This window comes from Canis lupus, chromosome 4, assembly GCF_011100685.1.
Source record: "Canis lupus familiaris isolate Mischka breed German Shepherd chromosome 4, alternate assembly UU_Cfam_GSD_1.0, whole genome shotgun sequence".
In the NCBI taxonomy this organism is placed as follows: Eukaryota; Metazoa; Chordata; class Mammalia; order Carnivora; family Canidae; genus Canis; species Canis lupus.
The window spans coordinates 7,278,214-7,400,109 of NC_049225.1; the positions used below are offsets into that span (position 1 = coordinate 7,278,214).

The window sequence follows — 121,896 nt, forward strand, 5'->3', positions numbered from 1 at the left end:
CACCCGGGCTCCCCCAGGTCCTGATTCATAAGAAAAACAAGAGGGCTACTGTATGTGATCTCGAAATACCTTTCCAACTCTGAGGTTCTCTGATTCTAAAGGGGGAAATTCATTCTGTATTTGTTTTTATGGACACATGAGGCAAACTGGGGTATGCTGAGTCAGGCGCTGCTCCATCTGGGTTTGAGGAGGGGCTGGTCAGTGTCATTCCTGCTAGAGAGGACAATGACGTCAGGGTCTGGGAGAAAAGAGGAGGGACCTCAGGCTTACTAATAGATTGCCTTTCCGATGTGTCTGTGTATACACGTATATAATGTACATGCTATAAATACAAGTAAAGCTTATTACCATATAACCAGAGTTGAATGTTAAACCTTATAGAAGTTTCCAGAATCTAACAAAGAAAGATGGATTATACAGGAGAATATCAAATCTTTGTGAGTTAATTCAGGTTTTCTTTTATTTTTAATCCACTTGGCAGGCCATTTTCAGAAGAGGAAATAGAAGTCTTTTATCATGCCATTTAAGAAACAAGAGTCAAAACTTACAAACAGAAAACAAACAACAAACAACCTCTTATAAATACTCCTATCAAGCCACTAAACTATCTTCCTTGAAGGATGCAGAAGCCTTAGGAAACATGAATCTACCGTTAGAGATCATTGATGTGTCTTCTTGATTCCAACAAAGAGGAGAGGAAAACCAAAAATAGAAATCACTTTGAAGACACTCAGAGGCCCTAAGTGCAAGTCTCCTTGTAAGACATCTTTATTAACACTAAAAATCCTCCAAGGTCCCTCCCCTACAGTCATGACAGATGCCTTTGAAAGTCTCCCCACAGTGGGAAGACTTCTGAAAATTTATTCCTGCATTTCATGGAGTTTACAGAAACTACACAAGTAGTGTCCGCTGCATTTCTCAAGCAGGAAGTAATTGAAAACAGCAGGTAGTTGTGCCTTAGTCCCTGAAAGAGATCTGTTTGCCAATTGATACGTGGGGTGCCAAGGTTGGGAACTCCCATTATAGCTTCTGGGTGGTATTCAGGTTCAGTAAATCCCTTGTGTGTCTGGAGAACTGGAGTCCTAAATCTTAAGACTCTTTTCATCCACTAAGGAAAGAATTAGAGAAAAATGGAATCTACTTAGAAAATTCACTTTGCTTCTAAGTGTTTGTTGAATTAAACAATATCGGTATGATTTTGCAATGTCTTACTTAACTATACATTAAAAAAATCCTCTTTCTTAGGCAGTAAACTCTAAAACAAAACAAAGCAAGAAAAAATGTAGCAATAACATTAGCAATAACAGTAGGGGAACTATGTGTCTCAGAATTCCCAGGCCAGTCCTATTTTTATTGTATTGTATTGGGTATTGTAGCCTCACAAATTCCTATAATGACGGAAATTATAATATAACAGCATATATATATATATATATATATACATATATATACTGCAAGCTGTATGTTATTTCCAGATATTACACATAAAATCTCATTCAACCTTTTTCCCTGATTTGAGATTCAAAAAAATATGGTCAGCATAATGGGAGACCAAGAAAATGTCTTGACACCATACTCAGCGTTGGATAGTTCTCTAAAAGTCTGAGGAATTGAACCTTAGGGTCTTAGTAAACTGCTTAATGGTAGACCAGATAAAAAGCAAAACTGACTAAAGAAATTAAAAGTTGGGGCACCTAGGTGGCTCAGTGGTGGAGTGTCTGCCTTTGGCTCATGATCGCAGGGTGCTGCAGGGACCCTGCTTTTCCCTCTGCCTATGTCTCTGCTTCTCTTTGTGTGTCTCATGAATAAATAAATAATCTTAAAAAAAAAAGAAATAAAAGTGGATTCTGAGCAGAAAGGCTGATTTAATCTAGACAAGAAAATATTAAAAATACATATATAATGATTTCCACAAACATATGATATTAGGAACAACAGAATCTGCAGTTTTCATCATTAACTTGATGTTTGATTAGAGTTGGTTTACTGCACACAGTAGAGTTGGTTATTTGCACAAGTTCATCCACATGCTCTCCAGTTGGACCCCTTGTGACTGTCTGTATACCATCAGATGGTAGCTAAGGGGTAAGGTCTCTGATTCTAAAACAGGGAGAGATGCACTGGTTCTTCCAGATGCTGGACTCCAGATTTACAGATAGGATGTTAATGATGCGAGAGTGAGTCTACATTCTCTAAGTATAGGATAAGGATTGACAGGATTCACCACAGCAGAGAAAATTAGCGTAAGCATTCAGAAGAAATTCTTGCTGTAACAATAGCAAAATGTGACTCCAAATCAGATGGTGAGATTTCTCAGGGAGTACACAATTATCCATCAGGTGGGAGAATGGAAGAAATGATTCTGAGGATGGCTTTCTAGTTTCATGCTGCTGTGATCTTTTCAGGCAGAATAAGTGCACCTTGGGACAAAGTTCACTTAACAAACAGCAGTTCTTGATACAGAGCCTCTTTATCTGTGGCTGATTTTGCAGAGAAAGTACAGCTAAGGGGGGCCTGGGGGCTCAGCCAGTTAGGTGTTGGTCTTGGGCTCAGGTAATGATCCCAGGCTCCTGGGATAGAGCCCCAAGTCCTACTCCCTGCTCAGCAGGGAGTCTGCTTCTCCCTCTCTCCCTGCCCCTCCCCGTCCTTGTGCTCTCTCTTGCTGTCTCTCAAATAAATAAATAAAATTTAAAAACAAAAAAAAGAAAAAAGAAAAAAGTACAGCCAAACTCAAGAGAAAAGGATTGTGGGAGAAAGTGCAGGACCAAGTGCCGATGGAGCTGGATAACCGGCAGCATGTTACAGGCTCTCCTAGACTAGAGGAATGTGAAAAGCAAATGTTCCTAAGAAACCAGTCCTCTATAAAGATGGCACCTCTTCATGGCTGTGGACCCACCTTGAAAACATGGCACCAGCAATGCTTGTGGGAATGCACTTCAGTTAAACATACAGTGCTTTCAACAAAGTTGCTAACCGGGGTATACATTTTTAACTGAAGAAGATCCAACTTTACATCTGTGCGGAGAGTTTTAATTTCCTCAATGAGTAACATGGGTATTAAAAGACAAAATAATAATCATGGCTCATTGTCTGCAGTATGTAGGCATCATCTTTTCTTTTTTCCCCGAAACATTTAATAAAAGCTTCTGAAAAGTTCCCATACCTGTGTCTGTGAAGAGTTTTAGTGACACTGAAGTTGTTTTTTTTTTTTTTTTTGATAACTTATTATTTGCTCAATTTAGCATACTGTTGTAAACTGCCAGCATATGGCCAGGCCACAACAATAATTTCCAGAGCATTCTCTGAGCAGCCATGGGCAGATGACACAGAGCCATTGGCTCAGCCGCAGAGCAAGAAGTGCACTTAGTGATCTGCTTCTCGGTAAGGATAGATCTGCGGGGAAAACTTGCCACTAACAGGAAGTAAGGACTCTGCGCTAGTATCTCAGACATGCCCTGAAGTCCTAAGTCTGAGAAGACTTAAGAAAATCCTAAGTCATAAGAAGTATGCATCAGACTTTGGGACAGGCGAGAGTTTGGGTAGAACTTCCCAAAATCTGAAGTAAGGGGAAAAATGAGTAATTATAGTTAAGTCTTAAAATGAAAACTCTCTGCACGGATGTGAAGTTGGATCTTTTTTTCCTGTTCCCCTCTTACTCCACTGTCTGGATCCTTTGACATCTTGTTCACTTGGACACACACAAATCTGACTGGCCTTCCAGACCCCACCAAGAAGCTACCTCTCTCCACCGCTCCCCAAACAAATCATGACTTGTTCTTTTGAGTTCTAATTGCTTTCTTTCTGGAACTTTCTGTCTTGCTTTAGAGTTACTGTTTGTAACTCCCCTTGTAGACAAGTTGCTCCTCAAGGCTCTGGTTTGGATGACATTTGATTTATTTTATAACTTCGCAGCTTTCCGGTCCACAGGGAAATATTTGTTACAAAAATTAATGTAACTGGGCTATCCTATCTGTGGAAGTCCTTAAAGTAAACTACTGGGGAAAAGCAAAACAAAGCAAAACAAAAGCATCTCCTACTTGCCAAGAGGATGTTTTGTTTAGAAAGATCGACCTTAGCTTAAGGATCAGGGTATGTTTCCTTGCTTGGGCCGATCACGTACAAAGCTACTGGAGCAGCAGCTCAGAGACATGCTGGCTTACTGCTGAGAGCTGGTGAGGAGGACGCGAGACGGAGGGAGGGTGAGCAGGAGGGATGACACAGCTGGGTGCAAGACACCTGCCACCTGCCTGATGTGGGGGCGATGTGCCCCCAAAGGTTGTGATCACCGGTCCAGCCACACTAGAGAGGGTAGATTTGGCTCAAATAACATTACAGGACCCCAAATGGAAACATTAGCCAGAGGGGCATAGTGTTGTACATCAGAATCCCAACTGGTGAGTAATTAACCTCCCAGAACACTCAGTGTCCTTCTCCCTGTGTGCTCCATCCAACACGCCCTTGGCATTCACGTCACTTCACATCAGATATAAAGGAACTTGGCATAGGTGAGAACAGAACAGGTCTTTATAGGAAGGAAAGGGAGAAAGTTAAGAAACAAAGAAAGAGCCGGATACCTACTTGCACCTTAGACTCACTGCTCTGGCCCCATCCCCCCACTTCTGGATGTTTTTGGAGAACAAGGTTCTTTTTTTATTTCATGTGATTCATGGCATGGATCTGACCACTTCCTATCCTGGGAGGGGAGTTCCCCATCTAGGAAGTGGGAGAGTAAAATCTGCCATTTACCAACGACAGAGGTAAGAGGCTGGCTTCTAGCTCAGTGTGAAAGGGACATGAACTCTTTCAGGCCTCAGGGTGCCTGCTAGCGAATTACTTAAGAGTACTTAATGGCATCCTGGCAACCTGATCATCTGCCAAAATAGGAAATGCACTCTGGAGAAAATCCTTCTCATTCAGTTTTGTTGGGAGAGAAATTCCTCTAGAAAGTTCAATTTCAGCGTAAGATTGTCTGAGTGCTTACCCTGAAGGTTGCTGTAGTTATTCGCAAGGGGCATTAAGTCAATGTGTTACTTAATTTGCAAACAGTGCACCATTGCTGAAGTCTAAATGTACGTTTGCATTAGTCAATTCGCTAGGGGTTAACAGTAAAATTATTAGTTAATTGATGCCCATTGAAGTGACCTGAAAAAGCAGGGGCCGCTTCCAAAAAGATCAACTTGTTCCCCAGGGTGTAAATTGCACACTGGATAAACTGAGCCAAACAGAGCTCCCAATCTTGGAAAAACTGGGAACGCTGTGGGCTTCATGTCTCTGCACCAGGGGCTACCGGCCCTCAGGGGTTAACAGTGATGCTACTGGAGCCAACTGAGAGCAAAGCGTTGCTTCTCCCAGAAACGCACTGTGGAGGATGCTGAGGCTGGGCGATGCTAAGGCGGAGTGAACACCAATTTGCAATATGTTATTGCTGCAACAATTATGATAACCCGTTTGTCTGTAAAAGTGCCTTCTGTCGTTATTAGATCATTAACCTTAACTGTAGCAGCATGTTCCCAGTTATGTAACTGCGCTAGTAGCACTGAAGAACAACCCACCACTGGAAAAAAATTAAAAATGCTCACAGTTCATGCCTTATAGGTTTCTAAGAAAAGTTCTGAGGAGGATCAGAATATGCCACCCCAAAATATGCCATTTTAGGCATATCGATTATTTTGAATTAAAGTTGCTTAAGTAACAGTGGAAGGACATTCTGACTTTCCATTGTGTCCTGAAAGCAGAAAATAAATTTCCCACCTGAAGACTACTTTCCTTGTACCAGGAGGATAGAAGGCATCTGTATGGCCAGCGATAAGGAATATAGAACCGAAAAGGTTGTATAAGCAGACCTGGTCACTTCATTAACTTGCTGCCCCAAACCCAAACTTCATTGTTTGCCAATTCTACACAAATGTATTGTTTCTTTGTCTAAAAGGTATAAAAAGCTGCCTGCTTTGGCAGCTTTGGCTCCTATTTTATGAGCTCCTATATGTATGAAATTAAATTTGTTTTTCCCCTGTTAATCTGTCTTATGTCAATTGAATTATTATGTCAGCCAAAGAACCTAGAAGAGAAGAAGAGAGAGATTTCGTCCCTACAGCTTCAATCCTAGTAGCCGGGTCCCACTGCTTACAACTACTCAAGGTGCTATAAAGCAGATTGCAGAGAAGGCTGAAAACTCACAATTAATAAAATAGAAGTTGGACAAGGAACTATGCACCCAAATCCTGCCATACTAAGTCCCAAAGTCAAAGTCCAATTACCTTTGTTCAAAGAATTTAAAAGCAAAAATAAACCTCAAAGGAAAATAGATGAGACTGCCAAAGGGGAGCCTAAACACACTTAGTCTTACTGAGTTCCAATCCCAAATTGGCAATTGTTCCCAGAATTTTTTCCAAGACTTTAACTAAGATTGGCAACTGTAAACCATGCTTTTCACAAAGGCACTTTTCACCTGGTTTTGGTTGACACTGTTGCAAAAACATACAAAGATAGTATTTGGCAAGTTGGCAACATGTGTTTAATAATCAGCCTACCAAGGAACAGTCTGGATAATTGTGAAATACTTTATTAGCTAAAACACGAGGGAACAATCTGGGGTTGCAAATCTATATTCACAGGGTGGACAAGGTCACAAGACATTTACAGTAAGGGAAGAGATCAGCAGATTAAGTGACAATGTAATTTCAGAATATTTATCTTAAATTATGCAACAATGTAAAGCCTTTTGGAGTCAGTGGTTCTCTCCTTGTTCTTGAACTTTCTGTTTTCCAATTTCCTAGACCAAAAAAATACACATGCAGGAGCACGGCATGGAAGTCAGGCCTGCGGTTCTGCGGACCCAGCTTCTCCATTCACTGGCTCCACGTCTATTGATGTCATGTAACCAATCTGAACCTGTTTTTCCATTTAAAACCCCCTGAAGGGATTAGATGAAATAACCCCAAATCTTTTCTAGTTCTTAACTCGTAAATTTCTCTAGTTCTTAATTTGTAAATTTCCCCTTTAAAGTCACTGTGGAAAAAAAAAGAGAGAAAGAAAAAAAGAAAGAAAGAAGACCGAAAGAAAGAGAAAGAAAGAAAGAAGAAAGAAAGAAAGAAAGAAAGAAAGAAAGAAAGAAAGAAAGAAAGAAAAAAAAAGAAAGAAAGAAAGAAAGAAAGAAAGAAAGAAAGAAAGAAAGAAAAAAAGAAAGAAAGAAAGAAAGAAAAAGAAAGAAAAAGAAAAAAGTAAATAAATAAAATAAAGACAGTGTGGTAGGGCCCTTGGGTGGCTCTGCCAGTTAAGCATCTGCCTTCAGCTCAGGTCATGATCCTGGGGTCCTGGGATTGAGCCCCACCCACATCGGGCTTCCTGCTCAGTGGGAAGTCTGCCTCTCATCTCCATCTGCCTCTCCCCCGACTCATGCTCTCTCTTGCACTCTTTCTCTCTCAAATAAATAAAATCTTTTTTTTTTTTTTAAATAAAGACAGTGTGATAGAAATAAGCAGGCAAATTCCCCAAGACAGGAAACAGTTCCTTGCCCCAAATTCTCCTTTCTTAAGTTGCAACTCACTCACCTGCTTTGATGTTTGATTTGGGAGCAGAGGTTCTAGCTTGGGATTTCCGGATCAGTTAAGGATTTCTGAAGGAACAAGCAGGGTAAAAAAGATACACCAGGCCTTGTGCAATGAGGAGAACCACTTTACATCAGGAGATAGTGGTTGAGGCATCCCTTGCTTGGGCAGTTGAGCAGATGCCTTTTTAAGAAAACTTTCTTAACAACCACCACCACAAAACAAACAAATAAACAAGCCCCAAACTCACAGCAAAAAGAGTCACATTTGTGGTTACCAGTGAGGCAGGGGAAGGGAAGGTTGGAGGAAATTGATCCAAAGGTTAAGATACAGGGGAACCTGGGTGGCTCAGTGGTTGAGTGTCTGCTGTCAGCTCAGTCGTCATCCCAGGGTCCTGGGATAGAGTCCCGCAACAGGCTCTCTGCAGGGAGCCTGCTTCTCCCTCTGTCTATGGCTCTGCCTCTCTCTGTGTTTCTCTCAGGAATAGATAAGTAAAATCTTAAAAAAAAAAAAAAATGGTACAAGATACATAAGTCCTAGGACGGGAATGTGTAACCATGAGTTTCATTAATCCTGCTATGTAATAGGAGTTCATTGCAAAGAAAAAAGTTGGTTCTTTTTTCCTTTCTTTGCTTTCTCTTTTTATCATGTCTAAATGAGAGGGTGGATGCAAACTAAAACTTATACAGTGATGGATGTCAGTTATATTGCAATAAAACTGGTGGAGAGAAAAGAAATGTTTTTCCTCTAGACACATCTTGTCAGTTTGCTGGCGATATAAGAAGAGGTACTAATGTTTGTAGAGGAGGGGAAGGAGAAAGTCATCCGGGAACTATGTTTTCAGGTTGAGGATTGGTTTTGAGCCCACCCTCTGGCTCAAGGAAAAGTTTCAGAGGCACATGTGAGAATAGATTTGTTATGCAGAGAGATAATGATTGAGCTTTTGAGTAGCATCTCTGCCAGCAAGATACTCTGGTTTGGTTCCAGACTTGGGAGCTATTTGCTTCTGAAATGGAAGACTCTGGGAGAGGACGAGCCTGACTTGGTTCCTCCATCCTGTACCTTAGTGAAGTTCTGCTGCTTTCTTCACACAGATCCTGCACATTTCTGAAGATTATTTTTAGGGATTTTATCTGTTGCTGTTGGGAATGGCATCCATTTAGATATTTCCATGATTGCTTCGTTCTCTGCTGTATTTGCCTCTGCCTGAATCAGTGAGTGCCACTGGATGCACAGGTAGAGGGCAATGGAGCAAGGAGATTGGAACCAGGAAAATCCTGTGTAATCATCTCCATCTTTTACCCTCATCAGCTTATTTCTTCTTAAAGTTCTGTTTGTCCCTTTCTTAATGATTGATGCTATGTATTTCTCTTTTCTCTCTTTTCATTAATCTGAAAACTTGTGAATGTTGTAAGAGTAGTAACAGAAAGAGAATGGTTTTCATAGTCAACAAACTAGAAAGTTAATTCCTTTTGATAATCATTGGTTTTCTTTCTAACCACTGTATACAGCGACACTCCTTGACCATTAACTAAATTCAATTCATAGAGGGAAATGTAAAGAGGAGCTCTTGAATTTCTGCAAAATTCTTTTAGGGACTGACAGGTGGTAAGTGGAATAGGGTAAATGGATATAAGTAGACATGTAGATTGTGACATAAGCTAACATGGCCAGTGGCCCCAAATTCCATCTATAAACAGAGACCTGCTTCTAATGAAGTTCCCATCAGCACCATCACAAAATATGAATAAGGATATTTTTGCACATTTTTAATTAATTTAAATATATTCAAGTTAAAGAACTGTCCTTTATAAATATATAAATATCTTCTATATTAAAATATTCTTTTCTTATAAATGGATAATGGTAATAGATGAGAGGGGTTTTGTGTTTTTTTGTTTGTTTGTTTTGTTTTGTTTTTTACTCTCATGTTATTTTGGGTATAACAATGTACAATCCAATGCAAGTTGCCAGATTAATTTTTTGAAATTTCACTTCTCTATAATCCAGAATTGGATTAGTCACAGATCTGAGAATTTCCATCGGTTTACATAGTGTGTATTTATCTATAGTAGGGGGAAAGGGATAATCTATTAGGTTCCCATGGAGATTTCTTTAGGTAGAACTGTAACTGTTTCCTTTTTTTCTTGAATGCCATTTTAAGAATTTTCTATTTTGACTTTGATTCTTTCTTTTTTCTTTTTCTTTTTCTTTTTTTATTAAGTAGGTTCCATGCCCAGCATACTCCAATGTGGAGCTTAAACTCAAGACCTAAGCTGAGATCAAGAGTTGGATGCTTTAACCAACTGAGTCAACCAGGTGCCCCATCTCAATTATTCCTTAGTGGAGAAATTGTAGAGGAATTTTTCCCCTTTTAAAACATATTTTTCATTTTAATATATTTAAAACATATATTTCATTTCATTAATTACTTTAGTAATTAATGTGGGTATTTTGTAATAAGAAATCAATTTTTAAAGTTATGCTTAAAACATGCTTCAACCAGTTAATATACTAACTTCAAGTTATGGGTGAAAATGGTAATTAACTAGAGATGAAGCAAAAAGGACTCCATTTGCCTCCACAGTGGGAATCTCCTTCCTGTGCTGAACATGGAGGGGTAGAGTGGGGGAGTGCAGAGAGAAGCTGTTTATGAACTACTCACAAGTGCTTGTTGGCCATGTCTATGTCTTCCTCGGTGAGATTTCTGTTCATGTCTTTTGCCCACTTCATGATTGGATTGTTTGTTTCTTTGCTGTTGAGTTTAATAAGTTCTTTATAGATCTTGGATACTAGCCCTTTATCTGATAGGTCATTTGCAAATATCGTTTCCCATTCTGTAGGTTGTCTTTGAGTTTTGTTGACTGTTTCTTTTGCGGTGCAGAAGCTTCTTATCTTGATGAAGTCCCAATAATTCATTTTTGTTTTTGTTTCTCTTGCCTTCATGGATGTATCTTGCAAGAAGTTACTGTGGCCAAGTTCAAAAAGGGTGTTGCCTGTGTTCTCCTCTAGGATTTTGATGGAATCTTGTCTCACATTTAGATCTTTTATCTATTTTGAGTTTATCTTTGTGTATGGTTTAAGAAAATGGTCCAGTTTCATTCTTCCACATGTGGATGTCCAATTTTCCCAGCACCATTTATTGAAGAGACTGTCTTTTTTCCAGTGGATAGTCTCTTCTGCTTTGTTGTATATTAGTTGACCATAAAGTTGAGGGTCCACTTCTGGATTCTCTATTCTGTTCCATTGATCTATGTGTCTGTTTTTGTGCCAGTACCACACTGTCTTGATGACCACAGCTTTGTAGTACAGCCTGAAGTCTGGCATTGTGATGCCCCCAGCTATGGTTTTCTTTTTTAATATTCCCCTGGCTATTCGAGGACTTTTCTGATTCCACACAAATCTTAAGATGATTTGTTCCAACTCTCTGAAGAAAGTCCATGGTATTTTGATAGGGATTGCATTAAATGTGTAAATTGCCCTGGGTAGCATTGACATTTTCACAATTATTAATTCTTCCAATACACTGGCCAGCAGGGAAATACAAATCAAAACCACAATGAGATCCCACCTCACACCAGTGAGAATGGGGAAAATTAACACAGTAGGAAACCACAAATGTTGGAGAGGATGTGGAGAAAAGGGGACCCTCTTGCACTGTTCGTGGGAATGTGAACTGGTGCAGCCACTCTGGAAAACTGTGTGGAGGTTCCTCAAAGAGTTAAAAATAGATCTGCCCTATGACCCAGCAATTGCACTGCTGGGGGTTTACCCCAAAGATACAGCTGCAGTGAAACGCCGGGACACCTGCACCCCGATGTTTCTAGCAGCAATGTCCACAATAGCCAAACTGTGGAAGGAGCCTCGGGGTCCATCAAAAGATGAATGGTTAATGAAGATGTGGTCTATTTATACAATGAAATATTACTCGGCCATTAGAAACGACAAATACCCACCATTTGCTTCGACGTGGATGGAATTGGAGGGTGTTATGCTGAGTGAAATAAGTCAATCAGAGAAGGACAAACATTACATGGTCTCATTCATTTGGGGACTATAAAAAATAGTTAAAGGGAATAAAGGAGAAAGGAGAGAAAATGAGTGGGAAATATCAGAGAGGGAGACAGAACATGAGAGACTCCTAACTCTGGGAAACGAACAAGGGGTGGTGGAAAGGGAGGTGGGAGGGGCATGGGGGTGTCTGGGTGACGGGCACTGAGGGGGGCACTTGATGGGATGAGCACTGGGTGTTATGCTATATGTTGGCAAATTGAACTCCAATAAAAATTAATTAATTAATTAATTAATTAATGTTTAAAAAACTCACAATGTATCTATGCCAAAATTCCTCAATATTTAACTTTTGGGTACATGGGGGTGATTTTGTGACCTAACATGAGAAAAATCATAAAATACATGAATATGTTCTCCATGTGTGAAAATTAAACAACACAAAATCCCTGTTAACTTTATCTTTTCATTCCTCTGCCCTCCGACCTATGGTAATTACTACAAAATAACCCAGTTTTCAGAGCTTTTCAATGCTTTTACACACATATTCAATTTGAAAATGTTTGACATTTAACTCATTTACATTTATTGCAGTTTTTGATAAGCTAATATACCATCTTATTTCATATTAGTCTATGTACCATGTTTCTTACTTATTTTCCCCTTTCCTCCCTTTATTAGATGGATCAATTCTTTTTTGTCCATTTGTTTTCTCAAGTGGGTTTAAAAGTTACTTCCTCTATTTCTTATTGCTTAAGTGGTTATTCTTACATTTTTAGCATGTTCATTGAAACATATATTAATCTCTGAACTTCTAAAAGTAATTTCTACATCCTTCCTTACCAATAGGGTAAAATCTTAGCCCACCATCATTCCCCTCTTTTCTCTCATTACTTTCTGGCCATAATCATTTGAGAATTTAGTTTTAGATATTCAACTTCCTTAACTACTATATATTTCAACCCATCTGTAGGTTTTACTGAGTTCTTTGCTTATTTAGTGTATTTTACACAAATTCATTCTTGGGTTGAATTTCTATTTTGTTCTATATCATCCTTGAACAAATCTTAATTCTAGAGAAAGTTTGTTTCTGAGTTCTTGCGTATCCACAAACATTTTCATACCATCGTCCTTACATTTGAATGTTCTCTCGCTCAGTATAGAATTCTTAGTTTGAAATAATCTCTCTTCAGAATATCTCAGGATTTCCTATAACATTCTGTTTTGCTGATGAGAATTTCAATGATAACATGACCCTAAGTCATGTTAGGAGGTAATAATCTACTTTTTCTCTGTGAGCTTCTAGAAATCTCTATTTTCTCTATAACTGTGAGACTTCATAAAGATACATACATCTTGTCAATTTACATTTCTCCCATTTGGTCCTGGTGGCCCTTTCTTTGTAAAAATGTGTGTCTTTCTTCAGCTATGATAAGCTCCCATTTATTTTCCTTTATATGTTCCTCAATTCGATTTTTCTCTGTTTTGGAACTCATGGAATGAGTTTTTGTGTCTTTTAACTCACTTTTCAGTCTGACCTTTCAGAGGAAAAGTTTGCCACCCTCTGTTTTTAGGTCACTAATTTCTCCATGACTGTGTCCACTCTTCTATTCTTTCCTTCTGTTAAATGTTCTATTTTCTTAATTTAAGAATCCTGAGGGCCCTTACTAGTGGTTTGCTTCTTTTTCATAGCAGCGTATTGGTTTATGGTGCAATATCATGAATCTCTCTGAAGTTGATTAAAAAGCTTGGAAAATTTTTTTCTCTTTCATGAATTTTCTCTGAGGTCATTGTTCTGTCTCTTCTTTTTAGTTTGAATGTCTGGTATTCGGACTTCTGCATTTACACGTAAGGAGGAACTAGATTAATCATTCAGGTGGCTGCTATGTGTCTGCTCTTCTGTCCAGAGGGAGTTGCTGGTGACAGACTGGCTGTTCCGCATGCAGTTCTGTAATTACCCTCATGGTTGCCCAAGGCCACTTCTGCTCTTTAACTGCTGACGCTGAGCTGGGGATTCTCTACATCTGCTCTTATCTTCCTGGTAGGTTTTTTCTGTGCATATGTTGGGCTGTCGTTTCCTCGAGTCTTGTCAATTTGATCCCATCTGCTTTCTATCTTCCAGAAATTCCTCACAATTTCAGGACCCCTCAATGTCACCCACCCCCTATTCCCTCAGTGCTGTCACAAATTTAGTCTTTAAGAGATTTCTTTTCCTGTCACTTAAAAGGGTTGTGGGGGTAGGTGGGGAGGTGTGGGTGGTAGACATGTGTGTTCAGTGCACGTCCTTCCTCCACTCCACTTAGCACTGCAGATAAAAAACATTTTGTGTAGTCATCTCTTTTATTTTCAGTTTTCAGAAGTAGGTCATTTCCCCCTAGCAAATTTTATAACTAATTAAGCCTTGTCTATTTGAAAATAGCTGCCTTGAAAATTTAACTACATTGGTGTAAATAGCATTCAAATATATATTCACCTCTCTGGTTTTTTAAATGGAGAACACCTAACTCAACATAATGAGCCTGGTGTTTATGCAGGACCACGGTCACAGCGTGCTCTACTTCCTGGCGGGTAACTGGTTGCGCATGGTTCTTGGTCCTTCTGTTCCTTTGGCCACATCAAGGGGTTTTCTGCTCTCGGTTTTACGATGTCTGACACCATCCTTTATTCTCTCTCGACTTTCCACTTCTAGTCTTCTGTGGAGCTGGCAACCACACAGCTAAGCATGTTATAAAAGTGATGCTGTAGATAATGGACATGAAGGCTGAGGGAAAGAGAATGCGCTTTGGCAAAGTGGCTTTTTGTAAACCTTTCAGGCATGCAGGCACTTTGTGCTTACTTCTGGCCTGGGATTTTTCTCCAAGTAGATAAGCGTTTAACTGGAAACCTGACTGACCAACAGGGATGTTTCTGTGCTAATAGTCTTATCATTATGTTTTAAAAATTATCACTACATTATTATTTTTTTCAGATTTTATTTATTTACTCAAGAGAGACACAAGAGAGAGAGGCAGAGACATAAGCAGAGGGAGAAGCAAGCTCCCTGTGGGGAGTCCGATGCAAGACTTGATCCCAGAACTCCTGAATCATGACCTAAGCCAAAGGCAGACGCTCAACCACTGAGCCTCCGTGGTTCCCCAAATTATCACTATATTATATGTGTGTATATAAAAATAATACATCATATTAATACATAAAATATTGTGTAAAATAGGAAAAATATTATGTTCTTATATATTTATTACACATTAATGTGTTTTACTACAAATAGATAAGATATATTATAAATCATATATAAAAATAAAATGTATTTTATATATCAATATATAAATATTTTGTATACTTATATATAAATGAATGTATGAATATTTAAATAAAAATATATAGATATATCTATAAAATATATCTGCAAATATATAAATAATATATACATATGCAAATATATATATAAACATGATATATACTTCACAAAAAAACTTGGTTCTTGTGGAAGCAACCTCCTGCAGAGAAAAAAATTATTTTCTACATATGAGTATAAATCTCTATTTAAGTCTCTACTTATAAAATGTGAATGGGTAACTGGAACATTAAACATATAGCACAGGGCATAATGCTAATAAAAATTCTGAAGGTGCTCCTAACAGTGTCTTTATTTCTTTCTGCAGATTAACTACCTTCAACAGAACCCATATAAGAATAATGTATAACGACCATAGTAGTTTGCATGTGCATTCAGAGCTGCTTAATGAAGGCAGCTTGACAGGTGGTGGTGATGCCCAGCAAGAGTCCAGTTGAATATGGCTCCTCCTTGCAATTTCTCTCTTCTGATGATTTCTGTTTGCTAGAACCAGATTCATGTTTAATAAAGTAGTATTTTCAGTGTCCATTTCCTTCTAACTCGCGACAATAGGCAGTGGGGTAAAATTAATGAAGCATTGCTTTGGAACCAAACAGAATTTGATTTGGACTCTGACACTACAGTATGTGAATTTGATAAATTTTGCAAGTGACTTGTCCTCTCTTAACCTCTTTTGTCAAGTACAAATTTCAGAGAATATAACACGCTATGGTAACTGCAGTCTGTAGTCTTTTGTCCAAAGAATAGGTGAGAAATTCTTGGCCTGAGGGGCACCTGGGTGGCTCAGCAGTTGAGCATCTGCTCAGGTCATGATCCCTAGGTCCTGGATCGAGTCCCAAATCAGGCTCCCCCACAGGGAGCCCACTTCTCCCTCTGCCTATGGCTCTGCCTCTCTCTTCATGTCTCTCATGAATAAATAAATAAAATCTTTAAAAGAAAAATTCTTGGCCTGATATTCAAGGCCTATTCAGTCTGGCACCAATGTATCTAGTACCCTCCTACACTAAAACACTACTGCCAAGTCCCTCATGTATAACTCTTCTATTACAGCCACGTCTGTCTGTCCTCATTTGTGTGGTAGGCAGAATAATGTCCTCCAAAGATATCAGATCTGATCATTGGAAGATCTGACTTTATGAGGACAAAGGGCCTTCATAGATGTAATTACATTAGGGATTTTTAAATGAGATTACCCTTATATTAGAATGGGCTTACATGGCATAGCAGGTGTCCATATAAGACAGAGACAGAGGGAGATGACACACAGACACAGAGTAGAAGGGACAGATGTAAGGACAGAAGCAGGGGTGGGAGAGGTGCAGCTACAAGCCAGGGAATGCCTGAAACCCCCATGAGCTGGAAGAGGCAGGGATAGATCCTAACCAAAGGATCCAGAGACAGCATGGCCTTGCCAATGTCTCTATTTTAGTCCACTGGTACTAACTACCAACTTGCCAGGACTGTGAAAGGATAGATTTCTGTTGTTTTCAGCCACCAGGTTGTGGGTTCTGTTACAGCAGCCACTGGAAACTGATACTGCAGGTTTCCCCCCAAGCTGGCCCTGAGACAAAGCTACAAGTGCAAGTATTTGAGACATGATAGCAGGAGTCACTGAAAGGGGGTGGGAAGCAGTGAGAAGAGGGGTGAGCCAACAAATGATGTATCAGAAAGTGGCTGTGCCAGGGACCTTCAGGGCTCATCTTGCTAGGGACCTTTTGAGAGGTTCTGTGGATCATGCTTCAGAATATTCCCACTGTGCAGAAAGATAACTGGAGTATTTATCCCATGTTTATTCTTTCTTGGCTGAGAGTCATTCCTCAGTGACTCTCATCACTGAGAGTCAATTCTCCACCATCCCAGGCCTGCTTTATATGTGGGCAGGATAGACTCTGTGGCTGGAATATGTCTTTAGCCATTAGAATAGAAAATAACATGGTAGGGGTGTGAGTAGCCTCTGTTACAGTCCATCCAAGCATCACTGAGATCTACTGTCCCCCATAATGATCCCATTCTGTTCTGTTCCTGATTCTTCAAACTGGTGGCCATTTGCAATCCCAAAAAACTTAAGACAAAATGTCAGTGGAATAAGCCAATATCCTGAAGCAGCAATTGGGCCTGAAGCTATAATTAATATTTGTCAACTCCCTCTTCTTCCACCCAACAACTGGATTCTTCTCATCTCGCTGATGTTCCTGCTTGTCTAAGCTGGCTTGTCCAATGGGACCCAGTCCCTCATCCCTGGGGTCTGAGCCATGGTTACCATGCCCCAGTGTCAGGTTGTTAATAGCAAATATGGGAATACCAAGAGGTATCTCAGTGTGTCTCTTGACTGGACACATTCCTTCCTGTCCCTGTATATATCAGCATCTCTAACTTTTCATGATAACCAAGGTCAGAGCAAAGGTTTTCCTTGTTGCCAGTTTATCAGCATAAAAGTCCAAACTAACCAGCCCATCGTTGTAACTTTGGGTTGAGTGGAATCTTACTGTTTCCCCTGGTGGAAGCATTCCATCCTTGGGGGGCCACGACTTCTTTTTTTTTTTTAAGATTTTATTTATTTATTCTATGAGAGACACAGAGACAGAGGCAGAGATACAGACAGAGAGAAAGCAGGCTCCCTGCAGGGAGTTTGATGTGGAACTTGATCCCAGGACCCTGGGATCATGCCCTGAGCTAAAGGCAGATGCTCAATCACTGAGCCAGCCAGGCGTCCCCACAACTTCTAATATAATAGATGTTAATGCTGTGGGAACCTATGTAAAAATCTGAAGTGAGTTCCTGACAGTGATGTTAGGGGTCAATCCCACTTCTACTCCTCAATTTCTGAATAGTGTATTCTTACAACTGGGGACACTGCACCACAGAGTTGCTGTTGGTTTAAAGTACATCACATCTTGGGGAGGTTACCCTGATTCCATGGATATCGTCCTCTGATGGTGCCTTGCTGGGGATAGTGTCATCCTCTGCTGGTGCGTTGCCATCCTGGTATTGTATCAGGCTTATAATTTCTGGAGTAATATAGTTTTTGACAGGGCCAACAGATTCCATAGTGATATGCCCATTGTCAAACCTCCTTCCATGTTAAGTGGGACTTTGATCCAAGGTGATGCCATTTCCCATGCTGGGAAATGACTTTATAAACCCTTGGTTAATGGTACTGGAAGAAGTAGTGTAAGTCGGGAGAGCAAACCCATTCCTGGGATACATATGAGAGTAAAGACATATATCGCCCCCCTCATCGTGCAAGGCATCCCTTAGAGTTAATTTGGCCCTACTGGTTAGACCCCATGAGGAACAGCGCTCTACTGTAGTGTAAGTGACTGACAAATAGCTTTTTGGATTATAATATAAGTGTCTTACATTAAGCTTTTGATTACCAATTCATTCATTTCAAAAACATCTGGAATGAACACAGCTCCAACTATACAACTAGATAAATAGGCAGATGGGTCCCCCAGAAAGTTCCCCTTATACAAAGCCCTGGATGACTTAGATGACTGAGCACTGGAGTGACCCTTCTTCTCTCTTCCTGTGCTTTAATCCCTGCTCTTAAGTTTTCAATTCACCAATAGTGAACTCATGAAATCCTAGGCCCCACACCCTCGACTTCAATAAAGGAAGAACCCTAGGTCCTCTCTCTGTCTCTCTTTCTGTCTCTTTTTAAAGATTTATTTATTTATTCGAGAGAGAGAGAGAAAGAGAGCAGAGGTGCACAAGAGAGAGAGAAAAATAGAGGGCATGCACACACATGTAGGGGAGAGGCAGAGGGAAAGAATCTCAAGCAAACTCCCTGCTGAGAGTGGAGCCTGACACGGGGCTCAACCTCAGGACCCTAAAATCATGACCTGGGCCAAAATCAAGTGTTGGATGCTCAACCTGCTGAGCTACCCAGGTGCCTCTCACTTTTTCTCTCTCTTGGTTTTTATCTCTACCCACAAACCCACTGTGAGGCCCCAGGCATGCCGTGTACCCTTTAGAACTTGTGAATAACACACCTTGTTTTTTCAAAGTTCCCTGAGGTGTTGCTGAGATGTGTCTTCCTATCATAATAAGATGCACAAGGGCCAGTACAGCCCCCAAATTGGCTGTGAATAGGGCAATGTCTGTGGAAGCTCACCACCAGTAGTAGGGCCCAAGTGGGTGAGGATTTTCCTAGCTGATGGCATCACTGACACCAAACATGTAACTCAGGCTCACCACACATCTCAGATTTTCGACACTGAAAGCATGTTGATCAGACTTCATAAGTTGGAGTCCATGCTATTGGGCCCTTGCATGGCCTCCATTCCTGACATGTGACTACTACGCTTATGAACTCTCCCCTCACTATGTGCCTCCTTTATGTGTGAATCTGTGTTCCCCCTGAGTCCCCACCACAGCCTCAGTTCATGATCTCTCAGCTGTTCTGTGCCATAGGCACTTTCTAATTGACTCCCATCAAGGTCCTGGTCTACCAGCTGTCTGAGAGAAGGATTCAGTCTCTACCAGGGCTGGAGTTACCTGACAAGTCACTCTGACGCCTCTGGGGGTGAAAGCTGTACAGTAGCCTGTGCCTAAACTCTGGTCATGCTCCTACCTGGTCCCTGAAATCCCTTTGCTGACACAGTGTGTCTCAACAAGTGTCCTGTGAATGCCGCCCTACTAGTTCCTTCAGTTCTGTTTATGGTCCCTGTCTATCTGGTGAGCCTGATCTAGTCCTTCTGGAGGGAGAGGGAATAGAATTTAACACCTTTCATTTCTCATTTTTCCCTTTCTCTCCCCAGGTGTGATTATGTACCCATTGTTACCTTTGCATAGAATGAACCAAAATTAAAAAGCCTGATACTACAATAGTGGATATCTGTCATAAAATTGTCCAAACCAATAGAAAGTACAACACCAAGACTGAACCTTAATATAAACTATGGTCTAAATAAACTGGGTGACAATGGTGTGTCAATCAATATAGGGTCGTCAATTGTGACAAATGTAGCACTCTGGTGGGAAGTACTGATAATGGGGGAAGCTGTGCATGTGTTGGGCAGGGAGTATATGAGAACTCTCTATGCCTTCTGATCAATTTTTCTGTGAACCTAAAACTGCTCTTAAAAAAATAAATTATACTAAAAAAAAGGGAGGGGGGACTGATTTTTATACAGCAGGCAGGAGAAATACACCGTTCCCATCTGCCTAGTTTTATCTAGACCACCATACAAAAGTTACACAAATGAGTGACTTATGATTTCTTAGGTCCTCTTAGCACCCTTGAAGATGAGCCGATACGTACAGCATGAGTGTCTCCCACTGTTAAGTAGTAGCAGACCAGACACCCATCATATATAACAAATGGTATGGACACCAGGAACTTCCTTTTCTGTAACTCTTTTCTCATAAGCCTACTGTGCTCTGAATTTTCAGCATTATGTGTGCATTTACTGAATGACTATATAGGAAACACCTACAATGACCAGGCCTTGAGCTACATGCTGGAGATACCATTGGTTGTTTTTTTATAAAGATTTTATTTATTCATTTTAGAGAAAGCATGAGCCAGGGTGGGAAGTGGAGAGGCAGGGAGAGAGGGAGAAGCAGACTCTCTGCTGAGCAAGGAACCTGACATTGGGCTTGATCTAGGACCTTGAGATCATGACCCGAGCTGAAGGCATATGCTTAACTGACAGCCACCCGGTCACTCCTGAAGATATCATTGTGAGTAAGACCTAGTGTCTTCCTTTAAGAAACTGAAACATACACTGGGAGCAGCAGATAAGGGAGGAGGCAATTACAGTGTGGACAAGCAGCCAATCAAATGCCAGGAGGGTACACAGAAAAAGCCTTGGAGACTCAGTAGAATCCCAGAAAAGATACCATCCAAGTTTAATTCAGAAGGACCACAGAAATTAGCAGATACCATCAAAGCTTAATTCAGAAGAACCACAGAAATTGGCAAGGGCAACAGACAGGAGGTCAAGCAAGGGAACAACTGATGAAAAAGCAAGAATCAGGGGAGAATATGAAATATTTGGAGGAACTGCAAATAGTTGAGTGGGAACTTGCTACCTAGAATCTCAAAGGGTGTATGGCTCCAGTGTCAAACACTTTGATCTCGGACTTCTAACCTTTAGAACTGTGAAAGAGTGCCTTGCAGTTGTTTTTGGCCACTCAATTTGTGGTAGTGTTTCTTAGCCAAGCTTTAAGAGATATGTACAAAGGGTGTACTCAGAGCGCTAGTGCAGAGCCACCTGGGGAAGGTGGATTATGAGTCTGCCCCCGTTGAGGTGAGGACCACAGAGCAAGCATCTCTATCTGGTGCATCTGTGATCTCAAAAGTGATGCAGACCTTGCTGCAGCAGGTAGCAGCTGGGGGGCAGGCAGGGGAGAGCATCCTCCAGGGTCATGCCAGCGACTCTCACTTTCTGAACTCATGTTAGAGCCAGTTGATATGGGAGCTGCCAAAAGGTAAATTGCAGGGGCAGAGTAGGGAATAGATCTGAGTAGCAGAAGACAAAGACTGGCATTATTAGGGACTCTCCCTCTAGGTTGGTGGGAGCAGCAGACGTCACTCTATGGCCAAGTCTGGAAACATAGGCTATCAAATACTGGACCACTTCATCCTTAACATGGGATGTGAAGCTGGGATAAAGTGAGAAAGATCCTAAACACAAAGGCAAAATATTAAAATCCATTATAGTTTAATGATTCAATGCATTGGTCAAATGACCTGAAGTCAAGAAAATCAGCACACAGGGCAGCCCGGGGGGGCTCAGCGGTTGAGCCGCTGCCCTCGGCTCCGGGCGTGATCCTGGAGACCCAGGATCGATTCCCACATCGGGCTCCCTGCAGGGAGCCTGCTTCTCCCTCTGCCTCTCTCTCTGTCTCTCATGAATAAATAAATAAAATCTTAAAAAAAAAAAAAAGAAAAAAGAAAATCAGGACACATTGGATCTAGGACAATTTGGACATCTGGATTTTAGACAAAAAGGTTTTTTTGTGTGTTTTAAATCACTTATTCTACCTAGTTTTCATCACTATTTTGAGAAGGAATTGAAACAATGGCACTAGACATTGTTATGAAGAAATAGAGAATTTAGAGCTGAAAACCTTAAAAAAAATTTAAAAGAGAGAGAAAGAAAGGTTGCACCCAGGTAAAATCTACTGCCCTAATCAGGAAGTAAGACAAGAGGCTGTTAGAGCGGTATTTATACCACAACCGCTCTGGAGGGTTCCTGGACTTCATGGCCTGCAATAAAAATTAAACTGGTACTTGCGATGTGGTTGTCTCCCAGAGGATTTGAAACAGTTACAGATTAAAACAAATTAAGATACTTAACATAAAAATCCCCATCATTCTTTAAAGGAAACAGTACTTGGTAATGAATTGGAGATAAAGCTTTCTTTCATATAAAGCAGAATATTTATATTTATATGTAATTTAACTTGTATTAAATGCATATAATTTTATATTATGTAGTTATATTTATATATGATATTCTTACTTTTATGATTTAAAAATGCATTAAAAGCTCCATTTGCCCTTGCAAATGGCAGAAAGGATGGTGGGCAATATTGTTACCCAATATCTTGTTTGGGCTGCTAATAAAAGAAAAGAAAATTACATTGTCTTTTGTCAAAAATAACATTCTGCAATTCTTTGCTTTCTCGTTTTTTAAATTATTATAGAAACAGAATGGCAGAAATCATACCAGCATATAACGTGTCCTTAGCACATATTAGAGCTTCTCAGGGAGCCTTTGATGTGTGTGGGATTTTAGTAAATCCACAATTACTACACCTAACATGTCTAGCTACTCGGCCTTGCTGACTGAAGTGAGGGCTGGGGGTCATCCAAACATGACATACTGCCGGGGGAAAAAAAGGATGAATGGAACAAATTCATCCGCACCGTATTTAGTCCACAAGGAACATAAACTGAACAACAGAAGCCCACAATAGGCCTTGAGAGATCCTGCCTGCCCACGTGGAAGCGACGCCCCAAACAGCACAGCAAAGATGGGCAGGGCGTGGAACAGAACCCAGGACGCGGAATGGCCTTTGTCGGTGAGATAAGTCACTCCACGTCTGTGCTGCTCGAAGGGAGAAAAAGAACCTCAGCTGGTAGTGGCACTCCAGACCACAGCATCAGAAATAGATTCATGAACAAAACCTTCACGTGGCTCATGAATCTAAGGGAAAGAGAAAAAATAAATGAGTTGCAAATGCAAAGCCAGTATAAACCCAGGGAACATACTTTGCATGTTTAACTAGGAATATGAGCCTTTCTCCTTGAGAATCCTTGACGGTGTCCCTGCAGGGTGCTATGGACATTTTCTCATAGTATTAAGTATCCTAGAGGCTACACAGGGGGCAGTGTATTTTTTTTTAAGATTTTATTTGAGAGAGAGAGCACATGAGGTGGGGGGGGAAGGGCTGAGGGAGAGGGGAAAGCAGACTCCCTGCTGAACTGGGATTCTCCAAGTGGGGCTCCATCCCAGGACCCCGGAATCATGATTTGAGCCAAAGGCAGATGCTTAACCAAACGAGCCACCCAGGCACTGAGGGGAGGGGTGGGGTGGGGGGGCATATATTTTAATGGTCCTGGTCCATTAGGCATGGTGAGGTTAAAGGTCTTACGCCAAACAACCCAGTAGCTTAACAGGAGAGCTAGATTAGCCTTCACAGCCCCATAGTTTCCATGACTTTGATCATTTAATTCCAGGACTTTGGTCAGGCTGCAGCTCTCATAGGGCCTAGAACTCAGCAGATAACTAGGCTTCCTCCAGGCCCCAAGACCAGCTTCATGATGCCTCTGTACTTAAAAAGAATATTCATATATACATACACAAAATTCATATATACATATGTATACACATATATATATACAAAATAATATATATGTGTATATGAATATATATATTCATTTTTAATGTTTAATATCCAAATGCCTTTCCACATTTATTTGCCGCCATCCCAGGACCCCAGAATCATTGAGAAACATTTTTGTGAAAGGCTACATAAGTGGTATTTTGGCAATACTTATGTAAACAGTGAATCACCATTGCCATCTCTTAGAAAACACAGGTCCAAGGACACTGTGGCATGCTGTTTGGGTGGCATGCTCTCTGTTTAACTATAAGGATGATTCCAAAAGGAGTGTAAGCAAAAATAATGCTTCCCTGAGTGTTAAAATACATAGCTACTTAACCATATAAAGGTATAAATGATTTCAAGTGATTTTAAAATACAATGATTTGACTGATTATTCCTAGTAGAATATATCCTAATGGCAAAAAGAAACCCCAAATAAATCGTTAACTACATTGGGTACTTAAATTGTTACTAACCATTTTGGTATTGTTTTTCTGAAACAAATGCACATCAGATAAATAAGTAATTTTATTAATATTAATATGACCAAGATTTTCATCATTGATATTAGAGTCAGAAATATAAAATCAAGAAGTAAAAACTCTGTAACTTCTATTTCATTGGCTACATCATTATGATCACAGGGTATTTTTTTCTTTTAAAAAATGCTTTTCTTTCTAGTTCTGTCAACTAAAATAGCCACAGAAATATGCCAAGGGCAATGAGCATCACTTATTTTCATATTGTGATCTCTAAATATATTTCCTGTTACAAGGCTCTTTGGAGCAATAACTGCTTCAGATCTGGCCCAGGAAATAGATAAAATGATCCTGGCACATGTTACCATGCCAGAAAATTAGAAAATTTATTTAAGGCCATTGAGATTGTGTCAAAAGGCTGAGGATCCAACCCAAAGCTTTGGATCCACCTTCCAAATATGGGACAGTTTCATTTTCAGAAAGAATAATAACTAACTTCAAAGAATTTAAGGTCTTCAAATATCTTATTATTCATGAGTTCAAAATGATACTGAAAATAAAACCCACCATGGGTCACTGTTGACAGATGCTGGGGGATTACCTCACTAGTCTAAAAACTGGGAAAGAGTCTAACATTTATCCTGATTTTCTTGTATAAATTGTGAACGAGGGTAGTCTAGGGCTCATAAAGGAAAATCTTTCCTTACAGTACTCCAGCTAATAAATGGAGAAAGATTAATGTAATAATATCACTTCTCAGCCCCTAGTAAAATAATGATGTAAGCAATGGTCATCAATGACTGGTAAACAATTAGATAGAAAACTGATAGAAAACTATAAAACAATGGAAAGACTGATAAGACCTGACCTAGTAATCAATGTTTACATCATAGAGGCAAGATGGCGGAGGAGTAGGGTCCCCGAGTCACCTGTCCCCACCAACTTACCTAGATAACTTTCAAATCATCCTGAAAACCTACAAATCCGACCTGAGATTTAAAGAGAGAAGAGCTGGAATGCTACAGAGAGAAGAGTTTGCACTTCTAACAAGTACAACTCGTTTTTAGCCACTCTGCACTGAGCAAAATGACTAGAAAGAACTCCCCACAAAAGAAAGAATCAGAAACCGTACTCTCTGCCATAGAGTTACAGAATTTAGATTACAATTTGATGTCAGAAAGCCAATTCAGAAGTACAATTATAAAGCTACTGGTGGCTCTGGCAAAAAGCATAAAGGATTCAAGAGACTTCATGACTGCAGAATTTAGATCTAATCAGGCTGAAATTAAAAATCAATTAAATGAGATGCAATCCAAACTGGAGGTCCTAATGACAAGGGTTAATGACGTAGAAGAAAGAGTGAGTGACATAGAAGACAAGTTGATGGCAAGGAAGGAAGCTGAGGAAAAAAGAGAAAAATAGTGAAAAGACCAAAATCAATGCCCAGAAATCAGTGGCATTTCTATACACTAACAATGAGACTGAAGAAAGAGAAATTAAGGAATCAATCCCATTTACAATTGCACCCAAAACCATAAGATACCTGGGAATAAACCTAACCAAAGAGGTAAAGGATCTATACCCTAAAAACTACGGAACACTTCTGAAAGAAATTGAGGAAGATACAAAGAGATGGAAAAATATTCCATGCTCATGGATTGGAAGAATTAATATTGTGAAAATGTCAATGCTACCCAGGACAATTTACACATTCAATGCAATCCCTATCAAAATACCATGGACTTTCTTCAGAGAGTTGGAACAAATCATCTTAAGATTTGTGTGGAATCAGGGATCCCTGGGTGGCGCAGCGGTTTGGCGCCTGCCCTTGGCCCAGGGCGCGATCCTGGAGACCCGGGATCGAATCCCACGTCAGGCTCCCGGTGCATGGAGCCTGCTTCTCCCTCTGCCTGTGTCTCTGTCCCTCATTCTCTCTCTCTGTGACTATCATAAATAAATAAAAATTAAAAAAAAAATTAAAAAAAAAAAAAAAAAGATTTGTGTGGAATCAGAAAAGACTCCAAATAGCCAGGGAAATATTGAAAAAGAAAACCAGAGCTGGGGGCATCACAATGCCGGATTTCAGGTTGTGCTACAAAGCTGTGATCATCAAGACAGTGTGGTACTGGCACAAAAACTGACACATAGATCAATGGAACAGAATAGAGAATCCAGAAATGGGTCTTCAACTCTATGGTCAACTAATATTCGACAAAGCAGGAAAGACTATCCACTGGAAAAAGGACAGTCTTTCAATATATGGTGCTGGGGAAATTGAGCAGCCACGTGCAGAAGAATGAAACTAGACCACTCTCTTACACCATACACAAAGATAAACTCAAAATGGATGAAAGATCTAAAAGTGAGACAAGACTCCATCAAAATCCTAGATTTGAACACAGGCAACACCCTTTTTGAACTTGGCCACAGCAACTTCTTGCAAGATACATCTATGAAGGCAAGGGAAACAAAAACAAAAATGAACTATTGGGACTTCATCAAGATAAGAAGCTTCTGCACCGCAAAAGAAACAGTCAACAAAACTAAAAGACAACCTACAGAATGGGAGAAGATATTTGCAAATGACCTATCAGATAAAGGGCTAGTATCCAAGATCTATAAAGAACTTATTAAACTCAACAGCAAAGAAACAAACAATCCAATCATGAAATGGGCAAAAGACATAAACAGAAATTTCACCAAAGAAGACCTACCTACACATGGCCAACAAACACATGAGAAAATGCTCCGCATCACTGGCCATCAGGGAAATACAAATCAAAACCACAATGAGATACCACCTCACACCAGTGAGAATGGGGAAAATTAGCAACACAGGAAACAACAAATGTTGGAGAGGATGTGGAGAAAGGGGAACCCTCTACTGTTGGTGGGAATGTGAACTGGTGCAGCCACTCTGGAAAACTGTGTGGAGGTTCCCCAAAGAGTTAAAAATAGACCTGCCCTATGACCCAGCAGTTGCACTGCTAGGGATTTACCCCAAAGATACAGATGCAGTGAAACTCTGGAACACCTGCACCCCAATATTTATAGCAGGAATGTCCATAATAGCCAAACTGTGGAAGGAGCCTCAGTGTCCATCAACAGATGAATGGAAAAGGAGATGTGGTCTATGTATACAATGGAATATTACTCAGCCATTAAAACCATGAATACCCTCCATTTGCTTCAACCTGGATGGAGCTGAAGGGTATTATGCTGAGTGAAGTAAGTCAATAGGAGAAAGACAAACATTACATGGTCTCATTCATTCAGGGAATATAAAAAATAGTGAAAGGGAATAAAGGGGAAAGGAGAGAAAATGAGTGGGAAATATTAGTGAGGGTGATAGAACATGAGAGACTCCTAACTCTGGGAAATGAACAAGGGGTGGTGGAAAGGGAGGTGGGCAATTAACAAAAATTTAGTGGGGAAGGACCTGGTTTCTTTAATCTCTTCAATAAATACAGTGCCAAGAAAAACATAGGGGAAATCCATAGGTTAAAAGAGACTTAAGAGTTAAATCGACCAAATGCAATGTGTGCCTACTGATCAACCATAAAGACATAGTAACTAATCATAAAGACATTTTGAGATGTTCTTAAAAATTTGAATAATGGTTACTTTATGATGTTAAGGAATTATTACTAATTTTTCACATGTGATATTTATGTTGTGATTAGGTTTTAAAAGAGTCCTTAACTTTTAAAAACGCCTGGTAAACTATGTACAGATGAAATGATATATTGTCAAAGGTTTTCTTGAAAATAGTGTAGTTTAGGAAGGAGGAATTGAAGAGGTATTTATGCAACAAGATCGGTCACGAGTTAATAGTTATAAAAGCTAAGTGATAGATACATAAAGATTTATTATACTATTCCCTAATTTTATGTGAGTTTCATTATTTCATAACAGAGATAAAAATTTAAAAGCTCTAAGACCCAACATTACCTAATTAACTTTTCTTTAAATTTCATTTCTATATTAGCAGAAGTTAAAAGAATATGCACATTATTCTGTGCATATTTCTGCCCCATTGTCTAGGATCATTTTATAAATTCCAAATATTATCAAGAAAAATTTGATAACATCTCTCTGGCTTTTTAATGATTAAACAATAGGATTGATGTCTCAGTGACCCTTGTTAAGACACAAATGAGAAAATAAAGGAAAAGATAGATTGGTGCTGGCTTTAATTGGCAAACATAATTCTTTAAGCAAGTAGCACCTTAAATCCCCCACTTTGAGGATCGCACTTGGTGGACACAAAATGGCAAAAGAGCAATCCTTAGCTGGGATCAGAAGGAGTATTAGAGCATTCTATAGCAAGTGCCCAATCAGTGACTTCCATTGTGTGCTAGAGGCGAGAGGATGTTCAGGTCTTCCCCAACTTGAAAGATGCTCTTATCTTTCTCCCCTCACAGCATAGAGTGATCTCATAGGTAGTCTTCCCACTACATTAATGTGAGTAGAGAGAGAGAGGATGAAGGTCCATCACTTATTAAAGAGATGAGCTGACTGCTTTGAAGGTCTTACAAGACCTAGAGCACAGAGCAAAAAACCAGGAGGGGTAGGAGAAGAGACTGGGGTAGGAGGCAGGAATCATGGAAACCATGGCCTGCAAGTGAGAGGTTTGGACTTGATCCCACATACGAGAAGCCATTGCAGGGGTTGTAGGCTGCCGAGCGTAATGACCACACTTGCATTATTAAAAATTCACCATGATTACATTGAGTAAAACCTGGGGCCAGCACGGGAATCATGGTAGGAGTGTAATATTCTCACTGGATACAGGTTGTGGCAATGAAGAGAAGCAGGCAGATACAAGATATATTTTGGAGATGGAACTGACAGGGCATGTTGCTGTATAGGTTATGAAAGATCAGGGAGAAAGATTTCAAGGAATATGCCCAGACTATGTGGCATGACCAACCAGAAGGAGGGATGTGCACATAACTAGATGAAGAACAGAAGAAAAGAGGCCGGAGACCAAGAGTCAGATTGCGCACATACTAAGTTTGAGCTGCTGATTAGATATCCAAGTGACATCCACAAGGAGCTACTGTATAGAAGTTAAGTTATGGGTCAGGAGTAAAAAAAATACCATTATCAGTCATTTGCATAGAATGAAAGGTAATGTATTCTAATGTTGATCAGAACAGGAAGTATTGAAAGGCTGGGTGGAATCATAGGGGGAGAGCCAACTAGAGTTAGAAACCCACTGAATTGAGAAGATGCACCATACTGAGGATCTTAGGTTGTGGCCAACTGAGAGCAACTCCCGTTCACACTAGAGTACAGACCACCTGTCTGGATGTCTTCTCCCACCCCCTGCACAGAGAAGGTCTTGTCCGCTTTCTGAGGAAGCTTTCCTAGAATAGAGTCATCCTTCTGCCATCCTGGAGGTCCCGATCTTTCAAGACAAGGCTGAGCCAGGGGAAGACCAGGATTGGGCCAGAGTTTAGTGAGGTCTTTGGATAGTCTCCAGGAACCAAGCAGATCTGTCTTTCATGAGGAGGACTCTCATCAAGACAGTTATTGTGAAAAGTGATACCATACCATATCTATGGTATCATCCATTAAGCCTCAAAAATTGCTGGAAATCATAATCACAGCAAAGTGGGAGAGGTCTTGTGGATTGTCAAAGATTTGAACTGCCAGCACTTTCTTCAGCATGCACAGATGTAGCCCATAAATTCTGCTATGATAGTGTTACACCCTCAAGCCATATCTTTTAGGTTTGGGTTTGGTGGTAAAGCTGCAAACATGATCAGAGTCTTACAGAATGTCAGAATGAGAAAAGTAGTACCTTTCTAGTAGTACTTGTAAGTAAACACCTGTTTTTAATCTTTTTAGCATTGCAGAACTCTTTGAGTATATCATGGACGCTGGAATCTCACCTCTGGAGAATAAAAATTACATATGGAACAATTCACATACAATTTTAAGGAGTTTGAAGAATTCCTGCTATTCATGTATCCATTTGTGGGTGGATGGATTTCCGACCAGGACACTTGGGTCTGGGAGGTGAGATAAGATATACCTTAATGAACACTGGAAGACAAATAAGGCAGTCTGATGATAAACAGCATCTTCCATGCATCACCTTCTAGCATATTCTGGACATGGACTAGATCACAAGAAGATCTGTTCACATGGAGCTATTCCAAGACCTCAAAGATCATCAGGAGAGGATAATCATCATGGGTATCCCAGTTGAAGACATCTTGGAAAGAAGAACATTCATCTTTTCTTCTTTTTCTTTTCTTCTTCTTCTTTTTTTTCCTTCTTTTTTTTTTTTTTTTTTTACACTAAAAACCTTAAGGTCCTGAGGAGCAGGAGGGAAGAGCGTGAAGAGTAGGTGTACTCCCTGGTATTGATGTGCTTACAGAGGACCTGGGCATCAGTCGTGTAGAAGGTGGACATCCATTTGGCTGGGGTTCTGGCTTTGGCTTTGAGTGAATTATCTTACTCCCAATAGGACCTCTCTCAATCTGACAACAATTTGTCCTAAGTGATGTACTTGCCAGGACTCCATGGCACAGAGGCAGCAGGAATGAAGGAAATACTGCTGGCAAAGGCCAAAGTGAAGCTGAAGGGACTTAGTGATTTCTTGCCAACCATCATGTGCTGGACTCAGCAATCGGAAGGATAGTCCTGAGCTCCCGGAGATGAACCAAGATACAAAGAACAAGTCCAGGTGAAAGAGGGTGCAATGCAGAGCAGAGGAGGCTTTCATTGAGATACTTCAGGAGGAAGCCATGGAAAGCTGCAAGCCTACTTTATCAGACTGAGGACCAGATTTTTATTTCCTTTTCACTAAGACATGCCAGGAAACCTGTGATCTTATGCCAAAGACAGGAAAGTGAGTTCTTTCTAGGGATTAGTTCTGAAAGCCTTTCACTAACAGTGCCAATGAAGTAAGGATGGCCTTTGGTGGTTGGGCCATTCCAAACTCCCTGATTGACATACCAGGTAAATCTGTTCATGACTTTTCCTATGCATCCCCAGGGAAAGGTCAATTCTAGAAAGTCTCAAGGTGTTTCCAAATATTGTGCATATTCTCTATAGAGTTTCTCCATCCTTTGAGGACCATACAGAAGAAGTGCAGCACCCATTTCATGGATTTCCACAAAGTAACATAGATGTGCTCACTTTTCCTTGGGAGAGACCACTTAGGCGTACACTGCAGAATGGGATCATTTCTATTGAACTTCAAGAGAGCTAGTTAATTTTTAAGAATAGTTCCTATTGCCTTTAATAAATTAGAAAAGGGAAACTCAGGCCCAAGTGAAAATGGCATTCTAAATGTAACTTCCTTAGGCAGCTCGAAGTAGGATTTGGTGTGGTGTCTATGGGAGGGGGCAGGTCGCTATCACACAAGCCTGCCCCCTCCATGAGTCAAACTGATGCAGGGAGATCTTCTTCAACTCTGTATTATTAGTGAAATGAATCTGGAGCTTCTTTCTTATGCCAAGTCCTTTAGGTTAAATACATTCTAAAAACAGTCCTTCCCCCTTTTGGTTCAGGGAGTTTAGGAAGACCTTACATGAGGAGCCCATCTAGGACTTTGGAGACAGGAAAGAGAACAGGATGGAATACAGGTGAAAGCGATTGCCTGGGGTTGCTAACAATGGGGAAAGAAAAGGTTTCCTCTGGAAAAACCAAGCATCGTTTTATTTCACTGCTCTATTGAGACCCCTTGCTCAGAACACAAGCCAGGTCTGTAACTCTTGAACGGGATAGTTCCTGTGAGCACCGCAGCAAAATGTGTTTACCCCTGAGGGGCTGGTGGGAAGTGGAAGGGTACTGCCAGCACTCAGCCTTTGTCATTTAGAACTGCCTGGGGGACAATTATGAAACACACACCTGCAAATTGCAAGGTGATGGCTTCTGCAGGTGATGTGCAATAAGACAGGCAGGGATATCAGTCCTCAAGTGTCTCCTTCCCAGGAATGCCTCTGAGTAGAGCATTGCCTCACTTTGAGGAAGATGGCCCCCACCTAGAAATTGGGCCACAGGGTATTTATGATTCACCTTAAGGACTAGAGGCATTAAAAGATGAGACCAATTGAACATGGGAGCATGAGAGACCACCACCCGGTCACCTGCTGCTCTGGAAACATTCTTGCCTGCACCTTTGAATGCTGGTGAGTGCCTTTCTGCAGCCCAGGAAGTCAAGCACAGTCAGACCTTGCAACCATTCCGTAGAATTGCTGTGCTCTCAGCAAGGGAGAGAAAATAGACAATTTTCTAAGTCTTTCCAGACAGTACCTGTTGTCATTAGTTCTTCCTGGAGGCTTGTGTAAAGCTCTCTGTTTGATGCATGCATTGGACAGAGCAACATGGAGAGTCCCCCATGTACTACTAGGCATTGTGCCAGGTGCAGGGTGGTACACGGCCGAATGAGGCAACGGGAGTGGCTCCCATGAGGAGTCTTGTGGCCTTAGTCAAACTGTGCTTTGATAGGGCTCTCTTCTCTCCCACCCCGTACCCTTCTTATAGCACTGCATTGTGAAATTTGAGAAACCGATCGCTGGAGGGCAGAGGGAGGCTGGTACCAGTTCTACCGAGAGCCATCCTGAGCTATGCAGGTGGGCAGTTTCCACTCAGGAGAGCAAAGCACCCCCATCACTAGTACTTTGATAATCTGCTTCAAAGGACTGGATGACCGTAGGGGAATCCACATGATGGGAATCTTGCAGGCCCCAGGGTGCGCTTGGTTATTTGGGCTGCCTTCCCCTTTCACTGCCTAGATAGTCATGTAATTAGGCTTCCCTCCACTCCATTCCCGGGTCTTTCTTCCTTTACTGGACACTGTCCCTGGGGCCCTGGGGCCCTCTCCCAAGACCTGATTTCTCTGAGTCCTTGTCAGACCCAGTCAGCTGCAAACAGGGCCAGCTGGGTGGGAGAAAGGGGAGGGGTACAAGCTACAGAATCGCTAATTTCTTCAGAAATCCTCCAAAGTTCTCTTTGATTTCTTATGAGGATCTCAGTGAAGGCATACATTTATTTTATGCATTCTTTAAAAAGCTTATTTTGCAGATCAGGATGTCATCTTATGATCTCATTTTTGCCCAGTGGCCCAAGGTAAAGAATTGGAAAGTGACCATAAAATGAGAAAAAATGGAGAATCCCAGAATCAACTCCCTTTACCTCACTGATGCTTGTTGAGTTCAGACAATATTTTGAAGCCGTTATAGGGTCTGTACAAATTCCAAGAAACACATGACATGTGGTCTCTGATCTCTAATCATTATTTTTATTTACTTTGCTAAATATTTTCAAAAATAATATAGTAATAGCAGATACATTTGGAAAATAAAATAGGAAATAATCCGCAATCCCACCTAACATGCTCTACAATTTTCAAATTAGCACATGCCCATCTTTGTCTGCATCTCTAAATGTTTTATTCAGCGACAACCATAGGTTATGTTTGACTTTGTAACCATTTGTTTTTTACTCGATGTTACAATAGAACATATTATAAAAACTTCCAAAAAACCCCCATAAACAAAACAAAAACCAAACAAATAAAAAGTCCCATATAGCTTCATAGTCATTTCTTCTTTCTTTTTCTTTCTTCCCTCCTTCCTTTTTTCTTTCTTTCTTTCTTTTTTTTTTTTTTTTTGGTCATCTTATTTCTATTTGCAGTTATACTTACATATAATTTTACATGTAACAGACAAAATCCCACATGTTTAGGGTCTTCTCCAGCTTACTATTTTCTTTTCTCCTTCTCTTCTCCTTGTCAAATTGCTGACCCAGCAACTAGTTCCAAATTTAGCTTTCTTACCAACGTGATATGAATTCTTCCTTACTTTCCTCCAGGTTCATAAAATATATCACAGCACACACACACACAGAGTCTTTTGGCACTGTTTTACAAAAATGGGATTGTATTATGGCAATTTTTTTGCATCTTTTTTTCTTGCTCAGTAAAAGCACTAATTCACTCTTTGTGATGGCTTTCTAAAATTCCATGGAGTGGCTGTGTCATAAATTATTCAACGATTTCTCTATTCATAGTTATACCATGTTTACAATTTTTAACTCTACAAACAAAAACAACATCTTAGATAAACATTTTATACAGCTGGGCTTATGATGTTGATAACTTTTATTTCTATGGTAAATATTCCCATGAGTGGAATTGCAATTTATTTTACTTTTTAGTAGACATTGCCAGATTGCTTTCCCCCAAAGGCTATAAATACTCACATTTCCACCAGCAAATGGGACAACACGCTCTTCTCTCTTGCCTGCCAGCAGAAGGCTCTTCCTTAAACCTGGCATTATGGATGTAAGTCATATATCACTGTTAATTTAACTTCCTATTTTCCCATTACTACTGAACTTGAATGTCCTTTCATATATATATCAGACATTTGGAGTTGCTTTCCTGTGAATTTCCTGTTTATAGCCTGATCTACTTTTCTTTTGAGTTGTAGGTCTTTTTCTCATCAATTTGTATCTTACAAATTCTTTGTATGATATAATCTTTATTTTGCCAAATTTCAAATCAGATTTCAAATATAATTTCTGTTTACCTATATTCTGTCTTTTCCTACATAAAACTTAAAGCTTTTATGTAAATATATCTATTTTTTCCTTAACAGGCTCTGGATTTCCTGCTTTGGTTAAGAAGCTATTCTCAACTTTGCATGTGATCTTTTGGATTTTTTCCCCGAAGGTTTTTATGGTTATATGTTTACATTTCAGTCTTTGGTCTATTTGGGATTTAGATTTTCATATGATTTTTTTTATTTTTATTTTTTATTTTATGATAGTCACAGAGAGAGAGAGAGAGAGGCAGAGACATAGGCAGAGGGAGAAGCAGGCTCCATGTACCGGGAGCCCGACGTGGGATTCGATCCCGGGTCTCCAGGATCACGCCCTGGGCCAAAGGCAGATGCCAAACCGCTGCACCACCCAGGGATCCCAGATTTTCATATGATTTTGAAACAGGGCACACTTTTGCTTTCCTTCAAGTCAAGCATTCATGATAGTACATTGATGAACCAAACCAAACATTGATGAACCATTGTTTTCCCACAGAATTAAAAAAATCACACTTGTTGTACCTTCCATTCTTATACACCCTTCGGTGTCTTTCTAACTTAACTATGTTTCACCGATCTATTTTTCTATCCTGAGAGCATTGCCATATTTATTTAATCAGTTTATATAGTTCTGCAATTCTTTCTCCTCTTTAAAAACAAAGCAAAACAACAAAAAACTTTTCTACCTGTCCATTGGCATTTATTTTCCCATTTAAACATTTATGTGACTTAAGGTAGTAATTTTTAAAAACACTCCTAGGATTTGCATTGCTTAGGATGTAGTTTCAGATGCTGTAATAAAGAGCCAAAGTGATAGTGATTTAAACAGATAGGGGTTTTGATTTTGTTTGTGTTTTTCTACCAAAAATGCCAAATATAAGCAGTCTGGGACTGATGTGTCAGTTTCATGGTAACAAAGCCAGGTTCTTTCCATCTTTTGTTTAGCCATCGGCTGAGATGGTGTGCTGCCCATCTGCATTGCAGTAAAAAAGGGACAATTAACAAGAAAAGGTCAAACCTGCCCCCCATATAATTAAAGAGGGGAAGTTGCACATATACTTTGCATCTCATTGGCCTGAGCTTGATCACATGACAGCACCCAGTTCCAAGGGACATAAGGAAGCTGCCCGTGATGTCATAGTTTATAAGAAATATGTATTTCTTAGGTATTTGTCCCTAGTTCCTAACATAGGCTCCTAAACTCCTGATAAATTCCTAAGTGGTAAGAGCACCAGGGCACCTGGGTGGCTTAGTGGGTTAAGCATCTGCCTTGGCCCAGGTCATGACCCAGGGTCCTGCAATTGAGCCCCAAATTGAGCTCCCTGCTCAATGGGGAGCCTGCTTCTCCCTCTGCCTCTGGCATTCTTCCTGCTTGTGCTTGCGCGCTCTCTCTCTCTCTGTCAAATAAATAAATAATCCTTAACAAAATAAAGAGCACCAGAAGCATCTTTTATGCTATTAAAGTCATTCTGGGTGGGCTCCTGGTTGCCTCCTAAGTGGGGCTGGTCACCAAAAAGACCAAGCCGTAATGAGAAGCTTGGAATTTTCCACTTCACCCCACTTCTCCAGAGAAAAGGAGGTCTGGAAATGGAAGTAGTGATTATTCATGCCTATGTGAGGAAACCTCCATTAATCCCAATAGGATGGGGTTTGGAGAGCTTCCGGGTTAGTGAATACATCCACTTAGTGAAAGGGTGATGTACCCTCAACTCCAGGGGGACAGATGCTCCTACATTCAGGACCCTTCCAGACTTCCCTTATATATCTCCTCATCTGCATCCTTTATCATATCCTTTAATATGCTGGTGAGTGTAAGTCAGTCTTTCCCTGAATTCTGTGAGCTGTTCTAGCAAATAATTGAATCCAAGGGGAAGGAGATCAAGGGGATCTCCAATATGTAGCCAAGCTGGACAGAAGTTGTGGGTAACTCAGGTACCTGCTACTTGCAACTGGCATCTGAAGGTGGATAATGTCAGAATTGAGTTAAATTGTAAAACACCTAACTTGTGGCACAGAATTGCCTGGTGTGGGGAAAAAAAACCCCACACATTTGGTGACCGGAAGTGAAGTGTTCTGTGTGAAAGAAAAAGGAAAAGACACAGAAGGACCACCAGAGGTTTTTCTAATAGATGGGCAACTACAATTTAATTACCATTAGCAACATTCCTACGAAGAAAGAGAGAAAGGGCATTGGATGATAGAACATTCTCTACCACAGGATTCTAGTTGGAATTACATTAACTGTGTATAGAACAAAATTGGAAAGATACACATTTTAGGAAATTAAATTTTCTAATCTAAAATGTTTGTCTTCTCATTGCTCAGCATTTATTTTACCTCCTTCAATATGAATTTTTAAAATTTTCTTGATTGAGGACCCCCACATTTCACATTTTTCCTCTTGATTTATTGATGTTAGGAATTACATTGATAGATTCTGTAGTATTGAAGCATCTTTGAAATACACGAATAAATCCAAGTTGGCCACAGTATGTTAATCTCTGGAAACATCAAAACTATTGAGTTATATTTGTTATATTTTAGTTTATAATTTTTAGCCACACATAATATCGTTGAGACCTTAAGAATATTGGTTGATGTTGTAAAACATAATCATTAGCTACACATAATATTGGTTGCAATTTTTAAAATATTGATAGATGTTTTAAAAAATAATCATTTTGACCAGAATTTGGTATTAAAATGATGCTAGTTTCATAACCTTAGTCATGGGGGACTTTCCATCTTTTCATATGGCCGAGAGTTGACAGTTTAAAGAACAATGAATTCTGGACCTTAAAGATTAGATGAAGCTCAGCTGTGAGACCATCTGGACATGGAAACTTATATTAATAGCTCTTTACATACCTTTCCAAGCCTTCTGTGATAATTAATCTGTGTACGTTCTCGACTTTGTCTTTGGTCAGTTTTGTCAATTTATGTTTTGTTAGAATGTTATGCATTTCCTCTAGAGCTTCACCTTTATTACCAAGGGGTTATAAAAGGTAGTTTTTTCAAATTTCATTTCTGTGATCTTCTGTATCTATGGTTATGTCTCTTGACCTATTCCCAATCATATGTATTTTTCAGTAATTTTATTTCAACTTTTAATGTTTTTTGAATCATAATTAAACTCATAAGGATTTGTATAGTATAATGGTATCTTCATAAAACTAGTCTTTAGATGTATTTACCTTTTCTCCTATGTTTGTTACTGTTTCTTTCTTATCAATTTCATCTTTGATAATTGCCTCTTCATACTTTCTTTTGGTTTATTTTATTATTGTTTCTCTAATTTTCTATGATCAGACTAAGTTTCATTATTTTTCATATTTCTTTTTAGATGTAAACATTTAAGTTTCTAGCTTTTCCTCTGAGTACGATTTACACTTTCAGAGATTCAGATGATTCAGATCATCTCTTTGTTCCCAAGTTTGTCTGAGGTTGTATTTCATCATTTCTGAGTCTTAATTTTATCGCTTTCTATGATTTATCTAACTCTATTGGATGACAATAGAATAGACCTTAGAATCTCTCCTTTCTTTGTTCCATCAACTTAGAAAATAATTTTTTATTATCTACATGAGAGATTATGCATTCATAAATTCCTTTATGTTTTCAATTTTCGTCTGTTACAGATGACTGATTCTGAAAGGGTTGTATTAAAATCTCTCACTAATATTACCTTGTTAAGTAATTCCTCTGTTTCTAATAGGTTTTGCTTCATGTACTTAGCAGCTCTTTTTTGTGTGTGCACAGGGGTTTATGAGTTGCTCTGTTTGTCTGGGTTTTCTGAGAAGCAGGCACCCAGTTAGGATGAAATATGAATGTGTTGTATCAGAGGAGTGGCCTGTGAGAGAGAATGGGGAGGAATCTAGGAGGGCTAGACAAGACATCAGACCCTGAGTGAAGACGAGAGTGAGGCAAAGTTGAGTTGAAGTGGTCTAGGCTACCCTAAGTCTAATGAAAAGTTCAGGAAACCCTTGAGCCAAAGTTGTCTGTCAGAGGAGTCCTGTGTCTTCAATAACTGGACTACCTGGGTCCCCTGTTCTCTCAGCCTTTGCCTGGGAACGTCCTGTGGGAAACCTGGTCTTACCACACACGCTTTGGTGGGTCTTGGAGGACATCAGCTGAGGCTCTCCATCAATTTTGCTCCCTCTAGTTGGAGGTCAGCTAGGTATATTCCAATGACAATCATTTTCATGCATCTCCTTCAAAAAGAACAACATTCAGCTTTTATTAACTGAGTGTTCTTTTTTCCAAACCTATTAGATCATGGAAACTTTGGTTTTTACTTTTTTTGTTTTTTCCTACAGAAGCCCTGGAGCATACTCTGGGAAATGCTCTTCTAGTTGCATGTCCTTAGGCATTGTCCTTGGTCATGTCTAAAATATTGTAAAAATGATATCTGTGAAGACAGAGAAAGCATTTAGATCAAGTATGCAGCTGATATGGAACAAAATGGAAAACAAATTCAATAGATTTATAGTTCCTCTTCCTATGTACCAATTCAGTTCTAAAGGGCATCCTGAAAGCCATTTGCTCATAAATCGAAAGTAGGGAGGCTGTTTTAAGTTTAAAATCCCTGGATACATTCTCACCAAAATGGGCATGGTCATGACCTTGAAACATTAAAATGACATATATTTTTCCTAGCTGATACTTGTTGTGTTGGCATCTGAAGTTTGTGGAGGCAGTTTATTCCTATCCCAGCCCCTCAGGGTGAAAGTGTTTCTGTTAACTCCTTGGATGCCACTAAACTGCACATACACCTGCCATGTCTACCTTGATCTTGTGCAAATTCAAATGACAGTCAATGCCCTCAACCATTCACGGCTCGTGACAGCAGTTTCCTTGGCAGTAACGTCCCTGGCTTTCCCTTCAGGTTCTCAAACTCTTGGCTCTAGATTGCTTAGTCTCAAAAACTGAGGCCCAAAGAGTCTACAGAGCAGACTAATAACACCTGATACTGATATTGATCTTTTAACCACATAAATTTCTCTTCCTCATCTTGCCTGTTCTTGAAGATGGCATAGACCTGGACCTTCTCATTCATCGCTGGCTCCTATTTTATCCAAAAGGATAATTCCTACTGTCAAATGATTCATCTCAGGGGCATGTGCTGCATATGCAATTTCCTTACAGCTTTCAGCTTGTAAAAGTCACTTCTCTCTTCCTGGTCATTGTCAGTCTCTGGTATGAACACTTTCAATATTTTCTCTGTGAGACTTTTCAAATGTTACGGGTTTAATGTTGTTCTTCAGCAGCTCGACAACAAACACAGACCAAAGGAGACTGTAATGGCTGAGCAGCCAGAATGACTTTGAGGGACACCTGAGACAAATAGGGTACTCTATGGCAATTGTACTTCAACAAAAGGACATTTTTAAGCAAACCAAAAATAGAATAAAATGAAATGAGTATGCAGACCACCAACCAATGTCATCTCTTGGTGGCAGTAGGACCTGAAATAATTTGTTCCAGAAGAAAGTTTCCTAGTCTCTAGAAATGTATTGTTGACATGTCTTTATTCTAGTCAAGACAAAAGAGGGATGTAAAGAGGAATGATTCTGGGGCACCTGGGTGGCTCAGCAGTTGAACATCTGCCTTTGGCTCAGGGCATCATCCCAGGGTCCTAGGATCGAGTCCCGCATCGGGCTACCCACAGGGAGCCCATGCCTCTGTCTCTCATGGATAAATAAATTTTTAAAAATCTTTTTTGAAAAAAAGAGATGATTCTATTTTAATCTATATACCTAAAGGGAATATATAGGTAATGCTACATACAGCTGTCTGGTCCCTCTGGAATATAGAGCCTTTGAAATACAAAAAGGTGGGAAAATGGCAACTATGCACTTCAGATAGCAAAGCAATCCACCCCTAACATCTCCTTTAAACCCTCTTAACTGCCAGTCCTGGCCCATTGTTAACCTGCGTTTTATTTCTAACTTGGTTCAGGTGAGTTTATAGTTTAGCCTTTATCTGACAGGTGCCAATCCTCTATTAATAAACTGACATTGATACATAGAATTCTTAGCTTCCTTCTTGTGCACAAATTATAAGTCCTAACCTCAATCAAGCTGACAATATATTGCCTGAGGTCAGGTATTCCTTTTACTACAAGGCTAGAATTTCATTGAAAGAGAATAAACTTGGGGCTCCTGGGTGGCTCATTTGGTTGAGTGGCTGGCACTTGGTTTCTGATCAGGTTGTGATCACGGGGTTGTGAGATTGACCCCTGTGTTGGGGTCTGTGCTCAGCATGGAGTCTGCTTGAGATTTTCTCTCTCCCTCTGCCTCTCCCCCTGCTTGTATGCCCTCTCTCAAATTTTAAATAAATCCAAAAAAAAAAAAAACACCCAGCAGAGAATAAGCTTAACTAGCCACCTGCTCTACCAGGATTTGCATTTGCTTGGGCTGTTCTTAGATGCCTCCTCAAGGACCTGTTGGGGCTCTCCCTGGTACTCTGCACACTTGAGTAGCGGTTCAAATCTTCTATAGAAGAAATGAAATTAACCTCTAACCTTTTTATATTTGAATCAGTAAAAAAAGGGAAGGGGCTTAAATAATTTCCAATCTTAGCATCCATTTTGTTTTTAGCTGCTGCAAGGGTTATTTGGCCCTCATCAATTGGCAGAGGCCTACCCCAGTATCTATGACATATCTTTATTCTAGTCGGGACAAAAGTGAGTACCTCCATTCCCACAATATTCCCAAACTGTGGAGCTCAGCATCTATCCTCTCAATATGGTCCTTTGATCCTGTGCCTTTTCTGATATCTGGGCCCCAGCACTATTATCATAACTCCATTTGTGCCTTTTACCACTTCTATAAATAACCCTTTACAGATTATGTAAAGTAATGTCAAAAGTACCTGATTGGATCATAGGACACAATGAATAAAATGAAAAGACAACCTATGGAATGGGAGAAAAATATTTGGAAATCATATATCTTATAAGGGGCTAATATCCAGGAAATATAAACATAACACAACATCCAAAAAGCAAACATCTCAATTAAAAAGTGGGGAAAAAAAACTTGGATAAACATTTTTTTAAGGAAGATATACAATGGCCAACAAATGCATGAAAAGATGCTCAATATTATTAATCATTAGGTATATGTAAATCAAAGCCATAATGAGATACCATCTCACACCAATTAGGATAGCTACTATCAAAAAAAGACAGTAACGGGTTTTGGTGAGGACATGGAGAAATTAGAACCCTTGTGCACTATTGGTAGGAATGTAAAGTGGTATGATTGCTATGGAAAAGCAGTAAATAAAAATAGAACTATCATATGATCCAGCAATTCCACTTCTGGGTATATACCCACAAGAATTGAAAGCAAGGACTCAAAAAGATAGTTGTACATCCAGGTTCATAGCAGCATTATTCACATAAGTCAAAAGATGGAAGCAACCTAAGTATCCATTGATAGATGAATGGATAAGCAGCATATGGTGCTGCTAAGTGAAATAAGCCAATGACAGAAAAGAATATACTTAATGAGTCCACTCATATGAGGTACTTAGAGTACCTGAATTCATAGAGATAGAAAGCAGAGTGATGGTTGTCACACAGTGAGAAGTAGTTTAATTGGTAGAGTTTTAGCTTTGCAAGGTGAATAGAGTTCTGGAGGTTGGTTGCCCAACAATGCGAATGTACTTAACACAACTGAACTGTACACTTAAAAATGTTTAAGATGAAAAATTGGATCAAAAGACCTAAGTAGATACTCTGACTCTGGTCTTATTCTGCATATCACTAATTTCTTTTAAATGTAATTGTCTTGTTGTATAATGGGAAGACTAATTTATTTCTACTTCCATCCTAGGAACATTGAGAGAGTTGAATGAGATAGTTCATGGAATATTATTCTATAACCAATATAGCATTATTTTCACATAAGATGCCAGTAAAAAAGTGTAAAAAGTTGGGAATACTTAGGTTGTCTCTAAGAAGTCAATGAATGAGGAATTTGAAAGAAATTTATAGAGTTAAAAGAATCCCAGGAACCTGATGTATGGCTTGGATATGCATTTTAAGTCAAGACATTTCACTGAGGACTTACTACATATCAGGCATGTCCTAGACACAGGATACAAGGAGAGCCCTATCTTTGCTGAACATATTGAAATCAAACATCCATAAAGCACTGGATTAAGCACTACCAGGAGCTGTGAGTTTGAGTATCCTGAACAAAGAGGCTCCTTAGAGAAATGTCATCCGATCTAGAGGTCGGAATGTTGAGTAAAATTTCTCCAGGCCAAGAGGAAGTAAAATGTGTTCTAGGTCAAAGACACAACTTGTGAAAAAACTATGAAGGTAGGAGAAAGTCTGATGTGTTTGAGGAGCTAGAATAAAGTCCTCCCATGTGTTTGGGAGGAGAGAAGCTAAGAGTTAAGAGAAATCAGATTACCCATGGACTCATAAACCATTTTAAGGGATTAACATTTAATCCAAAGTGCAATAAGATGCTGTCAAAGAGGCCTTTAAATAGTGATATCACCAGATTTTTGCTTTGTGAAGACCTCTCGTGTCTTAGGGTAGAAGAGTGTGTTGCAGTGAGGAGGGGAGGAGGAAGCCGGATATAGAAATATCATACAACAATCTAGGCATGAGTTGATGGAAAGAAAACAGCATTGACATCCAAGTCACATTTAGGAATAAGACATATGGAAGTGGTCAAAGAAGGAGACAGGATGTCAGATTAATGGCTCAGGCAACTGTGACGATGGTGGTACCATTTCTGGTGGAAAGGAACACAAAGAAATGTGTTCAGTTTTGGATACATGGAGTTTGAAATGCCTGAAGAGCATGCAAATGACAAGTCTGGGTCAGTTGAAAGCACAGGTTTGCTATTAGGACAGAGATTAGAACCAGAGATACAGATGTGGAAGTCATTAGCATACAGAGGGTGGTGGAAGCCATGAATGCATAAAAACATCATTTAGAGAAGATAGGTGATATAGGAAGATGAAAAAAGAGGTGCTATGTATTGGAAGTCAAAATGTACATAACCACCCATAAGCAATAACAAAATATGTATAAAAGAGAACAAATGAGAATATTGGGGAAGGGAAGGGCATGCTTTCTTAAAAAGGCAGGTGCAATTAATTGTTGATGTTCTTACTGGGGAGAAAATGCCATATATTCCATGTAAAGTAAGAAATGGAGAAATTTAAATGGTACAGCAAATGAAAAACGTTAAATAAGGTGGCAGAAATATGTCCTAATATGATTCAATACTTAGAGTGAATGTAAATGAATTTAAAACACCCATAAAGACTGACTTTGGATTTTAAAAAATAAGTTATTATAAATGCTAATATGGTGCTAGCAACAGACAAATTTGAAATAAAAGCAAAAGAAATATTTGAAACAAAGATTTTCTTTTTTTTTTCTATAGCTTCTTGTACCTGGATGACTGACCATGTGCCAGGCACTATTCTAAGCACTTCAAAATTAACTCATTTAATCCTTATCACAACATTATGGGGTAGTTACCATAGGTAATCCCACTTAATGGATAAGAAAATTTAAGCATAGCGGCTAAATAATCTTAAGATCAAACAGCTAGTAAATGTCACAGCTGGGATTTGAGCTCAGGTGGTAGAACCAAAATTGATAAAGATATACAAATATGAATTGAAAGAAAGCAGGTGTTCAAATGCTAGTATCTGACAAAACAAAATTCTAGACAAAAAAAATATATATTGCCGAAAACATACATCAAATAATAATGAAAATAAAAACAAATTTTTGATGATTTTTAACATATCTATTTCAAACTAATAGATCAAATGAAGAAAAATAAACAAATATATAAAGATATGTTTATCATTTTCTCAGAGAGGTCTTCCTGACCCATCTTTTAAGAATTAATTCTCATCACATATGCCCTGAATTCTCTATCACCCTATTCTACTTTATTTTTCTCCAAAGTATTTACCACTACTGTATGTTTGTGTGTGTAACATGCAATACGTTATGGTTTACTTATTTATTTTCAGCCCCACCAGAATGTAAGCTCCACAAAAGGCAGAAATTTTATTTTGTTTTGTTTATTACTGTATTTCATGCATAGAACTGTGTCTAGCAAGTAATAGGTACCAAATATTCATTGAAAAAAATAACAAAAGAATCTGAATAATACAACCAATAAGATTGAAGCACCGTGTATATAGCTTGCTATGTGTACATATCTATACCCAATAGATATAGAATATAGGCTCTTTTGAATGAAAATGGAATAGCCACAAAAATCGACTTTACATTAAGCCATAATGAATGGCTTATATCCAATAGAATAACTTATAAAGAAAATATCATAAGATAATGTTTTCTAAAAATAATAAATAAATAATGTAATAATTATTAACAAATATAATGTCTAAAAATCTAACATACTAAAAATTACATGAAATGAAGACTAAATATTTAAATAGCTTATCTAAATAACTAAAACGCCTGAATGAAATAAAAAGCAAATTAGTAACCAACTCATAAGTAATTACACTGTACTAACAAACTTAACTGAATGAAAAGGAACTAAATAAATAAAACTGACTTTACCATAAGTTCCTCCGCTAAATTATGGAAGCAAAACTAAACAGAGTACTACCAAAAACCCTTGAGATAAAGATAATCATAAATGCTATTATAATGCCTACAAACTGAATGACGAGTTATTTACTTGTCTAAACTAAGGGGGCATAATAAAAATAACTAGTGAGAGTTTTATCATTTAATATGCTCATCAGAAAAAATGAAATAATAAAAGCAAGTGAACCCAACTTTCATTTCAAGAGTTTCAAAAAGGAATACAAGAACATGGAAATGAAAAAAATATTAAAGATAAAGGACAGAACAGAATTCAATTCTGTTTCCACTTAGGAAGAAGTTTAGATCATTTGAGGATAGGCTATAATAAAGATGATATTGCAAAACCTAAAGCAACTTTAAGAAAGTAAGATAAAAGTTACATTTAATGAACCAATAGTGGAGCAATCATAATGGATAATGGGCAATGATAATATATACTCCATTAATCCAAAAGAAGGCAAGAAAGAATGAAAGGAAACAAAGAAAGATTAGTCAATGAACAATCAACGCACATGGACTGTCTACGATCAAAACTTTGGCTTTCTGCTTTACCACCTGAGAGTAAAACTCACTTGTCAACAGATCCTCTCTATGCACATAGAGTTTGCTTTTTAAATTCCTCTGTGAAATATACAGATCAGTAAGAGGAAAAGTAAAATAGAGGCTTCGTCCAGGAGATGTAATACCTGACTAGTAGACATTCCAAAATAAGAAAACGTGGAAAGTGAAGAAGTATAGAAATAATTCAGGTTTTCAAATAGAAGCATGTAAGTTTTTATTATATTCTGTATAAAGGTAATTATACAGGAAATGAGTAGAATTTAAAAGGACCATTCCATGATTCACAAGTGTAGAATTTAGGGATGAAAGATATCCTAGAATCTTCCCAAAACAAAAGAAAACATCAAACTCAGGCCACATATAAATTATTGAGAATCAAATGGTATGGATTACTTAAAGAGAATATAGGAAACTTGAAGACAATTAAATAAACTCTCCAAAATTCTAAGGGAAAGTACTTCCTATTCAATAATCCTATAGCCAACCAATCAATCAAGTGAATAGAAGAAAAGTATTTTCCAACATTCAAGCTCTCAGAAAAGTTATCTCCATTTGTTCCCATCATTGCTCAAGAAGCTAAAAATTAGTTCCACCAAACTGAGGGAGTAAACCAAAGAAAAATTAAGATTTTTCATTTAGGAATCAAGGATCCAGCACAGGAGAGGGGTGAGGAGAATCACAGGATGGTTGTTAGGGAGAGTCTCAGGGTGTCATATAATATAAAAAATAATCAAAAAACACCAAAAGACAATAATTTAGATGATTTCATTCATCTAAAGAAAACAAATGGAATAACGTTGCTTTACATAATTCAGCTGTACATAGTAATGATATAATCAGATGTAAACCTTCAATATTGATCTGAACAAAGTAACAATGTAATTGGATGCAGGGACAGCAGAGGGGGTGTGTATGTGAGCATATTAAGGGTATAGGGGCATGAAGGACAACAAAATTCCATCTTTTATAATAGAAAGATAATAGCCAATGTCTAAATTTGAAAAATGAATAAATTTTTTAAGGGATGCTATTTTAAAATAGCAGGTTATAAACCAGACAAAATAGCTGAGAGAGTTAAAAGTCATTCCACCTGGGGAGTGGAAATTAGGAAAGAGAAGCATGATGTGGGGACTGTTTTATTATAAGCTTTAGAGCATTGTTTGACTGCTTCTGGGTTACTTTGATAAAAAAAAATAAAATTTAATTACAATGAGATGAAATCATGGGATTGCTGCTAATGAATCATAGTTGCAATCCTAAATCTAGCCAAAATGATTCCAACATCTAGAATGAAGAAAATAAAAGAAGCCTGAGCAGTGAAGTAATATGGGATATATTCTGGGAGAATGATAAAGTGAGTTTTAAATAAGAACAGCCAAGCAATGCTACAGTGTTCCACACCCACATGAGGTGCTAACCAGCCATTGTGAACATCCTGTTTTCCAAGGAAACATTGGCAGAAAAACATTGATTTATCACTATTTTATAAGGAGATAATTGGCAAAGTTTATGGACTAAAGAGGATATAAAATAGAGGTCTAAAACTGGAAATTTTCCACTTGGATTTGAAGAAAATTGTTGTAGCTAAATGGGATACTTATTCATTCAATAAAGACATAATGAGCATCTAAGTAGAAAGCATGTGCCAGACTCTGGGTGGGGAGGTGCTTATAAAAAAGAATAGGTTGCAGGCTCAAAAAACTGAGCAATCTCCTAGGGAAGATATGAGCACATGAAAATTAAATAAGAAGATGTCACAATCCATACATCACTTAGGAAGGGTCTTATGAGCAATTTAGTTTGACAGATACTCTCATACCTTTTGAGTAAGGAGGATATCCACACAGCAATGCATTTTTAGATTCCTAACTGGGTTGTAGATTTCAAGGGGAAGAGAATGAGAAACAATGAAGGTATATTCTGTGAAATCAACTGGTCTTTTTCAGAACTGCCTTTGCATTGAACAAAGGAGAGAGAAAGCCAAAGCCTAAGAACAAAAGAGGAAGAGGAGTTGAGAAAGAGAATTTGAGCAAGAGTAAGTAATACTGGGGCCTAAGGCTGCTAAACCAAGGATTACAACTCACAGAACCAGTTCTAGGAAAGAGATGAAGGGAGGGTTTTGCTGCCATGCTTGAGCTTGTTGATCACTCCCACTAAGTGTCACCAAGAGATGTGACCCAACCAAGTCCCTCCCCAATGGACAACTGAAACTCATACCTTAAAATCTTTATGTACTGACTTTTTCCTTAAAAGAAAAGGTGTAAGTGATGCTTGCCATTTCAATGTTACTTCGGGGAATTTGTTACAATAGAATGTTTTATCTAGGTTTTAATTAATATTTGAGTTGTATTTGGAAAAAATATTTTCACTGGCTTTTACTTAAATAAAAATACTAGTTAAATGTGGCTTTAGTGAAGCAGAGAAGACCATTAAAACGGCAAAAACTGAAGATAAAAAAAGGAAAAGATTAATAATTGGTAAGTCAAGATGACAAATTTTAAAAAGGAAGAAAATGTATCCACACAACAAGGTGGAGAGGAAGGAGTCTTGGAAGGCCCTGGGAACCTGGGAAAATGTTTGTTTACCCAAGAGCTGCTCCAGTGTGCAGGTGAAAGAACAGAAGGACGCAAAGGAAGGTGGCAGAGGATGGCTCCAGGGACGTCAGATTTGCTGAAAGTACCAGGACACATCACAGGTAGATACTAGATTAGAAAAAGGTATCTGACAGTTCCTCAGCTAAAGACTCTATTGAACAGCAAATAATGAAAGCAGCCTACATGAAAACTTCAAGTAAAGAATGCAGGTAACTTCAAAAAATCTAAGCAGTACTGTACCCAGGCCTCTTAAGGATAGTTAGAATTAAAGAGTTATTATTGAAAGTCAAGGCCACAGTAGCCATCAGTTTATAGAAAGGTGGCAATTAAGGAATGAATTAGAAATGGGTAGAATCAGAAAGATAAGAAATAACAAGCTCCGGTGAGGATACAGAGAAAAGGTAACCTTCGTGCACTGTTGGTAGGACGGTGAATTGGTGCAGCCACCACGGAAAATATATGGAGTTTCCTCAAAATCCACTATGAATATTCACCCAAAGAAAAGAAAATTAGATATTCAAAAGATACATACACCCCTGTGTTTATTGCAGCATTATTTATAATAGATAATATGTGCAAACATCCCAACTTTCCATTAATGGACAGATAGTAAAGACGATATGATGTATATACACAATGGAATATTGTGCAACTGTAAAAAAGGTGAGATATTGCCATTTGTGACAACATGTATGGACCTAGAGGGTATTATTCTCAGTGTAATAAGCCAGACAGAGAAAGACAATAGCATATGATCCCATTTACATATGGAATCTAAAAGAGAAAATAAATGAACAAACAAACAGCAGAATCAGATCTATAAATAGAGAACAAACTGATGGTTGCCAGAGGGGAGGGGTGGAGGAATGCGCAAAGTGCCTTAAGGGGTGTGGAAAATACAGGCTTCCACCTATGGAATGGTTAAGGCATAGGAATAAGAGGAACAGCATGGGGAATACAGTCAATAGTTTGTGAGAATGTTGTATGGTGACAGCTGGCAGCTACACTTGTGGCGAGCTTAGCATAATATTTAGACTTATCCAATCACTATGTCATACACCTGAAACTCACATAACAGTGTGTGTCAACTATACTTCTATTTAAAAAAATAGAATGTAGGGGCACCTGGGTGGCTCAATCAGTTAAGCCTCTATTGATTTCAGCTCAGGTCATGATCTCAGGGTTGTGAGATGGAGCCCAGAGCTGGGTTCCATGCTGAGCATGGAGCCTGCTTCAGATTCTCTCCCTCTTTCTCTGCCCCTCTCTCCCCTACTTGCTCACTTTTCTCTCTCTCTCTCAAAAAGAAAGAAAGAAAGAAAGAAAGAAAGAAAGAAAGAAAGAAAGAAAGAAAGAAAGAAAGAAAGAAAGAAAGAAAGAAAGAAAGAAAAAAAGAAAAAAAGAAATAATAGAGGGAGTGTGTGTGTGTGTGTATGTGTGTGTGGAGAGAGAAAGAGAGAGAGAGAGGGAGAAATTGGAAAAATAGTAAGCATTTCAGTAAGTACAAATAAAGCCTCAATGGTCTAAGTGAGAAAAACCCTATTGGGAATGTGGTTTGTGTTACTCTGTTTTGTTTTTCTGTTGTAATGCTTTGGCTTTTCTCTGTGGTATACAGATTCTAGGAACAGAAATATATGGTCATTTGAGTGAATAAAAAATTCATATTGTACTAATAGGGACTAAGTCCCTTTTACAAATTGCATCAGGCTGCTATTAATCTGGCCTAAACCACCATTTTATTACTACATTTAAAGCCCTGATGGGTTAATGAGCATCTGTTGGGTTCTCTGGGCTCCTCTGCTGCAGCAGTTGAGTGAGCTGGGATGGGCTATTAGGCTGCACCAGCAGTTTCCATTTCAGCTACAGAGCCCCCCCCAGAAATCAGGCCCATAGTTCGGCTGAGGGAACAGAAGTCTCCATGAAGAGCCTGGAATAACCATTTCCAATGAACTGAGCATAGAGAACTCGTATCTCAGTTTGCCAATGTGCTCCTTGCTCTGTTTCTGGGGAGGCTCCCTCTACTGCCTCCCATACCCCACCCCAGCCCCAGCCCTGCCTGTCTGGGAGCCCCTGCCCTTCCTGCAGCGCAGCAATGCTAAAGCAGGGTACATCTGTCCCACCCGGGGCCTCTGTTGCCTGGGATGCACCTGGTCATAGTTACTCAACAGTCTTCCCAGAAGAGGTCCCCAGTGTTTCCCTCACCCCTCCAACTGTGAATGTGGTCAGGAAGTAAGGAAATGCCCTGTGGAACATTTAACCGAACAAGCAGCTCAAGTAGATCGCACAGGTCAAGTGATGACTCACGCTTTGGAGCTCACTTCATCCCACCGGGAAAATTCATACTCTCCCTGAATCCTCCGAAGTGAACTATAAAGGTTTAGAATGTCTAAAAATAAATGCTTCCCCAGCACAGAGCTGTCCCTAGCAGTGAATTCCCACATGTTAAGTTGCTGCCCAGTAACATTTTCTAAATATATGCTGCCCGTTGCCATCTCTTCAGAGCTGCCATTAGGCCTTGATCTATGTTTACTGAAGAGACTGTCATAAAAGGTCAAACAACATTTCCAAGGTCACGCAGAGAGAGGGTAGGGAACTGGGCCTGCCATGCTGGCTTCACCCCTACCCCTCCCAGCCCTCTTTTCCAGGGATGTTCATCTGCATCAGCCCTCAGCTTTCCAAATCACCAGAGCACCTGTGTCCCATGCCACCCAATTCAGCTTTCATTGCTCTGCCATCTTTGGCTTTCTTCTCTTGTTTTACTTCGGTTAATTCATTCTTCCCACAGGGAGGGCAGTGAGGGCAGAGCCAAGGACCCAACAGAACCTATGTAAGATGCACTTGTCCATTCTACAGTAGTAGCTAATCCAAACTCAAAAGAAGGAGCAGGCTGGGAATCAGTGCTGTTCGAGCTCTAGCTCTAATCCCTCCAAGGGCAAGGAACCCCCTCCCTCTGCCATGGTGCTAGGCTTCCACACACACTGTAGGACCTTGCTCAATACTGAGCAAAAATGTGCACAGTTAATGTTTTCATATTGATTTGTTAAGAATATTCTAATTACTATTCTAAGTAAATTTCATTATTACTCTAATTTCAAATAATTTTTTTTAATGCTTATCCTATTGCTCGGATGCTCCGGGGCTTTTTGAGAAGCTGCATTTGAGAAAGATCACTGTGGTCTCATGGAAAGCAGCAAGATACATTTTTCTCTGGGTAGATAAGACTTGAAAATGTTGGAACACTCAGCACTGGTCTGGAATACTAGGTACATGATCACCAGTGGCATAACTGGTTCTCAGAATACAGGCACCAGGAGCCCTAGTACAGAAACCTCCCTTCACCTGATAGGATGCTGGGAGAGACAAGGCCCAGAAGAAGATAAAAGTTTCAAGTGAACCATGAAAAGCCTTGTCTTCAATATCGGCAGTTTTATTTCCTTTCAGATACCCAAGGAAACGAACTTACCTCCTTTATGGTACTACTACTAATCCCTTCAACAGGACAGCATGTTGATGGATCATCAATCCAATTCTCTTTTTCTACTTTCCACTCTCATCATTCAGAACAGATGTGGGAGGAATTGAGTCAACAGATTTTCATGGCTTTCTTATGCTCTAGAACTGTCAGATCACATTCTGATTGTACCAAGAGTGACAATTGGTACAAGGCTGGTGATAATAAATGTCCTGAATCTGTGAAGGTCCTAAGCTGTAATTCGTTCCAGAGCTCCCCAGGTAGACCAAGCGGTTCCCTAAGCCTGACACTGAGACAGTTTCTCTGCGATTCTATTTCAGAAATCCTTCTCCCCTGAGGCCCATTACCTTTGATTCTGGGAGGATGTGAAGTATCTGCATTCGTTCCTTACCCTCAACTGATTTCGTCCTTCCTGGCTTGTTGGTTTCCCCCACGTCAGGCTCCAGTAATGTTCTCATTCTCCAAATCTCATCCTCTTTTATGTAAAGTGTGTTCTTCCAGCAGATGAGGCACTGAATTTTGAATCAGGAAAATTTGGTTTTAGGTGCCAGCTTGCCACTTGCCAGCTAGTGAACCCGGCCAAGTCATTTCACATCTCTGAGTCTTGATTTCCTTGTCTGGAAAATCAAGATCAAAAATATATTCCTGAGAATGCATTAACCCCAATGATGTAATATTTGAAAATACCTTTAGAAATTATAAAGTGATATGCAGATAGCATGGGCCAGTATTTTTACAATGCCTTGTTTTTCATGGATCCCTTGCAGCAGCAAAGTATTTGTGAGTGCTCAGGGTTGGCCACTGTATGGGATTTTAGGGATGGAAAAATGGGCCTCCTTCTGTGGTTTACTCCTTCACTTGAACTACTTCAACTGCTAATTTTATCTTCTTTGATTATCTTCATTTCTGTGAGCAATCTCAAATCTCTTGTATATTGGGACTAATAAGTGATTTAGGAAATAATTAATAAAATCAATACAATGAATTAATTAATGGGATAAGACACAAACCCTGCCTGTAAAAAGTGGTGTGTATCATGATGGGAGAACATAGCAATACCTTGAAGGCATCTAACAATATCAGGGACACTCTTAAAGCCCTGAATAAGTGGGAGAGATGGCAGGTGACAAGGGTTGAGGTGTGGGAGATGCTCTGGGGCAGGGGAAGGGTTTGGAAAGCAGTTCACATAAGCCTTGGAGTTAATGAAGAAGAGTGAAGAGAGCCTTTGGGGGTAGGGAAGGTGATGAGCCAAGTTGCAAACACGAGAGTAGGGAAAGAGCATTCAGGAGGAAGGAAGACAGGAAAGTGAAATACAAGATGGGAAAAGACTTTTCAGATTCTGTGGTCCTCATACAAGTGAACGCACAGGCTGTCGGCTCTCACCCAGCAACACATGCCCATTTGCACAATGTGTCACATGTACAATCCAGGGGGCTCAGAGACAGGCTGCCAGAATCAGAGTGAGCGTGCCCAGGTTTCTGCGGTAGCTCTGCAAATCCACAAAACATCTCTGAGCTTCATTTGTTTCTTCTAGAAGGACAGTTCTCAGCATTGGCCTGAGATGTGTCAGAATGTGGAACAAGGAATTTGTTACAATTGGGAAAGTATGGAGGTTTGAAATCCTTTTATTTCATTAGGAATCACTTTTTTGTCCCAATATTTTTTTTAAGTATTTATTCACTTATGAGACACAGAGAGAGAGAGAGAGAGAGAGAGAGAGAGAGAGAGAGGAGAGGCAGAGACATAGGCAGAGGGAGAAGCAGGCTCCATGCAGGGAGCCCGACACAGGACTCAATCCCGAGTCTTCAGGATCAGGCCCTGGGCTGAAGGTGGCGCTAAACCACTGAGCCACCCGGGCTGCCCTGTTCCAATATTTCTTGAGTGGAAGGAAAAGGAATGAGATTCTGATGAGTAGTGGGGTAAGCGGGAGTGCGTACCTTCATGAGAAGTGGTCACCCCAATAACACCATCAATAGTGTTGTCCCAAAGTAGGGGGATGGTGAACCTAGAGCTATGGTTCTATATTTCAAAGTTCTTCATACCAAAAAGTATTAATACAACTAGGTCTGGCCTATTCCTAAGAAGGCAGAAAATCTAAAGACACACACTTGCCCTTGGAGAATAAATCTGTGACCTGTATTCAGAATATTGGGGTACATAAAACAAGGGCCATGTAGGAGGAGGAAGGAGCAGGAAGCCCTTACTGGTTCCAAGGCAGCCTCTCTCCAGACCTCTGACTTGGCTGGCAGATGTTCACCTTTGATTCTACATTTGGTTTGTCCAACTCCAGGTCGGGGGATTCCAATGCTCATGCACTCGAGACTCATTGGGTTTACAGCTTCTCTTGCTCTTCGATTCTGCAGGTTAACTTTGGTCCCTGCCTCAGGTCTTCTGTTCCCGGTTTTCCTGTTTCCATGTCCAATTCCCCATAGATCCTGAGAAATGTATGATGTGAATCACCCTTCAAATGATGTTTGATGTTGTTTCAAGGGATTTTTTTTTAGTTTTTTTTTTTTTTTAATTTATTTGAGAGTGAGAGAGAGAGCAGGAGCAAGGGATAGGGGCAGAGGGACCCAATAGCAGGACCCTGAGATCATGACCTGGACCAAAGGCAGATGCTTAATTGACTGAGCCACACAGGTGACCCTCAAGGGACCTTTTATTAGGTGAAGCATCTCATGAGTGATAGGAAGACCATTATAAGTAACCTTTTGCCAATATACATGAATATTGAGTTTTCTCTGAGAGGAACCCATGTGCATTGCCAAGTGCCCATTACATTATGAGGGTTCCACTGTGCTAGTGGATTGTTTAATGTTCCTGATTTTTTCTTCACTGCTAGGGCGTACTCTGCACCTGTGGCAAACCCCCAACCCTGACTCATCTAAGCCTGGCCAGCTTCTCTGTCCCTTGCCTGTGGAATATGAGATATAATAGCACATTTTACATAGGAGAAAGATGGGACTTTCAAGTTCAGCAGCCAAAATCCGAGTGTGAACATTCTAAAGTGAAGAAAACAAAACAAAACAAAAAAATGTCTACTATTCCTCTTGATCTCATAATTGTTGACAAAGTAGAAGAGGCTTTGTGTAGGTTTTTTCCCCCGTAGATGAATTGTGATATTATTGACATAATATATATATAGACATATATACATGTTTAAAGTGGACAATGTGATGATTTTGAAACATGTATATACTGCAAAATGATTACCACAATAATGTTAATTAACACCTCCATCCTTTTACAAAATTATCATTTTATATATGTGGTAAGAACATTTGAGATCTATTCTCTTGACAATTTTCAAGTACATATACAGTGTTATTAATTATAGCCACTGTGTTGCACATTAATTCTCTTCTAGTGAGAAGTTTGTACCCTTGGACCAACATTGCCCCATGGCCCACACACCCCAGACCCCCGGCTGCCACCATTCTACTCCATATTTCTATGTGTTTGACTTTTCTAGAATCCCTGCACAAGTGAGATCATACTGTATGTGTCTTTCTCTGGCTTATTTTACTCAACATAATGCCCTCAAGGTTGAACCAAGTTGTTTCAAAAGGTAGGAGTGGGTTCTTTGAAGATGGGATGCTTTACACAATGCATTATGTTGTAAGTTCTCAGCAGGGGCCAAAAGGAACAAACTTACAAAGAAAGCAAAATTTTCCTCCAACAGATTCAGGCAGGAACGAATCTGCTCTGTTGAAGCGATGCTGAGTCACTGGGCAGCTGATCCATTAGCAACCATTAGCCAGCCCACAGTCATCAGAAAACAAGTACAATTGTGCAATCTTTATAGAAGAGAACTTACAAATGAGGGTTGGCAGCCAAACTGACAGATCTAGGACTGTTATTAAACAGACAAGACCTTCTGCCTGCTGACTATTTTGGAGACCTGAACCCAGCAACAAGAATGTTTACACCCCATAAATGGTTGCTCACCATTGGCAGATCAAACAAGTCTCCTTTAAATTGATCTCTCTCTCTCTCTCTTTCTTTTTCTGTCTCTATTTGGTCCTCACATGAGATTAAGTAGTCACACCCATGCACCAAGTCAATGGATGGTACTGTTTCATTCTGATTTCATTCAGCCCCTCAAGAAACAAACTTTCTGCTCATAGGGTTATGTTAGTACTCTAACATGGTGACTCTGCTGTGTGTCATGCCAAAACGTGGTTGGCAATGGGAGACATGGGGTTGGGGAGGACAAATGGCCTGATAAGATAAGAACAGGATGCCTTTCAATTCAGGGGAAGAAAATGAGAAACATGGAGCCAGGTGAGGAGGCACAAGGTGTTAGCCAGTCTTGTGGGAGTGTGAATCTTCACTTTTTCATTCTTCTGACACTGGTGGTCACTTTCCTTGATGCCCACCTTTTGCCCCATCTGCAGCCACGGACCTAGGTCAGATTGTATATAACGATTCCCTGGGATGGGGCTTTGATGGCAATTAGTAAGATTTCTGGCCAGTCCCTGGATTTCCCACTCCTTCAATATCTGGTTTCCCTGCTGATCACTAGGTCTCTGATGCTCTAGCCTGGTACGTGACTGGACTCCTGCCTAAACTCCACGTCCCTAATGATAGGGTCTCCTGATGTCTACTTCAGTCTTTCCAAGACAGACCCTGCCTCTGCCTGTCACCAGGGTGTCCCAGCTCCTGGGTTCCCTTCCTATGAATTCCAGTTCTCTTTGCCACTGTTGTCTGCATATTCATATTCTTGGGCATCTGTTCTGAGCCTGGCACTGTTCAAGGCACTAGGGATATGGTGGTAAAGTATAAAGTATACGGACAAGATTTGTGCTGGCATGGAAATGAATATACCTTATGAAGGGTGAGACGTGTGGTATGGGAAAATAAGCAAGCAAACAAATATACATGGAGGTAATTTCAGATAGTGATTACTGTTAGGAAACAAAGAAATGTAGAATAGGATGATTTAAGAGAGAGTGACTGCAGTGGGAGTTTAGATGGTATAGTTTAGATAGTGGGGAGGGAAGAGGTCAGAGCAAGTCCCATCCAGGAGGCAACACTCAGTGCGACACCGTGGGAAGGAAGCCAGCTTTGAGAAGAAGTGGAGGCAGAGGGAAGAGCGAGGGTCTATGGGTAGGAACAAGTTGCTTTAAGGAGGCATGGTTGGAGTGTAGAGACAGGAAGGTATTCAACAGGAATGTGATCACAGGTAAGGTGAGAACCAGAGCCTGCAGAGTGGGGTCTGGGTAGCCATGGTAAAGAGTCTGAATCTAGGCCTACGTTCTACGGTTGACCATCCAACGGACAGATTTTCTGCAGGGAAGTGACATGACTTGATCTGTATGTTATAAAGATCATTCTGACTGCTTTAGAGGGTAGGGATTACAGAAGGACATGAGGGCAGAGAGAATAGTTAGAAGCCTGTGTCTATTCTAAGTGAGAAATTTTAGTAGTTTGGCTTAGACTACAATGGTACAGAGAGATGGAGAGAAGTTAACAGAGGAGATTCATCTTGGAGGTAAAGCTAACAGGTTGTGCCAATGGATTGGATGTGAGTGTAGGGGAGGGAAAGGAATTAAGGATAATGCCCAGACTTTGGGTTAAGTATCTGGGTGCATAATGGTACCTTTTACTGAGTTAGATCTGTGGGGAGAGAAATGCCAATGGCAGTCAGTTTCTGGGGGCCATGTTATCTGGCCGTTCTTAGCCAAGCAAGGCTATCAGGTTGGCAGGTGAATCTACTGTTTGCAGTTCAGGGGAGAAATTGGGAATGTAAATGTTTCAGTACATGGATTGTTTAGGCCTTGACAATGCATGTAATCATTCATTCATTCATTCAACAATCCCTGTTCTAGACACTGGGGTTATAGTAGTGAACAAAACAGACAAAAACCTGTGCCCTCATGGAGCTAATGTTCTAGGGAAAAAAAAAAAAGAGGACAAGAAACAAATACATGATTACAATGTGTGTCAGAAAAAAAGAGCAGGAATGACAGAGATAGTGATGCAAGTTGGGAGTAGGGAGGAAATATGGTCTCAGTGGTTAGGGAAGGAAAATTATTCCCATTGTTGTGTGACCATTACCACCATCCAGCCACAGAATATTTTTCATCTCCTCCTACCTGGAAGTGATTAGGTTAGGGAAGGCACAGCAATTCTCAAAGTAGTGAGGGGTGAACCAGTGTGACCTGGGGATCTGCTCACAGAAGAGCAAGCCTGGGTAACTAAAGGAACAGACAATGAAAATGAAAGATAAGGGAGGCCTGAGTGGCTCAGTGGTTGAGCATCTGCCTTCGGCTCAGGTCATGATCCCAGGGTCCTGGGATCGAGTCTTGCATCAGGCTCCCTGTGAGAAGCCTGCTTCTCACTCTGCCTATGTCTCTGCCTCTCTCTATGTCTCTCATGAATAAATAAATACAATCTTTTTAAGGAAAAGAAAATGAAAGGTAAAAACCACTTCTTTGGTCCTCACAGAGCTCACAGTCAGCTAAGCAGACAGGAGGACAGACAATTTCCACAGGAAAATAAACCCAACCTACCTCTTCTTCACAAGCTGTAGGCTTCAGAAACTCCTTGAATGCTTTTAAACGGAAGCTGTGATAGAAAGAAGTATATTGGTGCTGGGAAAAGGAATCGTATTTGTACATAAATGTCTTCTATCTCTTCCATTATTGCTACAATCTAGAGTCTAAAGGTTTGTGACCTCATATTCACACTTGCATAGGTGTGTCATAGTTACTGCACCTCCACGATTCTGTGAGGATGAAATGAAGAAATACATGGGCAGAGTCTGCACACAGGCAGGTGGAAGCAGAAGCAGCAGCAGAGGAGGCTGTCCAGGGGAGGGTGAGTGTTCATCAGATGACACCCAACTGCCCAGCAGAGCTGGCTTAGAACTCCAAAATCAGGGACTTGGGGAGTGCAGGTGGGCATGGGGAGGGAATAGCCAAGGAAGGGGGTGTAGGTGCGAATAAGGAAGGAGAGACTGGGTGATGAAGGGGTGTGGGTTGGTATGGGGAGGAGGTGGGTGAGGGTAGATGTGTGTTCTCTCAGCCCCAACCCTCCTGATGGAACTTCGGTTGCTCACCAATGACTTTATTATCACCACCACAGTTAGCCAAAGGTCAAGGTTTAGCTGTGATCATCACCAAACTGAGTGCATTGGATAGACTCACTCCCTAGCCCATGGTGAGCTGCCCTGCCTGGGACTCTTACTCCACAGGCTGCTTGCCAACTCTGTCTGCAAGGAGTGAGTCCCAAAGCCCCCACAGATGGGTTTCCCAGGAACTCACCTGAGAGATCACTGCATGTGTTCAGTGATGTGTAGCTGTGGACAGTAGCATTCCTCCAGTAAAGAAGTAAGCAAACAACAGAAAAAAGTCCCTAAATCTTTGGCTTGGTCATGAGTGTTTCCCTGTTCTTTTCGTCCATCCTCCATTTCCAAAGATATGGCTGGGATGCCTGCCATGGTAACCAAGCAGAGCTCAGGGGCATGCAGGTCACCAGCCCATGTGCTAGTCCTGAATTCATGGCTGCTGCTTGCTGCTCCCAATGGGAGCCTCAACTTGCCTTGCTGGGGACTGGGCAACAACAAAGAGCTTGAGAGTCAGCCTGCCTGGGTTTGATCCTGGACCTGTCCCGATCAGCCATGTAACCTTGGACCAGTCTACTTCCTTAGAGCTCTGTTTCTTCATTTGTAAAATGGGGAGATTAATAACTCCATCAGTGTTCTTATACGGCATAAGTGAGCTACTGCGTCTGTAATCATTACACCTGTACTTGTCATTCATTGGATGCTCAAAATAAAGTGTTATGATTTTGGTCTTTCATAGGGCAGATGTCTGTCCCAGCTGTGTTTAACCAGCACTACAACTTTCTAAAATGCTAATAATACTTTAACTGAATACATCCAAAATATTACCAGTTTAACATGATATCTTTATTGTGGTAAAATATATGTAACATAAAATTTACCATTTTAACCATTAAAGCAGTGGCATCAAGTATATTCCCATTGTTGTGTGACCATTACCACCATCCAGCCACAGAGTATTTTTCATCTCCTCCTACCTGGAAAAAGCACTGCTTCAGGAGTTTGCATGTCATCCTTGCTCCGGGCAATTTTCTCTGTATCATTTTCAATGATTACTTCAGCCCAAGTGAGTACAGCACTGTGATATTTAATTTGTATTTAAATTTTTAAAATATTTTATTTATCTATGAGAGAGAGAGCACAAGGAGGGGGAGCAGCAGGCAGAGGGAGAAGGAAAAGCAGACTCCCCACTAAGCAGGGTCCTCGACATGGCGCTCAATCCCAGGACTCTGAGATCATGACCTGAGCCAAAGGCAGACGCAAAACCAACTGAGTCACCCAGGAGCCCCTTTATATTTAGGTTTTAAAAAGATTTTTTACTTATTTTAGAAAAAGAGATTGGGAGTGGGAATGGTGGGTAGAGGGAGAGAGTGAGAATTGAGCCTTGTGGGCTCAATCCCAGGACCCTGAGATCATGACCTGAGCTGAAATCAAGTCAGATGCCCAACTGATTGAGCCCACAAGGCTCTCCAGACAGCAGCATGACATTTTAAAGGGGTTCACTGAAGGCCTGAAAGGGACCAACATGTGTTCAAGTAGCAACCTTACAAACTAACTACACTTTAAACCTAATGCAAGTTTTTCACACTAAAACACTCAGAAACTCTGCATTGTAAATCTTACACACACATTTTATTGAGATAAAGTCTGAACATTTACCAACACCTTAGGGTGAGCTATCACCAACATGCTTTCTCATAGAGTATATTCTTGACTCTTTGGAGGCACCATGTTAATAAATTCTTGTCAAACATATTCTTCCACAGACCTTAGACTTGAGTCCTTTGTAGAGGCATTTTTAACTCTCTATTGTAAATATGGTTATTCAAGTCCAGATCAGATTAAAAAAAAGGTTGCATTTCTTTTTGTTTCTTCCTGTGCCACATGAGTATTTTAAACTTGGCTCAGGATAGGAAAGGCTGCCTGAGACAGGATTTGGGGATTAAATCCCACCCCGAGCTCACATCTGGGTACATATCTCCACCTCCCTTGAGACTGAATATGGCTGAGTGATTCACTATGGCTAACAGCATAGGAGCAGCAGTGACCTTGCCCCAGGCAACATAGAAACTCTGTGAAGCTGGCGGTCATGAAATGATAAAGCCCGCATCAGCCTGGGTCCCTTACAATTATGAAGAGAAAAGGTCCCTGCTAGTCAGTGATGGACATGTGGTAGAAACAGAAATAGACTTCTGTGGCTTTAGACCCCTGAGATTTGGGGATTATCCATTACAGTACTGTGCACAACCCTATCTTGACTATTACAGGTTCCAAGTAACAAATATGAAAAATTCACTAAATCATGAAGGCTTTGTTCCCTTCTTCCTGTATTTCCAAACTTCTTCCCTAATCACACCACAAACAACCGAAACACATCTGAGAAAACCCTGTTGGGCACAATTCTAATGAGACTAGTTCTTTTGTTTGTTTCCCAGCCCAGATTTAATGATGCAACAAGCCTTTAAAGCTGACAATTTTGACCTTGTGATCCTCCAAGGTAATATAGTTATTAGCAAGTATTTACATCTGAAACCACAACTCTTGATCTCATTCATGCCATATCCATGTCATTCTCACTTGACAGAGACATTCTGAGGATGAAAAGTGATTTGCTTTATTTTTTCAGGTTAGAGGAAATCCATTCCTGTGTGAGTTGATTCTCTTTCTAATTTGAAAGTGCAAGCTAGACACTAACCAAAGGTGACAATGTGAACAGAAGGAGATCTTTGGGATTCTATCTAGTCAGGGGAGACGGAAGGGGAAACTTTGGAAAACCAGAAATGCATGCACAAAATAGTTTATGTTCAACTTTATGCGAAGCTCATCACTACATGCCTGGCTTCCTACTCTCCAAAGTGTTCTTATGCCATAATGAGCAGGAGCCCTGTTTGTTCACGTGCCAGCTTGGAGATCCAGGACCTAACTGCAAATAATTTAGCACATGTGCAAGATTCTTAGAAGCTTTATGTGAGGCTCAAGCCTCCTCAGCTGAGTTTCCAAAGGAAGAAGAGGTCTGAAGCTTGGGACCCAGCTAGGTGGCACTTGACTCAATCCAAAGTTGATGGCACAAGGTGAAGGGGAAATAGCCTAATTTTCTGCAAAACAGGACTAAAGCTTCCCTTTTTCTTTTGAAATGAGATAAGAAGACTGGAATTTACATCAGGTTGTAAATTCATTGTCCAGAATATAAAGAGAAGCCCATGCATAGTGAGCATTTCTGATGGTGAGAACATCCATAGCTCATTGACTATAAACGCAATTTTTTTTTAAATTTATGATAGTCACAAAGAGAGAGAGAGAGAGGCAGAGACACAGGCAGAGGGAGAAACAGGCTCCATGCACCGGGAGCCCGATGTGGGACTCGATCCCGGGTCTCCAGGATCGCGCCCTGAGCCAAAGGCAGGCGCCCAACCGCTGTGCCACCCAGGGATCCCTATAAACACAATTTAGGAGCATAAGAACTCCCTCATGGGAAAGATAATTACAATCAAAAGCTGTCTTGGCTTACCTGAGAACCTTATGACAATCTCAAGACCGTACCTTTATCATCTAAACATACTACCGCTTATTCATTCATCCAATCAAAGCTGGAGCACCATCTTGTGTGTGCCAAGCTGGGAAGCAGGTGCTGAACAAGACACATTTTCTGCCCTCCAGAAATTCAATCTTGTGGAAGATAAATGCAGGTGAATAGAAAATTACAACATAGCGAGGTTAAAAGCAAATTATGGGCAAAGAAAGGACAGGAATTTTGACTCATAGGAAATGATACAACCCTTTTGTATCATTTAAAGAATTCTGAGGCAGGGTGCATAGAACGTCCATAGAATCCATGAGGTTAAATGATATCCTTTCACAAACATGATTTATAGGTCTCTCCTTCCATGGATTATTACTTATGTATTTATTAAGATTTTCATGAAAACAATTAAATGGTTCTTTAAAGTAGATGCCAGAATAGGTTTCTGAGGTTCAGAGCTGTGGTCGGCTTCATACCAGTGACATCAGCTCCCTTTTATTCAACTTTGTCAAGGATCCCAGTCAACGAAGGTGTCTTTAGTCAGGGTTCTGTAACAACGTGCTGTTGGCTTATGTGGAGATTAGTAGAAGTGGAATCTTAATTTGGGGAAGACTGCCCCCAATTGTTGCCAAGTGGAGCTGACCATACATCCCAAGAGACCTTGGTCTTTTGAGTCTATGTTTGCTTTTGGGGAGCCAAGTGAGTGTTGGCTAGACAAAGAGCTCACCTCTCCACCTAAGGGTGCTGTAAGCAAAGCTCCGTCCAAGCATCCTGACCCTTTGATTAGTTCTCAAACACCGGCAGTGAGAACCAGCCTGTAGCCAGTCTCCTCTAGCCAAAGGCAGTGTGTCCTTCTGCAGTTCTGGTTTCTCCAGTATTCACTTTGTGGTTCCTTGGTCACTGATTGATGTGGCCAGTGTCTTCTGATGGGTTTTCATACTTTCTCAAACCAAAGAGTTTCATGGTGATCTGAAAGCTGTTCTAGAAGCCTGGCCCATTTTTCCTCCATTAGTTTGTGGCAAAGGATTTCTGCAGGTCTCTTAAACTTTTACTGACAAAATACTTTGGCCTCATTTCTATTAGCTTGTCCTTAGAGCACCTCTGGGAGGCGTCTCAATATTGTTCCTTATGCAACACAGAGGTAGCCTGCCTTAGGACTTAGCACTTGGCTGTGGGTAGGTGACTGAGCTAAAAGCTAACAGAGAGCATGGGAGCTCAAAAACCTGAATTCTTTTCTCCTCCAGGGCTTCATATCCAGTTTGGGAAACCAAGCGTTTGTGAACTTTAAAAAGACAAAAGAGAAAACCAATTTCAACTCATAAGTAAGTGAATAGTCTTTTCTGTGACCACTGCCCTTATACAGACCCTCAGACACTGGGGAGCCAAGTTCTGATTACATTGTAATGCTTTGCTCCTCTGCCATCTTACAGAGATAAGCTCACTGAGGCAAGGAACCACGTATTTTCAACTTTGCCTTCCCTGGGAAGATCCTTCCCAATGCCTGTTACCTGCTAGGTGTTCTAGAAATATTTATTGGATGCTGAATTTTTTGAGTGCTGCCGTTGGTTGAACTGACTTCTTTATGCAGACTGCAGTGGGGCAGTAAGAGTTTTCAGCCAGTTACTTAACTATTCAGAAGTCTGTTGCATACTGTGGGTGAAGCAGAATAATGTGACTGTCACAGTATGAATATCAGCCAACGTCTCCTCATTCTCTAGGAAATATCACTGGAACACTGTTCGGGGTAATTGAATGGCAAGGAAAGTTCTATTCATCCACCGTTGAGTGATATATATATATATGTATATATATATAGTGTGTGTGTGTGTGTGTGTGTGTGAGTGAATGTGCACATATATATGTGCAGTCACAGAGAGATTTATATGTGTGTATCATGTAAGTATGTATATGTATATACATTCACACATATACACATGTATGATGTGATTTGAGGAAATACTGAGACAACCTCTATTAAAAGTATTTTTTCCTATTACGTTCCTCTAGCCAAAGATGAATGTGAGGAATGGTTCTCATGAGGAAAAGAAGGGCAGATAGGGGCACCTGGGTGGCTCAGTTGGTTAAGTGTCCAACTCTTGGTTTTGGTTCAGGTCATGATCTCAGGCTCCTGGGATCAAACCCCAAGTTGGGCTCTGTGCTCAGCACAGAGTCTACTAGAGATTCTCTCTTTCTCCCACTCCCTCTGCTTCACCCCCTGTTCTCTCTCTCTCTCAAATAAATAAAAATTTTTAAAGAAGAAGAAGTGTCAGGAAGCAGGTGCTCAGAAGCAAGGGTACCATCCTGGGAGAGGAGACCAGGAAGGAAGAGATTCCAGAGTGGAAGGGAAAGCTGTGATCTGTCACCCCAGATTTCAGAGATTCGATGGCAGGGGTTGACAGCAATCTTGTGTACTGAGAAGACTCTGGATGGAGAGAGCCCAAGAGGCTGACCCATGTGGGTGACTTGAGGGGGTCAGTGAGCCTCTGTATTCACTCACCATCTGTTCCAGCTACTAGGTGAGAACCACCAACACCTAGGCGGGCTGGGCTCCTGCAGAGTGTATGTGGAATCATCATCAAAAGCACACACTTTGGAGAGTGACAGAACCTTACTCAGTGTGGATCCCAGCTCTGGCACTCATCAGTTAGGAATTAACCACTCTCAGACTGTACTCTCATTTTTAAAATGGAGTGACTACTCAACTTCATAGGTTACTGAGAGAATTAAGTAACAGAAAACACTCAGCACAGTGCCTACCACCTAGAGAAACAGTAATACAGGATCAATCTTATTAAAAGTTATTACTAAAGGAGAGGCCTGAATGAAAATGCCTGGGTGCTCACTGTAAACAGCTGAGACTGGGCCATGGCTGGGCCAGCTGGGAAATCTTAGGAGATGCTTTCTATTTATTCACGAAGACTCCTAGAAAGGATAAAGTCCTCAACTTTATCAGGCATGCAAACCGTAGTTTGAAAGCACTTTTTCCACAAGCTGGTTTTGATTAAGAAAGGGCCATGCGAAGTGAGAGAGGATGAGGGCAGTTGGATGGGGCTGATATCGTGGGAGGAATTTCAAGTTACCAGATGCAAACAGTGGTCAGAAGAAAATAGGCTCCTCCTACTCCACCCTGGTGCTCAGAGCCTGGAAGGGACCAGCCTTGGGTGATTCCCCAGTCCTCTTCCATTTCACCATAAGCAGACGTGACCAAAAGGCATGATTTACTCTCGCGAGGTCTCCTGCATCAATTCCTCGATAGCACAGTTAAATCTGATCCCTTCCTTCTTTCTCTGCTACCCAGATGTTATTCAGAACACTTCCATTCTCCCTAATTCTCTTTTCCCATGTTGGAATTAGGACTGAATAGATGGAATTAAACCAACTTGAATCTCTGTCAACTTGGGAGTCAAGTCGTAGGATGTTTTCTCAGAGACGATAATGAAAAACCCAAACTTCTCACAAGACAGTTATTCTTGGGATATTTCTGATTTATCTGGAGCCAGAAAATTGAAGACATTTATAAAAGGCAGAGTTCTATGGAAAAAAAATTTTTATCATCCCTTTACCTGAAAGCCAGATTGTGTTTAGAATGTGCAAATTGGAAGCAGATTGAGTAAGTGCTGCTGCTTATGGCTTGGGCCTTTTGAAGTTGAGAAAAAGCCTAAATACGAACCAATCAATTTGTCTGCTCTTAGGAGGCTTATCTGTCATGAGCTATTATCTTCTACTGGAGTAATAAACACGCCTTGCCTACTGAAGAGAGAGGTATGGGGTTCTCTAATTCACCAAGAGGCTATTCACCGGGCAACAAATCCCAACATATACTAAGAGGACTGCCTTCCCTGAGATCATAATGCATTACCTGGACTAACCAAGCTTGGGAAAATACCCGATTAAATGAAATTAACTCAGTGTCTTCACCTGCGGGATTTTCCATCTTTTATATAAACTTAGCATACATATTTAAAACTTCACTGCAATGTTCCAAGGGTAAGACATCAATATTTAGCATTTCCTAAGCTTCTTTGACCACAGAGTCTTTTCACAAGTTGGGAGATGTAGCACAAAAGTTCTTAATCAGCCTACTGATGGTTGATGCATAGTCGGCTGCTTAAAATAATAATACATTTGCTAGCATTCTCTAATCTTTTGCCTTCAATTCTTTGGGCGGCAAAACCCATCACTACTTTTAACAAAATTAAACATCACTTCTTGGAGCTAATGGCACATAAAACCTGCATGATTGCTGCATAGAAGATATATGAATACAGGTAAAAACAACTTTTTTTGTAATGGTCTGTGAATGGAGTGAGTAGGCCTGGCAATTGTCACCTGAGCAATAATTTTCCTTTGTAGGAGATTTCAGCCTAGAGAGTCATGTGATAGCCTGAAATTCAAAAGGTTATAATTTCCTTTACATTGATTAACATTCATTTCCATCCAAAAGGAGAAATGCAATGTGATACAGATTCCTGACTGAAAGCAGGAGTGAGTTCTGTAAGCCTTCAAGGTGATGGGGATTAGAGTGCTGCCCAAAGATTTAAAGACCCTGAGATCACCAGTATATCTTGTGAAGCACTGAGCACAGATAACACACTTGCACACACACCAGTGTAGGCTGTGTTCAGGATGAGAAAAGTAGAAGCACCTGGGTGGCTCAGTGGTTGAGCATCTGCCTTTGGCTCAGGTCGTGATCCTAGGGCCCCAGGATTAAGTCCCGCAACAGGGTCCCTGGAGGGAGCCTGCTTCTCCCTCTGCCTATGTCTCTGCCTCTCTCTGTGTGTCTCTCATGAATAAACAAATAAAATCTTTAAAAATAAGAAAAAAGATGAGAAGAGTAGGGGTGCCTGGTGGCTCAGTTGGTTAAGTGTCTGCCTTTGGCTCGGGTCATAATCTCAGGGTCCTGAGATCAAGTCTTTCGTGGGCTCCCTGCTCAGCGGCGAGTCTGCTTGTCCCTCTCCCTCTGCCCCTCACCCTCAGCTCTCTCCCTTAAATAACCTTTTAAAAAATGTTGAGAAAAGTGAAACCTAAATATGCTTGCCATTGGAAAAACAAGGTTGGGATGATAAGCTTAATACTTCTGATTCTCATCCCTCTGAAAGTAGAGGTTTTTCACATATAGTCATATCACCAAAAGTTAGAAACTTATTTAAAGTGAGGAAATCAGAGTATGTTTTTTTTAATTTCCTGCTCGGTGGACTACCTTGTTCCAACTCAATGGTTACTTTACTGGGTCACCTCTAGCTCTCCTGCAGAGTAAAGGCTGCTGGAGGGGGGAAAAAAGCAAATAAAAGTTTGTGCTCAGAGAGATCCACATCTAAAACTAGAACTTATACTATTTGGGGGGTGGGTAAATAACAGGACAGAAATATAAATGAGTTACTGATATGTGGAGTGATTTGTTCACACATGGAAGCAGAGTTTTTCTTTGAAAGTTGGGTAGAATTTTAAGATATGAAGGAGGAGAGTTCTTGCTTTATCAGCTTCCCAGAAGGCAGAGTAGGTCAGAAAGGAAGTGGTGTCCCCTGGGGTGAGCAGCAGAACATCACTTGTGACTGACAAAACCAGCCTGGCAGACAAAGGGGGCTCCAGGGTCAATCCCTAGGCATCTAGATGGAGAGCTAATGAGGGAGGGAGCAACCTTGAAGTCACAGAACTGAATCCCAAACTCCAAACTGCTCAGAACCAATGAGATGCAGGATCTGAGCACATGGAAAAGACGAGTGGACAAGGAGAGAAGGCAGCCTGGCATAATTCTGTTGGATTGTTTGGGGTTCCTGGTTTGGTGATAATCTGAAGGATCTGGCCACGTTCCTCCCTGCCTCTAAAGGCACCACAGGGAAGGGACACCTGGCTGGTTCAGTCAGTTGAGCATCTGACTCTTGATTTCAGCTCAGGTCATGATCCCAGGGTCCTGGGATTGAGCCCCATGTCGGTCTCCCTGCTCAGCAGGAAGTCTGCTTCTCCTTCTCCCTCTGCCCCTCCCCCTGCTTGTGCTGACTCTCTCTCTCTCTCTCTCAAATAAATAAATAAGTCTTTTTTTAAAAAAGGTGCCACGAGGAAGTGACAGGACAAAAGCAGAGTGAGCAGAGGTGCAGAGATGGGACAGTGCCACAGCCTGCAGATGGCCTGTGTGTTTAGGGGTCGATGAGTAACACACTGCTCTGTCCCCTTCTGCTCCAGGAACAATCTGGATGTGCATCTGAGAAAAAATAGTGAAGTGACAGAGCAGAAAGCAGAACCCAGTCTCTGCTGAGGGGATGATCCTCTCAGAGGTCAGATCTCTCCACCGACGAGCTGGGTGAGCCCAGATGCCGTCTCCCAAGTGAGCCTTCCGCCAGAAGAAGCTGCCTTCACTGTGCAGTGAATGACCTTCGCACATGGATTCTGAGTCATTTAAAAAATTGAATGCTATTTTTAAGGATACGAAGGGCTGGTCCTGAGGGAAATTAAGTAGGTTCCTCCTTGTGTGTGAGAGGCCTGGAGGAAGCACCCAGACAGCTGTATAGAAAAGATCGGAACAACCTGAAATACTAGTCACTCTATTGGATAACCTCCGGTTGACATTTAGTCTGGCAAGAGGGCAGGGGAGTATTGAAAGAGTGAGTTGTCAAAAGGGAATTTGGGCAAATGACATCTGACAGGGACCAAGACCTTCCTATTGCTCCTCAAAAGACGCCACAAGCGCACGGCCAGCTTCGGGGCCCCGGGGCTGTGCACAGGTCTGCACCTGGGCTCAGAGGCAGGCGACGTTGGTGGGAAGCAGGGCTTAGCAAATGCTGCCTTCCAGCCACTGTTGCTGCCACCGAGCTGAGTCACAGCCCTGAAAGAAGCATAGGGCTGACAAGGACCGGCATCAGAGCAGACCTGGTCGCCAGCAGTGACTCAGGGACAGTGGCCCCCAGGGAAGCCTGGGACAGCACAGCTGCCATTTCCTCTTTGTTCTGCATTAGTGGAGGTGACTTTGACGGAGTATGTGTTCAGGGAGAATGGAACATCATCAGTAAGCCCAGGTTCTAATGACGCTCTCTGGGACAGGTTATCAAATGGCAACATCAGGCTTCCTAAGGAAGGAAGTCAGGATCAGAGGAGAACATGGGTCCCCAGAGCCAGCACTCCACTTGCCAGCCAAAATAAATGTTCTTTATTTCTGGGGTCAGCTTTTCCTAAGGGTTTGTATCCTATTTAGAAATGCATTGCAGTGATGTCCCAAGCAAGAGACGATTAGCATCAAGAAGTCTTGCAACTAGGCCACCTGGACACTTGGTTTCTTTGAGGTGGGACAATCTTTTATTTTCAGAAGTCAGAAAAATCAGCATATGGCTGGGACATCTGGTTGCCACTATGGAGTCCTGGAAAAGGCAGCCAATGGTGACAAGCCCTTCCCTGCAATTAGGATCGGGTCTCTGCCAAGGAGCAGCTTTCCCTTCTTGAACATCTCTTGTCAAGAGCTGTTCCCCCAAGTAAGCTGCTCACAGGCATCATAAGAATAGTGTCTGGGGCACCTGGGTGGCTTAGTGGTTGAGCCTGCCCTTGGCCCAAGTCATGATTCCGGGGTCCCAGGATGGAGTCTCTCATCGGGCTCCCCACAGGGAGCCTGCTTCTCCCTCTGCCTATGTCTCTGCCTCTCTCTGTGTGTCTCTCATGAGTAAATAAAATCTTTTTTTTTTTAAAAAAAGAATAGTGTCTAATTTGGGGGAGCATTGGGCTGGTGTTCCCATTGGAGCCTTCTGTGGTGCTCTGACGACCTCGTATGGAGGTCTGATGAGAAGCTCTGGTGCCTCTTGTGCATCCCAGTTCATAGAGGGGAAGAGGCTTTGGAACACCCTGTCATTGCATCAGCACAACAGGGAATCCCTCTGAGGGGGCCCTGGGAAGCCCTGGAGGGCCCAGTCCACTGGGACAGAAGTCCATTTCCTTCCTTCCTTCACTCATCACACATTTAACAAGTACCTAGCACCCAGTGCTAGGGCCTCAAAGATAAATAGAACAGTCTCTCTTAAAACATCTTTAACTGAATACTTTAAAAGGGGAACAAACCCTGTATAATGAGAAAGCATTTTTTTAAAGATTTTATTTATTTATTCATGAGAGACACAGAGAGAGAGGCAGAGACCCAGGCAGAGGGAGAAGCAGGCTCCACACAGGGAGCCCAGTGTGGGACTCCAATCCTAGGACCCCAGGATCATGCCCTGAGCTGAAGGCAGATGCTCAACCACTGAACCACCCAGTTGCCCTGAGAAAGGTTGGTGATGCAGATGAGGGCTGGGTTCGGAACATGAGAAATATGGTTCTTGTTCACTCCATGACCAGGATAAACTCCATGTTCCAGGACCCAGCCTTTTGCTTTCTCAAAATGAGAAAAGACTGGACTAGGTCATCAACTTTAGACCTCCCAACCTCACACCTACCTGTGCTCCTTGGGGAGGCAGTTGCCAAGGCAGGTCTTTGTCACTCCCTCAGGAGAAACGCCAGCCCCCGGAGCAATGCTGAACATGAGACCTGAATGTCATGTCATCTCTGCTGTTTGGATGTGATGCTTGCTGCCCTCTCCTTAATGCAAGAGGGAGGGGGAAGGCTTGTGGGTTCCCAGCAGGCCTGAGACACGTGAACAGCAAGCTATTTAGAAAAGATTTGTTTATAGCTCCTCCTGTGTGCCAGACCCTTTCACTTAGCTTATTTGCAGTCACACCGAAATACTCATAGGGCATTACTTCCCTCATCTTGAAAGATAAGCAAGCTGACATTGGAGGGGCTGGGTACCCTGCATGGAGTCTGCAGCTAGAAGCTAGCAGAGCCCACGAGGCTCCCGAGCTCAGGGCAGTTTCAGTAGCATGCATAAATGAGTGACTAAGTTGGGGTGAGTGAAGAGGATGTCCTCTGTAGCTGCTGCCAGCAGAGCCTAGTCTGGGTAAGGCTAGAAATCATGGGCTTTGCATATCAGGTTGGAAAAGTGGGTAAAGCCAGGCCTAGGGCACCAAGTTGACTTTGACTTTTTACAGTGCCCAGCGGGAGCTGCTGCAGGTCACGAGTGCCAGTGGAGAGGAGGCGTCTGGGAATGCTCTAGGCTGGACATCTGGCGGCACTAAGTCTGACAGAGCTGGGGAGACTGAGATACATTTTCTGAAATTGGAAGAGGGTCTGAATAAGTGAGAGACAAGTAGAAAGGGAGAAACAGACACAGCTATATAGATTATGGGAAAATTAGCAAGACTTACTAAGCAAGTATGAAATGAAATATGTGGAGAAAGAGATCGACATTAGCCCTGTAGCATGTTTCTTAGCTAACGCTTAGTGCTTTCGATGAACCAAGCACTGTGACAAACACTTTACTTAACATCGTCTTTTCTGACCTTCTCGATAACCCCATGAGAGAGGTTGTATTAGGATATCATTGTACGGATGAGAACACTGAGACACATAGAGTCTGTAGGGAGTTTCTATGTGCTGGTAGACATTTCTACCTGGACCGCCTGCCCCTCACGCTCAACACTGGGAACTAAACTCTCCATTGTCCCTTGACCTGTGCACCTGTTCTTCCCCAAGCTTCTCCATTTTTAAATAACACCATTGCCATTCCTTCAGTGACTTGAAGCCAAAGCTCACAAGAAATGTTTCATGTCTGTTCATTTATTATATGTGCCCCTTAAATCGGGCATTGTGCTGGGTGCTGGGATCACAAGGGCAAAAGGCATGGTCCTGGGGGCGCCTGGGTGGCTCAGTCACATAAGCATCTGACTCTTGATTTTGGCTCAGGTTATGATCTCAGGGTGCTGGGATGGAGCCCCACATTGGGCTCTGCACTCAGCACAAAATCTGCTTCAGTTTCTCTCTCTCCTTCTCCCCCTGCCCCACTGCCTGCTCTCTCTCTCGCGCTCTCTCTCTTAATCTCTCAATCTCTCTCAAATAAATAAATAATCTTAAAAAAAAAAAGGCATGATCCCAGCCCCTAAAACACTTACAGGGTGCTGGGAGGCCAACAGAGTCCAACAGCATAGAGGAGAGGCAGGCAGGTTTCCAAAGGAAGCAAGGTACTTTCTGCGATTCCTGTCTTCGCACCCCCCTCAACTGCACCAGCACAATAAAGATGTTCCTTGCATATCCCACCCACCTGACTCCACTCCCACTTCCAACTCATAAAGCAAATATCACTGGAAGTCTCCAGAAGAAGCTCTGGATTTTCAGAGTTCTTACCAATTCAGTTTCCTGCAAGAGCGCTTCTCTCTGAGCCACAAATTTGATAAACAGGGAGCCTGGGCTCTAATGCCTTCCTCACTGTTATGCTTCTGGGAAGAATTCATTTATTTTCCATTTATGCCCTGTCCATTTCCCCAAATGTTAAAAGCACAAGTACAATAAAAGGGTTTAAGTGACATGTGTGGTTTCAGCTCTGAGTAATGAATGGAGTGGGGAGAATGGGAATCCCAGAAACCTAGAGCAAAGAGGAGGCAACTGGCATAGACCTTGACTGAACTTCCTGGCAGCCAAGAGAAAAATAAGAAAGAGGAGCTTTTTTTAAAAAAAAAAAAGAATTTTTTAAAACGGGGTTTTAAAAAATTAATTTCTAAAATTTTTATTGTGATGAGAGCACGGAGCATGAGTTCCACCCTCCTAGCGAATTTTAAGCGTATATCAGTATTGGCTGTAGCCATCATGTTTTAGAGCAGCCTCTAGAGCTTATTCATCTTATAAACTGAAACTTTTTCTCCTCATTTCCCCATCCTTCCAGCTCCTGACAATCACTATTCCACTCTTTGATTCTATGAATTTGACCATCTAAATGCATCATATAAGCAGAATCATGCAGTATCGGTCTTTCTAAGACTGGCTTATTTCACCTAGCATCACTTCCTCAAGCTTCTTCCACGTTGTCACATGTGGCAGAGTTTCCTTCTCTGTTATAACTGAACGATATTCCCACGTGCGTGCTTACCACATTTTCTCTATCCATTCATCAGTCAGTGAAAATTCAGGTGGTTTCCATATCTTGGCTCCTGTGAGTAGAGCTGCAATGAACACTGGAGTGCTATCTCTTTGAGATCCTGATTTCCATTCTTTTGGATAAACATACAGAGAAGACATTGCTGGATCATATGGTAGTTCTGTTTCTAATATTTTGAGGAATTTCAGTATTGTTTTCCACAGTGGCTGCACCATTTCGCTTTCCCACTAGCAGTGCATGAGGGTTCCAATTTCCTCACATCCTCACAGTACCTAAGTGTCTTTTCTTCTGTCGATAATAGCCACCCTGACAAGTGTGAGGTAATACCTCACTGTGGTTTTGATTTTGATGTCCATTTCCCTAATGATTAGTGATGTTGAGCATTTATTTATTTTTTTAAAGATTTTATTTATTTTTATTCATGAGAGACAGAGAGAGGCAGAGACACAGGCAGAGGGAGAAACAGGCTCCCCACAGGGAGCCTGATACAGGACTCGATCCCAGGACTCCAGGATCATGACCTGAACCAAAGGCAGATGCTCAACCACTGAGCCACTCAGGTGTCCCAAGCATTTATTTTTTTCATATCCTTGTTGGCCATTTGTATGTCTTTGTTGGAGAAACATCTTTTCAAGCCCTTAGCTCATTTTTAATCAGCCTATTAGAGTTTTTAGTATTGAGTTGTAGGACCTCCTTATGTATTTTGGATATTAACTCCTTAACAGGTAAACAGTTTGCAAATATTTTCTCCTAGTCCTTAGGTTGTCTTTTCACTCTATGATTGTTTCCTTGGCTGTGCAGAAGCTTTTTGGATTGATGTAGTCCCACTTGTTTATTTTTGTTTTTGTTGCCTGTGGTTTTGGCATCATGTCCGTGAAATCATTGCCAAGACCAGTGTCATGAAGATTTTTCCCTATTTTCTCTTTCAGTTGCAGGTCTTTACACTTAAGTTTTTAATCAATATTGAGTTGATGATATCTGTGTATGGTGTAAAGAAAAAGTCCAGTCTCGTTCTTTTGCAGGTGGTTATCCAGTTTTCCCAATTGGAAGCAAATCTTATAATTAGTGGAAACAAATTGTGTCCCAGCTCTGATTCTGAGAGCACTCTGTCTCCCTCATGGTTTTCACACTGTCCGAAGATCTGTTCATGTGCTGTCCCTATCACAGGGAGCCTCTTGAGGATGAGGATTGTGTCTTAGTCATCTTTTTGCCAGCCCATAGCAGACATTTGATGACTATTCCTCAATGAACAGGTAAGCCAATACATTTTCCTGTGAATTTTTAATCTCTTAATGGCAAATAGGATAGAACTTTCGGAACTTTGAAAATCATGGATGTGATTAATTTGTCCATATCTGGGGCACCTGGCTGGCTCAGTGGTTGAGTGTCTGCTTTCATCTCTGGTCATGATCCTGGGTTCCTGGGATCGAGTCCCGCATTGGGCAGGAGACTGCTTCTCCCTCTGCCTATGTCTCTGCCTCTGTCTCTGTGTCTCTCATGAATAAATAAATAAAATCTTTTAAAAAATTGTCCATATCTGATGTTGGTTCTCACTGAACATCTAGAGTATAGACATTAACTCCTGGGTTTTTAGTTCCTTTCACTGAAGCCACTAAGTTTGGCATGTAGTGTAAAGAGTTATGTATATCCCAGAAGAGCTACTTTTACCAATTATTTTAAAGTTTTTTAAGTGGCTTTCTCTGGATCAATATAAAGCTTAATCTGATTTTTTTCAAATGGAGATGTATAAAATTTAGGACCATTTCTATAGTCAATGCTGAATAAATTGATTGAATTCATGAATGAGTGGATGAATGCATAAATAAATATACTGCCTTCTGACTTCTTGAGCTTCTGAAATAAAGTTGTATTACCAACCAGACATATGCACGCAAAACCGAACACTTTATGTGTATGCTTCCATACAGCCTCCAGTTGCTACAGCCATTCAATAATACCTTTTACACAACCAGTACTGCCCATATTTCATTCTATAATAAATATTTATTAAACATCGCCTATGTTCCCAGTCCTGTTTTAGAAACGTGGACTATGTCAATGAGAAAAACATGGAACTTATTTTCTGCTCTTTCTGAGTACTTTTACATGCTTAAGATAAATACCCAGAAGTCACATTATTCTTTATAAAGTAGTTGTGAGTTCAGAATGTAAAGTTTGAAAACTGGCACTTTAGCAATTTCATAGAATGTATAATTTGGAGAAGGGGCAGAGATGTCAGGTCATCTAGGTTGGGACAAATATACAAGGGGCTTCAAAACCGTAGGTGTCCTTTGGTGGGCTAAAAGATTTCTAAGTGATCAGTGATCCAACTTTACAAAGATTACTCTGGTGGCTGTGTGTATAATGGGGGGGGGGGGGGAACCGGAAAGCAATAGACATGTCAGGGAGACACGCCAACAGTCCAGGGTGAGGCAATGAATACCTAAAATGTGGAGACTGAAGGGAACGCGCAGGTGCCAGAGACTCCTGGATGATTCTATTGGGACTTTTGGGGACTTTTCCTGTGCAAGTATTTTCAGGTCACACTGAGGACTCCACCAGAGAAAAGTTCATCCTGGTTCCTCTATGGACAGTGCTCAGCACTCAGCACTCCCTATATCCACCAAACTACATTATTCTATAGAATTCTTTAGATTACACACAATTGTGCATGGCCATACTACTCTGAGAGTTTTCAACCCAATCTGTCTCTGGAAGCTGAGGAAACCTTGGTCTGGTCCATGGTTGTGTGGAGAACTCCAAGGCACACCAGCCTCCAGGGCCACTGCAGAGAGGTATGACATGGCACAGGGTGCTCGGGACTAACCAGCCAAAACCCTGAATTCCAGTCTAGTCTATGACCATCTTATAAATTTGCACAAAGTACTGATCTCTGTGGCCTTTGGTTGGATTGGATAAAACTTTTTTCATTTGGCTTCTGCAAAATCACATAGGATGCTTTTCCTGGGCATTTTAATTATAGAATAGGATTCTATAAGAAGAGAACCGAAAGGAATCTAGACTGGCTTGACTGGGCTCACACTGAAAATGGCAAGGGGTTATGGTGGAGGAAGATGGAATAGAGCCAAATGGCGTGTGGTGGGCGTAAGAAGTGAAGTCGGTGCTACTTGGATGAATGGAGAGAGAATTTGGGGCAGAACGTTGAGACAGGAATGCGTTAAGTTGGCATTGCCATCTATGTGAGATAGAGAAAGAGAAATGGCAGAAGGAGATTATCAGGTGCTTTTCTGAGTAAAATGAATTAAATGTCCTTCAATATTTGGTGAGAAACTTCAGTAATGAACTCATTTGATTCACTGATCCTACTTCTGCCTAAGGGTCACGATCTCATCAACAATCCCACCTTCAAAAGCTTGATGGCTCTGCCTCTGCATAAACTAGGGAAATGGATCTATAGCATATCCCTACTCTCATGCCCAAATAAAATCTTGGGCAAGTGGGTCTGATTGGTGAAGCCTGGGTCTCACACCTATACCTTAGTTTAAAAGAAATAGAAAATAATGAGTTTTCTGTTTTTCTTTGCAAAAGCAGGGTATATCAGTTGTATGTTCTCCAAATGCCACTTCCAGGCAACACACAGATGCCAAGACCTTCCAGGCTAGCTGGAGTCTTCCATAGGAAATGGTAAACAAAGCAGAGGTCACTGATGCCCATATTAGACCCACAGTGGGGAGGGACCCTTGTGGCTGTGTCTGGGCTGTCAGGGCACTGACCAAAAACAATGTGTGACTTGCCATAGCAGGCGAAAGGGCAACTCTTCTCAGCCCAGCCACTGACCCCCAAACATAGACCTGAGGTCAGTTATTCAAGGGTAGAGCTTGAAGGTAGGAAGAAAACAGAAGGAAAGAAGGTTCTAGGGGAGGAGGGCTGGTCTCTATGGGACTACAGATTGTTAGGTGTTTTCCTAAGTAAAATACATGGAACATCCTCTAATATTTGATGAGAAACTTCAGTAATGAATTAAATTGATTTATACAATTTTGGTTGAACTGATCTCCACTATGAGAGTAGCCTCCTACCCACACTGAGGCTCAATTCTCTAGGTGCCTTTGGCATTGATACACGTCCCTAGCACCATAGTAATGATTTTCATCACAGTCCTGAGGCAGCCACTTGCTCTGTTTTGCTAAAGTTATTCCCACCACAGAAAGTAAAGGAAAAAAAAAAACTTGCCCTCCTTGATTTTCTCCCCAGATATTTTCTTCCCTTCTCCATGTGGCCAAGAATCTCATTTTTGCTTTTCAAGACCCACTCCCTCGAAGAAAAAGAGGAAGAAATCATTGCCAGTATTCAAAGCGTTTTTCAAAGAGAAAGTCTTTCATAAAAATCTCTGATGACTCTGGCCAGAAGGAATTGCCAATTTCCTCCTATGCCATCTTTTTAACCTTGTATTATAGCACATTCTGGCACTGGCCAGTGTCTTAGCTCCTCCTGCTGTAACTCGGGTGCCCCATGTCAGGTAAACATCAGGGCCCCTAGTAAGCACCCCCACTACTTTGCACTTCTTTAACTTAATGTCAGAGTCTAACTTCACTGAGAATGGTCAAAAGAAGGTGACATAGGTTTTAATGTCTATTCCACGTGGAGAGTTTCAAATTATATATATATATTTTTTGAAATTAACTAGAGAACTTCTGAAGGTGACTCTTTTTTAAGACCCAGCATTGATCTGGATAGAGAGGTTTTTGGTGTGTTTGTCTGAAAATAAAGAGGTCCTGATACCTAAGGTCCTATGTTTAGGCTCCATCCAACTGAAAGAATGAGGGAGACCCAGGCTATCTTTTCGTTCTGGCCTGTGCTGTTCTGTCCCATCAGCACTCCCTGTGGGACCAGAGGGTGTTCACACCTTCTCCAATTTCTCCTGTCAAACCTGCTCCAAAGGTAAGGTGTGAACTGGCCACGTACTCTGAAGACTTATCTACTTTGGGTGCTCAGAATGCTAAACTGTCCTCACGGGGTGACAGGGCAGATAACTTGCACATATGTTTCTGCTTTCTTCGGGGATAGGAATTGTTCTCAGGCAGGGCCAGCTGGACCACTCCTCAGAGGCAGATCTGCACCAGGAAGAGACTACCATAGAGATAAATTTAGATGATGATGCTTATTAATTAAGGTTTTCATACATGGCTTCTTACCTACGTGCTGAAATATAAGTTGGTCCTTTGTACCGCTGATGGGAATCATACGTATATGTTCAACTATTCAATGAGCCTCCCAAGAAGAACTCAGATCAAAATAAGTCTAAGAGGGATGCCTGGGTGGCTCAGTAGGTTGGGTGTCTGCCTTTGGCTCAGGTCACGAACTCAGGATCCTGGAATCAAGCCCTGCATCGAGCCTCCTTGCTTGGTGGGGGGGGGGGGGGTCTGCTTCTCCCTCTCCCTCTACTCCTCTTTCCTGCTCATGTTCTCTCTATCTCAAATAAATAAAATATTTTTTTAAAAGACAAAATAAATCTAAGAATCCATTTGTAGGAAAGTGGGGAAAGTCTTGCCAACTGTATTGAGATTGTTGATTCTGTTTTAGTCACTCAAAGTGTATTGGTTAGTAAATTAACGTATTTCTATATAAAAAATCCTTACTGAGGCAAAATAAACTTCTTCCTGTCTCTCATGAATGAATGCTGAACATAAACTTTAAGAATATCAGGCTTAAAATCTGTCCTGACCAGAGTCTCAGCATGCCCACATCCCATTAACCACAGCTGTGGGCCATGACTGATCACACATTCACTTGGAAACACCACTTCTGATAGGGCTGCAGAGCTCAACTGTGTCATTCCATGCCATCTGTCACTTACTTAAATCCTGTGTACCTGTCTGTCCATAAATGTCTCCCCTCCCACCAGTGTGTCCCTGCTATGATCTAGTCATTCCTACCTCATCTGCTGTCCTGCTCATGTATATGTTTGCCCACTTTTGCCTCTCTAGAGGCTCCCTTTTGCTTGTCTACAGGTTCTTGAGGGCAGAGACCATTTGTTACTTTTCTTTATACCTCCCAAGGGCTAGTATAATGCTAAGAACATAGTAGACACCAAACACATGTGTGTTGAATGAAAACCTAAGGGGATGAGTTAGTTATATAGACTTGATCCTTTGCCTGGCTATACTTGCAGCTTCTGTCTAACCCACCTACATATTAGTACTTCGGGTTCTACCTCCAACCACTTGCCTTGCCTTGTAGATTGCAAATTGTTTGTATATTGCAGTCCACACCCTAGGTAAACATACAGTCTCTAAACAAAGGAAGCTGTGGGATGTCAATCATCATTTCAAGGTGGGAAAGATTTAAATGAGAAGGGAAGGGGAGAAGGGAGGAAAACTAGGGTACCCTGATGGGCCTTCCAGGTATCTACTGTTGCCTCTACTTTGAATGCATTTTACATCCTACTCCTCCCCCCAACTCCTCCTCCCAAAACATTACCAGCTTTCTAAGCTTTTATCAAAGGACAAGTCTTTCCCCAAACCCTCCCTGATGTCCCAGCCAAACTCGTTACTAACCTTTCTGCTTGGCAATCTTAGTATCTTTTCTGAACCTTTGATTCTAGCACTTTCTAGCACTTATCTCAGGGTCTTAGTTGTTTGCATTCATGTGTCAGCTCCACAGATTGCAGCTTCCTTGCAAATGAGTAATTTTTTTCATCTTTTTTATTCCCTTAAGTGTCTAGCCCAGTTGGTGTTCAATAAATATTTATTGCATTGAACTGAATAACCGCAAAGCCATCCAGAGTGACTACTTTAAAGGATACCCCTTGACCGAACATTAACATGTGACATTTGTTTAAACCATCCTCATCCATATACCATGAGTGCTAATTAATGCATTTCTAGCTTCTCGTTATCCCAAGCCTCTTTCAAAGAATCTTAAGTATTTCAATGATTTTGCTTATTGAATTCAATTTATAAATGAAGCAGCTTCCTTTAAAATACCGAAATGAGTGGCTGGCAGAGCCAGGGACCCAAGGAAGCTGGGCGCCCTGGCAGAGCTACCGCAGGCCTCCCTCCCCACACCGACAGCCACAACTGTAATCACACCGCCCTCCACTTAGACTGTACCTTTCCCCATAGGCTTTTCCTGGAGTTCTATAAACAGTAATTAATGCAGTTTAGATGTTAGACTCAACTGTTTACCCTGGCTCTCAATTAATTAGTTAATTGCCAAGCTAGGAAGACATGGTTTGCATATATTTTTCTCACCCGCATACTGGTGACTCAGATGTGCAGATCTGCTCTTTAGCAAAGCACAAGATACACACATGCTGAGGCAACAGAAACAACGTAACAGCCAGCAAAGCCTAGCAGGGGCCTCTGGAGGCAGGTGCTGTTTATTATAACCGCCCACTTCACAGTGGGTGGAATGACTCACCCAAAGGCCAAACAGCTTTTCCAAGGTGCGAGGAGACCTTGCTCTAACTTTGTTTAAAAATTGTTCTGTTTGTCTAAATGTGTTCAGCAGTGTTGGGAGGAAAGGGCTGGTCCTCTTAACACAACCTTGTGTGAACAGAGACCTGGACCGTCCAGTCCCCTTGGGCTTTACAGTGTGCAGGGAGGACTGATAAAGCAGGGGAAGAGAGGAGGCTTCCGGGCTTACCCCTTGTCACTGCATTCCAGCTGAGATGCGTCAGTCTTGGGGGAGCCAGTGCAGTACACCCCCTGCCCCCATTATGAGGCTGTCCAGGAAGAAGGAGAGAGCTCTTCTACTCTACTCTGGACAGAGGGCAGAGTAAGAGTGCCCGGTGGGTGGGGTGGATTTAGATCCTAGCTGGCACCTGGCCACTTGCAGGCATTTGTAACTTCACTCACAGTACTACTAGGCCTATAGAAACTGATTTTTAAAACGATTTTATTTACTTGAGAGAGAGAGAGAGAGAGCAAACGCAGAGGGAGAGGGAGAAGCAGACTCCCCGCTGAGCAAGGAGCCCAACTCGGGCTCCATCCCAGGATCCTGGGATCATGACCCGAGCTGAAGGCAGACACTTAACCAAGGAAGCCACACAGGTGCCCCTAGAAACTGATTTTTAATATACTTCATATTTTGTAATGCTAATCATGATGAGGAACAGACTGTACAGGGACGCCTGGGTGGCTCAGTGGTTGAGCATCTGCCTTGGGCTCAGGGATTCCCGGGGTCCTGGATGGAGTCCCGCATCGGGCTCCCTGCATGGAGCCTGCTTCTCCCTCTGCCTGTGTCTCTGCCTCTGTGTGTGTGTGTGTGTCTCATGAATAAATAAATAAAATCTTAAAAAAAGAGAGTGAGAAACAGACCATACATGTATTATGTACGTGTGTATATATGTATATGTGTGTGATGTATATGTGAGATATATGTGATATATACATAATGAGAGGAGATCATGAATAACCTAATATTTGACTAAGTTCTTAATGATTGTCTCTAGCTCTTGACAGCATTCTGCATACATTCTCATTCAATTTTATTCTATTTCATTTTTTAACCAAGTAAAGAGAGACCTTCCCGGTTCCTTATTGTTTTGGATCTTATTTCTGAACTGGTGGGAGGACAGTGCTAGGATAAGAATGCAGTATTTTATGAATGTTGACAAACCATCTGCCTAATAACACATTGTGTCATTTTCTGAGATATTTTCATAGCTTGGGCAAGCCTGGCTGTGCTTCAGGATAACACCTCTAAGGCCCTTGAGGCAGGAAGACTGAGGAAGAAAAGACCAGGTACCACAATGATCGCAAGGTCAAGTCAGTGATGGGACTGGCCCCTGGGGTGGCCAGTCTGACCTGCAGTACCTAGCGGGGCGTGGGGAGTTGGGACTGGAATTTCAGGCCGTTCAATCCAGCAGATGGATCAAAGCAACGTCAGCTGGAGAAGGATGGTGCTCCCTCTCAGTCAGGTAATGTTCTTAGGGTTCTGAGGGAGGACCTCGGCCAGTGGCTGTGGGTTCAGGGAACAGAATTAAGCCTCCTTAGAAGGGAGACTAGCTAGAGCCAGGCAAACTAGCAGAGCCTCAACCAGACAGGTTGCAGCATTCAGCAGGACTAGGGTTACGGATCAGAAACCAGGCACATGCGGTCGAGAAGTCAGAAATGTGAAGAAAGATGCAAGTTAGATGAAATACATGTGCCCCAGGTTCAGGGGCTCAGTGCACTTGCGATGCCCTGGTCAGAACCGGTGAGGAATGGAGAGGGCTGGGGTGCAGAAGCCTGGGGGCCTGTGTGCAGAGCTGGGTGGCGATGGAGCCATAAAAGTGATGGTCTAAATGCTCCGCCCTTTGGCTACCTTGGGAATCAAAACAATATTTACCTTGATCCAAACTAACTCTAAATTGTCTATTTCTTTAAGGGTTGTTAGTTAAACAAAAGTAGCAATTAACATTTCGTTAAAATTATGTTGTGATCTTAATGAGGGGTTATATTTTTGTAGAGAAAGTAAGTACAGTCGCTGAAGTGGGGATGGTGATTGCTTATCTCAGTGAAGCATGCGCGAAGGAGACAGATTTGCTGGTCGTGTGCACACGAGCAGCCCCCACTGGCTGCTCACTGGGGGTGAGATTGTGGGCATCTCTGGTGCTGGATCTCAGAATTAAACCTGTTCAGAGACTGCAAGTCTGAGTGCTTCCCAAGCCCTTCCTCCCTTTCTGCTCCCTTCATTCACATTTTTTTTTAAAAAGTTTATTTATTTATTTATGAGAGACACACACAGAGAGAGGCAGAGACATAGGCAGAGGGAGAAGCAGACTCCCTATGGGGAGCCTGATGCAGGACTCGATCCCAGGACCCTGGGATCACAACCTGAGCCAAAGGCAGACGCTCAACCACTGAGCCACCCAGGCATCCCTCCCTTTGTTCACTTTTCCTGACATCCTTTCTTCCCCTCTTTCTTCCTTTCAAGTATGGTCAAGGCCTGGGACAAAACCATGGTGACAGTTTGCTTCACGAGGCATGCCGCTTGTGGTGCAGATGCTTTTAAAGCCAGCCTTGGCTGGAGCCTCCTCTCCTCCCATGGTCTCTGAGAATAAGCCTTGATGATAGAGAACACCTTTTCTATGTAACGTTTACTCATGAAGATGTCATAAAAAGCTTTCGTGATGGAAAAAAATGTCTCTCACATCCTGAGTTTTCCTTATCTAAATGGACTCCTCTATCTGATGGAGCTGGAGTTGCTTTGGTATGTGATTAGGGCACAATGAGATGGTGGCTCCTCTTCTACATGCGTTGTAGAGGGTTTAGGTGACCTGACATACCCTTTTTATTTTGTTATATGGATTCCAGGCATCAGGGAAGGATAGGCATGAACTTGGAGAGCATATTCAGCTCCGAGGTGTCTGGAGTGCCTGGCAGTATCAGTGCCTTTGGTTCCAACAGGTGGTGTTCTGGATCTCTAGATGCCAATAGCCCGAGAGAAGAGAGAAGACGGTGAGAATGCCTGTGGGGAGCCCGGAAAATAAATATCTAAGTCCTCATCTTTTGCCTCCTGATAGTGGCACCAATTCTCTAACTGGATATGAGACGTGCCATTGAGGAAGAATATGCAATAGGAGAGAATCGCAGATACGATTCTAAGCTGGGCGAGGATGCCACCCGTAAAATCTGTGTCAGTTTCCATTCTTCATGTGGGCTGAGAGCTGTTGAAGTGTCTGCTCTTTCATTATGATCCAGTCCTGCAAGAAAATAAAAATTAAGATTCTTTTAGTCTCCCTTAAGTTATTGCCAAGATAACAGAGATCAGGACCACCAAACAGAAAGGAGATTGGGACCAGTACAGGCCTTTGGAGTCAGGGTTGGTGTGGGAAAGTGACAGGATATGTGGGAGACACAGGCAAGGACTTTGAAGAAGAGAACCGGAGGGTTTTGTTGGTTTGTTGTTGTTGTTTTGTCTGTTTGTTTTTTGTCTTTCTTTGGTACCATCACAATTCCAGACTGCTTATAACAAAAAGGAGCATTTGGGATAGAGATGAAGAGGCTGTTTTCTGGGATAACATTCCAGGGGCAAGGAGAAAAGAGCGGTTACTGGGATTCCTTAACCCTAATAGCCCTTACTTTTCTTCAAATTATTATGCTAACTTGCTTCTCAAAAAACAACACAAAACAAACAAACAACAACAACAACAAATCCTTTAGGTTTGGGCTTATCACATTGTATTTGAGGAACAAGAATCTTTTAAGAAAAACTATTTTACCATTGGTCATCATTAAGCTTTCTATCAACTTGTAGAGAAATGTGAAAAGAACAATACAAGGTAATGCAGTCTTTAATGACTTTTCCTCACCCGTTGGCTCTGATACCAGGAAAGGGGTGGGTGTCATTTTTTTCATGCTAATACAGATCCTGAATTTTAATGCCATTGCAAAAGCCAGAGTTGGCAAGAACAGACTTTTGGTTCCAGGTATCAATCAGCAATGGCATATGACAAGGCTATGTTCCACTCCCTTCTAGTTTACTTCCTTTTTAATAATATGAAATCACCCTCTGATGAGCGAGACCTATACTCACTGCCATAGAAACATCAAAGCAATGTCCTCCTATATGCTCAAGTTGACCAAAAGCAATCTCAAAAGACATTTGATTCTATAAGTGACTTTGTCATCAAGATGGCCTCAACCTAACCATCCTTTTTAAAGATCATTATTCAGGAGAGATTTTTGAGTATCCTATTAGTTTTAATCAAATAACTTCATGCTGGGGCACCTGGGTGGCTCAGTGGTTGTCATCTGTCTTCGGCTCAGGTTATGATCCCCAGGTCCTGGGATCGAGTCCCACATAGTGCTTCCTGCATGGAGCCTGCTTCTCCCTCTGCCTATGTCTCTGCCTATGTCTCTGCCTCTCTCTTTGTGTGTCTCATGAATAAATAAATAAAATCTTTTTTAAAAAAACAGAAACAAAGTAATTTCCTGTCATTGTTACCTGTTCAGTTACTTGGCGCCACATTTTGCAACTAATCCATGCTGATGGATTTTGCTCAGCAGACATTTCACAGAGGCATTGTAAAGATTTTCCCACAGTTCTAAAGGGGACAGATTAATACAACCTATTTGAACATTTTCCAAGCCAGTGTCACCCAAGCCTTACTCTTTGCTGTAGCATTTCAGGGACACAATCAAGCTCTTATTCATTTGCTGAAACAGACCCAAGACTGCTTCCTGAGGAAAACTGTGGCTTTACCTGCAGGAAGAAAGAGTAAAAGCATTTGGGGCAGAAAACCAGAAGGCTAGAATACATCACACACACCATGGCTAATAAGAAGTTAAAAGAAGTTAGAATTTGATGATGCATTTCTCAGAGCAGGAAGTTAGTAGTATTCCATACTAGGTATAAACACCTAGGAAGTTCATCAGTAATGGGTGGTGCTGGCATTCTTGGTTGTGGATGAGATCACCTGGAGTAGGACAGGTTACTTAATTTGTGGGAACCAGTGCAAAACGAGAAGACAGAGGTTTCTGTTCAAAAACGAGGAATTTCAAGATGGTGACAGCAGAGCATTGATCCAACAGCAGAGGCCTTTGGAACACCTGACTTTTGCAACTGCACAGGTCATGTGCCATAGACTGCCTACAGGAGGAGGAGGGAGTGAAAACAAGTGTTAATTATGGAATTTCAGGGAAAACCAACCTTTACACAGAGGGTAAAAGAGAAGTCAGCAAACATTGGGATAGGAAAAGCAGGGAGGTAGAAAAAGAGCCAGGGGCAAATAGAAGCCTAGAGGAGACAACTGTTAAACAGAAATCACCTGAACCTTCTTTTTCTTTTTTTTTTAAAGTGGGCTCCACCACCACCATAGAGTCAAGACCCTGAGATCTTCAACACCTGAGCTGAGATCAAGAGTTGGATGCTTAACCGACCGAGCCCCCAGGCGCCCCAATGTGAACCTTCTTATATGTCCTTGATCTTCAAGTATGCTGGCAGATAACATGTATCCACAAGCTGCATGGGTAGTCACCTGTCTACTGTTATCAAAGGCCAGGGAATAGAAGGATTCAAAAGCATTCTTGGCATTCTATAGCCAAGAGGTCATCATTGACTTGATTAAAAAAAAAAAAGTTTCATTAACAAAAGAGGAACAGATTGTGCTGAGATTGAACAGAGAGGCAAAGTAGTGGAGAGAGCTCCGAAGCCCCCTATAAAGAGTGTGGGAACAATGGTTGATAAGAGGGCAAGTAGTTCCTGTAGGCAGACATTGAGTTGTGAGAGGTGGTGGTCATGGTGGTGGCGGTGGTGGTGGGTTTGGTTTGTTTTTAAGGTGGGAAAGGCGTCAGTATATACACAAGAAAAGGAGTCAGTAGTACAGACTGAAAAGTTGGAGGAAGAAGAAAGGAAAAAGAAGAGGAGACAGAGAAGGACAAAAGATTAGAGAATATTCCTGAGGGTTTGAACGGCACGGGATCCAGAGCCCCAGGGAATAGATTCACTTGGGAAAGAAAGGCAAAGTGTCTATGGAGGGCAAAAAATAATAATGGGGGTGAGTGGTGGATGTGGCTATGTTCTCAGAAACATGCTTACATTTTGGAGGAAGGGACTTGGAGGTAGGAACTGAAGTATTCCATGTCCTTGCTCTTTCTTTATCTTCTGTATGAAGTGGGAGAGGGGGTCATTCGCTCAGGACAAATATTGAAATTCTTGCCTAGTCATAAAAAGCTTGCTTTGATTTATATAGTTCCTTCCCTGCAGACACTTCAAAGTCCTTTACTAACTGCTACTCTCAAGCAACCTATTCTGGTATTTTGATAGACCCTTTCATTGTGGTATTAATTTCTTTTCCAACTAATTATTTCTTTATATCAAAGAAAAACTTTGGAAACTTGAAATATTTCTGCAAAGATTTAACCATTATCAGAAATAGATTTTCTTTCTATAGCATTTTATAGGGCAATCGTTTCAGAACACATCGAACTCAGAATCAGAACATGATGTCTGGAAGTACAAGCCTGCTGAGGCAAGCCCCTTGCGATGCTAGTTACCCTGGGAAAGAATATTCTGTTTGAGGTATAGCTCTGGGTAGGGATCCTTCTGAAAATTTTGCTCCCAAATTGCAATGGTTTCTGTTTCTTCTCTGCAGAAGCATAATATCTTAGCCCAAATGGAAACTCATCCACTATGGTTTAATATGTGCAACTAAGTAAAAATCCCAATCTACCCTGGGCCACCCTGGCAAGTTTTCACAGAGACTTTATTATTCTTATTAATATTATCCAATGGAGGCAACATCTTTCAAAAAGCTCAGAAATATCTGCCAGTGACCAAGATATTTAAAACTCATTCATTCGGCCTCCCAAAGTCTTAACTATGCTATTTTTGTTTAATATTTCATTTATTTATTCATGAGAGACACACAGTGAGAGAGGCAGAGACAGAGGGAGAAGCAGGCTCCATGCAGGGAGCCCGATGCAGGACTTGATCCTGGGACCATGGATCATGCCCTGAGCTGAAGGCAGACGCTCAACTGCTGAGCCACAGACATCCCTTAACTGTGCTATTTTATAGGCTGATCACCTTTTAGCTTCCATAGAGTTTATCCATTTTGCTGTTTTTATCACTCTCTCCACCAGAATGTATGTTCTATGAGAATAGGGATTAAGGTCTGTGTTCTCGACATCTAGAATCATTCCTGGCTATCATAGGTACTCAGCGAATATTTGCTCAAGGAATAAATAAAAATACACATGGAGCATTTCCCATTTCAGGGTGTCACGTCAATTTGCATATAGAAATACCAGATACTTTTCCACTCTGATCTCACTTCTCTTTGCTGAAATCTATGACAACCAGCCTTTTAAAAAACTTTGTGTTCAGGTGTCCAGCTAAGAGGGAGTTTTCCCCAGCTGACTTGCCCACTTCCAAATCACAAACGGTAGAGGAGAGGTTCTACTTGGAAAGGTGCTAGGGCTTTTACATTTAAACTATTTTCTTTTTCCTGAAAGTAACTTTACGAGGTCATTATTATTTCCATCCTGTAAAGGTAGAAACTGAAGATCCAAAAAAGTTAAGTGGCCCAAAGTTATAAAGCCAAAAAGCAAAAAGTATGAATTTGAGCACAAACTTATTTCCCAACTGGAGCTCTTCCTGAAACTGAGAATTATTCAATGACGCATATTGTGTTGAGAAAGAAATAAATAGAACAAAACAAGATGTGTTTCACCTTTGAGAAAAAAGGGGGGGGGCGGGGACTTGTGCCTGCAGTTTTCATCAGTAATTCCAACATGGAAAACAAATCTATTTTCAATTTGGCAAAGCATCTAACTCTCTTAGAGGATTCATATCTTGGCTTGGATCTGAGAAACCATATAAATGTAATTCAAAAATTATGAGCAATTGAGAAATAATTTCTAGATACAAAAAAGGCTTAGGCAACTTTCCATTTCTCCTCAAAACGACGAAGGTCACCTCTATTTGTTCAGGGCTAAATTTCAAAATGTATTATCCCTTTGATTTTACCTTCTCAATGTGATTCATACTGTTTCATCACCACTGCTCTGAGGAGGTGGAGGATGGGAGTGGGTAGCTAATTTAAGTCCTTGTCCATTCTTTTACTCTTTTTTTTTTCTTTTCGGCCTTTATTTATTAACCACCAAAACATCTGGCCAACTCACTAAATATCCAGATGTTTTGATATAATTTGTATTACCTTTTTTTTTTTTTTTAAATACTGAATGTGTTGGTTTTATGGGTAAATATAGCCTGAGTGAAAGTGCGTGAAGGTTACCAGCTGATGGAAAATGGAACCAACTGGTAATCAACAATCAACATCTGCTCCTCGTTTCTCTATTGCATCCTGGCTCAATCAAAAATAATGTGCCTAATATTTGAAGAAATTCCTAGAGAAGTAAAAAGTCACTTGACAATCTTTACCTTATCAGTATCACAACCATAAAGAAGCTTGACATGGCCAGAGGCAAATACCAGATCTGTATCAGGGAAATGGCCCGAATAGACTCAAACATTGCACCATGGGGATCAAATTAAGTTAAGAATTTAGATCCAAAATCTTCAATACCATTTGTCAGACCCTCTCCACCATTTAAGTTTCCCTCCCAGCTTAGCCCGGCAGTTTCATGATAAACTTCATTGATATGTTGGTAAAATGCCATTCTAAAGGAACCATAAATGCTTCTCACTCCTCTTGGACTGAAAATCAAATCCTTCAGAAGCCATGTTGTAATGACAGTCTAGGCCTATGTTCTATGGTGACGTTAAATCCTTGATCATATAGCCCAGACCACTCAGACAATATGGTAGCTGAATTGGTAGTATGGAGGTGTAGACTAAATCATACGTCATGCCCCTCCAATACAGTCTAAAAGTGCAAATTGATCAAAATATGTGTGACCATTCCTATCAAGTTCAAGGTAAGTGATTTCTGGTTGATGGATCCAAGCCAAAACTCATTTCCTATATGTGCAATGTTATCATTGTAGTTCTGTTCTTTGAAACACATTTAATAGCACAAATACACCAAACTTGATTACAAAGAGTCAAGAAGAGAAAATGTAAATATATAATTTTACAACTATATGTTAATAATGTAGAACAAAGAACTTTTATTCATCTATGTACTTTTTGGTAAACCTTGTTAGTTATAGCAAACAAGTAGAAAAGCCTAAAAAATCATATATTTGTAGCTTGGATTACCATAATTTCATACACTTGAGTATCTACCATCCAGGTCAAGAAGCAGAATATTACCAGCCCCTCAGAAGACCCCATGCTGGGGTGCCTGGGTGACTCAGTAGGTGAAGCATCTGCATTTGACTCAGGTCATCATCCCAGGGCCCTGGAATTAAGCCCCACCTAGGATTCCCACCTCAGTGGGGAGTGTCTGCTTCTCCCTCTCCCTTTGCCTCTGCCCCTTCCTCCCACTCATGTTCCCTCTCTCTTAAATAAATAGAATATTAAAAAAAAAAAAGACACTATCCCCTTATGCAGATGGTATATTTCTGCATTTGTTCAGTTCTTATTTAATTTTTCTCAATAAAGTTTTATGGTTTCTGTGAAAAGGCCTTGCACATTTCTTCATAAATATTACTAAGTGTTGGTTTTTAATGCTAAAAATGATATCATTTTACAAATTTAATTTTCTACTTATTGTTGATCTATGAAAAACAGTTTGTAATAGTGAATTTAATTAAGACCTTTGATAAATTCATTATTGATTCCAATACTTTATCTGTAGATCCTCTTGGACTTTCTACATAGCAGTCTTGATACCTTGTTGAAAATAACTTTTTTGTTTTTTTTTTTTTCTTTTTCAGTTCTTATACCTTTTCTCTTCCTTGTCTTAGTTCTCTGGCTAGAATCTTTAGGAACAGATTGAATAGAAGTGCTAATAGTGGACATCCTTGCCTCTTTCTTGATTTCTGGGGAAAAGCTTTTATTATTTTAAGTAAGATGTTCGCTCCGGGACTTTTTTATATGTTATTGGCATCATGGTTATATGTCTTGGTGTAGACTGGTCTCTTTAAAAAAAATGTAGAAATACTCCTCTTTCTATTCTTGAGGGGGAGTCATATGTAAGAGGGATCACTTTTCTGTGGATGTTGGAAGATTTCACTAGTGAAGTTGTCTGGGTGGGAAGTTTTTGTTTTGAGAAGGTTTTTCTTAACAATTTGTTTTCCTTTTTGTGTCAATTTTGATAGGTTGTATTCTTCTAAAGATATGTCCAACTAAATTGTCAAACACATCAGCATACAGTTGTTCATTTTATCCTTTTATGATGGTTTTGTTATCTATAGAATAGGTAGTTTTGTCTTGATATTGGTTATTTGTGTCTTCTTTATTCTTTTATCTATACTTCGATTGGGATTTGTTATATTTTGCTCTTCGTTCCAAAGAACCAAACTTTGACTTGCTGATTCTATTTTGTTTTTTTTCTTTTCTTTTTAAAATATCCCCTTATCTTTTTTATTTTGAGTTTCTCTAACTTCTGGAGATCAATGACTAAACTGCTTCTAGCCTTTCTTCTTTTCTAATATTAAGCCAGAGATTTCCCTTTAAGCATGTACTAGTTGCATGCTACAAGTGTTGTCATGTAATAATCATTTATCATTTGGTTTAAAATATTTTCTAATTTCTAATTTGATTCCTTAGTTTATCAATGCACTGCTTAGAGGTTATTGCATAGCTTTCAAGTATATAGAGATTTTCTAATTTGTTATTGTTATTTTACGGTGGTCAGAAAACGTAATTTGTATGACAATACATAATAATTTATTGAGATTGCTTTATGTCTCAAGAAATAGTCAATTTTGGTAAATCCTCCACATAAACTTAAGAAGGAAGTGTATTTTTCAGTCACCAGGATCAGTGCTATAGACATGCTGTGAGGTCAAGTCTGTTAATCACATTGTACAGATTTTCTATACCTTAGAGCCTTTTATATGTATATTCTATCGTTAACTGAGAAAGAAGTGTTAAAAGTTTTTAAAATCTCCCACTACTTCAAATTTGAAAATTTTCCAATTTTTCTATTTCCATTTTTAGTTCCATCAATTCTTGCTTTATGTATTAGATATATTAATATTGTTATTATTTATATTTAACTATATTAAATTTAGATATTAAATATATTTTATACAGTAATATATATTGTTATAGGTAGATACAAATGTAAAATTTTATATCTACTGCACCCATCTTTATCTTTTTGTTTTTAAAGCCTGGCCAACTCTTTTATTTTATTTATTTGTTCACAAGAGACGTACAGAGAGAGAGAGAGAGAGAGAGAGAGGCAGAGACACAGGCAGAGGGAGAAGCAGGCTCCATGCAGGGAGCCTGACGTGGGATTTGATCCCGGGTCTCCAGGATCACAACGTGGGCTGAAGGCGGCGCTAAACCGCTGAGCCACCTGGGCTGCCTCATCTTTACCTTTAGTAAGAATTCTTGCCCCAGAGCTCATTACATCTGTTAATAAAGTAGTTACTCTAATTTTTTCTTGCTTGGAGTTTGTAGGGTTTTTTTAGATTTTATTTATTTATTCATGAGAAACACAGAGAAAGAGATGCAGAGATATAAGCAGTGAGAGAAGCAGGCTCCATGCAGGGAGCCCGGTGTGGGACTCCATCCCCGGACTCCAGGATCACACCCTGGGCTGTAGGCAGGCGCTCAACTGCTGAGCCACCCAGGGATCCCTGGAGTTTGTAGTTTATCTTCCTCTGTCCTTTTACCTTCAACCTCTCAGGTCCTTATACTTGAGATGGATCACTTGTAAGTAGAATATAATTTTTGTTTATCCCACCTGAATAGTTCTGTCTTTTAATTGAAGCAGGTAGTCCATTTACACTTAATGTAATTACTAGGTTTGTTTGTTTGTTTTATCCCACCTTTCTCTGTTTTTATTTTCTTCTTTCTCACGTACTTTTGGATTGATTCTTTTTAATATATCTATTCCCTACCACCTCACTGTTCTACTCCTTATGTGGTGGTTATCTAGAGATTAGAACTTCCTGGGATTCATGGGTGGCTCAGCGGTTTAGCACCTGCTTTCGGCCCACCCAGGGCTGATCCTGGAGTCCCGGGATCAAGTCCTACGTCGGGCTCCCTGCATGGAGCCTGCTTCTCCCTCTGCCTCTCTCTGTCTCTCATGAATAAATAAATAAAATCTTTAAAAAACAGAAACAAAAACAAAACTTCCCTTCTTGACTAAAGCAAAGCCAGCACATTTCCCACTTCCTGGACAAGTGTTTTAGGATTCTTTAACATCTCTTACCCCATTTCATCTTATATCCTACTGTTTTCAAATTCTCCATATATTTTAAACCATAAAACATTATAATTGTTGATTTTTGCTATCAATAGTCATTTAGTTTATGTACATATTTACCATTTTTATTGCTTTTTGTTACTTCCTGAGTCTCTGAGCTGCCACATGAAATCATTTCCATCACCCCAGGATTGCTTCCTTCTGTATTTACTTTATTATGGATAAATTTGAGTTTATTTTATGGATTTCTTTTATTTGGTGATGAATTCCCTCACTTTTTTATTTATCTGGAAGTATATTATTACCTTAATTTTTGAGCCCTTTTCACTGGATATTTTTTCTTAGCACTTTGAAAATACAATTATTTTCTTGAGTAAACAACTGATTGAATAAAAGAAATATTGAATGAATGAACCAATAAATAAAATAGTGAAGGGATGAGATTATATAGATGAAAATGAGTACTCCCATTTGACTGGAGTATAGGGAATTCAGAAGAGGGAAGAGAAACAAAACATGGAGATATGCACCCACATGGAAGAACAAGGTTTTATATTCAGTGCATTCTCATCAATAAATATTCACTCATTTACTAAATAATTCATACTTGTGATTAGAATCTTAGTATACTAAATTTTGTCAATACAAAATGTGGAAATTGTGTTTAATTGTTCTTGGGGAGTTTATAATCTAGTAGAGAGGTATATATTTGCTTTTTTCTTTATTTATATTTGTTGTCTAAAGGTAACTTCATGCTTCTCAGAATCATTCTTAAGGACCAACTACACTAAAAAAAAAAAAAAAAAAAAAGGACCAACTACACTTTAATGCCTTTTTGTTTGTTTAGAGATTTTATTTATTTGAGAGAGAGAGAGAGAGTGTGTGTGTGTGTGTGTGTGTGTGTGTGTGTACAAGCAGAGGGGGAGGGGCGGAGGGAGAGGGGGAAGCCCACTGAGCAGGGAGCCTGATGCAATGTGGGGGTTCCTGGGGCTCAATCCCAGGACCCTGGGATCATGATCTGAGGGGAAGGCAGATGTTTAACTGACTGAGTCACCCAGTACCCCCACTTTAATGACTTCTGAAGAAAAGTCATCATCTATGTTCATATAGACCCACACAGCAAATTTGCAGACTAAAGCAGAATGAATATTCACTGAACTGTGGAAGAAAAAAGGGAAGAAATCCAGTACTTAGTTTACATGAAAAAGTCTGATACTTGGAAAAACAATAATAATTTTTAAAAGCATGAAATAAGTAAAACCAGAGAATGAAATGAAACACTTTTTAGAAATGAAAAAAAATGCTTTTATTTACTTTTCATTTTACTATACTTTTATTGAGAGTAATAGTTTTTACAACAGCTTATCTTTGGATAAAGGTAAGACAATATGGAAAAAGCTAGAGTATTTGTGCTAAGAATATCAGTAGCTAACTCATGCTTGCTCAGATAAACATTGAATTGGGCTAAATGGAAGGGAGCTGGTGAGAAAAACACTCCTAGAGAGAATGCCTTTCTAGGAGAGAAGCATGCTCTAGACCGAGTAGAAGAAGGAGAGATTTCCAAATAGAGTGTTTCTTCCATCTTACTGCCTGCCTTTCCGAGACTCGGTTCCATGGAGGACTTGCTGCTAAGAGCAATAATGAGCAATCTCAACTGTTTCCTCCATTCTCCTGTGTTTTATCTCCAGGTCCTTGTCTCGGCTCTTGGCTCTCTATGTATCTCCAGCCACTTGACCCTATATTCTAGCCTTCCCAAAACCAGTCCAGGCTCTTGCTTCTTTGAGTCTCATTTGCAGGCAGTGCTCCAGCACTGATTCTTGGTATTTTTTCTTGAACATGATTTGGTCCTTGTTTCCTGGCTCCGTGCACTGTGGCTCCAACTACAGATACATGCCTGCTTTCCCTCCCATCCATATATGGGTCATGGGAATATGGGTTGGAAGGTGGAGATATGTGCATGCAAAAGACTTTTAATAAATCTCTAGCTCGGATATGGGAAAATGAACACTGGTTCATCTTTCGCTTATTTTTTTTTCAGGTCTATGAAATTAACATTCTATTTCTGGGCCCTGCTATCAAAAAGCACATATGTTAGGCTGTTATAATTTAATCATCAAAGATATAAAAACATTGAGTACAAAAAGTTCAGTGAAAGAAAAAAGGCTTGGGTGATGGAGGCGTATATTTTTTATAAGTAAAAAATCATATGGAGGAGATAGAACAATCTTTAAAATTAACCATCATTGTTCTCTTGTACCCTATATTTGGGCTTTAGTGAGCTCCTTCAAAAATGAAGGTAAAAATCTATAAGTCCTACATCATGTTGTTAATAGTCTGGATTCATCTGTTTCCTCTTCTCCATGGTTTTACTGCTCTCCCCAGGCCCATAAATTACATGGTAGTAATAGGCCCTTCCAGAAGAAAGGAACTAAATGAGATAATTGACATCTCCTCCAATCCTAAGGCACTTGGGTTCCATTATTCTTTTCTTTAATGGACCTTTCTCCCAAACTCTCTCCCCCTAACATAAATCATATGCTATATGCATTTCTAATTAGCTATAGGAGGTCAACTTCATATTTAAATGAGAGCAAGCAGCAAAAGAGCTGATTCCTAGACTGTCACTTAGAGCAGAGCTCTGGCAGTCATTTAACAGCTTGCTGTGTCCACCAGCCTCATGTCAGATGTGCTTTTGTTCAATGCATGTGTTGGAAAGGTGGCTCCGCTGATAGTTCTTGATTATCTCACCAAGCACTAGGGCAATAGCACACACAAATGGATTATTCCTTACCGAAAATTCCAGTCAATTATGTTTGGTGCTGCAGCCCAGTGATAGCCATTCTCCAAGTGGCTTGCTAATTCCACATAGACTATTTCAAAGCTCAGTTTTCTCTTCTGAGTATCTTATACTCTAGGGGGAAAAGAAACCACTCCTCTATGATAATTAATGTAATGTGACTTGACTTGTGCCTGAGTTTAGGAAGGTAAATATCTCTAACCTGAGATCATTCATATATTAGATGGTTCTGTCTATTATAGCAAATTATAGCTGTTGGCCAAGCAGCAGTTTGGTTATGTAGAATATTGTTAAACTCAATAGTTTCTGCACCACAGAAACCCCTTAGGATACTCAAGGGCAGCTGAGTCAGGTAGACAATCCCTTTATAATCACTTACTCATAAGTTCATATCAATGTAATGGTCCAAATGATAATGGTTTACAGCCTGATATATCATTCATTGCTAAACCACATATGTTCACTGCCTGAGATCTCAGGCTAACATATGTCACCATAAAATACTGGAACTACTCAAAGCACAAGTCACAAAATCACAAAAGTAATACATACTTAAAATCATAAGATTTCACATAAAGTTTTCCCTTAGAGTTTGTCCTGAAAAATGGGGAATTCTGGTAGCATTAGGCAGAATGGTCTTCCTCAGTTAAAGGAGAAAAGACACCACCTCCTTCAGGCAAGCCTGGGCTCTCGGGTCACATGTCTGGCTTCTCTGACACTTGAGGTGTCAGAGAATCACACAAGTGATTCCCACAACTCCCTTCCCACAACTCCCTTCATAAAGTCCAGTTACTAAGTATGACCTTGGCTGAATAGAATCAGAGGTCCTGAAAGCATTTAGGAATAGACAGAGGGCCATTATATCTAAAACTAGGAATACTTGAACTCTGTCTCAGACTCTACCCATAGGATCTGGCATATTGTGACTGGTTCCTTTCATGGAATTACAGAATCATAGAGATCATTTAAATCTCCTTATGCCCTTTGTTGGATGCAACAACCAACTTTTCCTTATGTTTAACATTGCTTTCATTCTCTGCTGTTGAATTAGGTTCTGTGACACTTCTTTTTCTTGTTATTTATGCATGCTTGTCTTGCCACCTTCAACATAAATGCAAACCCAGCAGAGAAGGGGACGTATCACATAGCTCCTTTGTAATTCCCATATTACTGAGTACATATTAAATGTTCACTAGTTATTGAATGGGTTGAATTTGAGACAAGTTACTATTCCCTATTCAATGTCTCAATGTATTCACTCACAAAAGAGAATGCTCTTTTCAGCCTCCTGAGTAACGTTTATCTCATTGAACCTGTGAGGAACACAGTGAGAGATCACTTTATAGAAATTGCTTCTTTACTGAGAGCTGCTTCATACATGTAATGCATTGTATTAAAGATATAATCCTGGTACATTTCAGTAAGAAGCTCTGTCTAAATGCTACAGAATGCTCTGCTGGTTAGAATGAATCTTGAATATGAAGGGAAAATGTGATTTTTGTGTTCATTTTGAAAAACAGTTGATCAGTCTGGAGGAATAAATTGTAATAACAAGGGAAAGTGCCTCTCTAGATGTGTTGAAGACTTTAGTGTAGGTTGTAAGAAGCTTTTTTTGATGGTGGTGCTTTTTGAGGGAGAGAATAAGTGAATGATATAATAGAGTCACCAAAATTTGGTGAAGTGGGTCTTTTATAGACCTAACCTTTCCAGGCCTTAAATCTTTTTTCTGCATCTTAATTTGAATGGTGACTTCAGTGTGGGGATTTTAATATTTTTTCTGTATTTCAAAGTGTAGGTCAAGAACTGAGGCCTGAGTGGGAAATCTCAGCTCATGGAGGAGTTCTTTCCAAATAAGCTATACAGTTACCTCTGCTATTATGGTCAAGTCCATTTGGAAGTCTGTAAAAGGCATCAGTTACCACTGCGGAAAGCTGACTTACTGAGCCAGGAGCCAATTCAAAATGTTTCCCCTGTGTTAACTAAAGCTATTTTTCTTCATTTCATTCAGAGCATGTGGCTTTCACTAAATTAATAAGTCAAAGTTGATTTCATCTGTTAACAAGATTGTAGTAGCTAGAGCTTGGGGAGGAAATGGAGAAAGGATGCATTTCTTCTGCTCTCATCACAGGAGAGCACAGTTATCAGCCCACTGCTCAAAGGTACCACTTCTCAGGGAATGTTTATTTCTGCCTAAGTCACTCTCCTACTTTCTGAAAGTGAGCAAAAGATCAGCTCAAAGCACAGTGCTCCTAGTCCTTAAGAGTCAGTGTTGAATCTGTTCTGTTCAGTAAATATTAACCATTTAACTTATATCCCAGAACTCACTTCTAAATTGCCTCGAAGAGGACCAAACTCCTGAGTGGCCAGTGACACAGCTTTAGGAAGCACAAACTTGGTCAGGCCAATCAAGAACTCTTCTCTAACAAAAATCAGCTGGGGAGAACCAGACAGAAAAAGCCATGGGTATCATAGCTGCATTCAGATGATGCACTATACTAGAGAACGAGGACTATAAGAGCTAAGTTGCATAGCTACTACATGACTACACCATGAGAAATTGATGCACAAAAGGGGTATTTTCTAAATAGCAACACCAACTGAAAATTGCATAATGACTGTTGTTTCGGGGTGTTGGTTCTGGATCCAGCACAGCATAATGTCAGGATGATGGAGTAAGAGCAGCCGTCATTAGTTTAGCAGTTAATCCTAAATTAGATGAGACAGAGACTTTGGAATACGGGAATATAGGAATTTAATGTGGGTTTGGTAAATCCGCAGCTTGAACTAGGAGCATTACAGCAAGCAGAGAGAGCAATGCATGACTATAAGACAAAACATCTACATGGATTAATGGCAAGAGAAGACCAAGAGGTTATAGTTGCAAAGAACGGATTCTCCATCGGTGGTGTAAGAAGGCTGAGCAAATTTCACAGTGGGAACTAAGAAACACTGCATCAGAATGAGACCAGAATTCAAACATGCAGAACTCTGGGCCCAGGAGAAAATGAGCTGTAGAGATTGTAAGCAGTGTAGCACCTATCTACAGGCATGATTTTAAAACCTGGTTGAAGTTTTGGCAGGATTCGATCTTCAAAAGAAAGACCTCATGAAAACAACAGGCATTAATTAATTATAGGGTACCTTTTCCATCTCTACTGAGGTGAGAAGAAAGGAATAAAGACTTAGGCTGTGTGAAGGTTTGGATAGCACCTACTTAGAATGTTACCGAGGACTTTCCACTATAGATCCTTCTCTGAACTTTTTTTCTTAATTCAGTCCTTGCAAACTGAGAGGTGATTCTGGTGAGAACTATAAGACTGCCTATGGTGGTTTCTCATGACCCTTTCTAAACCAGTATTTGGATAGACTTCAGGACCTTTAACTCTCAAGGTGTCTCTATTATGCAGGGATCATTAGTTCCTGGTGGCAGATGGGGATAACGAGTCTCAGATAGCTGAAGTTTGTTATCTGGCCTTGAACCCAAGTTTGCTGATTACAGTTCTCATGCATTTGCAGCTGTGTCATGTTGCCCAAAATATGTGGAAATATATATGTCTCTTTCCCTTTTTATAAGTGCCTGTAAAGAATAAATAAATTGTGATGTATGTCAAGAGAGACACTGCTCCCATGGGCTTCTCTCTCTAAGGCAGGGTTTGAGACAGCAGAACAAGTGGATAGCCCTCTGATTTAGGAGAAGTGGCAGGTGGAATGTGGACTTCAGGGGGAATATTCTAGTTCATTTCTATTTGCTTGTTTGTTCTTCAGCACAATCTTTTCCTGGACCAATCATATTCTCTATTTATGGAGACAATCCAGGAGCAAGGTACCTAGTGCCTGCATTTTCCTGAGGGTTGTCTTCACCTTCTCAGTTGGTGCTGTTGTTTTTCTTTGTTTTTCTTCATGTCTAAAATTTAGTTAGCCAAATTTTGCCTTACTTTGTGGCACAGAGATGCTAAGTTTGGCCTGCAAATCACATGGTTGGGCAAAATGTCACCATGTTCTATTCATTCACTTAGAGTTGATTTGAAGATACTCTAACAGGTTTTAAATGTTAGATTAATAAAATTAATGCAAATAAATAGAAGTATTTTATGTAGAATTCTAAGCTATTATCTACTTTGGAGAAAAAATAAGTTAAAGAGGAAGTTTTCAGTTTTGGCAGAGAGAGAAGAACAACTGCAAATATAGTCTCATCACACTTTTGGAGAGATTGTACGGAGGTCATTTCCCAATCTGCAATACATAGGGGAGTTAATTTCCACCCACAGCTTTCCTTTCTAATACATATATTGTGAATATTCTAAATTAAAAATAGGCTCCTCTCTTAAAACTATATCTTGCATCATTCCTACTGATATAGAATCTCTATTGGATACTTATGTTTTTCTGTGAGCTGTCTTCCTATTTTATTTTTAGGATTTTGTTTCTTAATAATACGAATACCACTTGAGCAATGCCATAGTTCATTTGCTGGGAGGAAGCTGGTTCAATAACACCATCATATATTTATGTGGTTTTGTGGGGAAGTAAAGATCGATACAGGTCTTTCCAACCATGTGACTAGAATGATGGTTTTCGTTTCCTGTGCTATCATTTATTAAATACCTCTTTGTGAATAACACTGTCCTCAGCCTTGAGCATGATTGAATAACAGGACTGCGTATGGGCCTCAGGTTAGTGATATCATCATGAAACTTTGGATTTTATTAAAATGTGTTTAAAATTATAGAAGATATGCCCATGAAAAACATTTTATCAGTTACTATCACGTTTCAAGATAACACTGAAGCACAAATGCAATGTAATAAGTATCTTTATATCCTTTGGAAAGGTACCAAATGTAATTAGAAACATTCAAGCTTTTCCAAAGTCATAGTGAAAAGGCACCCAGGCAGAGAAATGCTAAATGAACAAGACTGGGCTGAAGTATACCTCACTTCATTGGGTGAACCATCTTGCAGACTGTGTACATTAGATTCATTTGGTGGAGTATTTCTCCAACAAGTGTAAGGGAGAGAACAGCATTTCACCGAATGTTGGAGAAGGAATAGCAAGGGGGTACATCTTTGGTGTGAAGTTTAAAAGGCCATACATACAAAGCGTGACCTTGCGTAAATCACCAGACTGACTCTGTCAGCATTCAAGAACTAGACAGAGAAATTCCAGAACTGAAGCATTTCCTGAATTGGCTCTGGGTTCTGTCCCATGGGTAAATGCGAGAGTTTGGCATGGGAAAATAGACGTGTATGAAGCTAGCTCCCATCAGGTGCTACAGTTTCTTCCAGCAACATGGCTTCTCCTGGGCAGGTGCACTCTGTGCATAGCCTCATATCCTGCTCCTGGAAGAAAGAAAAGAGATTCTGATATTGTCCTTGCTGGGATGGTGAAGATGGATGAACATCTTGGAAGCCATTCAACAAATGGTAGCCTGATGTCTTGAATGGTTCACTTCCTCTCCTGCAGCTATGCGGTTTAGAAGTTTCGTGAAGTCCTTAACAAAACATCACACATGATCAGACCTCTAAGTCAGAAGTCACTTGCTTGGCTGTGTTTACACACTGGATTGGTGCTGGGGGAGGAAGGGAAGGAAGGGAAGAGATGACAGTTTTACATAGATGATCTCATTAGTCATTAACAGCCTCTATAGAGGCGAGGCCTGCTGATTCTGAGGTTAGTCTACTCTAGTGATGGCTTTCCTAGTACCAGGGACATGTCCAGCTTGTCCTTGATTCCCCCTAAAGATGGAGCAGTCTCCCTCTGAGGCTATTCACTTGTCCATGCGAATATCTCCAGCAGGTTCTCCCAGGTGCCTTTGTTACTATGGTTCCTCCTGAGCACACACAAGATGCTAAAAATAAATTGCAAGTGAAACTTTCCAGCTGCCTGGGAAAAGAGAGTTTTCTGTTCTCTTTGTACTTATATCCAATTGGCTCACAGTTGATATGCTCTGAGAAGCTGGATCTAATACAGATGCCATGCCCAGAATCAGCAGATGGGCTGGGGGTGGAGAGAAATTTTATAGGTTAAAGGCTGCCAGGGGAGTAAAAAGACCTAGGGTGCATGACCTTGCCTGACTGTGTGCCTCTGAGTAAATTTGTAATTTCCCTGGGTCTCAGTCTCTTCAAATGGAAAATGCAAAGAGCATCATAGGGGCATTCGAATTTTAAGAGTGTGCTTATGTTTTCTGATTTTGAGTTTAAAATATTTCTGGGTACTGGACGTAACTCCTATGTTGCCATGTAAACTTTGGCAGCTGATTTTCATTGTCTCAAATTATTAGCAAATGGAACTTAATGGAACTTAAAAATTAAGCTTCATGAGACCTAGGTTAGAATTCATATGACAAAAGTTCTACACAGACATTTTCATTGTTGCTTTTATTTATTCACTCCTTCCTTCATTCAACAAATTGTGACTCGGTTTTTATTGGACATTAGGCACTAGTAAGTGCTAGTGAGCCGGAGGTATCAAAGGATATAGGCTTAGGAATAAAAGAATACTGGGGATCCCTGGGTGGCGCAGCGGTTTAGCGCCTGCCTTTGGCCCAGGGCGCGATCCTGGAGACCCGGGATCGAATCCCACGTCGGGCTCCCGGTGCATGGAGCCTGCTTCTCCCTCTGCCTATGTCTCTGCCTCTCTCTCTCTCTCTCTCTGTGACTATCATAAATAAATAAAAATATTTTTAAAAAAAGGAATAAAAGAATACTAACATAACAGGCATAAAATGGAAACATAAAATATTTATGTGTCTTCTAAGCATGAACGATGTCTATGTTAACTCTTAAATTAATTGGGAATTCTCTAAAGTTAACATTATTTGATTTTTCACTAGTGTTAGTTCTGACATTATGTCATTTAATTTCTGAGTTAGGGTAATTATATTAACTTGAGCTATAGGAAGAAAGGTGGGGTAGGGGGATGGCACCAGGAAATACGTTCATGAAGGAAAGAGAATTCTTATGAAGACTATGTTATAAAGCTGATTAGTACCAATAATATTTAATATACACTAAATGTGAAGGATTCAATGATTCAATTAAAATCAATTTTGTAATCTTCAGCCGTTCCTCTCAGGGCAGCAGCTGCAGAATATTCTAGCTACAGAAAAGAAATAGAGGGATCCCTGGGTGGCCCAGCGGTTTGGCCTTTGGCCCAGGGCGTGATCCTGGAGACCCAGGATCGAGTCCCACGTTGGGCTCCCGGTGCATGGAGCCTGCTTCTCCCTCTGCCTGTGTCTCTGCCTCTCCCCCACCCCCTGTGTGTGACTATCATAAATAAATAAAAATTAAAAAAGAAAAGAAAAGAAATAGAGGCAGAAAAAGGTTAACCAAGAGGCTACCATTAGATACTGTTTTCAGAAATGTTTATGCTGTCTTCTGTTTTCACATGCTCTGTATCCTGATGTTGAGGGAGGAGCACCATATTTGTGGAGTGTAAGGGATGGTCTTTTGTTAGCTGTAGCTACGTCATTTTAATGTGAAGCCTGTGGCCTTTGTGTTCCAAGATTAACTCCCCTGGGCTTGGAAGCCCTTCCCAAATTATGAGGACCCAAGATAGTACAGGAATAAAGGCAGTGCTGGCATCCCGACGTGAGGCAGTGTTAGCACAGTTCTGAGGCAGGATGGAGCCTGGGGACCTCATGGGTTTGCGAGCAAATTTAGAAATAGAGGATTCCTTAAGAACTTTGAAAGATATTCAAATGGAAGGTCATGCTTTGAAATAGAGAGAGACTGGAGTCTTCTGCTAGCTGCTGATATAAGGCAGAGAAACTGCAGAAAAGAATGAATGTTGGCATTTACTATATCTAATAACCACAAATCAGCCTAAGCTTCCACTTGGCCTAGCTGAAAACCAGAGAGAAATAAGCCGACTTAATTTCGTGGGTGCATCCACCTTAGTAACTGGCTAGTGAGTCTGCTTCAGTCACCAAACAGATCAGGGCCAAGACTGGCACTCAGAAGAGCCCAGTGATTCGCATCCTGTATGCAGCAAGCAGAACTGTGGTCATCTATGTAACCTACCTTTTAAAATTCCCCTCATACTGAACTTCTGTTGTGGTGTTAAGCACTAGAAGAGGTCTTAGAGATCTACTCTACATATATCCACGTGTGTAGATGCATGCGGGAGTGGAGAAATTAACACAGGAATGGCCCATGTGGGTCAGTAGGTAGTTTATGTCAGCATGATCATTATAAACTGCAATGCAGGACAAACACTAATATACAAAATGGCAGGTGGTAGCATCACAAACTACAGGGGACAATTAATTAACCAGGCAATCAATTGAAAATGTTTTCTAAATTAGAACTTGTCTGTCAAAGAGCTGATAGATGAAAGATCTTCAATCTATTTTTTTCAACAAATATTCACTGAGTACCAAATTTGTCCAAGACATTGGGATAAACCCATACTATACAGAGGAAGAAGTTGTTTATTCTCTTATAAATCACTTAAATAAATGACGTTGCACATTTTTTTTTGAACTGGATTTTGTTAAGAAGGAAGAACATGATTCAAACAGAGGAAGCAGCCAGAGCAAAAGGTAGATGGCAGGAATGCTTGGATACACCATGCTGGAGACTAGAAGACAGCTGGAGAACAGGGAGAGATGAGTGTGGAAGGTCAGACCTTCGCCCGTCATGGAGGAGAAGCATAGATGGAGGTGCCATTACAGGTTTGAAGCAGAGAAGTACAAGACCAGAGCTGTGCTCAGACTTAATCTGGTAAAGTTGTATATCAAGCTGAGTTGCTCCAGCATGTTCACATTGATGAGTCTGGAGCAAAAAGGGGGTACAAGGGATTCCATGTTCTCATAGACAAGAGCAGACTTAAAGGTTATTGGACACTTCAGCTGGGAAACACACATCTGAACAAGACCCCCCCCCCCCACTAACTTGATAGTAGAGGATTTAAAGGAAAGGCACACAGGCATTCAGTCTTTTATGTGAACAATCATGTTGTCCGTACATGTTAGCTACAATAGAATTTCCTTGCCTACACTCTCGGAAGTTGGGGAGTTATTTCATTGGTAAGATTTACTCTGCCTCTCTGCATCCTCTGTTTTTGAGATATTAAAGCTGAGCCCCCTGTTCTACCCTTAGGCCCTGGTCCAAGACCCATTGATGAGTAAGTGATGTGTTTATTTACAAAAGGGCAGGCAATATTGTCGGAGAAACCACACACATAGCCCACAGAATCTTCCTAGGAAATTACAAAACTATATCAAACCATATAAAAGTCATTCCTAATATCCCAGCTGAATACAGGATGGATTAGAAAGACAAGAAAGTGGAGATGAAAAAAGCCAGTAAGAGTTTATTGCCCTGTTTCTAGAGAAAGTTAGTAGGACGAAATCAGGTTGGTGACAGAGAGAAGGAAAAAAGCAGAAGTGGCTCATGACAGGAGAAGAGAATTTGTGGATGGAGGAGAGAGAAATGTAAAAGTTGACTGAACTTTAGTCATTAATAGGAGAGGTGACAGGGGGACCGAATAAGGGGGTGGGGATAGGATTGGTGGGGGAGCAGTGGGAGGCCATCCAGCTTGAGATGGTGGCCTGTGTGGAACTGGAATTCAGACAGAAGCTGGGAAGAGAGGAATTTGGGAAATATATACCAGAAATGTCTCGAGAATTGGAGGAAATACCCAAATTAGTCATATGGATATGGAGTTTTGCCAACCTTTAGAATATTAAATAGGTGACAATAAAATCTAAATATTTTTTTCTTTTTTCCTTGATTGGTAAAACTGACTTGACTCCTACTCATTTCTTTTAGTTTTTGTTTCTGGAAACTTCTTGCTGCTCACTTGAAGGCTCTTCATCTCACTCAGGGACCCCTTGCAAAGTCCTGTGACAAATGTTTTGTTTGGCTGCCTTGGGAGCCCCACCCAGTCCCCTTCTTTGTCACCCCTCACTGCAAGGTGTGTAAAGGCCTTCTTCCTGCCTCTCTTCTAGTGGGAGGTGAGCTTGGGATCCATTGACTAGGAAAGTATGAGGAGAGGCTAAAAGAAGCAAATAGATCTGAGTTGGCCTCTTTGCCTTTCGTCCTCATCCCACTTTGCACACAGACTCTGTGCCTTGAGCCAGGACAGCCATCCTGTTATACTCAGGCAACAAAAATGATAAAAAGAAAAGAGCATTTCAGAGGCCATGGCTGAGAGAGCTGAGCCTCCAAACCAATGCCAGTGGCCTGTTCCCTCCAGTTTTCCTGCTCTGTGAGTAAACCTCGAAGTCAGGTTTTCTGTTACTTCTAGCCAGACTTATTCATAAGTGACATACTTGGCCTCTACTTTTTAGGGAATCCCCAAAGAGTAGGTTCCAGCTTTCTACGGCTGTGTCACAAACCACCTCAAAGCATTGTGGCTTAAAGAACTACAGCAACCATTTATTCTGCTCACAAACCTATAATTTGGCCAAGGCTCAATGGGGATGGTTTGTCTCTGTTCCAAGTGGTGTCAGCTGGAGAAGCTAAAGAACAGGAAGCTGAGGAATACATTTCAAGATGGTTCACTCACATAGCTTGATGATCTAGGCTGTTGACTGGACAAAATTGAGCGGTTTGGTGCCAGAGGCCTCTGTATCCCTCCACGTGGGGTTCTGTAGCTGCCTGGGCTTCCTCACGGAATGGAACTGAGATTGCCAGATTGAGTTTAGCAAGAGAACAAGGTGACAGTTTGCGGCATTGTTATGATCTAGCCTGAGATGTCACAGAGGATCACTTCCACCGTACTCTGTCGGTGGAGGCAGTCATGAACACTGGCCCAGGTTCAAGGGGAGTGGACATAAACACCATCTCTTAATAGACATTAGCAAGGTCCTACAGCTTATGAGATGAGAGATGTTTCTACAGCCATCTTTGAAAAATACCACCTGCTAGAAGGTATCCTATGACATCAGTTGGTCACTGATTATTGTTACTTTTGTTGTTGTGCTCTAGAGATTGCATGTGGTCACTTACAGAGAAGAGGAATAAATCAAAATCAGAGCATTGTTTTATTGCAAAAATCATGCTGAAGTTTTCAAGTAAGAGAAGTCACAATCCTCTGTGAGGTTTAACCAGGTCTCCCAAGACTTGTCTTGATGATCAAGCACAGTTTACAAGAATCACAGGTAGGCCTTATTTGGGAAAAGGTAGCCTCTCTGGGTCATAGCTGTGGAGGCAACTAGGATGTGCATTGGGGGCTCTTTGGGGAGTAGGAATGTTGGAATATAGTGTAGGCCCACCTCACAAAAGAGCAAAAATAATACCTTTTGGTTCCGGAAAGAGGCATAATTACTATTAAATAGTTCTCTTTAGATGAAATTCCCTTGAGTTGTTTGCCTTGTTATGGCAGAAAATCTAAAAGGATACCAGGCCAGTCAGTCACCCTTTGGCTCTCAGAGCCGTCTCTGCCCTTGCCCTGCTCTGCTGTAGCCCACAGAACTGCATGGCCAAGACTCTCCTGCCAGTGGAGGCCCTAGTAGAAGATTAGAGGGTGAGGGAGAAGGAGAAGCCAGGGTAATACTTCCTCCCTCCTCACTACCTCCTCTACTGTGTTTGCAACACCGATGTCTCCCTGTGCAGGAGGTCGCATCTGCAGTGGCCACCAAAGACCCCACCTTCCTAGCATCCACGCTCTTGTTCTGTCCTGTCCCCTGGATGTGAGCTGGATGTATTCTGATGAATAGGACATGGCAAAAATGACAGGATATCACTTCCATAATTAGCTTTAAAAAAAAGAAAAAAAAACAGACTGTGGCTTCTGCCTTGCTCATGCTCTTGTTCACTGACCTGTTTGCTCTGATGACGTCAGCTGCCATGTTGCGAGCTGCCGTGGGTGGCAAGAAATTGACAGAGATGCCTGGCCAACAGCTATGAGGATGGAGTCCTGCCAGCAATCACATAACTACAGCCTGCAGATGACTGCACACCCCTGGCGAACAGCTGGATTACAGTCTTGAGAGACACAACCTCTCTCTGCTGTGCCTGGACTCCATGTCCAGAAACTGCAAGATAATGCATATTGTCTCAAGCTGCAATGTTTGCAGTGATTTGTTATGCAGGCCTAGGTAGCTAATCCCTGAGGCTCTAGTTACTCTGTCTGTTATCTGCAGATCAGACTGGGCCTGGCTGGGGTGGCCTTACCCATTGTCACTCAGCCCTAGGGTGGAAGTGGCTGTTGGCTCTTGCTAATTGCCACATGGCCTCACTACCCTCTGTTCAAGTATCCAGATCCCTTATCACTTGTGTAACATCCCTTCTTGAAGAGTTTTTGTTTTTCAAGGTGAATCCTGACTGAAAAGGTTAGAGTTCATCCATTTGGTAAGGTGTCTTTTTGTGTGTGTGCCCAGGAGGCCTTTTTTCTTTCCATAGAAATCAGAAGCTTGAAAGTCCAGGGCTGGGGTCGTGTCCCAGCAGGAGTCTATCCTAAGGCATCCAGCCACAGAAGTCTGCAGGTAGTGGCAGCAAAGCAAGGTACACTTTCATACCTAACTTTTTATTTGTAGTTTTGCAATATTTTTCTCAAAGGGAACACTCAGGTTTATTTAAGCTTTATTTCCCATAAACCTGGGTCTGCCCCCTAATACAAACACAGTGGATAACGAAACCATTAAAGGTCTCCATACATCCCTTTAGTCCAATTAAAACAGAACTTCAATTAGGTAAAAACGATCTAGAATAAATATTTTGCTGACCTTTGCCAAAAGCTTTTGATCGTTTTTATTTTCCTCTTATCACCAAGGTTTTCAACTTATATTTTCATTTGAGGTGGTCTGAAAAAGAAGCATGTAGCAACATAAAGATCAATTGGATTAGCCTTCGTTGTGGTGAATGAACTCATATAATTGTTTTCCTTGGATGACCGAACTCTTAGGCATTCGCTCAGAGAAAACAGGCCCATAAATCTTTTTTTAACTTGTCCTATACCAAGTCTTATTCTTAGTTAAAGTCTCTTTCCTTTAGGGAGTGGCTGGTAACTAATAAAAGAAGAGTGAAAGTCAGCCCTCCTCCCTGGAGAAAAGTAGGAGTCACTATAAAAGAGATTTCTGTGTGACAATCATTTCTTTCGTGATGGACAAGGCAGGGAGAAGCTGTAGCTGCTCAGAGTGCAATCCCTTTAAGGAAGAGATTCCTGCTTGGGCACAGGTCAGTGGGAGATTGACACAGATCAATACTAATGCAAAAATAATGAAAAGACTCATGATCACCACACTAACATTCTTTAAGGAAAATGATAGTTTAAAGAACCAAAACCAAAAAGCCCTGACAACAAGGTAACAGCAACAACGAAAGATCTTGTCAGTCTTGGATTGTAGCAGGAGAGACCAGAAAACCTAGGTTGTTGCCCTTCCTACTGTCCGACTCTGTGATCTATGACAACACTACTCAGATAGTTTCTACTCCATTAGACCAACAGCCAGTCTCAAGGAGACAAACTCAACTCTTCCAAGTCATTGGTTTTTAGGAAAAAACTCTTGCCTTCCATCTGCTTTCCTCACAACAAATGCAGAGGCACAACCAATTGCATGTAGAAAGTAATATTGTGTTGAGGAATAAGATATATTCCTCTTCCATAATTGAGCAGGGAGTTCTCAGAGTAGCTGGCATCTGCTAACTTTGAACAATTGTATCCGTCCATCTCTTCATTGCAGACTCCTACAAGATAAGAGCCAGGAGAGTCTTAGAGATGATTAATTCCCTGTCCATACTTGGCAGCCAAACAAATCAGGTGCTTAGTGATTGAGTGAAGTCCCTAATCCCATAGCTAGTCTGTGGCACAGCTAGGCTAGACTTCGGACCACCCTGACTTCCTGGTCAATGGGAGAAGTAATTGCATTGTCTAGTAAATACGGTGGTTACCTGTAAGATTGACTTAATGGCTTTATCTTCCCTTAAAGACAAATTCAGGCCTCCACAGAGGGGAGTCTCAGTTGTCAGCTTTTTGGTAGTTGGACCTGTCTTACCTGAATGAGAAACATGCAGAGCAATAATCATGGGAATGAAAACGGTCAGAGGTGAATCACAAGGTTGCAACAAAGATGAATAATATTGCCATATTCTCTGTGTCCAGACTATTCCCAAGCAAGAAGCCAGTATGTAGTCTCTTTCCTTCATGCTTTATTGTCCTTGTAATTAACCTTATCTATTTTCCTATTTACAAATGGGATTAACTTTTTTTTCACAGCAGCTACAAAGAGTAATAAAGTATCATGTCTTGATATGTCTTGTTTCCTTTGGAAAGAACCAGTTTTGGTTAGCCAAGTTTTATGTTCTGAAGGAGGGTGGAAAAGCAGGTTTACATTCTGTAGGTATACAGTAGTAGAACCTGCACACAATAGTAAAAATAAAATCTCTGTTCTCTCAAGCTAAAATAGAATTTCCCTGTAAAGTTCAGTAACTCTGTTAGTACAAATGCTAACTCAAAATTTCAAGAGCAAGAGGTTATGCTAAGGTTGTTTTCTTAAATAAATACATTATAAATACTTGTTTCGATTGAAATCAAGGAGTGGATCAGATGGTATTTAAGAATTTAAGAAGGATTGAAATTTATGCTCATGCCACATAGATAGGCTTAGATAGTACTCAAAGGCTTTAACATTGACATTTCTTTCATCTGTCAATGAAACTTGAGTTTTCTCACTTACCTTTGCAGTCACAATGTAAAAATGCGTGCAGTGATAAAGATAAAACAAAGAAAAAGATGTCACATTTGAAAAACAACAATTTAAGGTAAAAAGAAAAAGCAGTCTAAAATCTTTGGTTAGTAAATGTCAATTTAGGCTCAGGAGATTTCATCTTAAAGAGTGAAAGAATCCTTTTTACATTATCTCTAAACTAATCCGCTGTAAACTATTCCATTATCTCTAAAATATTTCACTAGATTTGGCTCAAAAATAACCTTGACATGCTATAACCTTGAGGTGAGGCCAATGGAAACATTAAAACCCAGGGAAATTGTGCCTTTATCAGAGGTTGGCAGAAAACAGGTGACGAAAGGTGAAAATCAGAGAAAAATGGCAGCTGAAAGAGAATTGGGGAAGGTATCTTAATCCAAAACAGGCTGCTTCCCCACCGAGTTAATCTGTGGCATTCTTTGGGTTTCACTGTAGCATTACAATCCCCCGGACTTTTGGAGTGGATTCAAGTCTTAGTGACTATCCTGTTAATTTTTTTAGAGATTTATTTATTTGAGAGAGAGAGAGAGAGCAGGAAGAGGAGTAGAGGGAGAGGAACAAGCAGACTCTGCACTGAGCAAGGACACCAACGTAGTGCTCAATCTCACGACCCTGAGATCATGACCTGAGCCCAAGCCAATAGTTGACACTTAACCAACTGAGCCACTCAGGTGCCCAATCCTATTATTTTTCTTAAGAATTCTTCACCTACTTATGTTGTCTTCCATTAATGACTGGGCATTGATTTGTTTTAACAACCACGCATACCATAGCACCCAAAATATATTTGATGGATAAAAGCATGGATGGGGAGGTAAACAGGGATAATGGATAAGTAAGAATTTATCCTAGAGTTGTTTTACATCCTTGTCCCCTGCTCTAGACTCTTTTGGTGTTTTACAGTCACGTACTAGATATGAACCAGTTTCATCTATGAGATGGACCTTTGGAATTGCCCCCCACCCCCCAGGAGGGTGTCCAGCGTACAGTAAGAGTTCAATGTTTAAAAAAAAAAAAAGAGTTCAATGTATTCATGTTTGTTGAGTCACAATGCTTGAGAGTTTCTCTGATCTCCAAAGAGCATGTAGGAAACCAAGATTATTGATAATCACTTTACAGAATATCTGGAATGAATGAGCTCAGTGCTTAAACTATATGTTTAAAATGGATACAGATACACTTTCCTCTTTGGTGTCTTCTCCCCCACTTCCCTCCATACAGTGACCGCCCCTGAGCCCTTACCAGATCCTCTCTTTATATCTATGATCTGGGAGTAAAATGCCAGCAAGTTTGATTTTATTGTTCCACATGAATACCAGTCAATTTTCCAAGTGGGAATACTAAAGATGATAATTGTATGTTGTCTAATCTTGTCTGGATAGATCCCCTCTAGGGCTTTCCTGCCGGTAAACCACTGAAAGCATGAACAGATCAGAACAAGAGCAAATGAAATGTAATGTGGTATATTCTTTGAACTAATGGGATCCTCCTGGTTGAAAGGCATCACTAATTTGTATATACAGATAGGCATAGACATAGTTATAATTTTTCTTCCTTTTGGGCAGGCTTTACTCAGGGAGTATGCTGAGTAATAGTCGATGGGTCAATGGAAAGCATGGTAGTCAATGATCAGACTGAGTATTTTGGGCACTTGACTACTTATCCTGGCCATTGGATGTTGTATGGTGCCTGGACATGAGGTATCACTTCTCTTCCCCTCCTGCAAAACACTGGCTACCAGAGCTGGTCCTTGGTGGGTCATTACTAGGCAATCAGAAACAGTCTTGAACAGCACACTAACATAAAACTCTTGCCTGAGACTATGTTGCTTTGTGTTTTATTTCATACAACTTGTCTTTTGGGAAGAAACAATCATACCCTATTATTGATGACTCGTGCTATTGCACAGAGATGAGGTGTGGGTAATGAATGTAATAGGTGACTCTACAGCAATTGCTTTTCATTATTAGAATGTAGTTGGACAGATCACTTTATCATAGTTACTTGCCCACATATACCTTCAACACCCATTCTTCACACCCTTCTTCTTTAATTTCCTGTGGGAAATAAGTGGGTAGATAATGGGGAGCATCCACATAATGGAGAAATGACCATGTTTAAAATATAGTAAGATCAAGAGGAAAATAGAGTTCTGGCCCTGTGCACTCAAGAGACAAAAAGTCCACTTGCATTTTTCAGGTTTTACACCCCCAGAGGGGTAAAAACTTATGAGTCCTGCCTCCCCCTGCGCTGTACTCTCTAAATAATACCATACGCTCATAGCATTCCTCAAATGTCCTTGAACAGTGGCCAAGTTGCTCAGACAGATTTATCTCCATCACTTATCAAATGTGGTTAGGGAGACAAGACATAGATTGTACCTATTACAATAATAGTGAAGAGTTGGAGATAATATCTATAAAATCCAGTGACACATACACTCAATTTGGATGTGACCAGAAATTCCCTAGACAAGCTTTGGGTCCAACAGTGGCCATGTTCAGAGTAATCATTGGTCTTTGTTGGCTCTCCCATCTGTCTGCTAATATAGAATGCCTCTTCTCTACAAAATCATTGTCTGGCTCACACATTTCTGGGCATTTTCGGGAGATGAGTCTCAAGTGCACATGACTGCTTCTACTGGTAGCTCTGTGACATCCACTGGGTGCTCCTGGGTCACTGCAGCTGTTAAGGGCTGCCAGTTCTTTTACCAGCTTGAGCAAAACCACACCTGCTGGACACCGCCACCTCTTTGATCCTCTTTAATCCCCTAGTCCCCTGCTCTAGTCCCCTGACAGGCCCTGCTTCTGCTTCTGCAGCCTCCTGCAGGACACTCCTCCCAATGTGCCACTGCTGTTTGAATCCGGGGCCACTCTCACTTTGCTGAGTCACAGTGTAATAGAAGAAAACAAATGCAACTTGCTTGTGTCCTGTTGCTGCACTGGATTTCAACTGATAATTTTCAAGGATAGCCATCAGTCTTCCTATAATACTGATGGGAACCCATCAACTTGGGTGGGTTGGGTTCAAGATGAATTGATATGCGTAATAGACATCATTTTGTCATGAGATTCAGCCCTCTGCTCCAACTCCAAGTTTCCACAAGTGGACAGATGTGTCCTTTTCTTTGGGATGAATTGGTTCCCTGTAGGCACATTTGATCACTTGCGGAGACAAAAAACCATCACTTGAGCCCATCTCTCCCTCTCCAAGACCCACCAGCAGAGGCCTGTTTGGGGTAAGGTTGGGATCTTTAGCAACTGCTATTAGGGATTCAGGTGCAGATCGGGCTCTGTGCAGGAGACAGTCAAGGCTGCTGTACACTCTCTGTCTTCACAAAGTGTCTGTTCTGGTAGGAAAGATGGAGGTTGCATGCACGGGAAAGGAGAAGGAAGTAGGTGATGCTTCCGGTGCCACAGGAAGATGTATGTATGCCCTAAACTAGTGCAGGGATGGAAGACCATTTCTGAGAGAGCGCTCCTTGAGACCGAAGGATGAGTAAGGAGTTCGCTGGACCAAAGCAGGGGTAGAAAGTCTGTGCGGAGGCTCAGAGTTGAAGTGGGAGGACAGAACCAAATAAATGGTGTTCGGATGGCTGGGGGTTGGAGAGGGCAGTAGCAGTTTAACCTTGGGAGCACTGGGAAGCCTCTGAAGGTTTTGAAGCAAGAGGGGGGTTGTCTGATTATGTGTATGAAAGGCTGCGGGGAGCAGATGGATTAGAGTAGAACTGGATAGGAAACAGAAGACAGGTTGCGTAGGAGGTGTTCCATTTGTTTTGGCCAAATGCGATGGTGCAGGAAGGATGGGGAGAAGCAGCCACAGGCAAGTGATCCTTAAGAGAGAGAGGTCAAGCAAATCTGGGTCAATGCTTGGATGAGTGCATGAGAGAGAAGGAGAGGTTGAGGAGGAGCCCTTGGTTTCTCTTTGTCGTGTCTTCTTAAAGACATGACAATAATTGGGTGGTGATGCCAATACTGAAATGGGGATTATAGGGAAAAGAGTTTGGGAGGTCACACGATGGTCAAGTTTGGGGATATGTTGTAACTGAGGTATATTGAGTATAGGGGTGTGTGTGTGTGTGTGTGTGCGCGCGCGCACGTGCCTAAGAGTTCAATATATCTGCCAGAGCTGCCTAGATAGGTTCAGGGGTGAACAACATGAGAATAATAAGTGTAAACACTGGGAAGAATGAGATTTTCCAGGGAGAGAAGAATAGGAGGTAATCATGAGGGCATCAAATGTGAAGATGATAGAGAAGGAAAAGAGCTTCAGAGGAAGTGAGAGTGGGCAGGGAGGTTAGAGGGAATCCCAGAGGAGGTCACACATGGGGCAAAGGGAAGTGAGTGTTCCAGGAAGGAGCAGTGGTCCGTGGGGCCAGATATTCTCTAGAGATCCATGAAGCCCATGTTGGAGCCAGACTGTGGAAGGTCCAAATGTTAGGTGAGGAGAATTTGGACATTGTCCAGGAGGCACCAGGAAGCTCAGGAGGGATTTTGAGATAGAAGTCAATGCCCTTGAAGTAGTGTATAGCCAGTGGTTTGGAGGTTGAGAGGCAGAAAACAGAGCTCATTTAAGAGAGCTGTCCACTGTTGTTTTTTTGAGATTTTATTTATTTATTCATGAGAGACAAAGAGACAGGCAGAGGGAGAAGTAGTAGGCTCCCTACAGGGAGCCTGATGTGGAACTTGATCCCAAGACCCCGGGATCACACCCTGAGCAACCCAGGCATCCTGAGAGCTGTCCACTCTTGAGGAGAAAAGAATCTGTGGAGGATGCATGAGCCAGGAGGGGAAGGAGGCTGGTGTGAGAGACTGCTGGGGAAAACTTAAGTAGTTTCACGTTGGATCACAGAAGGTAGAGAAAGAGAAGAATCCAAGGAGGTCCTATTGGACCTTGTATTTAGCAGATGACAGCAGCATTGTCACAATGTCAGAGTTGGCAAGAGAAGCAAGCCTTTGCAGAAAATTTGGTTTGCCACCTGTTGAGATGTAAATAATATTGCGAAATACTGATGGAGGCTTTTTAAAAAAAAGATTTTAATTATTTATTTTAGAGAAAGAGTGCACAAGGAAGAGGAGGGGTAGAGGGGGAGAGAGAGCAAGAGAATCTCAAGCAGACTCCACACTGAGCACAGAGATCACTCGGGGCTGGAACCCATGACCCTGAGATCATGACTTGAGCTGAAACCAAGAGACTCACCCCACTGAGCCACCCAGGCACCCCTGAGGGAGGCTTTTTTTGTAGGTCGATTAAAATGGTGCCTATCACAGGCTTTCTGAATTTCTAGAATAAGGAAGTATCAGGTCATAGGGCTCAGAGTTCATCTTTACAACCTCCACACCTGATTTTACAATTTCCAGAAACAACGGAATTAGGAGTCCAAAGGTGTTTTGATCTTATTTTATGGTCTTTTTCTCCTTACTAACCTTCTAATCTTAAAATATGGGCTTAGTCTGTCCATATCAAAGACTGAATGTTCAGATTTTGCGGGAAGAATTAACATTGCTCCTCCTCGACCACTCTTCTCGTATTTCTGTCTGATTGCCTCCTCACCCTTCACTCTCTCCCTCCCTTCCCCCTCCTTTAGATCTCTCCCCAAGCATGCTCAAGTGCAGCTCTCCTTTTTTTTTTTCTTTAAGACTTTATTTATTTATTTGAGAGAGTCCACAAGAGAGATCGTAAGCAGGAGCAGAGGGAGAGGGAGAAGCAGACTCTTTGCTGAGCAGGGAGCATGGCACCGGGCTTGATCCCAGGACCCTCAGATCATGACCTGAGCGGAAGTCAGATCCCCTAACCGACTGAGCCACCCAGGTGCCCCTAAAGTCCAGCTCTTCTTACCTAGTGACACAGACAACCAAATGTCAGCACAAGGAAACATGGTCTTGTAAATCCACCTTGACACTGGAAAGCAGAAACCCTCTAGTCTTGATCGGACATTCTTGAAGCCTATTTGTCCCTTATATGTCTTAACAATTTCTAAGAAACATCCATTCCCTCTGATGACTGAAGTACCATCCTATATACATTTATCTCTGATAGTCTGAACGTTTTTCCATATGGGTTAGCAGCACATCCTCAAAGTAAATCCTCTTCATCACTGTAGGCTCAGTGTCTTGCATGGTGCTGGTGATTGGGGTCCCCAGCCCCCCAGGGCCGACTGAATGAATGACAAAGGCCAGCAGAACGGCCTGTCTGTCCCTTCCTTCTCTCCCTATTGCTTTCACCTTCTCTTTTTTTTCCATCAACCTTGCCGAAAGACGTGGAGAAAAGTCACCAACTACAGTGAAGCTTCTTGCCTGTTGGTGCTGCTTCGAGTTTAATTAACAACTAAAAATGTAGTTACAGGAGACTGTTAAAATTAGGAGAGCAAGAGTTTGCCAAGCTGTAGACAGCTTTGGATTCATAACTGATATTAAAGAGAAGTCATATGTAAAATAACAACTGCAAATGTTATTCTGGGAGTCTGTTAAAATTAGGAAAGCAAGGGTTTGCCAAACTGTAGACAGCTTTAGATTCATAGCCAGTATTAAGGAGAAATCATATGAAAAAGGTAAATATATATATATCTGAATATGTATACACACAGATACATATGCCTTTTCTGTATTAATTTCTTTAGAATTATTACCTCACTATGTGTGGTGCTTTTTAGTGTTATTATTGATAGACGCCATCTAGTGGTAGAGAAGAGCAGCTGCTCACAGATCAACTGTTATTGTTAGTATATACTTTTTAAGATTTTATTTATTTATTCATGAAAGCCGGGGGGGGGGGGGGAGACACAGGCAGAGGGAGAAGCAGGCCCCCTGCAGGGAGTCTGATGCAGGACTCGATCCCAGGACCTGGGCCAAAGGCAGACGCTCAACTGCTGAGCCACCCAAGTGCCCCTGTTGGTATTGTTATTGCTTGATGGTTTCTACAAAGTAGACTCCAAAACACTGGTTAATGAATACTGTAAGCCCCAAGTAGGAATGAAATTTGGAGGATTATTTACCAAATCCCTCCCCTGTGGCAGGTTCTGTGTGAGGAGGTGGAAATAAAAGGCCAATCCCTCCCTTGAACAGGTACGAGGAGATGGTAAACATTGGTGGTGCAGTGTGTATTTTCAGCACTCATTGTGTGCTAGCCACCGTGCTAAGCACTTTATACCCCAAATCGCATGGGATCATCACCACCACCCTCTGATGTATGGTTACGTTCATTTTCTTACAAGGAAAATGGAACTTTGAGATGTCACTTGTCTATAGTCTTGTATCCAAGAAGCTTTCAAACCAGATTCAGAGCCAGGGTTGTCTGATGCCAAAGTGTGTGGGCTCCTAAAATATCTACTATCTGGGCTTCCACCAAAGCAAAAGCAGAGGTGGAAGATGCTTTTAAATTATTTGTAGTTGAGGCCTTTAGCTTTTCCTTTTCTTTCTTTTCTTTCTTTCTTTCTTTCTTTCTTTCTTTCTTTCTTTCTTTCTTTCTTTCTTTCTTCCTTTCTTTCCTTTCTTCCCTTCCTCCCTTCCTCCCTTCCTCCCTCCTTTCTTTCTTTCTTTTTTTCTTTTCTTTTCTTTTCTTTTCTTTTCTTTTCTTTTCTTTTCTTTTCTTTTCTTTTCTTTTCTTTTCTTTTCTTTTCTTTCTTTTTGAAGTGAGGTAAGAGGGCAGAAGACCGCTGTCAGAGTGATAACATTTGTACACGTTGCTTAGCTGTGCGTCCGGGATGAGGAAGGTAAAGGGAAGACAATGTGAGTAGCTGTGGGCATGAACTTGGATCATCAGAAAAGAGAGAATCCATGTGTCTTGGAAGAGTCTTGTGCAAACATTGGATTGCGAAGATTACAGCGAAGATCAACACATAGGATTTCTTATTTGTGAAGCAGATGTTAAGAAAACAGGAAACCCTTCCATTCCGAAAGATTTCTGTCACTGATCTTTGACCCCTCTTTGCATACTGCTTCTCCAAATCCTCAAGCCCATATCTATGCAACATGCAACATTTAATGTATTGATGTTGCACTGTTATTAGAATTTTCCTATGTAAAAATCCCAGCTTAGCTGTATTATACACTTTTGAGGATGATCTGGTTACTTGTATGTGGTACTCTTCTACATTCCCCAGGGCAGAACTGAGCACACAGTAGAATTCCAGATATACTTGCAGAATTTTTGCTTTTTTTTTTATTAGAGTAGTTTTCTTCTCTAGCTCCTATGGGTAATGTGTAATATATAGCACATTATTTAATAACTCATATTATTCTCTTGAGTTCCACTTGAAGAGGAATAGGTGCTTTCTTTTTATCAGAACTATTGGAATACTCACAACCAGAGCCAGTAGCCCAGCTTTCTGAGCTGGAGCTTCACCACGTTTTGTGAATTGCCACAGAAGTTGGCCCTTCTTATTTTACTTTATAAGACCATAGCCTAACAAATTTCTGTGGTGAGTGATTGCCATTTTGAAAGGAAGGTGAAGCAGTGCCTATATGCTTGTCTGCTTGGGATGATTTCCCTTCTAAGAAGAAAACGGAACCTAGCAGGGACAAAGCACTGGATAAGTGTATGTTACATAAGTGAGTAAGCCTGTGCACAGCCAAAGGGCACAGCTGTTTCCCAAACATGCCTCGCACTGTTGGTTCCTGTGTCTTTACTGGTCCTGTTCCCTTCTTTCCTCCTTGCTCGGCAGGTTTGATATCTTTGATGAACCTTTCCCCCCTTGGCTCAAGCTTTGCCTGCAGGCGCTTGGAGCTCCTGGTCTCCCTGTGGGCACCACTCATCAGTGGTCCTGAGCACCTGCTCCTTATCATGAAATTCACAGACACTGGGGTTCAGCCCTTTGGGTGCTCCGAATCTAACGAAATGCCCTGAAGGTAGTATGAAATCAATACACATTTGTTGCAACTTATGAATATTCATTTGACTTAAAAGAAATACTTTTTAAAAGAGGGTTGATAGTAGAAAAGGGGAAGAGGAAATGAGGGTGGGAATCTAAAACCTTATTAGCTTAGAGAGCCGTTTGGGCTTATTACAGTGCATACAAATGGTTTGTCGGTAGAAACTTCCTGTAGTGTGTTAAGAAAATAAAAACTCCTGTTTTCCTAAGTTCAAAGGTAAATAGATACAACTACTAGCCAAGGTCAGCCAATAAGCTCAAAATCTTGGAACGGCGTAGACAGCTGGTATGCCTTTGAACTCTGTGCCTTTTTACACCATGCAGAGAAACACAGTTGAGACTGATGTTGAAATTATTTCAGAAGGAGTGGATGTGCTGATTCATAATTGTCAAGAGGATTAATCCCTTGCGTTTGTTTCTTTAGGAACCCCTCAGAGTGCAATGAAATTCACAGGAGCAAACAGACTTGAGAGGCCGAAAGTGAATAAGGTATGAGGAAGACTGGACCTGAGGGAAGGTGACAGTGACAAGATAAACACATGACCCTTCCTTCTAGCTTTTGGGCAAATACAGTGTCACACTTCATAGTTGATATTTTTCTCTAGAACTTCAGCAAAATGTATAGCTTGAATAGAAAAAGATATTTTTTTTCCCCAGTAAGATATTCTAAGGCCAAAATGTTGCACTGATATCTTAACAGGGAGGTAATTTCGGCTTCTGCCCTTCCCTTCCTCAAAATGGTGTGAAATAAGAGGGCTGATGTTAAAACGAGTGAGGAAGGATGCAAGCATTCCATCTAATAGTATTTCTAGAGTCTGTTTTAGGGGAAGAAGATGCAAAGCTCATTCCTAAGCTCTGTCCCTTAAAGATCTCACAGTGTGCTGCAAGGTGGACACCTTGTGGGGCTGGCCCTGGGCCCCGTCGCCACTGTCCAGCATAGGCCAGACATGGCAAAGGGGCTCAGGATATGTCTCCTAAAGACAGAGACATTGTGACAAGGGAGGGCTGCATGTGACCTGGGGTTCTGGGAAATCAGAAACTCTCTAGGGCTTTCATTAATGCAGACAGCTGACTACTGTGTGCTGTCCCTTAGGAGTACTTAGAAAAATGCCACCAACTTCGATAGTGCCCAAAAGGGCCTCTGGTGTTTCAGTTCACAAAACACCAGGAGAGGGATGGTAAAGTGGGAGATGAAGGGAATTGTGGCTGACATCATCATTGAGCTTCTAAGCAGATTTCCTTATAATATTGTCACATACTGGACATTGAGGAACACATCAAAGTTCCTCCTCATCTACTAGACAACGGGCAATTGCAGCTGCAGCAGCATCAGGAGCCACCTCAGGGCCAAGCACTGACTCACGTAGTTTGAGCCAAGTCACAATGCAGGGGGAGCCGTGGTTCTGTTCCTTAAGGCCCTTAGGGAGTACTGGGAAAGACAATGAACCATGCAACCTTGTGAGGCATGAGCAGTACTGTGATGACGTTAGGAAGAGAAATATATCCTCTTTGGGCTCCCCCAGGAAATAAATGTCTGTCCGGGACAAAAATCCCCGTGGATTTTGTTCGTATGTCTAGTAGAGCATCTACCATGTGTGAGGATCAACGCCTGTGAGATGGTGCGCTCCGGAAGAGCAGGGCCCATGTCCTATGTGTTTTTATATCCCCTGCTCCTAGCATTTTCTGGAACATCACGGGGTCTCCACACTGTGCTTGCTTAATGAATAAATGACAATCTTGTAAGTGCTGATAATAGGAAGCCCTGCAAACCCGGAGAACTCAGAAACTCTTTCATGTCATTGTAACACTGACATGTTTTATTATACCCGCTCCCATGTATTATACCCATATTTCACAAAGAGATGTAAACGACTGTACAATGGGTACATGCTTTAGATAACAGAGAAATACAGCATGGGAAGAACAGCCTCTAATTTTGCACAGGGTTACATTCTAGGGAGTGTTTGTAATGGGGAAGTACAGACCTCTTTATCTCTCCAGGAAGAATTCTTCCTCTAGAAAGAGGAACTGAAAGCCCTGGATCCAGTCTCCGGAAACTGCCAGGCCAGCTCTACTGCTGGGGTAAAGCCAGCTCCGGAAATGCTATGGTGGGGCTGGAAGGTAGGTTAGCGACTACCTAAACCGGTCCACTCCTGCTTATACGGGGTGACTCCCACCGGACCGGTTAAGCATAGCCAATCCCACCGTAGCTTAACAAGTCTTCTCTTAAAAAAAAAAAAAAAGAGTTCCTCGGGGATCCCTGGGTGGCTTAGCGGTTTAGCGCCTGCCTTTGGCCCAGGGCGTGATCCTGGGCCTGCTTCTCCCTCTGCC

General features: G+C 41.0%; 2 long non-coding RNA genes across 3 annotated transcripts; both read left to right on the top strand.

Moving 5' to 3' along the window:
- The first annotated feature begins 58,741 nt into the window (after positions 1 to 58,741).
- Positions 58,742 to 86,567, top strand: LOC119871442. Of its 2 annotated transcripts, none has more exons than XR_005357790.1 (4): positions 58,742 to 58,859; positions 60,005 to 60,172; positions 63,871 to 63,948; positions 86,314 to 86,567. It is a non-coding gene; the product is annotated as an uncharacterized LOC119871442 (long non-coding RNA). The 2 variants fall into 2 exon arrangements; XR_005357789.1 differs by lacking the exon at positions 86,314 to 86,567 and adding an exon at positions 68,807 to 70,241.
- A 19,117-nt stretch (positions 86,568 to 105,684) lies between these two features.
- On the top strand, positions 105,685 to 121,360 carry LOC119871611. Its single transcript, XR_005357539.1, has 4 exons — positions 105,685 to 105,961; positions 106,978 to 107,150; positions 108,394 to 108,495; positions 119,990 to 121,360. It is a non-coding gene; the product is annotated as an uncharacterized LOC119871611 (long non-coding RNA).
- The last annotated feature ends 536 nt before the right edge of the window (positions 121,361 to 121,896 follow it).